General features: G+C 42.0%; 3 protein-coding genes across 12 annotated transcripts in view; all 3 read right to left on the bottom strand.

Moving 5' to 3' along the window:
* Window positions 1-18,325: 18,325 nt before the first annotated feature.
* edn1 (endothelin 1) lies at window positions 18,326-21,885 on the bottom strand. Its single transcript, XM_031756797.2, has 5 exons — window positions 21,626-21,885; window positions 21,272-21,422; window positions 20,826-20,975; window positions 20,554-20,658; window positions 18,326-19,355 (listed from the first exon to the last, which is right to left on the bottom strand). The coding sequence occupies exons 1-5, from the start codon at window positions 21,684-21,686 to the stop codon at window positions 19,217-19,219; spliced, it is 606 nt and encodes a 201-aa protein (XP_031612657.1). The 5' UTR covers window positions 21,687-21,885; the 3' UTR covers window positions 18,326-19,216.
* A 3,934-nt stretch (window positions 21,886-25,819) lies between these two features.
* Window positions 25,820-97,338, bottom strand: hivep1 (HIVEP zinc finger 1). 6 transcript variants are annotated; one of them, XM_039605991.1, is made up of 11 exons: window positions 93,011-93,118; window positions 92,654-92,746; window positions 91,781-91,989; window positions 90,729-90,862; window positions 39,394-39,447; window positions 30,171-35,968; window positions 29,941-30,074; window positions 29,677-29,852; window positions 29,054-29,155; window positions 27,809-28,332; window positions 25,820-27,571 (listed from the first exon to the last, which is right to left on the bottom strand). In XM_039605991.1, the coding sequence occupies exons 4-11, from the start codon at window positions 90,766-90,768 to the stop codon at window positions 26,474-26,476; spliced, it is 7,926 nt and encodes a 2,641-aa protein (XP_039461925.1). In that variant the 5' UTR covers window positions 90,769-90,862; window positions 91,781-91,989; window positions 92,654-92,746; window positions 93,011-93,118; the 3' UTR covers window positions 25,820-26,473. The 6 variants fall into 6 exon arrangements, with proteins under 6 accessions (XP_039461925.1, XP_031612650.1, XP_039461926.1 ...); XM_031756790.2 differs by lacking the exon at window positions 93,011-93,118 and having other exon boundaries at window positions 91,877-91,989; window positions 92,654-92,760; XM_039605992.1 differs by lacking the exons at window positions 91,781-91,989; window positions 92,654-92,746; window positions 93,011-93,118 and adding an exon at window positions 97,290-97,338.
* Window positions 97,339-130,314: 32,976 nt separating this feature from the next.
* The window catches only part of tmem170b (transmembrane protein 170B), a 21,756-nt gene continuing 12,089 nt past the window's right edge, over window positions 130,315-139,981 (bottom strand). Inside the window, exons 3-4 of one of the 5 annotated variants that reach the window (XM_039606092.1) lie at window positions 130,552-130,643; window positions 130,315-130,443 (exon numbers count right to left, since the gene is read on the bottom strand). In XM_039606092.1, coding sequence (XP_039462026.1) covers window positions 130,366-130,443; window positions 130,552-130,643 — 170 coding nt within the window. In that variant the 3' untranslated portion in view covers window positions 130,315-130,365. Of the gene's footprint in view, window positions 130,444-130,551; window positions 130,644-133,414; window positions 133,929-135,766; window positions 137,327-139,981 lie in introns of those variants that run through there. The other 4 variants (XR_004200463.2, XR_005610014.1, XM_039606093.1 and 1 more) reach the window with 4 other exon arrangements.

The raw sequence follows: 139,981 nt of genomic DNA, 5'->3' as shown, positions 1-139,981 counted from the left end.
TGCAAATTGTGGTGACTGTGGCTCAGTCGTGATGAGTACCGTTCACAGAGAGTTGGCCAATGATCATCGTTCCCATTTCTAGTTAGTTTGAATATTACTCTTATTACTCTTTCTGGGTTGCAAACTAAAAAACATAAACTTTTAACATATTTTCAGACGAGAATGTAGGTGTGTAAACTTCAAATATCTGAGCCGGCGAGAACAGCAAACTTGTTTTCAAACCCCCACGGTCTTTCGCTATTCAGGTTAAACATGATAAGTCACTTAGATAACTTAAAAATGTTATTGTTTGGCTTTTTTCAATGTTTTATTTGTTCGTGAGTAAATCGGTTTGGCTGAGATTAAAGTTATTAGATTAGATTAAGTAAAACTTTATTAATCTGTTGGGAGGGTTCCTCCGGGGTTATCACACAACTGAATAAACGTCAAACAGAAAACTGATTAAACAGAAGTGTGAGATGGTCAAGGATTTACGCCAGCGTCCGGTTATATTTTAGATAGCAAGGAGCAGACGGCAGAGTTTCACTCCACTGAGAGAGCTCGTGACGTAATTCTGACCGTCCACTTTCACAGTCGCTCACTTCCGGCCTACCCGGCTTTCGGAGGACCTGGCCCACTTAGACACGAAGGCCGGGTCCTCAGGTGGATGCAGCCTCTTAATTTGGACACCCCCGCTGTTTCCGGCCGGACAATAATAACAGTGACATTTAACTCATTTTATACGATAAATAAACTTTGTAAAGTTCAAGTTTTTTGTATATATATGTATATGTGTATATGTATACCACTCCCGCCCCCAGTTTGTGCTGCAGTGGATGATGAGAGTTAAACCATGAATACTGATCTGTATGGATTGGTGTGCGGTGCACATAAGCTTTCAAATGTCCCCCATTACTGATGGAAATCTCACAGTGGAAGAACACTAGACTGTAATTTTTCATATCCTCCCTGGTGAATCTGATCTGTTTGCCCATCGAGTTAATGAGATCAGTGAATTGTGGTACAGCCTGAGATTTGGCTTTCACTTCCGTCTGTCATTCACATGCCAATGGATCGGTGTTGTTCCAGGATAAGATATCATAGCCCTCTTTTCCTTTTTTTTTTTTTTTTTTTTTTCTTTTTCTTTTTTTTGGTTTGTATTTTGTTCATACCTGTTCAATATGCACATTCACACTCCTCCAAGTGAAAGATGCAAAGTAACCTGATATCACACTGACTCACCAACAAAGTGACAATCATTCTTTGAAAGCAGCACAGTCTTTCTGAGAGCATAAATGCATTTCATCCCATCATCCCCCTCTCCCTTTTTAACTGTCACGTGATACCTGAGTTTGTTGCAGCTCCAGTAATCCATTGTTTACTGGAGCTGCATTTTCTGTACTCATTTATCACACTGGCCGAAATATGTAGCCAGTGTCACGTGACTGTGAGTCGCCTGTGGGCATAGCAGAGCAGGCTGATCTTTTTACCTGCATTGACCCACGAAGACAGCCTACCCTGCCGGACGTGTCTATTATTATTATTATTATTATTTTTTTTTTTTTTTTTTTAGCCCTCTTTTCCATTTCCTCCATATACAAATAAGCCACAATAGATGAAACTTGGAACCCATGAATCTGCCGGTAGTTCTGGTCCTTGTATGTGAAATATGTAGATAGAAGACACAGCTCCAAGAACAACCAACACCTCCTTCACGCCTTAGAAAACCGAGCAGGGGAGAGACCCTCTGTGATCAAAGGCGATCGTGGCTCAAGAGTTGGGAGTTCGCCTTGTAATCGGAAGGTTGCCGGTTCGAGCCCCAGCTTGGACAGTCTTGGTCGTTGTGTCCTTGGGCAAGACCCTTCACTCGTTGCCTACTGGTGGTGGTCAGAGGGCCCGGTGGCGCCAGTGTCCGGCAGCCTCGCCTCTGTCAGTGCGCCCCAGGGTGGCTGTGGCTACAATGTAGCTTGCCATCACCAGTGTGTGAATGGGTGAATGACTGGATGTGTAAAGCGCTTTGGGGTCCTTAGGGACTAGTAAAGCGCTATACAAATACAGGCCGTTTACTGTTTACACAGGCAGCTGCAGGCAGGGGTTTGTCCAGATCTAATATATTTACTCCAGTACTTAGTATTTCATTACAAGTCTAAAGGTCTTTTACTTTTTATTTTTTTCTACTTTAAGTATTTCTTTTATGCTGCCTGCTTCTGCTCCGCTGCATCTTGGATGCAAACATTGTACTTTGTGCTCCAATAATTAGTTGTTTTAAAGCCTTTTGTTATCTGTTGTTCTAGATAAAATGACCCAGCAATAAGCAATTAAAATTATCTCCAGGTGCAACATTAAAGTCATATAAACATTTTACTTCTTCAATCATAGGATCCAATCATGACTTTAGCTGCGTAAATCATGTTAAAACCTAAACCTACATAGGATCATGACTTTTACATAAATAAAGGGTTTAAATATTTGTTTTTAATCACAACAAAATAATGTTCTAGCTCTTTTGCAGTGCCACTTTTCAAATACTACATCCCTAACCCAAACTCCACTCTTAGCGCTTTTTCACTTACCCCTGAGCGGGCTCTCGCCTCTAGTGTCAAGCGCCCGGCACCCAGCGCTCCAGGGAGAGCATCAGGTGGGGAGTTGACTTGGGCGTTACACCTGTCAAACTGTAACACAGGTGTCCTAAGGCGAGCTTAGGGAGGACAGAAACTTCACTTGGAGCAGAAGGGCAAAAGCTCGCTTTATCTTGATTTTCAGTATGAATACAGACCGTGAAAGCGGGGCCTCACAATCCTCATACTTTTTGGGTTTTAAGCAGGAGGTGTCAGAAAAGTTACCACAGGGATAACTGGCTTGTGGCGGCCAAGCGTTCATAGCTGTCGTGAGACAGGTTAGTTTTATCCTACTGATGATGTGTTGTTGCAATAGTAATCCTGCTCAGTACGAGAGGAGGTTCAGACATTTGGTGTACATGCTTGGCTGAGGAGCCAATGGTGCAAAGCTACCATCTTGGCCATTCTAGAGGTTCATCTACAGAAATCTTGCATCTTACTTGTACATACTGATCATTGTTGCCATTTTGAGTAAATTAACCAAATTATGAGTAGATTTGGGATTTTTGGGCGTCATTTATGATGCAAAACGAGAGCTTCTGTTTTGTCCCATTTAGCTTGATTTCATAAATTTGTTATAGAAATGAATATGTAGTTAATCGTCCAGCCTCACAATGGAGTTGCTTAGCACATCCGCTTTTCATTGTAAGCATGTTAATCAATAATCCTTTCTACTGTCAATCTAAATGACACCTTTTTCTAAGGATGCAGGCAGCATTTCTTTGAACGGCTGTAATCTTCCATGTTTGGGTTAGAGGTTTCTGAAGATGCCATCTGAGGTTGTTGACAGAGGTTTCGTTTTGTTTGGGAACGGCTCTCTCAAAATGCTGCAGGTGCACACAATCGTGTTTAGTTTCAGAAAGATAACACCAACAGCAGAGAGGGAGAGGATGTATTATTCAGCTACGGGGCAAAGCGACATTATCAGAGCTCCACATAAGACGGCTTGACTTTAACTGAGAGCCGCGGTGATGGAGTGATAGCAGAGTGCGAAAACACTTTCAGTTTTTGTGTTGTTCACTTTCAGCTGTGAGTGTGTCTGTAAGTCAGTAGCTCTGAGTCTTCTTTATTGGGCAGTTTTCACCCTAAGAGGCACATGCTCAGACATAGAAAAGCAGGGTTTTTCTAGGCAATCTGCTGGATTATGGCAACACTTTGGAAACATGGACCACTGCAGACAGATAGTCACATTGTCAAATTATCTGACTGTAATGGATGTTTATAGAAATTTAGCCTATTCATAGTTGAGTAACAGAAAACCAGCTCAGCACTTCAGACCTGAAGCTGTAAAAGGTGCAGGCTTTTGCACTATAGCACAAAATGAGCCCTTTGTTTGTCCAGGGGTTTTCACCTATTAAAATCTACCTCTGCAAATCTAAAACATGCCCTTTAAAGAACTCTGTCAGCTTTCGGTAAGCTTTGAATTACACACGGTCTGCAGCAATACTCTTATTTCACATCACCAAAGTGTTTGCAGCTTGAAATTGGTTTTTATACACTTTGCTTTCCTGTATTTGCTCGACTATCTACTTTGGCCTCACTTCATCTCGCACCTTTTCACGTCACAGGACTTCTGGATCCTCAGACTTCAGACTCTAATGCAGCTGCAGCACTGTGATTGTGGTATTCAGCGTTGAGTGGGGACATGCGGGGCCTCGCTGCAGACTGACGGCCGTTTGGGAAATGGGACAAAGTCTCAGAGAAAATATGTCTGGAATGTAGTGGAGAGAAAAAAAAGACAGGACACACTTTCATAACAGAGCCAAAAGGATGGTTAAAGTTTACAGTGATCTTTCGGGTTATCAGGGATGTTTAGTACACCTGAGCCCAGCAGATAATTTCCTTTAATATTAACTAAGCATCCATAATTACAATATGTGCAGCCTCTAAGATCAGTAATTCATTTTGGATTGCAGAGGTGAGATCTTACCAGTGAGCAAGACTCAGTAACTTAAGTTAGCCAGCTGCAGCTGTGGTCAGAAGTTTGTATGCACTCATCAGGGGCATGAATGCCATGGTAATTCTGAGCTTTACTGTTTCTTGATTTATATTTATATATCTATATATGTACTGACTTGAATCTTTTAATAAGTGGGTTTGAAGGTTCCACAACGTGTTTTCACTCGACTGTTAACTTCTCATTAGTGATCGTGGCAGAAAAAAGAGGATTTTAGTGACAGGACTCATTGGATTGACCAAAGGAAAAGTCCAAGGAAATCGGTGAAGATCTCAGGAGAACTGTAGATTTACACAAGTTGGGAAGTTGTTGCCCCAGAGCAACCAATCAGCACAGTCACCTCACAGCAAGAAGAGCTCGCTGAGCCCGCTCTATGTTGAGTTTGCATGTTCTCGTTTCTGCGTAGGTTTTCTCTGTATACTCCAGCTCCTTCCCCACAGTACAAGGCATGGTGTTAGATGAACTGGAGATTGTAAATTGACCGTAGGCGTGAATGTGAGTGCGAAAGGTTGTCTGTCTCTCTGTGCTAGCTCTGCGATAAACTGATATCCTGACTACCCCACCCCGCACCATCTTCCAGTTGTGATAAGCCACAGCCTCCCACGAACCTGAAGAAAATGGATGGATGGACTTATATTAAAGAATAGAGAAAATCAAGCATTTTGAATTAAATATCTGAACTGAATTGTTTTGTGTGAAGGTTTGTGAAAGTGAATACAGAATACAGTCAACACAAATCCAATTTATGCTACAAAACATTTTTTTTTTTTTGCCTGTAAATTGATCTGATTAGTATCTGCCAGTTTTTTTTTTTTTCGGTCTTTGGTTAAGTCTGGACATGTAAGTGTTGATGTTTCGACTATTTTACCTAAAATCAGTTGACATGATAAACTTTTACTATGTATCGCCAAACATCCTCTTCTAAATTAGCAGTTCCCGTTGTATTTTATCAGGAGCAGAACGCTTTCATCTTTTGGCAAATTCGCACACACAAGGGGAGAGATCTTTTTGTGACAATACTTACATTTAAGTGGCTGGATTCTCATATCATATGTTTTGCTCATCGTAGGATCGATGATATCTTGCTGATTGCACTGAGTGCAATCAGATTTCAAAACGTTGAAAGACGTTGCCTCGACCGATACTTGTGAATGCACTTTGCACCGACCTGTTGGCCTGTTCACTTCAAAGAACTTGGATGTTTACATCCTGGGTTGCATCCATGTTGTACCAGTGCACACATGTCGGTAGTCTCCTCATTCCTGCAAGATCCCGTATTTAGAAAGTGCATTCTGGGGCTCTTCCCGTATTGTTGTAACTCCCTTATTTGCCGCCTCACAATGGGATTAAATCTCTGAACTTCAGCTGAACTGTATCGATCCGACGCATCAGAGAGCCAGATTTCTGATGAAGGGTGCAGCAATCTGCTGATTTGTTTTATTAATTCCGCTTCGAACATTGCAGCAAACCTCGGATGGAATAACAAAAGCGAAACCACGAGGTTGTTATCTGAACTGATTGGCTCGAAATTACCTGCCACTCCCTGGCACACGATTAGATCTTGATTGCTTGCTTTTTAAAATATTTTTAGGAGCCAGTGCATTGCACAAATATTCATCATAATTTATGAGGTTGTAAATCTGCATGCCTAGATATTACTTATTCAAGTGCAGAGTTGAAAGATAATGGGCAGCAGCATGTGTTATTGTTATGGCTGAGATTTCTGTCAGATTCAGCCACAAACTTTTTTTGTTGACAAGTTCCAACATGAACAATCATCTTGGCATCACTTATACAATGAAAGGCTAAGCTAAGGAGGATGATGATGGAGTATATAAAAAGACTGGACACAATGAGTCCAAACCAGATGTTTATTACTTGGCGGCCGTCCTGCCAAAACAGCAACCCAGACTCTTGGTGCTCTTGTCACAGCGCAGGTTAGCCGACGCTGGCAGCTGGATGGCAGCGAGGCTCTCAGCCCTCGCTCAGGTCACTCACCTCAAATGAGTGGGTTTGGTGTGTTTATGATCAGTCAGGACTCGTTGGTCCACGTTTTGCATGGAGACTGTAAACAAGAGGAAAAAAGGTGGTCTGGCTCTGTTTAAAGTTAAAAAAGGTGGGGGCGAAAGCAGAATATTTTGAGCCGTTTACTTATTTACCTAAGCTGAGATGAAAAGATAAATATCAATGTTGTGTCTATGCTTTACACGTGAAGCTAAAATTAGGATGTATTATTATTTTAGAACTCCTACTAGAAATGCATGCTGAAGCCAGGAAACGCTGACTTTTTCTTGGGCTGGAGAATGTAAACGGAGGGAAACATCTAATCTGGTCCTGTCCAATGTTAACAACACTTGCCTACCAGCATCTCTGAAGCTCACTAATTAACACATTGTGTCTGATCTGTTGCATTCAGAGTGTGAAAACAAAAGGTTGTGGTTTCAAGATGCCACCCTCAGTTCACTGTCGCCAAGCTTTAGCTTTACAGTGCTTTTAAATGCTGCTTTTAAACTATTCTTATTTCCAGCTCCATATATATTCCTGGACCCTACTAGAGTAGCTTTGCATGATGCACACATCAAAATAATCCTTAAACTGGCCCCTGGTGCAAACCCTTAGTTACTCCACTATCTGAAGCAAGCAGTGTTAATTCTTCCACCTTTAACACTCGTTTAAAACCAGCTGTTTTCTGACTGGCTGCTTCTCACAAACAGAGGGTTTGATCAGCAGGTGGGTGGAGCTTCTGTGTTTACACACTGTGGGATATCCTCACGCAGGGCAAAGAGTCAGAAAAACACTACCTGAAACAACTTTAATAGCAGTCTGAATCCTGAGCTTTTGGTTCAAAGGAATTACCTCTTCACACACTGACCTCATTTTTTGTCCTTTTTATGCAATTAACAATTTGATCACTCGATCATTACATTCACACATATGGCTCGTGCAGCACCTCGACCCCCAGCCCCCCTACACTCCTTTAGGATCCTGATATAACTTGTATTATTGTCCAGAGAATAGTCCAAATAACAAAACATGATTTGCAGCTTCTAAAGTATTTCTAAAGTTGTCCTTTCAGTTTCGCTTTTACCTGCTGTTGTGCTTTTAAGGCATTTAAACATCGAACCAAGTTACTGACATTTTGAAGTACTGGAAAGCTTTTATGCAGATGTCATGCTCCATATAGACTTTAAATGTGTATATAGCCAAAGCTAAGTTCAAACACCAGTCCCAGGGCATTAATAATGGTTGAAAAAAAAGCTATTTATAGCACATACTCACAACTAGAAGCTACTTGTTTTGATTGCATTTCTGCTCAAGTTTTAGCCCCGAATGTGTTTTATTCTGCAGGTATTTGCTGCACGGTGCTTTGCAAAATTTACGGTAATGTTTGATTGCTGTCATAATGTGTTAGAAAAGTGTTCATGCAGTAAATCCAAATGAAAATCTTTTAACATGAAAAAAGGCTGTTTGTGTTTTAAAGGCTTTTATTCTGAAGTATGTTGAAGGCTTTGATACTTTAAATGTATTAACAAATGAAAACAGAGGTAATGGCATTAATTGTTGATGAAATGTCTCTCTCAAAGTGGTTTACACACAAAAGCAAAGTCTTCGCTGCTTTGTACACACCATTCCCATCTATCAACGTTTACCTTGTGCGTCCTTCACGAGGGATTTTCATCATGTGTTGAGAGAGGCGGACGGAGAGGAAAAAAGAAAACGGCACAATAAGAGTTTCATCTCCACCTGCCTAGCAATGTAAGCAAACACGCCGACAAAAGAGAGCAAAACAAACAGCAGATGCTATTAATAACATGTTACCAGGACTGATACTGTAAGTGAATGTCCTCATTTCTTCATGCGTTTCTCTTTCAAGTTATCCCTCGTAACTGAAATCAAATCTTAATCTGTCTGTTTGCGGCTCAGTGGAGTGTTTTTCGCTGATAATGTGAGGTTTATCCAGGGGCCAGTGTGTCAGCACTTTGCTGCTGGCATTTATAGCAGTGAGAGGAATATGGGTTAAAATTCTCGAGTCAGTCAGCTGCACTTTTTTTTTTTTTTTTTTTTTTTTTTTGTAGTATAAGATAAACCTGAATCTGTTTAATTCTAAATGAAATGAATGCAAAGAATATTTTTACATCGGCTTGTTCGTCTAAGAGCTGCTGATGCTTTGCAGGAAAAATACTTCATTTAATAGGAAAATCATAACATTGATATTACAAGAGATGCTCTTGGCATGTTACAAGTGAAAGCAATGGAGAAACTTGCATGGTTTTAAACCAGTACGGGCAAAATGGACACTGCTTTTTCAGCAGTACTGAAAAAGAAATGAAATTAATCTTATAAATTATCTTTATTCGAGTCAAAAAAGGAAGATTAGCCAGGGCATGCTCAGTGGCTAACGACTTGTCAGTTAGCGAGTTAGCCAATGAGCATGCAGTATTACTCCCTCTTTAAATCTAGATTCTAAACACCAAGATCCCAGTGACAAACATGCTCATCCTGAAGCTTTTTAACAGGACCTCACCAGCCAGTGGATAATGTTGTGGTGTGGTGGAGTTGGAATTACTGAGTTCCCAGTGAGAATTCTCAACTCCAACTCTCCATTAAGCCTGACTTCAGACTTTGAAGGTTGGAACAGCTGCAACCCCCCACATAACTATCTCTGATCGCGGCAGTACACATAAACATTAATAACACTGTAAAACTATTGTGATGCCACTGTTGTGTATTCATGAGTGGCTAATCAAGCCACACGTAGAGCACTGACCAGCCTCTGTTGGCGAACATGTTACATGTAGTGTTTTTAAGCAAAAACAACAAGCACTGTGCTGTCTCTCTACGTCTCGACCTTGCTAAGAAACCAACCCAATCCTGTTTTTCTTTGCTTAAGAACTTTGCAACTGGAACATGCTCAGCTCAGGAGAGACTGTCCTCCCACCTCAGACTGATGATGACTGAAGGAATCCAACATCAGTCCATCCTTAACACTGTCTATTAGTATAGCATGCTAACATTTGGCAGAAAGTAAAGTGCAAGTAAGGCTGAAGAGAATGTCATTAGTCCAGTGATAAACTCGATATTCAATCCAAGCCCTTCTAGAAGCAAAGGCTCTTGAAAACACCTTCAGAAACTTGTTTGGGCAGTTATTTTGAAGCATTATCCAGATTAACTTTAATTTCAGATGTCACATGGACATAAAAGTGCTTGTTTAGACTCACCACTCAAGTATGATAATAACAGTGTGATGACTTTTCCCCAAAATAAAGGTTTTAAAAGCTTCCATCACTGTCAAACTCTCCCATAGACTTCCCATGGTTTCGTGTTATCATAGCTATGGTTTGGTGTAAATACGGTGCTCCCTATTTACAATTCATATTTAGGGGATTGTGAATATTTGAACAACATTTTAAGGCAATGATTTGCCAATAGATGTTTCAGTAAGCATGAGTCTGTTATCTGGTGGTGCTGATGTAAACCCAAGAGATCACTAGTGTCGGTGGGATGTATCTTCTGGATACCATGAATGCACCAACATTTCATTGAGAAGATGGTAAAATTCTTAATTTAACTGGTAAAAACCTTGACTCGTGAAACATGAGAGGAACACAGCAGTCACTGGAATTTGTCCTATTGGGTAGTGAAATAAAAACATTCATGCCAATCCGTCTTGTTGTCGTCGACATACCTGAGTCATGAAAATGGTGGTCTTAGTGACTGACACTGCCATGCCTAAAGCGATGGTGCTGCTAAACTAAAAATAACTGAAAATGTTTCTGTATTTAAGCTTTAATTGACGTTAAGCCATTCTTCTACAGTAGCTCGCCCTCAGGCGGAGTCTTGTCAGCCAGGATGATGAATGTTGGGTGGGTGAATTACTGGATCAGGAATGCTCTCAGACTAACAGCTGTTAGCCACGCAAACAGAAAAATGCAAACAGTTACTTCAACTCCCACATAAATAAAGATTTTATGATGTTTTTAACTTTGTATGCATGAAATTTTAAGATGTTTTTAACTTTGTATGCATGAAGCGACCAATCAGATGCAGCATTAAAAGCACCTCTGCGTGGAAACTGCTCTGCTGAGGATGTTTTGTAGTGTTTTGCACCGTATCGTTTGGGCCCGTTGGTCAACGGGTGGGGCTCAGATTGGGTACTGAGGAGTTTTCTTTGTTTTGCTCAAGCCATTCCTGAGCAGGTTTTGTGTTGTGTTTCCCTGAAACTGAAACTGCTTATGAAAAACATTTTGGTTAAGTGAAACTGTAGTGGACAGAGTAGAAAAGTGAAGACAAATTTAAACAGTATTTTATAAAAATGCCAAAAAAAAAAAAACCCCAACCCAGATCTAAAAATACAAATCTGAGTTTCTTAAATTCTTCTGACAAACACATCCATCTATAATCCACAACGATAAAGGTTAATACTGAAACTAAACCTTTTTAAACAATAAAAACTAAACCGAAACAGGCAAAAATGAACTAAAAGAAACATTTAAAAGAACATTCAAATGAAAACATCTATTAAAAAAACAAAAAACTGTCAAGTTTGGCTTGAGACTCAAAGCCATTTAGCAGAACACTGAATTATAAGGAGATGATTAATATTATTCACTTTATCTAATGGATTAAAGGTCGTTGTCATTACTCACAGGGAGACTTCCTGTAAGGGTGAAAGAACTATTTTATTGATCGATCGTATTTTTTCTGTTGGCACCCTTCCAGCTTCTAATAGTGAGGACCTTTGCTGGCAGAGAAAACACTGATCAGTTTTATAAGTTTGGTTGCGCCAACAGAAAATATTTTAATGATTAGATAATTATTTATGATTTTAATAAGTAGACTAACTGGGTTTATTACATTTGGCCTTGATTCAGTCCAGCTGTTACACCCTCCCTCTTCACATGAGTGTAGCTCATGTGTGAAGTCGCTCTTCAACGGTTTTGTTATTAATTCAGGTGAATTACATTATTTTTAATATAGCAAAGGTCACTTCAAAGCCTTTTCTACTGTACAGTAAAGACTCTAGAAACGAAACCCCAACAATCAGATGACCCCCCCGTGAGTAAAAGCTTGGTGAGAGTGGGAAGGAAAAACTCCTTTTTGACAGGAAGAAACCTCCAGCAGAACCAGACTTAGGGAGTGGCAGCCCCCTTAGGAGCATAAGCCTATAACAGCATAAGTAAGGGTCACTGGTAGAAATACAATTTCTTTGTTATAGAGTTTAAACATAGCATTAATGATAACAACAGTAGCTAAATCATGAAGTACTTTTCATTTATTTACTTTGTTGTTTTGCTGAGAAAGTCCTGTGTGAAGTTTCCTTCCTATCACACTGTGGTGACGGGGTGTGGTTTGTGGCTCCGCTGCAGGGGAGGGGGTGGTGCAGCGAGTTCAGGGGGCAGTGCTGGCACAGCTGGCAGGGATAAGCTAATCAGGTCTCATATATTTTCCACAGTAACGCGCTGAGACAGGACTGTGTGTGGAGAAAGAAGACTGAGCTTGGCGGTAGAGTGACTGGAGCTGTCCAGTACAACAGTGATCAGTCAAACTGTGTACAATAATACAATAAAGCCTCGTGTGTTGGCAAGCAAACAGTGCGTCTCCAGCGTCGTGCTGGTGCTTCCCGTAGCCGAGACATCACAAGCTCCCATTGGCACAGATTAAATATTAGATGTGTCGTACTCGGTCCACAACAAGTGAGACAAACACAGTGAAAGTGGGTTGGGGGAGGATTTTGTGTCCGATTATACTTGGACTCTGTGTCTGAAATCAATCACTGCTCACTGTGTAGTCAGTTTGTAGTCTATGTGTAGTGTGTGCAGTATTACTATAGGTAAGATTCCCACAACTCATGAAAAGTGGTATATAACCAATGGTCACTACCCAAGCATTGCACACCATCATGCATTGCACTGAAGGGAAAATAGCAGAGCATCACAACATAAACTAACCAAGGAATTTACAATAGAAGTTAAGCTCAGTATATTTATTCATAACAGAAATACACATGTAACCATGTGACACCAACAACTCACTGTAATGAAACATGTAAAGTTACATTATTTTTGCCATTAGCAGATGTTAATGTTCATAAACTTTAATATGTTTAATCTCTTTGTTTTAAGAGTTTAATTTCCTTTAATAGTTAAACAGTGGTATGGCACGCAGACCATTCAGTACCAAACAGTAAAGGCGTACCTGTGATCAGCAATGTTTTTAGTTTGCTTCATCGTTTTATCACAAAAATATTCACCTGGCTTGTCTGCTCTTCATTGCTGTCTCAGCCCTCCTGCTTTACCCCAACAACTGTGGCTGGTTTTAATGTTGTGGCGTATGCGCGTACGTGTTATGTTATCTGTATATATTTAGACTCTGATGGAGAATCTGTTTTTCATCGCCGACTGACTTTGACTGATTTAATTTTATACACCGGAGTTCACACCACGGCTGGTTTCTGAAAGTTTGTGTATAATTCTTTGCGTTCTGAGCATTCCTCCTCAAATGTGTGTGTGACACTGAGACGGGCGCAGCACGGTTAAATAAAGCCATGATGGAAGAGCAGCAGCATAAGTGCAGACTCATCTCATCCCCACAAACACACTTGTCAGCAGCAGAGCATTTTTCAGAATATCTCAGGGATATTCCTCTAATGCTCCTCGGTGTTTGTCGTGCTCCTGCCAGGCAGGGAGGCAGGGTCAGGCAGGACTAAGAGTGGGATTACAGGAGTGCTGAGAGATGCCAATAATCAGCCCAAGTGTGTCAGGCCTCCTCGCCAAGATGTGATGACAAATCGAGACTCACTCAAGCGTGCCAGTTTCCAGTCTCACCCTCACAGGCCAACATCTTCCACTACAAACCCAACCCTGAATCCTCAGCCTCAACCTCCCACACTGGTTTCATTTGCTCCATCATCCAGCGGCCCACTCCTGATAACCTTCTCAGCCAAACACTGAGTTTGGCTCAGGCAGCCAGGGTAATTAATCCGCTCTGGTGGGGCCGCAGCCGAGTTTCGTGATGCTTTCGCACACCTGGGAGTGTTGGTTGGAAAAACAGGGCGTGTGGAGGGAGAGCCAAGCGTTGGTCACACGTCAGAAGCAGAGGCCACCATGCCCTGCCCAGACGTTCCTCGCGCAGGCTCCTATTGTTCGGCTCCCGCGCTCGAGAATTCCTGTCGAGTCGAGGAGATTCCTTCATGTGTAATGGGCTATTATGTTGTGCTCGCTCTATTCAATAGACTAATGAGTTATGCCAAAAGCTAATGTCTCAGGGGAGTTCTCTGCACAGAGCTGTGTAGCACAGACTCAGTGCCATTGTGTTCGGTCCCCCCTGAACGTTGGCATGCTGTTAACCTGTTCAGTGTGCAGGTACAGTGAGGCATCTCCTTTTAGCAATTATCCTGCAGGCCTGAAAGCTTAATAAAGCCACAACTGACTCATGGTGTAAAATCGAGGGCATTTAAAGGCTGAGGAGATAAGAACAGAGTCATAAAAGTAAACATGCAACAATCACGCTGATAAAAGTAATCTGACAACAAACTGTACAGTCACTGTTGTAAAAGAGCCAAAGTGATATAACATTTTTTAGCAGAAGTCTGTTAATATTTATATTGTCAGTACTTTAGCACTTGATTTTTCCATAGCGTTATCTTACCATCAAAACATACGGTGAGCTTACTAAATCTGCATTTCTCCATTTTTACCAACCGCAGCATTAATGTAATAATAATTTAAGTTTATGTTTTAATGACGGCCACATACATACCAATACTTAAAGACGATTAAATACATTTTAATTCCAGTTATTTTCCTTCTGAGCTATGATGTAGCCACTTTTACGCAACTACAAAATCCAAATCCTTCTGCCACCACCCAATACTGATGTTGTGCATCACCTTTATGTCATGGATTACATTCGTTAACCTGACTGAGCATGTAGAAGAATGCCTTAATGGATTGCTGTTATTGTTCATTTTCACCTGTGGAAGAAGCATTCAGATATTGCTCACCTCACCGCATGAGATCTTAACTTAATCTAAAGTTAAACACGCTTATTGTTGAATTTAAAGACTGTGGTAAAAGAGGCCTGCGGTTGTTACAGCGTGTGCTTTTTGTTGGAGCTGTTTGTATATATGTAGAGTTTCATTTTATTTGTTCCATTTTTAATATGCTGAGAGTTTTTACAGCTAGTTTGGCCACATCTCTCTTTCAAAATAAACTTTTAGCTCAAAGGTAAAATAAGTTCAGTCGTGGTAAAATGAAAGTGTCAGGACATAATAAAAAATGATCTAGTCCTTAGCAGGTCTTAAGATTAGGTAAATACTGCCTCAGATGAACAACAATACATGAAATATGACAGTGTGTCAGTATTTATTTACCCAAAGCTAAGCAAAAATGCAGTGTGTGAAAAACTAAGTACACCCTGGGATTCAGTAGCTAGTGGAACCACTTTTAGCAGCAATGACTTGAACAAATTGTTTTCTTTATGACTTTATCAGTTTGTCACATTATTGTGGAGGAATTTTGGCCCAGTCTTCTTTACATTGTTATTTCAGGTAATCACATATCCACAGCTCTCGTCAGGTCCTCCCACAGTATTTCAGTCGAGGCGATGTCTGGACTTTGGCAGGGCGATTGCAACACCTTCTTTTTCAAATATTTTGTTGTAGATTTGCTGCTGTGACTTGAGAGTGCTTTGGTATACAGACGAGTTCTTGGTGGCTGCAAAATGAGCCCAAATCATCACACCTCCACCACCGTGCTTCATTTATGATGTGCTTGCTGATTTGCTGTGTTTGGTTTTCTCCAACTGTGATGCTGCTGTGCATTATGGCCAAAGATCTCGGCTTTTGTCTCGTCTGTCTAAAACATTGTTCCAGAAGTCTTGTGGTTTGTTCAAATTGAGCTTTTTAAACCTAAGCTGTGCTGCTGTGCTCTTTCATTTGTTGTTTTTTTTTGCATATATTGTTGCTTCCTGCTAACTGGGGCCTGTAGAGTCAGAGATGTGAGCCCATTTTGTCTGCACATTAGTACTTTTATTTCACAGAGACACATCTATGCTTCTGCTTCCATTAACAGGATTTTTGTTTGGCTGCGCTGACCACTGCACCTGGGATTAAATCCAGCTTTTTTGCGTGTCATCTAAACTTTCTCATTATTGTCTGAATCTTTGGTCCTGACTGTCTCCTGCAGCAGACATGCCTCCAAATTGTTTTGCAAACAAACATTAGGTCTGTGTGGAAAATGTGACTTCAGCATTGTTATGATTGGACTCTGAGCGCGGGAGGACACAGCAGTGTTTCTTACAGCACGCCCGAGGCACAGAAACCACAGCGGATTTGTTTGCTAAATGGGCTGGATAGATAAGACTTTTCACCCAATTTGCATTGGATTGTTTTTTTGCTGCTAGTTCAAGCAGCTCTCTGATGAGTGATGGCGGAACAATCTGGGCATGCCAGTGTTTGAGCCGAACCAAGAACAACTTGTATCTCGTTCATTAAAGAGGAGGGACGTGTCTGACAGATTAATCCAGCAGATTCACGCCGTTTTAATCTCTGCTTTGCAAGAATAAGTGCTTGGAGATCTTTAATGTATGATATAACTGTAGGTTTATCTGTTTTTGTGGGTCCTGTCCAGTATTACTGTGACGCTTATAGTGTGTTCACACTAGACACGAAGCAAAGTTTTGCCTCGTTACTGAGTTTAATGCATGCGTATGCATATATGGCGTCAGGTTACAGGGTAATTCCAGAGGTAATCGACAAAATGTGGAAAAAATCAGGTAAGTTTTTTAAACTATAAGTTTAGGATATTAATGAATCTACATTTTATCATCAAGTCACTTTGACATGTCGTGAAAGTGAATAATGATGGGCTGAAATGTTGCTTTTTGTCAATTAGTATTGTTTTTCCTGGATGTTTTTAGCCCTAAAGACTTTATACAATGCTGTGCAAAAGTCTTGAGCTCCCCGTCATTTCTTTATACTTTCCTTCCAAGGAGTCTACAGACAAGGGATGAAGCAGTGTTGTGTCTAAATGTAACAGACAACAAAGAAAGAACCAATTTTAAATTGTATCTTTAAGTGCTTTGTTTACTAGCAATCTGTTGTTTTGTACCAAAAAGGTGATTCCAAAAACTTATATGCATATATCTGCATGGTGTGCAGTGTGTCTTTAAAAAATTTGAGGAAACTGGATTAGTAGAGATCGAAAAGAGGACAGACCTAAAAAACTATTTACATCAAATAAAGATCAAATCATGCAAATCCCGAAAAGACCTGACAGAGGACCTGAGCGATGTGTCTGGCCCTTTAGATGTTCACTGAGGGGTAAAGATGGCTGTCAAGAACCCATTTTTGATTAAGGGAAATGGGGATAAACAGCCGAGGTATTGAAAATTATACAGGAGCTGGGCTTAAAAATCAGTGGTAACAGGTCTTTTTCAGCTGAATTTTTCCTGCCACAGTCTGAAGACATGGATGTTAGGTTATTTCCTGTGTTAGCCCTGCAATAGACTAGCAGCCTGTGCAGGGTGTACCCTTCTTTTTACCCTATGACAGCTGGGGGAGAGTCCAGTGCCCATCCAATGCTGAAGTGGATAAGCACTTAAGAAAACGGATGGATGCTAGAGTAATATATTTCCAACGCTTTCGTTTTCAATCAGCTTTCTTTATGACCTCTATTTAAACACTTAGTTGAACCATGCAGCTGCAGCTGGCTTGTGCTCTTCCAACCTGAGGGAGAATCTCAGCTGACGATGAAGGTTACACTCCACAGTCCACATTTGTCTTCTAAGCATTTGAGACCAATTTTAATTTTAAACAATGCACCAATACATCTGACTATCTGCATCCCCACTCTGTCGCAGATACTTATTATTTGTGTCAAGTCAATTTTGGTCATGCTAAATGTTTAAAATTACTGTAATGAAGAGCTGAAAAACTCTAAAACTTTAAAATCTTAGATATCAGTCTCATGTCAGTATCAGTACTAGCCCAGAAGTTCATACACTTAATTTCTCTTAATTCCTTCAAAGCTGACATTTCCATGGCTCTAGGGTTTCTTTCGCAGCAGTGATAATAGCTGGATGAATGATTTACTGAAATAAAACGAAGTTGACTCGCGAGCCAAGATTAAATTAAAAGATATGCACGGAAGCTCCTGAGAGGAGAACAGAGGCCCCTGGAGGAGGAGGAGTGGTAAAGGTCGACGAGGAGACAGCAAGCGTACGTAATGACCTGTATATGTAATGATCATTAAAGGTGAGCCGGGAGGCCGTGGCAGGTTGGAATGAGAGCTACATAAGAGTGACACGCGCTGTTCTTTGCTGAGTCACTTGGTGGTAAAACGTGGAAACATTGAGGTGGATACATAAGTGCTTTTTAAAAAAAAAGAGAGCTCTTACAGGGTTGAAAATAAGCCGCGTGCTGGATGTGCGAGCTGCTGGAAGAAACCCAATGTCCACTTTCAGCTCGTTTAGAAATTGCAGTGTACACACAGGTTTGAAAGGGCATGTTTAGCTGCGTTTGACTGCTCTTTGCCTTGTTGTATTCCACATCTGCACTTTCTTGTTACCTCTCAGTTTGTCTGTCTTTATCTTGTTACTCACACTTTGCTTTCTGACTTTCCCTTTTTTTATTTACCAACTTAAAGCCCTGCATACTGAACACATGCAGCTTTAGTCCCAGTTCAGAAACTTTAATCCACATTCATTCTTTCTTCAGTTGAAAATGAACCGTTGACGTGACAAAAAGAATGAAGGAGCCGATCCGTCGCTTTTAAATAAACGTATCAAATTTATTAAAGTTTGGCCAGAATTCGGCACATTAGCGACCAATCATTTCGCAGAAATGACAAACCAAACAAACAAAGGATAGACCAATATGGCCATCAAATTACAATGTGTAAAAATGATAATAAATAAATAGAGAGCAGCACATGTAAGCAACAAAGTTACTGAAAACATAAATTATGATGAATGAATGGCAAGAAATCTGTGATAACATCTGGAATACAAAAAAAGGCTCCCAGCAGCTGACACACAGGAGACACCCTGTTATGTAAATACAGTTTCAGTCAGTGAAAACATGTCTCGAGCAAAGCCATGATACAAGGCACATAATCCCTTTTACTGACAGATGATCTGTTATTGCAGTTGTGCGCTAGAAAAAAGAAACTATGGCATTTTCAGAATATACAGCAGAGGTTTTTTTTTTTATTCTGTCAGAAAGATTTGAGTACATTCCTCTCTGGTAATATCAGGTTTATGAAATGTTATTTGGTGTCTGTTTTTTGGTTTTTTTTGGTTTTTTGTGAAGTCCATAAGCGTGAGTCTGACCGTGACATCTGAAAAGATCAATGAGTGTCCTTGATTTTTGCAGATTGGGGCCAAGTTCTCTTGTTCAGCTTGTCTCCTTTCACCTGAACTCCTTGTAATGTCTCTAACGCCATTCTGGCGTCTGAAGAAGTGCAGCCCGGTCGAGCTGTCTGTGCTCTCTGCTCTGCTGCACCCGTCAAACCGACATGGAGTCGGTTATAGCCGGCCTTATGCAGGCTACCCACTTCCTTCCTGAGGGGCGCTGCTGCACAGAACTCCCCGCTGGCTTTAGAGAAGGTTTAAAGCCCCTTCCTGCCTCTGTAAGACAAAGTGCAGAGGAAAGCGGTCTTCTTTAGGAGGCCACGCTCTCGCCCTCCCATGCTCTCGCCCTGTGGTGCTGTCTCACCCTCCACTTCTCCAAGAGCAGGCGGGTTTTCAGTGCAGCCCTGAGCGCTGGAGGCGGTGCCCGTTTATCACTGCTGTTCTTCAACCTGTAGATAAAGACATAAAGCCATTAGACATGCAAACCGGTGACTTTGCAGATTATGTAAAAAGCGGGTGTGTGAATTGGAGCAGTCAGTCACACACATTCAAAACAAACTTGTTACTCCTGAGTGGTTCGTGAAGATGGATGTTTGGAGTTTTATGATTCCAATTATTAATAAGTGAGAAAGTACAGACATGTGGCGCCGCAAACTTTGAGACATGACAGCACATGAACGCGGCTCCTTTACCCACAGGGCTCCCACAGTTAAGCGACGTAAAGTGGCAGAGCTTACTCGAGGTGAATTCCACACGATCCTAGGAGTTTTATGGAATTTATAACACAGCTCAGTCATCATAAGTTTTAAGGAATTCCTCGCTTGGGGGTTAATCTCTAAATTTCTGCCTCTGAAACACGTGCTGGCTGTTTTTATCCTGCAGGCTCACGGGGTTTTACGCTCACAAGAGCTGACATATTTCACGCTACAAAGGGACCTCCGTGTTGCTGTGAGGTTGTAAACAGGGGCGAGTATAGAGGGTGGCCATGGGGTGGTGCATGGCCCCCTGCTGCCCCACCAGCATCAAAAGTGCTCTCGGACTAGAATTGGACAAGAGTTTTAGGGTACTTTTAATTATGTATCTACAGCTTTTTACTTCTACTCCACTACATTTCTGATACAAATATAGTACTATTTACTCTATTTAGTCATTTATTTCAAAGCTTTCATTTTAATGGTGAAGACAAAATGTTGCTGTTATTATAAATTAAACTACCCAGAAGTATTTAAATGATTTAAAATCATCACCAGCTGCAGGATTAAAGTAAAAAAACAAGAATTATTACCCTCAGTATCATGTATATGATGCCGTGTTGGAAGTACTTTACTTTGAGTATATTTTGATGCTAAAACCTTGAGAATATTAAGTAAGATTGTGGCTTTTTCTTAAGTAAAGAGACCAAATGCTTGTTTCCACTGTGCCACTTTGTCCTGTGTTATGGCACAGGGCCACATGGGAGCATGAGAACAATGCCCTCTATAGATTTCAAATCAAATATTTTGATTTCTTTTGCCTTGTTCTTTGTCCTTCCAGTCCCTCCCAATCCAAAAAAAAAAAAATCCTTTTAATGTCCCTGGTTGTAATTGCCACATTATTTTGCAAATACTGCGGTATTTATCCCTCTTTAATGCAAGCGTGTTGTTTTACCTCTTAATCCTGTCCGTGTCTGCTGCCAGCTTTTGTTTGCGCTGCGCCCCAGCACCGTCGTCGCCCCCGGGGGAGCGAATCACCACGTCGGCCGTTGTCTCATACCTGAGAGCGGGAGCAGAAACACGCGATGAGAACAGGATCACATTTCAGTTATTCATTTTCTACACAAAACCTGTCGCCACATGTGATGGAGACAATGCAGAACGACAGACTGGGAGCGTCTTTTGGTGTCACTGTCAGTAAATATGATTTGGCTGTGTGAAGCGCACCTGAGGCGGTTTTCAGGCCGGCAGAAGTTCAGGCAGGTGTTGTCGTTTTCCCGGACACACTGGCAGCGAGGTACGCTCCTGGGTGCGCTGGAGTCCGCGAGCGCGCGCCGCGTCCGCGGAGCGTTGCCCAGTCCGTACGAGACCACGCGCCTGGATGCGACAGAGACAGTTAGAATCATAAAACTAAAACAAAGAGTCAAAAACTGAAAAAAAAAAAACATGCTTGAAAACATATCAGAAGACTGTTGAATGCGATTCAATTTTGTTGTTTCGCTTTCACGTGCAAAAATACAAATAATCTGAGATTGCTTAAAGAGAGTAAAAACGCTTAATTTACTCCCAAACCACCGCAAAAGTTCGTCAAACATCAATCTAAGCTGTTTACTTTCTCTTTACACATGTTTACACGCTGCTGGAGACCACTAACCACAATTAAAAATACTTACTCAGGTGTGTTGACCCATATGATGTCCAGGTGGCAGAAATAGACGCACTCCTTGTCCTGGAACGATGCGCAGGAACAGCGTTTGGTCCGCACATGGCGCCCCTGGTTGACGGTGGAGGCAGTGAGCGCGTCTCCGGCGGGGGCCGACAGGGCTGTAATTACAACGTCGTTATCAAAACACAATCTACAAGCTATTAAACTAAAGAGAAGTTGAGACTAAGCTGCATAACTGCAGGCTGGGGATGTTTTTGATTTGATTTGCTTTCACTCAGCATGGTGAGTGGTTTGCTCGGTGTTTATGGAATTTACGTAAAATTAAGTTTATACGTGGTTGGAAAAATTTCGCAAAAGTTACCTGTGGAGGAAATCCAGGAGTACATCACTGATAACACGGAAATCCAAACGTATATATCCATAGTTTGCAGTAAAGTAGTGCTGAAGAAAATGAATAATCCCTCAGAGGTGAGAAAACGAGCGTGTATCCCTCAGAGCGTTTCAGCGAGAGTCCTCGAAGATTCGCGCAGGAGCGCAGAAGCGTCGGTCTACGGTGTCTGTTGTCAGTGTGGGCCCACATGTGCAGCCCTTTGACTTTATAGTACAAGTGCTTCCCACCTCCCCTCCTCCCCCTGCAGCGCTGTACAGTTTTGTCCTTTGGCTTGTACCCAGACAATGATGTTTGTTAGCAGTTGGTCCCTGATAAGGGGCCGTGCAGGCCAAGTTGAGGAGTTTGAGATGCTTTGGTTCCAAGTTTGGGGGTGTGGGGAGTGTGGGGGGAGACTCCAGGCGAGTAAATACGACCTGAGCCTTACTCATCTAGTGGTGCTCTGATTAGACAGCAGGTGGCAGTCTAGTGACAGCATTTCTGCTTTTGCCAATATTCACTGTAGACGTTTAATACATCAGCGTTAGAGGGGACTTGGGGCTATTTAGCAGAAATATAGCTGTATGAAGCACACAGAACTACAATAAATGTTGATGCTTAACTTAAAATGTATCATCATGAGTTCTTTCTGAAAATTACTCAGTTTTTCCTGCATAAAAAAAAAAAACCCTCAATAAAGATGCCTTAGCCTTTTCTGGAAAAAATGTCCCCAGGATTATAATAAAAACATGTTAACAGCCAGGTTTAATTTACTCAACAATTAAATACATAATGGAACTTTTGATAAACAATAATAAGTAAGGCAGTGGTTCCCATACACGTGACTTGGTATACCGTACTAAATATACCATTTTGTGCATTATCTGCACAAAAAGTGACGAGTGGAATTTAAAAGTGCCTTATGCCCCTTTTTAATGAGAGGATGAATGAACTTTTTTAACTTTATCTTATTTGTAGGCATCAATGGTCGCAACTGATGTTGACAAGGAGGCAAACTTTGTGAAGGGGAAAAGGAGCGGTTCATTTTCTTGTGTGAAGCTGACAACAGGTACCTGCAGATCACCCATGACCTAAAGGAAGGTAGAAACTAATTAGAAACCATCATGAAATGTATGTGTAGGTATGTAAGGTATGTGCCTTCAGCAGGATCAGAGATATCCCTTCTGAAAGAAACTTGACCTAATTCAGGTGATGGAGAGAAACTATATGGTTTTGGAGCTTTAGAAATAACAGCTGGCAAAAACACTGTCAAGTAAAAGTATAACAAGCATAATTTTACATTCTATTTATAACGAATGAACTGTATTGTGACTGCAGTCAAGTGAAAATTGGCCTTTGCAAAAAGTAGTAGTGCCCAGACAGCAGTGCCAACCATAATGGCACAAAGGCTTTAAAGCAGTGAGTGTTGGTTTAGTCTCCAGCTCTCTTTTTACTGTACCTCCCCAATAAATGCTAAAAAAAAAAAGCACCAGAATTTAGATAATGATCTCAACTTTTCTTTAAAATTGTAGTTTCTTAAATTTGGCCTGTGATCTACACATTGGGGAAAAAACCCCCAAATTAAAGCGCAAGAAAAGAACCAAAAATATTATACTTTATTGTTATTAGTGTAAAAATTAAATACACCCACTCAGTGACTAAACCTGTGAAAAACAGAGCAGCATGATAATTTTTAGTGGAAAAACTTTCTCACGTATTGTTTCATGACGGGAAAATGAACTCAAAGCAAGCTTAAGTGAAGTATGCACCCGATTAGACCTATGCAATTTGTACTTCCTTCATTTCCTATTTCAATACACATATCAATATCTAAGCCTGTGAAACAGTACAAACTATTGTCCGCTGTGAATCCACTTAATCACAGCTTCTAATAAGATATTCCAGCATTTTCTTAAGAAGCAAGCATGTGTTCGTATGGGGACTTGTGTCGTCCACTCTCTGTATAATCTGCACTGCTGCAGATCAAAATGTTTGTCTGCTTGTTCATGAGCTGGAAAAAAGAAGTGAGTTTAATGTGAGTCATTCTCTGTTCTTCACAGCATTGTTTGCCTGAAACAATACATTGAGCATTACATAACCGATGCAAACAGCTTTTTCTGGGGTCCCTTTGGTCATGATTTTTGCCGGAGATTAAACATCTCAGCTGATAAGCATGGGCCACATGGAGTGTCCTATTTACAGATTAATTGTAGTCGAATTCCACATATGAAAGTAATGTTTGTAGCATGTGGAGTATTTTGTGATTGTCTGTTGTCTTGCGTCACCCCTTGCGATCACAAGTTGGAGCAGATTCCCTAGCAGCTCCTTAATCTGATGGTTTCCCTCCACCAGTTGTAATAAACCGTGGAAACCGAGGGGTACTCCATTTTCAGACACACTTTGCTTTGGGCAGCAGTGGAAAATTGGTCTTGTTTGCATGTGTGTGCATGCCCTTAGTGGAAAAGTCTTAGGTAAAGTATCCTGTCGTGCTCTGATGCCCCTACTCAGAAACTGGCCTCGAGAGTTTCCGCTGGCTGGGATACAAGTTTGTCCAGGAAAGAAACAAAGCAGGAGAGCTGCAGATTTGTAAGGTTTGGATTAAAAATTTAAAAACACTCAAGTTTAAATCATGCATGGTGTGCTTAAGCCTTTAGAAACAGCCCAGGTTTTCTTCTCTGTTCTGTTTTGGCTCTTCGCTTCATCAGTGTAGCAGATCTTGACCTCTAGGGGTCTCTGTTTGCTTTGCTATAGCTTCACCCACAAGTTTCAGCCAGCCCTGAGGGAGGAGGGGTGGGAGGATTAGTCTTCAGTGTGGATGGATGAGTCACCTTTCTGAATGGTGAAGAACAAGGAGGTTATCACTGAAAACCTCTTAAGACGACAGGGAGGTTTCCCTCACTGAGGCCAGATTGCCATGTTTGAGCTCTCCATATCATCACTTTTTTTATTTGTATAAAATATAATTAGTTCGAAGTTTAGATCAAATTCTTCTCATTAAAATCAGCAAATTGCAATATTTAGGGAATGTTTATCATTAAACGATTGCACGTCACCCATTATAGTAAGTGATACATTTAAAAAAGAAAAGAAAAAAAAGCTTGAACTATGGTTCAAGATTGTTGCAGTATTTTTTCATCATTTAACACAGCCCAGTGAGCATGCTGATTTTCATTCTGCTCAGGTCTATGCAAAGGTTAGAACACAGAACATCAGTGCTGAAGCAAACGTGTGCAACATAATCATTGTGAGAGGTAAGAAACTAAAGTCTGAACACTGAAAACAAACATAATCACCTACTTGTAATGTAAGAAGCTCCAATTTTGGCTCTGCAGAGCATATTTTCATGGTTTAAACTATTAAGATTAATATGTGTGCTTTACATGGCAGTTTGATGTAATTGCTTAGGGACACCAGATATTAATGACATGCATAATGTGTTCATTTCGTAATGAAATCCTTTTGGGTGAGTGGGTTATTTTATTTGCAGTTGTAACAAACAATTTGCTCATTAATTCATCTTTCAGATCTTTTCCTGTTTGGTCGGTAAAACTTTCCGCGTTTTAACATAAAGTTGAAAAACCCTAAAAACCAAGCTTATCATTGCAAATCCAGTTGTTTTAAAACGTAAGCTTTAAAGTATTTCCAGGAAATGTAATTGATATATTTATTGTTAGACTGAAACACTCCACCTGTAACCGATTCCCAAGTCTGACACAAAAATTGTCTAATGACAATCTTGCTCTAGTAAGCAAGATTACAAGTCTGAGAAGACCAATAATAATTCATGTAACTGATTAACCCGTAAGATGAGGGTAACATGAAGTGTAAAGTGTACGTTAAGATCCATTTTTCACTAACTGGAGCATTTCTGATGTGGCTTCATTAACTATACATCCATAGTGTAGTGGTTTACACATTTGCCCAACACGTGAAAGCTCCAAATTCCTCTGGGGTGGGATCAGGTGTTAAATAAATAAATCTGCCAAATCAAACATGTGGAGCTACCTGCTGTGATGAAAGTAGCTTTTATTAGAGGAGAAGCAAACTAAAGTCTACATTTAATGACAGGAGTGCGTTTTCTTGGCTCATTTCCATCAATTTCCAGTATATAAAAGCACAGCCTGTAAACTGATGTTTACTGTTGGAAATGAGTGAGGTTTGCAGGTGTTCAGAGGGACGAATAGCCTCTTTTTTAATGCAGTAAGTGTTTAATCAATCAAGTATAAGACAGTTTAAAGGTTTATAAACAAATTTTTTTTACTGATACAGTTAAGAATATTGATACAGCAATGTAAAGCTACCATAATGCACATACCTATGGACTTATGGATCATAATGGGCACTAGATGGATTATAATAAATAGTTGAACACAACATCTGTACACAGAAACATTGCCCGATCATCCATAGAAATGTACATATACAAGTACAACATTTATAATTCCATAAATTTACGAATGACGAATCCTCCAGAATAAAATTGATATCATCCATTATTATGGTTCTTTTTTATTTTATTTTTAATTAAACACAAGCATTGACTGAATTTATAAGGAATTATGTACAGATTCCTAAACAAGAAACTCCATAAAGGCACAATTGTCTATACAACATGTACAAAAAAAAAAGAAAAAGAAACTGTCTGGAGCTGACAATTGGAAAAAAAAAATTAAATGATTGGTCATCATTATAACTGTCATATGATTGCACGTACAATATGAATGTCAGCATCTGTGCTTTGAAAGGTGATTTGCTGAGAAACAAACCCCTGAAAAGTGTTTTCAGTCTTACAAAGTGACAAGAATTACAAAAGGAGAAGAAGAAGTGTTCCACTTGAGGGTTTCAGGTGGCAATGACCAGTCGGTCTTCGTCGTCACTGGAGGCCTCGTTATAGTCTTCAACTACCTTCTGCCAGCTGGTCACTGGTGGCGGTCGTAGAGGTGCAGGATCACCAGCTCCTTCAGCTGCAGGCTGTTTGGGGCTGCTTGCTTGACTCTCAGGAGCTGGTGACGGATTCTGCTGTGGGGATTTTTCCCGTTCATCCCTCGCCACAGTCTGTGTGAGCTCTGCCCCACTGTTAACTCCGGGGCTAGCCCTGCTGCCTGAGGTCAGTTCTGGAGAGGAGCTGACCTTCAAAGGGGCGGGTGGTGAACCAAGCCTGTGTTCACCATGAGGTGGCTGTGTTCCCGGAGCTTCAGGGCTTCCCTGCCTCTCAGAGGACCCGGGGAGGGGACTGAGGGTGGACAGAGGGCTGAGCGAAGGAATGATGGCAGGCAGGGCAATATTTACTATTTGCAGGCCTGGGACGTGTGTCTGTGGGCCAGTGCTGCTTTGGGAGGTGGGGTTGGCAGCTAAAACCTGCACTCCAAGGGCAGCATTGAGGGTGAGGCCTTGCTGGGGCAGCAGCTGTGTGGATGCCAGGCCTGTGTTGGTCAGTCCCATGAGGTTAAGTGTTTCCAGACCCACTGGCTGGATTGTTTGAGCCTGCAGGCCAGTAACCTGCCCTAGAGGGAAGCAGGGTACAACACTGCTGATTGGTTCCTGGACCACAAGTGGCTGAGTTGGCAAGCTCTCCGTTTGGGGTGGAGTGTTGGGAGCTGGCAACGGGCTCGTGTTTCGATGAATGACGCTCAAAGCTGGGATGGTGAGCTGGACGGGACCCGCCTGGATTGGCACGAAGGTAGAATAAGCTGCCAGGCCAGCAGGGACCAGCTGGATCCCCCCAACTGGGACCATACTGTAAGAGGAGCGAGACGGCTGCTGGGAGTGCAGGGGCAGGTGACTGAACAGGTGTGTCTGGGTCTCTGCTCCCGGTGTTTGACATATACCCTGTAGGGGGAAGTGTGAAGGAACTTGAGAACCAAAGGAGGAAGTCTGTGTGCCCCGGTCCACTGGTATACTTGACTCACTGCTTGCCACAGCAGGAGACGCGGAGGTGTCCTGTGAAAGGAAAAAAATATTGTTACTTCTTGACATTATTTTGGCAAAACCCAAGTTTACAAGATATCTGGATGAGTCCAGTAAACCTATAGGATTATTCACCTTTGCTCAGAGAATTCAGAGGAGTTTTGTGGAAGTGCCTTGCATGCAGGAGTCAAAGTAAGGGTATGGATAGGAAAGAAAGGAAGCAGACAGGGAGGGGTGGAGGGGGACACAGTGAGAAAATAAGGGTCTCACCTGGCCTATTTTGGAGCCCTTGCCTTGCACTGGGGGACTAGGGGGCACATCAAAGTCTGGGTAGTCGATGGACATCTGCCTGCAGGGTGACACTGGGCTCATCATGTGCACTGACTCTGTGTCTGACGTGTAGGACTCTGATGTGGTGGCAACAGGTGGAGGAGAGGTAAGGAAAGGCATTGGACTGCAGCAGGACCCCGAATGCTTGCTCGGGAACACGGGGCTCATCATGGGGACAGATTCAGAGTATGTTGTGTGGGATTCAGGAACTGGAGGCTGGGACAGAGGGAGGGAGATAGAGCTGATCGACATCTGGGCTAGGAGTGCGCTAGGAGGGATGTCAGCCTCTTTGGAAGAGATGTGCTGCGGGCTTGCAGACACAGAAGGATTGGTAGAGAGTCCCGACTCTGCCTGACTGTCCTCCTCTTCCTCCTCGTTGTCATCATTCTCCTCATCATCAGGACCATCGGAGTCATCTCCATCTGAATCTTGGCGGTCAGCACTGCTCACCTGACTGCGGTCTCCTGCAGAGGAAATACGTGAGAAGAAAAATTGAATTCTTGTCTCTGAATTCTGCTGCACATACAGTCAAAGCTAGAAAAAAACAGACTCATTCACTAAATAACTTCCATTATGGTCCAAGATTTCTTTCTTAAAGTGAGAAAAACCAGCACTGAAAATCCCGCTACTCATGGATGTTTTGTGCTGCTGCTGCTGCTGCAGTGTTTCACACCCTACACCACCATACGCCCCTGAGCTCCATCACAGGCAGAGGAGGAAAAACAAATAAGCTGTTAGAGACTTGGACCACAGAATGTTTTCAGGCAGCCTCTCTCTCCCTCTTTTTTTTTCTAAAATTAGATGCAGCAATTTCCTCTTTCTAAACGCTGTGCATGTCGCCCACATGCGCTTTGAGTTAAGAGGAAGAAGCTGCATTTAGAATTTCTAATTAGACCGTGGCAAAGCCATTGATCGACAGCAACAGAGCACAAGCAGGGACACTCCATGTTTTATATTTCATGCCATTAAACTATTAAAAGAAGGGCAATCCTGCTGTTAGAAATCAAAGCTGACTGTATAAGTAAATCTGAATTAAGTCACTATTATATATGCAACTGTATGTAGTAATACAAAACTCAGATTTTACAGACAAATTGTTCATCTTATAGAAGTCATGGCTTTTGTGCAAATAATGATCCTTCCGCAATTCCCTCAAGGAAAACCCCGAGCAGCAAAGCACCGTACCAGAGTCCTCAGCATCCTGATCGTCAATTAGACCGTCAGGCACCCCCATCTCCATGCACTTCTTACTGTGGGCCTTGGATTTCATGTGCTTGGTCAGATTGCCTGTAACAAAAAAGGAGGCAATGAGGTCTTATGGGTGGGTAGAGCTTGAACAATAGCACAGAAGGAGTTTATGTAAGAGTATGCAGTCTTTGGGAAAGCTCTATGTAAAGGGTGAGTAACTGATAAAGACATTTTTAAATGAACGTGGGTTGCTGACACCAAGTACTGTTCTGCAGTGTCGCGTGGGTAGGCAAGTTCGATAAAGAATGGTGAATCATACTGTCTTGGTTTAAGAGATGGTGGAATAACATTTTTAATTTCACAGCTTGTAAAAGGAAGGAGTAAATTCTTTCAGTTCCAGTGTGTTACAGATACGGAGTTTGATATTGCAAAATCAGGCGTGAGAAAGAGCTATAACTTTTAAAGACATTAACAGAACTACATTTGTTGCTGTTTATACGAGGCTGCACTAACTATCAAAAGACAAGGCAAATGAAAAATCATACATGCATATACTGCATTTAAAAGGGACTTATTTAACTGCATTGTACAAATTATAATCACATGGCTTTAACACTCACCTTTTGTCTTAAAGGAGAAATTGCAGTGGACACAATGGTACGGCCGGACATCAGAGTGAGTACGGATGTGTTTGCGCAGCATGCTCGGCTTCTTGCAGCGAATCCCACATTCCTCACAGATGTATTTACCTCGCCCACGGCCACGTACATAAACATACTCCTCGTTAGATTTGTACCTGTGGGTTTGAAATGTAACCATGAGGCACAAAATCTAACATAATGTTTCCAACATTTGGAATATAATCAGATTGTTCCGTTTCATACCCGCCATCAAATATTTTGATTCGCCTCGGTTCTGTTGTAGTGGCCAAGTCCTTGTCTGAATCGTTGCTGGCTTGCGTCTCTGGCTGCACTTTAGTTTTGGTTTCAACTGATACAGACTTTTGGGTTACTGGCAACTGCAGGAAAAAGATGATATTTTTGGATGTGACTCAAGAAACAAGTCATCATTACAACATTATGATCTTTCAGACTTTGCAGAAAGTTACTCTTACCCTGGGCATGACATCCTTCAGCTTGCCTGAGTAAGACAAGATGTCCGATTTCCCACTTGTTTTTATGGCTGATGTGTAGTGTATTTTCTTGGAGCTCTGCTTGGAGTCAAACAAAGACATGACCACCTTGGTAGGCAACCCCAGTGGGTTAGGGTTGTTGGGTTTGGCTGTCCAGGTAGCGTATGCTGAAGTCTTCAGGTCGGTCTGTTGAACATGGAGAGGTTTCCTTTTCATCAAGAAACACCATGTGAAAGTGGTGGTCGTCTTCAGGCTGGGGAAAGACAGGCGGTGGCTGTCTTTTGTGTTAACCACAGACACAGATGTGGTCAATTTCACTTGACCACCGTGGAAACTGGAGGGCCTAATTGGGGATTTGGCTGGAGTCCACCTCTGTTCCTCAGCTTTTTCTTGAGGCTTCAGATTGTTGTTGGCTGGGATGGAGGTACCCTGACTACCAAGTGTAGTATTCAGGATAGGGCCTGTCTCTTCATGAATAACAGTTATTGTATCTTTTTCTATCCCAGCACCATCAGGTGACATAGGTTTAACATCATCAGTAGCCTCTGAGTCCTTCTCCCCATCTGACTTAACCTGGGGCAGAGGTGGGGCCTCGGTCTCAATGGGACTGTCCACTGGTTCAGTTGTGCACACCTGCCTAACTAGTGTCAGCTTCCGTTGTCGGGTCACCTCCGACATCTTGGAATTAAGATAATTGACTGATCGTCCATCGGTGAGGCAGGCCACACCATGCTCATCTTTAGCTCGTTTTTGGTGCTTTTCCATGTAGATGTCCAAGCTGTTTGCAGGTGACAACATTCGTTTGCTTGATGCAGTGGGTTCCTGCTGCGGGCATAGTGTTACTGATGCCAGTTTCTGCGTGCAATGTAAAGACCCAAGAGAAGGAGTTTGTTCTACAGTGTGGTTATGAGGGCCTCCTGTCTGAGCTTGAGTCCTATCTTTCTTTGCAGTTGTTGCAACACGAAAATCACTTTCCGCACTGGGAGTCGACGACAGGCTATTTTTATTGGGCACAGAGTGAGCAGGGTGGATCTGCTCGTGAGTTATCAAGATCTGTGGCAGCGGTATAGCACTTCCTTGGGTTTGATCAAATGATTCTCTTTGCTGTTCACCCGACAAAACAACCGTCTGTGTTTTAATGTCTGCAGCCTGTTGACTGGGTTGAGCCACATACACATTTTGGATTACATCAGATGATTTTGAAATGCTCAAAATCGGATTGGCAATTGGTATTGTTAAAACTGGCAGGGCTATCTGAGCTCCCTGTGTGCCAGAGAAGGAAAAGGTTTGGCCTGTTCTCAGAGCTGGACACTGTAGTTGGTATTTGGGCACAAAATGTTTTTTTTCTTCTGTGTCAGCTGGTTTGTTTTGGATGTTCTCTCGACAAACCAAGATCTGGTTTAGTGGTTGTTGTATCTTTTGGCAAATTTGAACCCTTGATGTTTGGTGCCAAGGATGTGGAAGGCCATGGACTTGAGGCTGCTGAGTTGGGCTACCCAAATTAATGCTTTGCACCATTTGCTCATTCTTTTGCAGTGGTGGTTCTTCTGTGTGCAGGACAAAGGGCTGAGGCACTGTGCGCCTGCTAGTAATGTGAATCTGCTGGGGTCTGTTCTGAGTGAAAGAGCTAACATTTCCAATGAGAGGTTTATCTAAAGGTGCGGTAGCTTTCCTAACAGGTTGCTGACTTTCAGGTCCAATTTTTAAAGACATCTGCCGAACTAATGGCCCCCGTCTCCTTTCAATTAGTGGCACCTGGGAAAGCTGGGAGAGTTGTCCACTTTTTGGCTGTCCAGCAGGTGACAGAGATCTACTCGGAGATACATTGCCACAGTCAAAGGATTTGCTGCGGTAGTCGCATGAAATCTCCACAGACGGTTGAGTACATGTGATCTGTTCAGATGCGGCACGCCTCATCATTCCAGGCACGCCAAGGGTGTTGAAAGCTGTTGGCAAACACTGAGTCTCTGGAATTTTACCAACGCACTCTCCTCGAGAAGGACTCTCCGATCTAGATGGCTCATCTCTGTCAAAAGAGGCTGAGATGCTGGAGCCACGAGAAAGACTGCTGTCCCTGCTGAGGCTTCGTGAGAGGCTCGATTCAAAACTGGATTCACCCGATGAATGATCCATTTGAGCCAGACGAATTCTTTTCTTCTTAGGGGGAAGTTTCTCTGCTGGCAGCTTTGACAAACTCTCACTTCTCTGAGGCCAGCTAAACTGATCTGCAGGTTTATCTGCTGGTTCAGCAGTCTGTGTTTCATGTTCTCTGTCCGGTTCCACTGTGACTAAAATCTCAGGAACTTGAATGTTATTTTGACGAACAAGGCGAGACTGATGGATAGGAGTAGAGTGTTCACCAACTGGTGCCACTGTCCTATCAGTGCACTGCTCCTTTCTTTGTTTTCCATAATCCGTGCTCTTAGGTTTTGATATGGTTTCATGGTAACCATCAGTTAAGACACCAGATGTCACATCTGATTTGGGTTTGTTCAGATCCTTCTCCATGCTATCAACAGGAGAGATCCTGTCAATAGACTCTGTCTCAAAGGAATTGGGTCTGCTGAGAGAGTTGGTGTGTCTGATGACTGAAGTGCCGCTGCCTTGCCTTTGCAAGTCTCCTTTAGCAGGGGTACTGATCTGGGTCTCTCGTATTGGCGACAGTCTAGAATCTGGAGAATTAATGCCTCTTGCTACAAGCTGTATCTGAGGTAGCTTTGGCTGGTTGATTTTGGGTTGTATATCTACTATTACAGCATGCTGAGGAAAATTCCTGTTTGCCAGAACTGCTGGTAGCTCAAAACTAACAGAGCAAGGTGCACTAGTATCAGTTGGAGACTGATCATCCTCATCACCAACACTTTTCATTTTCCTCCTCTTCCTGAATGATGTCTGTTGATCAAGTACCCCTGGCCCAGTTGTGGTTGCTCCTGCTATGGACTGCTGTAAATTAACATGAAAAACATCTTGGTCAGTTTCTTTGGCAGCCATTGGTTTGTTTTTTGGACCATGAAGTTCAGAGCAGTAGAATTTCTTGTGAGTTTCAAAGTTCTCTAACTTTCTGTACCGGTTACGACACGTTTCACACTCATACATCGTGCCTTTAGTCTGCTGAGGTTTTCTGTTTCTTTCCTGACTGTGTTCAAAAGACCTGCTTCTTTGCATGTGCTCTGCAGAATTGCTTTGTCCGATATAGCCCTCATCCATGGAGCGAACAGAGGGGAGGCCATGTCTGTCATTGTGGGAAAAGTCCTCTACTGCTATTTGTCTGACCAAGGTACGAGAATGCATTGCAGGATTTGGGGTTGATGGAGCTGATGAAAATACATCGTCATTTAGTGCACTAATTTTGTCATCACATGACTGGCTGCTGCGCAAAGGATGGGGGACAGGAGCAACATTAAGAGGAAGAGCAGTGTGTCCTGGTGTAGTAGGCATAGAGTTGCTCCTTGTTATTGGCAAACAATCCATTGGTGGGTACTGGGGGGGCACAGAAAGAAGAAATACTGGCTTTGATTTATCTGTGGGAGTGAATGGAGACTTGGGGATGTCTGAGCTGGAACTTGACCTTCTTCCCATTGGTTTAAGATCAAACTGAAAAGAGTCTTTAAATATGTAGGACTTCGGGGAGTCTATGCTACCTCTCCTTGAAAGAGAGGTCCTCCTTGGCTTTACACTGTCCAGCTGCTTGTTGTCAACTACTATCTCATTATCAGATATCAACTTTGTAATTCGTTCTTCTAAAGAGCGTGCACTGGCTTCTAATCGCGGACGCATTTGTCCGTCTATCGCCCTTGGTCTCTGCTCATGTGCTACATGCATGACTGGGGCAACCACAGGAGGGACAGTAGAAAGAGTGTTCTTGGCAATATCAACATCTACTGGTGGAGTTATCTTTACAAATGGACTGGGTGGACTCATGGCCTGATCAGCACTTTCAGAACGTGAGAAGTAACCTGAATCAGTGCTTCCCAAACTACGTGGACTAAGTAGACACTTAGGCTGTTGCTGCTGAGAAAAGTCTGTTGCTTGTTGCCGCTGAAGCTGAGCATGCCCACTTAACAGTGGAGACTTGCAGTGTTGGTCTTCATCTTCACTGACAGTCTCTAGTAAGGGATTTGCACCATCCACCCCTTTCAGAGATGACAAAGAGTGACAAAGAGTCTTGTCAAAGACTGTGATATTCGATCTCAGACTGGCAGTCTGGAAGTCTCGTTGTCGTTGTGCAGCAGCTTGCTCAGGTGCTGCACCTGTAACTCTTGGACTATCCGCCCTCAGAGGGGAGACATTAACTGGGTACACAACAACTTTTGGGAGTGCCGCTGTTACTTTAGGCTCGTGAGCTCTCTGAGCTGGGGATGATTTGACTGAGTCAGAAACACCTGATGAGTCCACTTCCCCATGGTTGGCTTGTGTTCCACCTGCACTCTGTAAACTGTTTTCAGACAAAGCAGCCACGCTGCTCTGTGACGAGTCGGGGTCTAAGTCGGCAGTGCTACCTTCCTCATCGCTGTCTCCACTCTCCTCCGCCTCTGAATGTGTTCCTGCGGTTTTGTCAGACTCTTGAGATAGCGAGCCGCCTCCAGATTCAGAGCGTGCGATGAGACCCAGTTTTATGGCATGAGCATGTGATTTCTTGTGCTTGTATAAGTTGCTCTTGGTTTTGAATGAGAAGCCACAAGTAACACAGGGATATGGCCTTTCTCCTGTGTGAGACCTGATGTGTTTGAGCAGCACACTGGGTTTTGCACATGCCCGGTTGCAGTATTCACAAACGTACTTTCCTGGTTTTTTAGGCTTTTGGTCCTTGGAAACCTGTTCAGCACCAAAGGTCATTACAGTGGTCATCTGAACTTGGTTGCTGCCTGGTGTAACTGGGACCTGAATACTGCTGGGAACACTGGCTGAGAGGGACTGGCATGTGTGCACAACTGGTGGTTGGCTTTGTGGCAAAGCACTTGAGCCAGAGGGAACCGGAGCATGAGTTATAGTAGATGGTCCTGCATTAAAGTTTATGTGCAAGCTAGGATTTTCTCGATTGGAAGCAACGGGCATAAAATGCGGTGTAGCAAGGGGAGCGGTACCCTGTGGAGCTGTTTGTAGATTTCCCTGTATTGGCGCTGCAATGCCAATGACATTGCCCTGTTTGTCAATATAGTAGGTCTGCATATGGGAAGGTTGGGTCTGGAGACCAACATTGACACCTGGCATTGTTGTGATTTCACCACTGACTTTACCAATGGCTGTGACCTGCATCGAGGCTTTCCTCTCAGCCAGTGTGCTAAAATCAGGCTCCATGGCCTTAAGTAGGACATCAAGTGGAGCGCTGTTGGCGTAAGGATCCCCCTCCAAGCTGGAGTCTTGGCTTTTGCTTTCTTTAGGCTTTAGAGTCCCTTTAGCAGTAATCAGAGTGTCCTCCTCACCAGCTGTGGGCTCAAGCGATGGTGGCCTAGAAGATGATTTTTCCTGCTTCAGCCTTTCAGCCTCAGCAGAAAATGACCCCTTGTCAGGGGACGCTGCAACTGGTTGAGCATACTTTTGGTCACTTTCTCCACTGGGCGATGTTGAAAGATTGTGGGAAGGACTGTTGGAGGATGAGGAGCAAGAATGCGTAGTTTCCTTGGACGAAGATCCTCGGAGAGCAGATTCGGATGTTTTTGACTGCAGGGGCTTCTTCACTGGAGATTTCGGAATTTTCTTTAGCTGATTCTCTGCAACAACCTTCTTCCTCTTAAGACCCTTTATGCTGTCCGCATTTCTTCGACTGCTGTCAGATAGCCCTGTGGAGACAGAGACAACAATAATTAAGGTGGTATAATAACCATCTCTTTTACCTCCTCTCTTCCAGTGCTACCACAAAGAGTTAGCACAAACAACATTATGAAAAAATGAACTTCTACTGCTGACAACCTTGGTTTATAAAATGAGTTTAAATGTAATCTCTATTAGACACAGGAAATAACTCTAATGCCATTTTGAAAATCATATTTTTTTCGTATAACTAACTAACTTGGTCTCTTCTTGTTACATTTAACTAAAAAAAAATACACACAAGAAAAGAAAAAGATCAACAGCTCACACACTGCAGTGCTTCTGTTTGAAACACACTTTGATCTCAATATGACAATAATATAAATACCAGCACCATCTTCCACCTGGAAACAATAAAACTAAGAAGTGGGTCTTTAATTTTTACATTTAAACATATGTAATTATATCTGCATTAACAGTTAAGCACATTAAAGAAAACAACGGGAAAATACCATTGTCTGAACTAACAGCAGCTGATTTTGTCTTTTAGAAAGTTTCAACTAATCAGTGATTACAAAAGAAAAGACTCAGAGCCGACCACTGATGTGATCCCACTTCCACATCACCCTCGTTTATGAAAATCTGGACCAGTACACTTCTTTAATAAAGTGAACTAACTAATCCTCCTGCAGCTCCATAACTCCACAGGTATGTCATCTCCACTAACTCGATCAGTCCTCCTCTTTTTCTGAACTGTTTAAATTACTACAGTCTATGAAAATTACTGATTGTTCTGTTTTTGCTTTATTTCCCACTATTTAAATAACTTCACTACATTTACTATTAATTCCGTACTTTATAAGCTGTGTTATCTCTTTAATTCAACTGTAAAACGAATACATAACATTTGTGGTTGTTATATAAAAAAACGTAGCTCTCAAAAAGCAGTTTAATACAACTTCAACATTCCAGTTGTGAAAGCTTTCTCTGCAGCCTACTTTGTTTTCCATCAGCTTATCGATAATTTGTTTTAATTAGATAATGATAGACGTATACTACAGTGAAGATACTTCGCCCTCGCACTCGTTAGCTGTGTGACTAATACCATGGAGACCCACGCATTATGCAAGTAACAGTCATTTCTTGCCCTTGTTGATAAGAAATGTTGACCTATGAAGGCTCGGCTGATCAGAAAATGGTACAAATAACTAGCGTGTAACAAACTACATCTGCATGTTTACTGAGCCTCATTATAATAATAGGTGCACTGTTTTAAAAAGGGCCCACCCATGCCGTGGTGTCCCGTAATAATGACTGAGCCAAGTGTTTTCATGGGCATGTTGTACAAGCGTAGCAGTGTCACAGTTTCCTGGCCTGCGTAGGTATTTCCCAAGATGACTTCAGGGTTCTTTCAAGGGCTTCCCTTTACATAAGTAAATCCATTCTCCACGCAAACATGCAACTAGAGAGGCTTTAAAACTGCCATGCAATCAATATAACAAGGTCTTCTGAACAAACCCTGTGATTTTTTTAAAATAACCTTTTTTAATTGATGCTTAAAAAGAATCTTTGTACAAACTGTAGCTAAAAGACATGGGAAAGGCGATATTTATTCATCCAAGCTACACAAACCAGTTTTCAAAATAGGGACATGACTTCACCACAAGTTTTCCATCATTAACAGTCACTGAGATAAAAGAAGCCCTTTTTGTTAACCTTCTCCTCATTTCTAAACACTCTTTTGTTCCTCTAACTGCATTAAAATAATATATTTAATGTAAAATAAAGGCAATCCTTTAGTTATCTAGACCGAGGGCAATTGACATACTTCTTCATAAGGCAGGTTGCCAAAGGGATTACCCTTTGACTTGCTGGCAGTGATAAAACTACCTGCTGTACTTTAAGAGGTGGTCTGAGATATTTATACCCTGTTTAGAATCATCACCCAATCCCATTTACAGTGGATGATTCAATCAAAGGTTGAGTGTCATTAAAAGGACAATGCACAGCAGGCTGATTCTCAGGCACGGCTTAGTCAAACTGGCTTTTCTATTTCAATGTAGTTACACAACAGTCCACTTATCAAAGAGACTGTTCATGTGTTCAGTCAGGGCAAAATGGAAAGATTACTGAGAATTTATGCACACAGCTCAAAACAAAGGAAACATTAAATTGTAAATGGACTGGTTCTTATGTAGTGCTTTTCTACTCTTACTGAGCACTTAAAGTCGTCTTAGGCGCACACAGCACACTCTTTTTTGCCATTGAGCCCTTTTTACCCTTTACGTACACGCTCTAACACCATCTTAGCCCAAACAAAATCAACACAGAGGGCTAGAGGAGCTGTGGATCAAACCCTGATCTTCTGATTAGTAGACGACGCAATTCTCCAATTTAATTGCTGAGTTCATCTTTGAGGAGACAGATTTTTCAGTTTAACTGCAGCATTATTAAATGATTATGATTGGATCATGAACAAAACATAAATAAACTCCATCCACCAGATCGCTGGCAGCCCATCGTGGGTTAGGGGTTGAGTTTGGCAACAGCGTCACACACCTGTGAAAGGCTACGTCGTGGCTCTACATAGATTCACTGCAGAAGTGTAAATCACACATTTCACTGGAGACCAGGTAGAAATGACAAGTTCACACCAACCTGGCAGCATCAACAGCTCTACAGTGTATCAGGGGAAGATGGAACTGCAGCACAGTACTGTCTTGGTAGTTAAATATCTAATTGCTTTTAAAGAAAACCTTAAAATTTAAATGGGACATTTTTGTGCAACCACATAAACATCTGCCACTAATATCTGCTTACACGCTCAGAAGACATGATAAATACATCAATAGTCTTCACTGAAAATAAAACCCCCATGATGTTTATAAGGGCAGTTACCTCTGCTCTCTTTTTACCTTTAAATACAGTACTTATAATATCAGGTTTGCAGGCCTTTCTAACATTAGCCGTACCTCTTACAATAAACACGAGTTCAAGCACTTTATTAACACAAAAATCTCTTTTTATAATCTGAACTGATGCTTTCACAGGTTACTGTGGTAAAAGATATCTTGCTCTTAATGAGTCTGCCTGTTTAAATGCAGGATTTATTCATCTTAATAACAGTAAATCACTGTTGTTTTTACTTTTTTTATTATCATTTTTTGCAGTGTTTTTGCCCGTGTACCCTGAAGCACTTTGGGTTTCCTCTGGGTGAAATGTGCTTGCCGTGCCTCACTGCTGTGACCGATATAATAATCTTTCCTTTCCACATCAGTGATTTTGCATTTATTTTGCGCTTTCTGCTTGTGCTTTATTTTAGGTTAAATTACTTATTTAATTCCCTTTAAACCCTGAGGTGGTGAAAGAGAAGATATTCTACATTAAAAATGAAAGAGAAAGCTTTCCTCGCAGTTCTCTGGAAATTGCAAAGTTTTGATAAGAGATCTCTTACCTTTCTGTGAGCCTTTGGGGTCTTTAAGTTCTTTCTGTGCCTCCTCGATTTTATCTGCAACACAAGAACAGAAACCATTTTCAGCACAGAGCAGCGCGCTCGACAGTCGAGGCAGTGCAGAGTGAACTAATGATTCTGGGGATGCTTCCCACACGGCTGCAGCAGGATGAAGGTCTTTCAAATGAAAAACAGACATTCTTCCATAGCAGAGAGAGTGCACTATTCCATTATGGAAACTACTGTAATCATATGAAGGGGGGCGCACACAAAAACACAATCACGCAGGCACACCCACTTACAGAAAAAAAGAGCAGTATGAGGGTGTTTGATACACAGATTAAGTTTGCAAACAAGTCTATAAGGTGGGTTTGTTGTCATTATCACAGTGTGCGCTCTAACCCACAGATCAATTTGCATATTTAACTGCAGTTTACGCCCCTCGGGGGGCACAAGAGTGTTCAATTCCGCTCTTCTATAGGTCACAGCATATCACCCACATCCAGCAGGTTAAGAACCTGTTTTTGTATGACCCATATGGATGTGTGGGAGGTGACGCAGTACTGTAATCAATATTAATTATATAGACTGGCTCGTTGTGGCGTGACTGGGTTATACACAGTGGAATAGAGGCAAAGAGATGAGTTAAATCCTCTGGTTTCCTGCTCCTGCAGGGTCACTGCCACAGCCGGAAGCATACAGAATATGAAAGTACGTGTCCAGCACTCATTATTTCTAATTTATGTTCAAAACTCTGACTTCTTCTCCAAGTTTAAGCAACAGGCAGACATATTTTATTCATTAAAGCCAACAATAAAAAAATGCATGTGAAAAATGAAAGTGCAAACTCATTACTTTCAGGAAATCTGATGGACCATTAGAAGCTCTTTCTTCTTTTCCTCACTTTCTATTATGCAAAACATATTCTGAGCTGTTTTGACAGCTTTGTTTCCTGGATACTGCAGTAATTTTCCTTTTTTTTTGCAGGCTTCTATAAGCAAAAGGTAAAATTCTGCATGCAACACACGATACCAGAGATGCCTGGCCACTACTGTAGCATGTTCGTGCCTTCCCAGACCATCCATGGAAACTGGATGGAAAAACAAACCCACAAAGACTTTTATGCCCTGCTTCTGACATTAGAGTGCAAGCGGAGTCCTTGAGGACCGATGGGAGTAATTTTGCACAAATGTTAATGGAGAGTGAGAGAGGATGTTCCTCTGTGGTTCCCAAATTTACAGTCCAATGCCGGGAATACTCAGAGGAGGGGAGGACACAAGCAGGCCACAGAGGACGTCAGGGATTATGTCATCATCTCTGTGTGTTTGTGTTACTATAGTCACACCCTTCTCCGTCTCTCTCCCTCTCTATATCCCAGGCACACGCCGCGAATTACATAATGCGTCCCCACCCCTGCGCTGCTGTAGAGCAAAACAAAGGCACCCTGCCAGCAGAAACACAGCAACCGAGGCACACGAGGAGAGGGTAGAGCGTTTGTTTATCTGCACATCTTTAACAAAATGGTAGAGAGAGAGAGAGCAAAGACAGAGGTACGCATTTGTTTACATATAAATGACCACGTGAACGTCCTTGGCATCCAAAGGCAAAGGAATCGCTGTGTTTTCCTGGCAACGAAGGCGGCACGGTATTTCTCCAAACAGAGAGGATCCCGAAGCTTCCCTCAGAGTCATGGCTACCACGGCTCACCCTCACGGCTTCCTCGTGTAAATATCTGTGCTGCTGCAAACCAATTTGAGATAATAAATGCTTATTTTAGTGGTCGGGAGGTTCCGAGGTAGACTACAGAGAGCATATGCTTCATAGTCTACACAGCGTGACATACATATGTCTCGTATTAGAGCGCGCTGGCAAACCAGGGCCTAAGTGATTACTGCCCACCAAAAATCTTATTAGTGGTTGTGTATGTTGGGAGAGCAGAGTGTAAGCTATCATAGAGCAGTTTCTTCTTCTTACATAACAAGCCGCAAACACGACCCCCTCGCGCTGAATGACACCCATGAAGTCGAGCTCTGGAGCGTGGAAAAGACCAGGAAACCCCAGCGTGGGTGAGCGGAAAGGGGCGAGGCAGCACTACCCTCAATAAGGACGAGAAAAATATCCCACTCAGAGCGCCCGAAATATTAAACAAGCAGGGAATTATTACGGGGTTGCTCATATTTGCCTCATTGTGGCTTCTGGGGTTGCTGAGGTAGTGTGGGTGAGCTTTGCGACCTTCCCAGTGCCATCCAAAAGAAAAAAATGGTGTAAGTGTTCCATAACCGCAGGAAAAACAGCACAAAGGAATCCATACAAAATTTTACTGGTGATGAAAAGCAGAGCGCTGCATTGTGTAACATGACCACAAAATTTGAAGGAAGCGAGAAAAACAAAAAAGAACAACACAGTTTGAGGACATTAAAGTCAGACAGAGCCACTTATAGCTCAACTGCTTACAAGTGTGGTTTCAAACAAAGCATAGAAGGGAAGAAAAACTATTTGTAGGATCCTTGAACTGCTTTTTAAAAACACTGTGCTGTACATACTCCAACTCTTTTGTCTCCTTCTAACCATTAAACACACAAAAAAATGATCATCGCCCTTGCAAAGCACATTGGGCTGCTGCCCTGGGAGTTTGGTGAGCTTAAGTAGACTGTACTGTAAGCAAGAGGCTTTAATAATTTAGTGGACCATGGATCGATATGTAACTTAAACATGCAGTGGTAATACTTTGTCTTACTTAAATCACAAAGGAGTCTGATGTGCAGCTGATGACTGTAAAGAGATGTACAGGTTGTTCTGTTCTCCTACAAACGCGGATCTTTGAGCCGGGAAATAAAACAACAGGACAGCAGCGAAACGCAGATGGAGGTTCGCCCTCGCTCTCGAGGGTGCCGACTCCTGATCTTTGATCTATAAAACGTGATATCTCAGGCTATGATCAGGCTGGGAGAGGCCTGAGTGGGCGGGTGCATGTCAATTAGGCTGGGGTTAGTGGGCGAGGGAGTCAGTCTCCTCTCTGGTTGCTGTCATGACAACCACGAATCCTTAATGCCCCCCCGCTCGACATCTTCCAGCCCACTCCTCTCTCTGTGCTGTCTACGATGACTGGGAAATATGATTACCGTTACCCCCAGGGGCGAAGATGACGTAACTGCAAAGAAAACGATCACACTTTTCGATCCCAGCGCCCACCTGATGTGAGTTTATGACCTTACACTTATGGTGGGGGGGAGGAGTGTTGGGGAGGAGGGGAAGCCCATCCGAACAGGTTGAGCTGCAGATCTAAACATGATCTAAACTTCTAAAAAAAACCAACCTATGTCAAATGTGGAATTACAGGGATTATTTTATATAACCATCATCTTTGTCATTGCATTAATTATCATTTCATCCAAGCATTTATTGAAGTTGCTGGCATTATGTTATAATTGATATTATAGGGGTTATCATAATCAAATATTAACATGTTTATTACAGGTGCAGTTATAACTACTTTAAAATGATTGAGTTAAATATATATGTATCATAACTCATATGCTGAGTATATTGGTACAGTAAAATAGTAGCTGAGCAAAGGCCTGAATGTATTCAGCTTCTTGTGGTATTTGAGTTTGCTTAGTTACAGGTGACGGAAGGATGTCCAGTCCATGGTGACCTTAAAGGCCTTAGGTCATCACTATATTCGGAAGAGTATGCCACAAGGAGGAACCTCTGTGTTTGCATTTAATTCTTAAAATACATGAATGTTCTGTACATGCAAATTATGTGCTTGTAAATGCAAGAAGGGGCGTTACAATACCCTGATGTTATAAAAGCAATCTAGAGTGTATTTTGGGTAGAGATGTACAACTGTTTTGCAGTTTGCACCTCTCCACGCTGCGTGAATTCATTAAAATCAATTGTTTGAACCACCTCTTCTGGACCATCATTGTTTTACTCTCATCCTCAATTTCGGACCCGTAACACAAACTAGATCCCCACTCTTCTAATGGGTAATAATAATATTACATTTCAGCCTACATCAGCCATCAGTGAGCAGCATCACAACTGCATCTCCCTGGCACTGGATCCCCGCTGAGAGTCCCTCTGCCTGTTGGCCAACAAATAACCACCAGGCTCATACACCCTCCTCCCGTCACTGCCAGCTTGTAAAACATTCATATTTTACTCAGCCTTCCCTGCTGGGCCTCGCTGAGCCAAATGGCGGCCATCGACAGCACTGTGGCAGCGTTTCATGGCAGCCATATGCACAGCATTCACGTGTTTCAGATGGCCCCAACAGTTTGGCTTCAGCTTCCCCTGTTATAGCATCAAAGATGTGTGCGTGTGGGGAGGGGGATGATTGTTTTTCACAAAAACAGCATCTGCGAGGGGTTTGAGGTGTCATCAGTATGCGCGACACTACACCAGCACGCCAACGAGAAGCCCGAAAAATGCTGCTGGACCACAGTTTGAGCCGTCTTTTTAATCACGTCTGCGGTACCAAATTAGAACAAATGCTGTGGAAAAGGTTGGTGTCGTGTCCGTGATAGTTTGGTCCAGACAGGTGGACTGAAGTGCCTGAAGCTGATGTGTGGATGATAGCAGGAAGCAGGAGGACGGTGGCGCTGATTGCTGGATCAAACGGGAGAGAGGAGAGGAAGAGAAGGAGAGCGGAGATGACAAGATGGGATTCGGCAGCTGCCCCCCTCTTCGCTGTCACTGCGCGGGAGGGAGTTTGGGATTATGTAACTCGAGCACCTCCACCAGCCTGCCGTACCCTCCCGGCTCTGTGCAAACACTCACTCACACGCTACCATCAAACGCCCATCAAAGACACCCTCACACTGGCTGATGCATGCGCTCACTCACAGACGAGGACATTTTCCAACTCTGTAAAAATGGGCAATAGATGGTGATAATTAGTTGAGCAGCCATACGCTAATTAGCAAATAAAGCACACTGATCATTTATGCATAATTAAGTAATTTATTAAGGAATATACGGTACTCCACATTCCCTTCTTCCAGCTGGTTTTCTTTGCTTTGTTTACAGACCATGAACTAAATAATATGAAAAGGTAAATGAATTGATGAATTAATAAAAATTTTAAAAGAAACGGTAGATTGACTGAGAATAAAAATTATTTATTGCAGTCCTGCTTGAAAACTAAAACACTGAACCTATTCAGGTAACTGTGGGTAAGACATTTGCTGTTTAGATAATGTTCCTGCTTTTGTTTGTGTTGTGCAGCTATTAAAAGAAATCTGGCAGCTTCACATGTGGCTCAGAAGGCCAAGCAATCAATTTATTGGCAAAAATTATTAAGAAAAGGATTGTCAGCACTACGTGAGAGATGAAACAGGCATACATGGTAGAAATCAAAGCTCCTCTGTCCTTTAATTGATTAGTTAACTGACAAAATCCACAATTTAGTTTTTATTTCCTCATAAAATATTTAGAAATCAGCTCTCAGTTGTGTCTCATTTGATACCAATTCCAACAATATGGGTTCCTGAAGTGTTTTTAAGGAAAAATTGGCAACATAAACATGTTTTTTTAATTACTATTACTTTACTTGCAAAAAAAAGATTAATCAACAAAGTACTTAGCAGATTAATGAAATTAGTATTTCAGCTGTGCTGTACGTAGCTTCTCCTTACAGTCTTTTAATTTGGTTCCCTCTGATTAGAGCAGGATTAATAGACAGAGAGGCTGAAATCATGCCAGTTGCACCAGCTGTAGGAAATAAAGCCGTCTGCAGCCAAACAGGGAACCATTTCAGCTCTGATAAACGCCCAGTTTGTTCTTTTATGTAATTATAGTTTAAATGACAGATGTACAGGCAACAATATTTTCTCTTCTACAGAATCCTGATCGCTCCCTGAATGGCTTCATTTGACAGTGACGCTATTATTAAACATGGGCATCCCCTCATGCAATAGTCATAACAACAGCTGGCAGATGCATGAGCTGTGCAGAACTCGCCGTCACCTTTAAAGGCAGTCTGTCGATCTTATCTCAGTTTCCTGTGCCCTCTGGAGGAGACAGAGTTTTTGCTGTCCTCAGCAGCTGACCGGTGCAATAAGTGACCATAAGGGGTGCCGTCAGCGCGTGACACATTCTTTATCATCGCAACACACCCGTGAAAACAGCCTGCCGGCGGTCTCGAGTAAGATGAACCAATCTAAATGCGGAACTGAGATTGAAACGACTCGAAGGAAGTACAGCTTGTGCTCCCTGAGTGACCGAACAAAAGATGAGGAAGAGCGGAGGAATCCCCAACCGCACTGAGAGTGTCCCATTACCCTGCAGTCAATCATCATCATCAGTCAGCTCAGCGCGAGGCGACTGCCACTCCCGCTCCCTTCCTCGCATTAGCTGCCTCTCACTTTATCAAATCTAATCAACACAAAAGCACAGACACAGAGAGAATGATGGGAACACCTAACACTGATGAAGAGGGAGAGAGCATAAAGGCTCGGGACAAAAATCGAATCTAAAATCTAATGCGGGTTAAAATTTCTTTAAAGTGTTTTTCTGCTTGATTTCCGAGATCAAATTTCTGGACGGATTCTTAGTTTATACTTGAAGAAGGTTCAGTTTCCTCTGTTGGCGTTAAGTCAGGTCTTTGAAAATAAACCTTTCAACTGCATAGAGATACTGCTGATACTGCTTGTGCAACACGTTTCATTCTTTTTAGGACTGATTATTTTAATTATGGTTATTGGCACGTTAATATTGATACACCAGGTAAATATTTGAGATAGCAGCTGGATAGCGTAGTGGTAAGACTACATGCCTCTGAAGTGGGAGTGACAAGACTGATTCTGGCATGGGGCCTCTGTATCCAGTAAGGGTCCTAAGGCTAGACCCCCCCATGCTAAGCGAGCCTACTGCACACACATGCTACGGCAAGGGGGAGCCAGGACGACAGGTCAGGGGGGAGATATCATCACCCCCACCCGAGATTGGGTAGCAAGCCCCAAGTGCGATAGACCACTAGGATCGTTGAGTGCAAGACTACAAGATATATCTTTCTTTTTTTTATATCTTAAAAGAAAGTAATGTACTGAATGCATGTATTATAAATATAAATGTATATAATATACATTTTAAAAATGATCTGCCTCAGGTGAACACTAACTAAAAAATAAGCCTATTTTTATGATAAAGTATAAATATTTCAGAACAAATAAATTTTACAAAATTTTAAAGACTGGACTCGATTGTTTTCTTTAAAAGCAGTCTCTGTACGCATTTAGAAGTTGAGGAGATGAATGTAGTTCATAAAGGTCAATGCTTCTAGTCAACTAGATGCAAAATGTTGACTATATAATATCTCACTGCCTCCTTTGCTCTATTATTTTTGCTAATAAATGTTTTCAGTGGGTCTGGGCTACAGGCTGGACATAAACTCTTAATGCAGATGCAGTGATGTATGTAAAATGTCTTGCTGTAATAAGTAAGTCATTTTATGGAAAAAAAACTAAACCAAACCTCATCTGAATAGCAGAGAACCCTTTAGCATTAACGGTGCCTGCACCTGGGCACAGGGAGGTCAACTGTGCTGCTGCATCCACACATGCAAAAGTAAAAGTTTACTATGCAAATAAAACAAATAACAAGGAAAAGAGATCCAGAAACAGACTGGGTTACTGGTTTTTGAGTGAGCTGCAGAATCAGGTTACAAACGTAAAGCCATCCAAGTGCTTGCACAGACTTGTCCCTTAGAGATTTCTTCTGATTTTCTGACTCTTTCAGTTATATTGCATACCACAGATACGTGGCTGTTATTTGCATATTACTTGGAGAAATGCTATGTTTTAATTGCTGGGACTGTTTGCCCACAGAGTCAGAGCAGAGACCCCTTCCCATTCTTTACTTCTGCAAACCCCATTTATATCTGAACAAATACGTTTTTTTTTTTTAAACATAAAAATAAATATTTTAAAATCATTATTTTCTCTTCGTGTTTACATTTTACACAGTGCGCCATCAGTTTTTTGGAAAAGTGGTTCAGGGTTGCTGATCCTCATCCTGCCCCCCCGTCCCTCCCCGCCCCCCACCCTGCAGCCTGGAGATCAGCTGCTGTCTGCTAAACATCCCACGAAGCGGGGGCGACAAGGTGGAAGGGATGTGGATGAAGGGAGGCAGGAGTCGAGCTGTTTACCGTGTTGTTTATGAGCAGCATGTTGAGTGGAAGTGACAGCAGCAGGGCAGGTAAGAGTTAAAAAAATCTTTTAAAAACCCCGGCATCAACTGGAGCTTCAGGCGGGCAGCTTTTAATAATGTATCACCATCAAGAGAGGAGAGATGAGGATCTTATACTCAGGGCAGCAAACACACACACACACACACGCTGAACGATGCAGTGATAGAGGTGCACTTGTCTGAGTTACTTCTAATAATAATGCTAATAATCATTATAAGAGCTAAAGCTATTGCTCCATCCTCACAGTGATGAAGCTGCAAACACCCAGTCAACAAATGAAAAATAGATCACACCCTCCCTCCTGCACACAGACAAAGACAGAGGTTTGGTGCGCTATCTGTACAGTACTGCTGCCCCCGCAGGAAACTGTAGGTGGAAGAAGCAGCAGACTGGAGGCCACTGATTATTGGGACCGCGTGGGCACCCTTGTGAAAAATTGATATAACGAGAAACCTACCGGGTGGGTAGAAGAGTGCGTGTTTGTGTTCATGTGTAGGGGTTTTAAATGGTGCGGGCGGAGATGAACGTGAACGCGAATATTACCCTCTTCCATCTTTTTCGGTCCATGCATGCATTTAAACCTTCAAAAACCTCCCCCCAAAAACTGCATGCACCAAAATAGATGAGAGAGAGCCAGACTTCCAAACGCAAAGCCATGACACGATAAATGATGCGTTCTTTGCTGCAGCTGCAAATCACGGAAGGCATAAAGCTCGTTTTGTAATGTAGTAAAATTATTTACAAGCTGCCCAAGAAAATTAAGAAACTGCTGCAGTTAGTATCCCAGATTGATCATTTGTTTCTTATTCCAATAATTTTCTCTAATCTTTACTTTAGAAAAAAAATCAAGGTAGTTTCTAAGGGGTATTACTTTCCTTAAAATGAATAGAAAGAATTGACAGATACAGGCACCAGTTTAGCTCACTGGTTGAGCAGATGCCTGTATGGCTTATGGCTGTGGTGCAGCAGCCCAGAGTCCGGCCTGCAGCCCTTTGCTGCGTCTCTACCCGTGCACTCTCTCCCTCTTTGCTGCCAAACTGTCAAAAAAACCGATAAAAAGCTCAAAAATAATCCAAAAAAAAAAGAAAAAGATATTTGAGCTGTGCAGAGTTGTGATTTCTCTGGATTTCTGCAGATTTGTTTCCCTATTGGTCAAAGCTTGAAAAGTTGTCCCTGAACCCTTGAACCAAAATGCGAAGTCAAAAATGCCTCGAAACGCAAATTTAACCAGGTGTCAGACCAAAAAACAAAATGTATTCAACTTGCAGAGTTTTAAGACAAACAAAAACAGCAGAGCCGTACACAAAGATTTAGGGTCCTTGAGTAGAAGTACTAGCACTAAAGTAAAAGTGGAATCAGGTTTGGGGGTGAAGCCAGCACATATCTGGTTAATGGATGCCTGATGCACACGCCAGGACTTCCTGCCATCGTTTACAGCCCAACCATGGAAGCAGATAAAATTAAAAAAGATAAATCAACAGAATAAGCCCGATGATTAAAGACATTATTTCAGCCAACGTCAGTTTGTACAAATTATTCACCTGCATTCAGTCAAAGCTCAGTCAAACCTGATTGGTCGGTCCTATTCAGAACACTTCCAGTACCAAAAATCACGTCTTATGCCTTCAAATTCCACTTTGTTGTTCATATGCTGAATCTGTTTATATATAACATACTCTCAATAAAACACCACTATTTAATTTCAATGAAACAACTACTTTACACACGACTGCGACTAATTATTTCATTTTGTTTCTATTAAAGATTCATTTGGGTTTTAAATCTGTCACCTAATTGTTGGGTTGAAAGCATCGGAAACTGGTGAGAAATCTCCATTAGAGCCATCCAGAGCTTAATACTTTACACCGTGCTTACAGTGATTTAATACACCGAGGGAGACATTTAACATTTGAGAAGCTGAAATCAAGAAATATCTAATCAGCCGTAGAAAGCGTTAGGACCATCAGCGATTCGGTTAATCAGCATTAAATTAGTATTAAAATATTATTCGTCACATGAAAACGCATGCACGGGCTCGCCTCGGGTTATTTATCCATCGATCCATCGACCAGCAGCTTTTAGTATTCCCAGTTCCCGTCTGGCTCGAGCTCTCTCAGCTGGAACAGCTTCCCCCTGCAGCTACGGTGATCTACCACAATAAGAGCACTCAAACCAACAACACGACTCTTCTCATGTTCAACACCATGTAAACTCTTAAAAATGGAAGTACAATTTGAACTATTCATTTGAAAAGATATTAAAATGCTTATTCAATAATTCAAACCACTAAAATCTAATCAAACTGTTATCAATCAATCCCCGATTGTTTCAGCTCTAGCACACATTTCCTGTCCTGTGAGAAAAAAACACCCTTAACTAAACTGTGAGAAACTTCTCAGTTTGGATTTGATGTCACCGTTTGAGCCCAACAGTTTCACATAAGACGTGAAACAGTCACTGAAATTTAGCAGCGAGCTCTCAACTGTACACAAACACCCACTTCTTTCTTTGAGGAGTCTAAAAAAAGAAGAAACTGGAAGTAAAAACAAGCTGCATGTCAAACTGCATCCAGTCAGCGTCTCGAGTTCCCCCTGGCTGCTGAGGGGCTGTGACACAGAAGAAACAACGCTGCGGCGGTTCCGCTTTACTGAGCTTGGCGACTGACGGCCGATGTGGCGTCAAGCGACGCCTCGATGGGCCGTGTGGGACAGGAAGCACATTTCAGTCACTTCAGCGTGAAAAGAAATTTTGCACACGTACGGTGAGCTCCGTGCGTCACACAAGCAACGAGGAGGAGGAGAGGAGGTAGGAGGCGGGGGGACCATAAGAATTTGAGGTTTTGAAAGACCTTTAAGGTATTTAATATTCAGATTAATGCAATCAACCCACCTAATTCAATTCTCATAATGTTTTTTAAGCTTTTCAAATATGATTCTTCCTTAATTTTGTCTTGAAATTAATTAAAATTGAATATTAGTTAGTTTAGCAGCTGTTCCTGAGCCACTTTGTCATTATTACTGCAGATTTTCCATCTGTTTATGGACTTGCATTTGACATAAACACTCACTTAGTATAACTCATGCTGAGCATTATATATCTATTTACTTTTGGACAAAATATTAGCAGGAAAATGTTCAGAGCAGGGGAGCATTTCATCAACAGGAGGAATAAAATGAAAGGATATTTTGATGATGTTGTGACAGTAAGAAAATGAATACCTCTCACACATCTGGACAGTAAAGCTGAAGCTGAAGCGAGCAGGTAGTTATCTTAGTATGAGGTTAATTCTAATTATAGTGGGAAAAATAAGCTGAAAGTAATTGTCAGTTAGTTCCAAACAGGACCAGTATCATCCTCTCCAAATCATGCTGGTACATTCAGCAGTAAGTAATAAATGGACTGGTCCTTATAAAGCGCTTTTCTACTCTCACTGAGCACTTTTTAACTACAAGGTTCATTCACCCACTCACACAAACACAAACATTATTCCAATGAATGCAATGAGGAAAACTTGGGTTCAGTGTACTGGGGTTGAACCACCAACCTTCTGGAAACCTCCTCTTATCCTCATTAAAGCTATATTGTATTTGCAGCCAGCAGAGGCTCTAGGACGTTACTGGTCCTGCAGAGGAAGAATGAGCAGCAGTCTGTTTTTCTTTGTTTTGCGATGGCTTGTTTTTACGGTGGATAATGTGTCAAATATGTTCATAAAAGAGCTTCAAGGATGCTTGTAGGCGGATTCACTTCCAGTTTCCTTCTGTTTTCGTTCTTTATGCTAAGCCGAGCATCTGCCGGTTCGAGGTGTATATGCTTACTACGCACGCACACCTGTCAAAAACTAAGTAAATAAGCATATTTGCCAACCATACCTCCAAGTGGCAACAGGAAGCTAAACGAGGCTTATGAATAACCAAACTAAATGCACAAAGGTGCAAGCACGTTATAGCCATCGCAGTGTGCGGTCAGCATTTACTTAACAGATGACAAGAAATCAACCAAATATTTTTTTAACCACTTTAAAGAGACGTCACCTCCAGTTTTGAGAATCTGTGGTACTGGGTTTTCACTATTTTTTGACTAAAGGGAAAACAATGAGAAGTAGGAAAAAGCCAAAATAATAGCAAACATGTCAAATAAATACTTGGTTTCCTTTTGCATAAATGCAAAACAGTTAAGCGCAGATTAGAAATGACATATTTATATTTCAAAGTTAAGAAAAAGTGAAACTTCATCACAGACTTACACATCAATGTTGCTGCGTTGCCTGCAATCCTGCACAGAGTGTGGCACATCAAACCCGATGGCAGCGCTGCTTCCCGTCACAGCAACATCCAAAGATAAAAACAACAACTTTCAAACACACTCTGGATCCCTCAGGCTCGACTGCCCCGATGCCCAACTTTGGCTGGTTACTGAGTTGCCGTGAATGAGTGACAGCTCACTGACTGCTTCCTGTCTATGCCGTTCGCTTTGACGATTCAGTTAGACTCAAGGAAAGGTGTCCCACAAGCCTTCGCCGACCCCCCCCCCCCACAAAACTTCACACCTCTGACCTCAGAGGGCAAACAGGAAACGCTGCAGAGAATCCCCGAGAGCGTGACGATTGGGTTCTTTCACGGGACAAAAACTCTCACTTTGCTGGACGCTGCTGATGTGAACTCCTTTTGTTCGGGAGACAAAAGGAGACTCTGCAGAGAACAACAAGTGCATACTTAAGTCTGTGTCAACACAAGCAGTCACAAGCCTGCGTTTCCGCCCTATCAGCTGTGGCTGCGCAGCAGCACGGGGCGTAGCCTGCGGTTTCCTCAGAATAATGTGACGAGGAGGGGAATTCCTGTAAGGCCCAGGGGGGGAGGGGGGGAGAGGGGGGGGGGAGGAGGAAGGGAGGGCCCGGCCAAACAGCAACAGAGCAGGCCGGCTGACGTCACTAAAACCGGCTTTGGCACCCTCCAGGGGATCCTTCTCTCGGCCTCCCTCCCTCCCTCTCTCTGTTTGTGTCGGAGGAATTTAAAGCGTCCTGCCAACTGCTGGTTGCCTAACAGCTCACTCACCGGCTAAAGAAGACTGAGGTGTTTACCAGAGGACTTTGCTTTTTTTCCCTCTTCTTCTTTGTTTTTTTTAAACATCACTGCTGATCTTAAGCCTTCGTTTTTCAGTTCCTTTTTGACAATGAGGCTGCACGTTAGTCTGAGGTGGTTTTTTTTCCCTTTTCAAATTAAAAAGCATATCATTCACACACCGCCGTTCATTTTCATACCAACATCAACACACAGAGGGAAACTTTTGAAGTGTTTAATCCTAAATTTCATTTGAAGCAGTATTACAGGAGTCTTAAATTGAGCTTTTTTCTATCTGAGGACACCATGTTTTTAATTTTTTGTGCAGAGACTGCTTCTGCTTTTACACACACGTTATTGAGGAAATGCTTAGTGTGTATGCATGTGATGATATTTGAAAAAGATCCTAATACGTTATTCTCTTCAGACATAAAAAACAAGCTGTCTAATGTGTGTTTTTAACATTACACATGCCAATATTTTTGTGTTTTGGATACAGGACTTTATATTGTTTCAAGGTTTCCAGGATAAGCCAAAGTAAACAATCGAATTAAAAGGAAATGAATTAACAATGTGTGCATTTTTAAGCAACTTCTGGTTTCAGCTTCTCAAATGTGATGACAAATACAGCAATTTTGTAAATACGAAACTAAATCTTAACAAATTTGGAGTGTAATCAGCTCAAAATAGTCGACTGGCCTCTGAAATTCATGCTGGTATGTTCACGTATGAGCACAGAGAAACTTTCCTTCTGCCATCAAGAGTTATTGAAGTCAAGTGATGGTTTTTGAAGGGATAAGGGTTAGACTTTTTTTTCCCTAATGTCATTTTAAAGTGATTGATGGTCAGTTTCCCTCTTTGGAGAGCAAAGTCAAATGTGATTTGCTTTCATTTGCCTGAAGTGTCCCAGCTATAAATACAGCCTCCTCTACTTTGCCTTAAACAACAGCAAACCGCTGCCGCTCTCAGAGGCACCCAGCGGCAATTTTGTTTTTCTTTTCAACTCCAAAATAAAAAAAGAGACATTCAAGGCTGTGTGTGGGCGAAAAACAAAAAAAACAAAAAACAAGATCCTGAAAATGGCCGTGAAAACTGCAGGATCTTGTGAGGATTTTTTAAGTCAACAACAAATTGTGCTGCTCAGTTGAAGCTCCCCGAAGGCGGAGCAAAGCTGACTTGACTGACACTGAGGGGTTGAGATAAAGCTGCAAGGTCGCAGTGAGAAACAGCCTGCAGGTCGCTGTGGGAGGGCTCACTCCGAGCTTTTAAAGTGACCAGAGTCGATATTTAAATGACGGGATTCACCCCGCTCACAGCAGGCAGACTTGCAGCAAGCGCTCGGCCTCCTGCGTTACATAAACGCAATGAGCCGGGCAGTTAAATGACAAAAGCGTCTCCCTAAGTGATGCCAGCCTGCACATTTAACCTCACTGTACTGTGGTCTGGTTGGGAAAAAAGAGGAAGCTCCCTCTGCTTTATTTTTGTATTAGTCATTATGGGGAATTCTCAGGGTTTTACAGTTTGGCCGCAAAAGAGGTTCAGAAAATCAGATAAATATTTATCCAGGCCAGGGACAACATGCAGCGTGACCAAGCACTTTTTGCAGTGTCATTGCCGGGGTAAAGAAGATAAATAGTTCACAGGCAAAAACTCCAGGATCAACACGACACACTGTAATTAGGCCGGCCAAAGCTGCAGCATAAAAAGTTGGTGTTGGCATGTTAAAAGCAAAAATAAGCAGTGACTCACTTTTGATGGCCAAGCGCCCAAACTCGTCTTTCCTTAAAACTGACCTAAAGAGGGATCACTGTGTGTTTTTGTGTGTGAGTGGAGCAGTGGAGGACACTGCGCCTCATCTCTGTGGGAACATCTGAGTTAATGACAGCTGAGCTGGTGATAATGCAGCACAGCCTGAATGAAGTAATCCAGCTACTAACCTCTAATACTGTCCCCGTGTGTGTGTGTGCGTTGGCTGTCCATTAGCTTTAAGATGTCTACAAACACTTGCACAATCAGGGTTACCACAGTCATTCAGCTCAATACAGCCACGAATTCAACTGCCAAAAAGTCTCCTATCCTTGCTGCATACAAGCAGTCGCCCACGCTGACCCCTTCATACTCCAAATACCAAACTGAAACCAATCAAAAACCGCGTGAGCAGGGCAATCACAGAGCTGGGAGGCTTTTCTTCTCTCTGGTTTTCCCTCTGTTTGGGGAGTTCACGTTGAAAATTTCTTCTCTTGGCTTCATCTTCGAATTTTAAATGCATACCGTCGTGATCAGAAATCTTTTCAGCCGAGCACAAAGACCACATTCACACGCTCTCATCGGAAACGAGCAGATTTTTGGCAAAAGGGTCAAAATCCACTGTATATACTTATATTTTATGCTACTTTCATTTCACCACACCACACTATGCAGGCAAAGAAAAACATAGATAAGATTAAGAACATCCTACCAATACCAGTGAACTTATCTTGGTTGAGATGTCCGATTAGTGGTTTTTATTTCCACTAAACGGATATTTGTCTTTTCTTTTTCATGATTCATATTTTCAGGTATTTCAGAGTAAAGAGTAAAATGTAAAATCCAAAACAGCGAGCTCCATTACATCTACTGCTCAGTTCATCCACTGTCTGAAACAAGTCTACTTTCTCATGATTGGCTGCCCCTCGTAAACAAGGGGGTTTGAACAACAGGTGGGTGTGGCCTCTGTGCTCACAGTCACTAATATGACTATATTAGCATATAGCGTATGAAGCTGTGTTACAATGTGTTGGGAAAAATGCCCAAAAAGTCAAGGAATAAATTTAAAACTAGAGACCTAAGTGGTTTCAGGAAGTTACAGAAATGAGCAACACAGACACGTGCTGCCAAAACTAGTCAGATTTAAAAAAACATTTCTGAAACTGACTGATCAAGGACTGTGGTGGACGTTCATATAGCCAAAATAATGAGGCTCTTGGCTTTTTATGATGTCAGAAAGGGTCTTTTTTGTGAAAACAGAAGCCCCGCCCACCTGCTATTCAAACCTTCTGTTTTATAAACAGTGATTTTCCATACAGTAGATGAAGTAAGGGACTGCAGGAGGAAAAACAAGGGTTATCTTGAACTGCACATCATGCAAAGCTGCTCTAGTAGCATCCAAGACTATAAATGCAGAGGGTGGAAATGCCCACAATAGATCCTCTTGGCTTTGCAACGAGTAATTTGACTGCTTTGAAACTTTAAGTATATTTGCTGAAAAGACTACAAAAACATGATTTGACTGATTGAGTACATCTTCCACCCCTCTGGTGAGGCTGATCTTTGAGGAAATGTAGAAAAACTTCTGAACACACATTTATAACTCAGAGGCTTTGACGCAATCGCGGTCCCAATCAGAGGAATCTAACGCGATTCAGGCCAATAAGTTTCATCCAGCTGGCAGCTGTTGCTCTCGTATCTCTGAATCTAATCACAGTGCCATCTTCGCTACAGGAGGAGAGACTATTACAGCCGCCAAGCCTTCTAGGAAAAGAGACAAGTCTTAATTAGATCTGGAGCTTATGAGGCTGAGTACAGTGAGAGGCAGAGAGAGCAACAAAAGCCAGTGAGCGCGTGCAGGAAACCGGGATCTGACAGTATGCAAGGTCATTGATCATGTTACAGAGCGGCAGCGGGATCCTGCTCAGGCTCGGCTTCTGAATCCAGGCTTCTTCTCACCTATTCTCCTCTTTTTGTCTCCCCCCCTCCTTTCTGCTGCGCATACTGAAAAACAAGCCTCGTCTCTCAACCATCACACCCTCCTCCACCCGCTGCCTCCCACTGCTGCCCTCAGGGGAGGAGCTGAGATGTTAATGAGGGCTGTTGTGATGTGGAAACACGGGGCATGTTAATGGCATGAAAATCCATTATGATTTAATTTAAACAAATCTCCTCTTGACTGTAGGATGAAGGCCGCTGTTGTTTCAGTTTGAACTCAGTGTGCGGCTGAAAGGTTTAATCAATTAGTCGATCTGTGATTGTTTAGGCTGAGTGGAAATGCCAGACATTTACTTTGCTTCTCGTTTTCTCTTTTACATTATTGGCTTTTGGAGATTTGCAGACATCGTGTAGAGCTGTGGGAACTTTCACTTTGTTATTATTATTATTTTGACATTTTATGAAGTGATAACAACTGTCAGGTTAAATATTAGTTGTAGCCCAACTAATTTTTTATATTTGCTGCTGTGTACAGAAATTATTTGGTGGATTATGTTGCTTAATCCTTCTGGAAGCAACAAATCTTCAAGTCTAAAATGCTGCATATATCACATGTAAATATCTGCATAGGTCCTTTCAGGACTTTTTTCTAATATTTTGATAGTTTTACATTTTAAAGAAATGCAGAAAAGCCTGTGGAGTACACATTTATACATAAATATGTTTATCCAGATTTTTGATTATTGTTTATAAGACATAAACATGGTGAATTGAGATATTTTTGTCATCATTATTCAAAATAAATCCACTGCAAGAAAATAATTTTGAAAAACCAGAAGCTGAAGAAGCTGAGCCCACATCTCCCATAACCCATTTCAAACGCCATGCACTCAGTTTATGGCACACGTTTCATAATCGTACAAGAAACCAACATGTCACAGCAAGTTTCTGTGATCTTTGACTGACTCGCGACTTCTAGAGAAAGCAGTACAAAACCATTAAACAAGAAGCCACTAGATAAAGACTACGAAGCCTTTCTCGAGCCAAAGCTTTTTGAAAACATCAGTGACGAAATCCACCACAGCTGCAGTCTTTTTACATACCGAGAAGTGTGCTTGTTCCTTACAGAGTGCCATCGGCTCGCCCGGAGAGACCGGTGGCCGGCGCTGTAGACTCCCACAGGGCTTTCCTGCAGCTGCTCTGAGGCTCTCTCTGGTTTCTCTATCTGCAGATGCCGCCAGACAACCATCTGCTTTTATAGCTCATTTAGCACATACACGTTCTTGCATATACGGGGTTGGTGCTGAATGTAAACACAGAGGGACATGTCTCAACAGAGGCCACAACAAACAGCCCTGTGTATGTCAACCAGCAAAACAAATCAAAACTTCCATTTAAAAATCTGAAGGCTCAAACTAACAAACACTCACCGGACACTTTATTGAGTCGGCTCAAACCGGTTTTCTTGAACATGACAATGAGTTCACTGTACTTTCAGAACTGTCGTAATTCCTCACGGCACCGATTCAGCAAGATGCTGGAAACAATGCTCAGAGATTTGAGGCCATATTGACACGATAGCATCGCACAGATGCGGCAGATTGGATGGCTGCACATGACGTGAATCTCCCATTGCACGACACTCCAAAGGTGCTTACTAGATTGAGATCTGGTGACTGTGGAGGCCATTCGAGTACAGTGAGCTCATTGTCATGTTCGAGAAACCAGTTTGAGCTTCGTGACAAGGGGTGTGACATGGTGAACGACAATACTCCGACAGAGCGCCCAAGGTGTGCCAAGAAAATATCCCCTCACCATTACACCAACAGCCACAGCCTGAATCGCTGACACTAGCAGGATGAATCACAACTTTTATGTGGTTTACACCAAATTCTGATCCTTCCATCTGAATTTTGCAGCAGGCATTAAGATTTAAGAGACCAAACAAGGTTTGCCCAGTTACATTGTTAATTTTTGCTAAGCTTGTGTAAACTGCAGTTTAACCTGTTATTATCTGACAAGAAAGAGGGTTTGAAACGGAGCAATGTTGTGGTCCTCTGCAGCTTTAAAGGTTCATGATACAGGTACAATACAATACATATCTCCTGCATACATTATGCTTGGTTTCAACTTCAGCAGGTTGTCTCAACCACATCTATGTGCATAAATGCATTAGGCCGCGTCCATGCGATTAGATGTTTGCGATTTTTTCACAGAAACTACATGAAGGTCTGAAAGGCCCAAAAACGTCTGTGAGATGATATCATCTTGGTATCATCAAATCTTCAATCAGTTGGTAGTTTTTGCTCAACATGTTGATATATATGTTTTATAAACAAACAAACAAACAAACAAACAAACAAACAAAAACAGGGCTCCATAAGATGTTTTTAATGATTTGTCAAACAAGTCCAATATCTGAAAGATGTTCAGAGATAAAATCCCACATTAGGGCACCTTCAACTAGAACAACCTCCAGAATTACAGCCTTTTGATCTCACTGACAAAGAAAAGCAACACAAACAGTGGATTCTGCCATTTAAGACACCGTCACATTCACGTCTGTTAATCAGCTAACTGAATGATCGCCAGCTTTATTTTAGGTAAGCTGTCGTTGTCTGACTGACACCACTGCTGCTTCTCCCTCTCTGATGTTGATATCGCTGCCCACCTCCACCTCCACCTCCGCCCCTTTCACTGCTTTCTGAGCGTCTCCTCTGCCATCGGCAGTAGGCAGGAGGTAATGTTACATAATCCAAGCGAAAAAGACATGGCGTTCCCTCACTGTCTTTTTATCTTCCTCCTCCTCGTCTCATTCTCAGTCCTCAATTTTACCACCTTGTCCTCCCATCCTCCTCCCTGTTTGTATCACTACCACCACCGGCATCATCATCTTCTCCGCTTCTTGCCCACTCCTCTGTCTTTTGTTGCCATCGGCTTCAAATATAATCATTCTTTCACAATCAATCCAAGTAAAACGAATGATATAAATCGAGTTAAGATGCCGTTTGCTTCAGCCTAAACCAACTGCCATACAGCTGACAATCACACACATCGCACACACACTCACACCTCCAACAGCTACTGTTCAGAAAAGTTCAGAGTTGTGTAACAAAAAAGAGATTTGAAGAGTTGGAACAATCATTTCTGACATTTATAGTGGCAGATTTGGTTTTGTGTCAATAAACCTTTTGTTTCCAGCATTAATAGACATTTAACAGCCTTTTATCAGTGGTCATCCCTCCCATACTCACATAGACATCCCCAGTAAGTAGACTCCAGCAGCCTGAATCCAGTAAATTTCAGCCAACAGACTTCACACACTGACCTTTTAGCCTCTTGCTAGAAGAGCGCTGCCCCCTACATTTGCCCAAATGCCACAGCTCTGCAGCATCTGTTCACTAGAAAAACTGCATTTAGTCCTCCTTGGTGGTTATTGGGTTTAGGTTTATGTGGCTGAAGTAAAAATGTGTGTTCGTGAAAGTAACTTGTTGCAAATGTGTAAACTTAGCTCCTGTTCTCCTGTGTTTATTTAAATCCCCCCGGAAAAAGGCAGTGGAAGCTCAGCAGGAATTCTCTGTACATACATTTCTACGGGTTTTTTCCCCGTTTTGTGACCAACCAGGGAGCACAAGTTTGTGCTTGATCCTGCAGCTCCTGGAGTGGAACTTTTTTATTTCTAGAAAGAGTAGTGCTCTTTTTTCATGTTTTGGGTTTGGAGTCCCCGGTGTGTATCCACTTCCTTTTGTTCATTTTTCATTTCTTTATTTGTATTTTTTGCTTTTCACTTTATACATGAATGGGAAGTCATTTGACTCAAGCGAAAGAATGATCAGTAGTTTTGATTTGAGGTTTGAGCGTGGACTCAATTTAAAGGTCGTAACATCTCGGTCATAAGATCTACCTGGGATTTCCAGGTTGTCTACATGACCTAGGTTACTTTCTGTTTATTTATGATATTGTGGTATAATAGTAGCTAAACAAGAATGCTTTCTTTGCATATATGTGTGGTACACAACCAATAATTGGCTTTTATTGACAACATTGATGATAATATTCAATTAATTTCAAAAGGTGAGCCAAATATCAGCATTGTTTTTCTCCAAGCATCCATTGAGCCTGAAGCAAAAAAATCAAACCAAATGCACAAGAAAATGTTTAAAGCCAGTTTATATCCACTGCTGCAAAACAGTCTTTGCCATTAAACCACTGAAGAAAAAGATCATGCAACGAGATGGTAGCATCAAAACACCACAGGTGAAACAAACCTAATGTCACTAAAGTGGACCTTTAAGACACAGCGTCAAGTAATCATCATTTATTTGGATTATTTCCATATTGGTGGACAAACATAGCGAGTGACTGAGTGAGCGAGTGTGGTAAACAGGAAACCGTCCGGCACCGGAGTATTAACCCCTGCCAAGTCGTGCGCTTCAGGGAGAGCTAACAAGATGATGCACGTAATAAAATTACTGCAGAAAAAGACAAAAGGGGGAAAACGTTGCAAATAAACAGATCTCCGGGTAACTCTTAAACACTCTGGTAGCATAACAGGTATTTCTATTCTTGCATGAAGCTGCTCAGCGGGGGAGGGAGAGGAGCTCTGTGATGATTTCATACTGTGTGGAAGAAGAAGAAGAAGAAGCCAAAAGTGTCTAAGTTCAGCTTCACTCTATCTCTGGACGAGCTGTTGCGTAACGCCTCCAGTTCATCCCCGACTGCAGCTCACAAGCTTACACTCTCCTCTAGCTCATGTTGTGCGTCAGCTGCTGCTGTCCGGCCACCGAGGCCGAACTTGTTGCCCCAGACGAGCGCTGGAGTGTCTGAGCTGGGTTGCTGGTGGGGATTTTAGTGAGCCATTGGAGACGTTAAACCCCTTAACCGACGTCGTCGTGACTCAGATCATATTTCAGTCATGAAATGCTGATAAAGTTTTGAAACTCTCAGACACTCAGTTTCTTTTAATTTAACCATCAAAGGAAAAAAAGACAGAGATAGAGAGCTGAAATGATTTGCTGCTTCAGAGCATTTGAAAGTTTGAGCTCCTCAAATGTGATGGTTTCTGATTTAATTCAACATTTTTATGCATCATTTACATGCAGCACTTGTTGCACTTGTGAAGGCAACAGCTAATCTTGAGCTCTGGGGAGGTTATGGAGAATATTTTCTGCTATTTTCTGGCATTGTGTCAAGAAAATAATGAGCAGATTATCAGCTACTGGCAGGATTTTTGAAAACACAAGAAAACAGGTGAATCTTAATAAATGTTAAACTCGTTTTCCCAACACATCAGGATGAAACAATGCTAGAAAAAAAAAAGGGAGACAAACTGAGGAATAATTACAAACTTCTACAAAAACCTGTGGTGAGATGAGAAAATGAGTAGGAAGGTACAGACAGAAACAAGCAGACAATGAAGCAGCCCACACTGAAACAAAAGCCTGCAGCGAGGAATAAAATACAAACTGATCAGCACAAAGACGAGCTCTTGCAGCGGCTGCACAATACCTGATAGGAGGGAAGAAGAGTACCAAAGAAAGTCGAGACTTTCTCAGAGAGCAGCTGGCTGCTCCCGCTTGGTTTTCCCTCCTGGAGTCAGACACGCTTACGGGGAAACACCTGACATTTCCGACCCAGACGGCAGACACTTTCCCAACCAATAACCGCTGACATTCCTCTGTGCGCTCTCCGTCTCCCAGAGAGAAGAAGAGAAAAGAAAAGCACAAGACTGAATCGGCACTGCAGAGCGGAAAGCCGAGCGTCTGGCTGCCGTCTGTCCTCACACACTAACGCACAGCTGTGTCTCTGTGCTTTCACTTCTCACTTCTGCCTGGTTTCTCTACTGTCAGTGTAGCAACCACGCTTCTTTCTCCTCCCTGCCTGGCTTCGTGTTCCTCCCCCCAATCCTCTCCTCCCTCTTTGCTCTCCTTCCTTTCTTTTTTTTTTTCTAATCCCTACTCTAAATCTGGGAAAGCCCTCACTGCCTGAGAACTGACTTCCCCGAGCTGTGTATCAGTGCTCTCTTCCTGCAAGAAAAAAACCCCCAAAACAAACAAAAAACAAAGCAGGATGGGAGCTCTATAAACACCACAGGTCCCTAATTCCCTAGGCTCACATATATATATACACACACACACAGAGTCCACATCAGATTATCCGCTAACCTACATTGGGCATTCAACCTCCCACACCCCCGTAGAGGCTATAAATACACATCTATCTGCTCTGTGCATTGATCTGATCTGTGCAGAAGACTGTAGGGACTAATGAAGACGCTGAAACACAAATGTCTCGGGATGTGTGATGAACATTTTCAGTCTGAACCGTACGCAGCTCTGCCACCAAGTAAACATTGCGAGATGTCTTTTCAGGAGGATAGAATTTTGTGAAATGCATCGATCAGTTACAACATCAAAATTGCAGACATGTGAACAACACTGAGCTTTCATTACAATGCCTGGCATCTCTGTGGTTGTTACGCTGACACATGCATGCCCACCTAAACATCGTTTCAGACAGAGCACACCCTCTGTGGACATGGCAACGTTCTCTGTTGGAAGAAAAATACACAAACTGCTCTGAAAAAAAGCCACCAAACCCAACACATCCCAACACGATCGAGAGCGAGCCACTGAATCCACAGACCTAACCGATCCGATGCTAATGGCCAGAAACCACAGAACACATCCACTTTTCACACATTTCAAAAGGCATCTAAAAATGCCAAGTAGTCAGTTTCAAATACTAAAAACATATATGCAATACTGGAGCCTGCCCAGCCGCCTAAACTGGGGCCGCCAGTTTATTGCGGGGATAACACAGAGAGAACCATTCACATGGAGACTCCACAAAGTTTCGTGTTCTACAATTACAAAGGATATAAATCTTTTTATAAACTTTAAAAGAGACTAGCTAGCAGTTAACCCCGCTTGTCATGTCTCTACATAAAAAGACTGCTTGAGATTTCCATTCTCTATCATTAGAACAGATTAGATAAGGGGCAGGTGCTTTGTAGCTCATGTGGCAGTTGATATGCTAGGTTAGGGTACCAAACCACCTTAGATGGGGCTAACAGTAGAAACAAGCCATATAATATTTTTGGTATCTGACTAAGAAGCCTTCTGGAGGCTTGGTGAGGTGTTGTTGGGATGTCCAACCAAAAGGAGATCCCAGGGTAGACCCAGAACATGCTGGACAGAACATGTCTCGTTTCAGTCAAGCTTAACAAAAACCCCACTTAGGATATCTAGATGAGTGATAGAAAATGCACTGATGGAAGTCAATGATACTGCAACTTCCACAAAAAGTTAGATTAGAAGCAGCTATGAACCAAATTGAGGATTAATGTTTTGGAAGGATTTTTTTTTAACTAATCATTTCAGCACCACAGAAGCTTTCTTTCATCACTCACCCCCGGGAATAAGCTTCTCTCCTCTGAACACCTGTACTCGCTGCCTGAGACTCATAGTTAGTCATTCTGTGCACATGGAAAATAAAGTCTTGGTACAGTAATAAACAATGCCTGCATTTCATTTCACGAGGCACACCTGAACTAAAGCCTGAGTCACACATCGAGGCCCTCCAGCACCGCACACAACTTCTCGCTCCCTCTCACAGTTCCACATGGCACCAGCTAAAAAGGGGTTTGGGGGTGGGAGCAGATTTGCTTAAATCATCCAGAAAGCAAGGTCTGAAAATACAACCAATCAGGCTTTTCCTCCAGCTTTTCCTCAGCGAGCGCCCTAACGAGGAGGAGGGAAGTCGGGGATCATCGTGGTTTAGAATTCCCAAGAGACTCTTGAACCCGAGAGGCATCGGGAGCTCAGAAATCTCCCCTCCACTGCCAACATCTCTCCCCATGGCAACAGCAGCTAAAGGAAGAGATGGCCCGTGTTACGCAAGAGGAAGAAGCTTTGCCAGTAGGCAGAACCCCTTTCTCCTCCTCCTCCTCACCCTCCTACACATATTTTCACAGCCTCCTTATTAACCGTCTTTACATTTATCCCCATTGCTCTCCTAACCAGACATCTTTCTCCCTCGCATTTTCACACGCTGAACTCTGGCACGCTGCCATCCACGCCGTTCCTTTCCCTATTATCAACCGCTGCTTTGCCCCCTTTTCTTTCTCCCTTTCACTCCCCTGTGGGTGGCATTTATCTTCGTCCAAGGCTGCAGAAACGCCGCTGCTGGTGCTCCACGCCTGAGCGGCTTTCGATTTAAAAAAAATAAGTTGGTGCTACAGTCAACTGACCTGATAGCTGGCACGACACAATTGCTCAGAGGCTCAGCGTGACCGCTTGACCCAGGTCTCTGCAGGGTTCACCACGATAAACCTTTTTAAAAGACCTTTTTAAAACCCACACACAATTAACTTTAATACATGTTTCTGTGTCATACTGACTAAAATATAACAATGGCATGAAAAACAAGCAGAGACAAGACTGATCTGTTATTGCATAACACTTTTTCAGTGCCTCGCTATGTACACCAATAATCCCTGAAACCAAAAGCACACCAGAGGCAGAAAATAGAAGATTGTGTGAAGTTTTTGCTAAAATTGACACCCAGAGTTAGAAAGTAGCTGGCAGTAGTTACAGCCAGCTGTTAGTTTAAGACTTTAACATTGTTATAATGATGCATTAATTGGGGATCATTTATCTTAGGAGCTAGATCCCACCCCCCCATCTACCGGTTCTGACTACATGTCTGACTATGTCTTCTCACACTACAAGGTGTTTGTTCTCATTTACCAACTAGCGAGTCAGGCAGCCCATCTTCTGTTTTAAGATGTACTCACCCCTGAGCCCTTACAAGCTATTAGCCCATTACCTTGAGCCTTAGAAAAAATCATCCCAGCAAACTTCCCCTTCAGACTCTCCGTCATCACTGAGTCCTGCCGTGTCACCAAGTTCTCTCATTGTCCAGAATTTCTCCTGATCTTTTTTCCGGCCATTCTTCCATATCTGAGCAGCTAGTTCCGCTTCATGCAAAGGGATCCCAGTCCACCCAGTTAAGCACATGGGCCACTGGTCATTACAAGCCTACCGGTTTATATAACCACAACAATCTTCAGGATATTCTAAATGCTCAGTCACTGCTGCTTCTGGAGGATGTCTTCTTTGGTGATCTGTCACCAGTCTTCGCTGAGGCCTTCTCCAAACTGCAACCACAGAAGCGGGGTTGTTCACAGCTTCATAGCACACTTTTCACTGCTTAAAACTTTACCGTTGTGGTTCATCGTTCCACTCGAATATTGTCTTTACACAAATTCAAAAGTGTACTTATGTGATGCACGGGGGGAGGAAGTAGTAAATTCCATTGGTCAGTTACACACACTCATAGAACTAGAGTTATATTTAAATAACTATTTTCCTAGCAGATCCTTTTTTCCAGAACCGTTTATTTAAGGTTATTGTTCCCACATAGACGCACATTTTACCAGTAAACCACCCTTTAAAAAAGTAACTTTTTATGCTCTTCATCAAGGGTTTAAATAATATTTTTCTTTTCTTTTGTAGAACAAATATGATGTTAAAATCTAAACTTTTTATATTTAATCTTCGTGGTGTACTTCTGCATCGTGGTTTGTGCATGCATGATATTAAAAGCGTATGCGTAACATCAAAAATGAAATAGGCCTAAAATGATTTTCTGCAGTAACATAATAATGATGATGATTTTAACAAGATATGTCTGCAAACTAAATTTCTCTTTTAAAAATGGAGTGCATTACACACAAATACCCAAAGGTGTGCAAACTCTCTATTCTCTTCCTCAAATGTTGCTGTCTACGTGCAAAAAGAAAGGTCCACAAAACAATTTTCAAACAATAGGAAGAGCATGTGTTATCAGCACTGATGATTTCAAGGCATTAAATGCTGTAATATCTTTGGACCCTGTGACATTGTCCGGCAAAGCGTTACCAGGGCTCCACCCAGGAGCCAGGCCCAGGAGAGGGGCTCATCAGGTAGCTCAGCAGGTCCAACTGGGCTCAGCCCTCATGTGCAGCCACCACCCACTCAGAAAATGAAAAAAACTATAATAAATCTAATTAGTTTTTACTTTTTATTTTACTTTTATTTTTCCACAGCAAATTTTGACTATGCATTGTTAACTGCCCTCTTCACTGGTAGTGTGTGACAGTCATAGACAAACACTGATATTGTAATTTCCTGTAAGTTCCTGGCTTTCTGTTTTCGATTTGAGAAAGCAGACAACAAGCACGAACAAGCATTTCGCGCACTATATGGAGAAGTACTACGAAAAATGAGACAACTACCTGGTGATCATAACGGAGCATTAAACAAATAAAATGTTGAGTATTCAGCCGAATATTTCACTCAGGATTTGGCATACACCAAAAACAAAGCAAAAGGTTGGTGAAGAACAGATTCCAAATATATTTTAGAACTGCTCAATAACTGCTGCATGTGTACATAAACAGCCGTTTACTGACGATCTTCGTATCAAGCAAAAAAGTCAAAGCCATAATCCCAGTAGCTCTGAATCTGGGCTACTTTTTAAAAGCCAGCTAGTTCATCTTTGTTGTTAAGAGCAATTCTATGTATGAATCTAAAAGAAAAGAGAACAAACTAAAGAAAAATGGTGAAAACAAAAACAATTTTAGAAGCTGTTTGAAGTTGGGGCTTTTCAAAGTTGCTCAGTGTAAATACCTACAGGTAAGTTCTCACATCTTTTCTCTTGTACCGATCATGCATGGTAAGCTCCGCCCCCTCTCTGAAAGCACGTATGCGTACACAGTAACGGTCAAATATCTGCACGCATGTCGTTAAAATACTGACCCGACCTTGCTGACCCTTGTGACTGTTTAGGGGGTTTCAATCTTTCCCCATCGACCCGCTGCAGTCCACTGGGTCCGGACACCCAAGGACAGACCTCCTCCTTCACTTATCCAGCTCCCCTGAAACTGACAGACCCTTTAGGGCACACAACACTCACTTCCTCCCACGCCTCCTCCGCCTCCTGGCTCCGTCGATGCCGAACAAACACAAACCACACAGATGAAACAACATATTTCCTGCTGATGGCAAGTGGCCTACACAAGCAGCACGGAAACAATCAAAACAAAGAGCAGAGTTTATGAATGAACAAGCAGCGCTCCGTGATACGAGGCAGGGCTCCTGTTTTTTTTTTTTTTTTTTTTTAAGAGGCCCTACAGGGGGGACTTGTTTGCTGACATGCGAAGGGTCCAGCAATTCGTATAAAACGCCCACAGTCTGGAGTTATACAGCTTTCAGCTCCATTATTCAGCATCCTGCTTTCTGCTGACTGACTGCTGAGGCCTGTGCGCGTTTCTAAACTAAGAGCAAACAGTCACAAGGATTCATGAGTAACTTTTAGACCTGCAGTGTGGCTCAGTGGTGAACTGGAGCAGGGTTAGGGATCATTTATAGCAAGCATTCAAAACTGCCAAGAAGCCAAAATCTTCAACTTTCTCTGACTACAAACCTTTTGATTAAATTCAACATTTTCCTATTTTTTTGTTGCCTTTTATTCATTCAGTTTTTCTATGTCTACTCGTGTCAAGCAATGGCAACTATTTTGATAAACTAGTGCCGAGGTTGTTCATGTAAACGTGTCAAAGGCGGGCAATCATTAAGTCACTGTTTTGAAAAAAGCGCAGCTACAGGGTAACACTCACTGAATATGTGTGTGATTATTCCAGCTGAAAGCATGCAAAGTGAGCACATTATGGAGTGCAGCTTTCTTGAAAATGGCTCGAAACAGTGAGTGAGTGAGGTCACGTCACTTGTCACAGGAAACCACAGGCAAAACTAAATGAAATGCAACATGTCCGGCTATCTTTCTGAAGATCAGTTTGAGTTTGTTTGGAGAGAACGCGGCACGCCCTGCGCTTTGACGTTGCCCCACACTGACTGCCTGCATCACACTGCACTGATATCACTGTGTTGGTGTTTCTCGTACATCATCAAAACAGTGCTAGCCCAAGATCAACATAGCAACGGACCAATCACATCACTGCAGTAGATCTTCTGGTAGAAGTTAGCTAATGTCAGCCAACATGAATAACCTAAATTTGGCTAACAGGAAACCTAATTTGATCATATATTTATTATATCAAGTACATTAATAAAGAAAACTCCTGAAATTTGTTGCAGAAAAAAGGTTCAGTTGCTATTTTGACCCTTATGAAGACGTAGGAACAACACCAACACGCGTATTTCTGATGAAGAGTGGAGCAGATGCAGAAAGCCATCGCTAATAATTAACTGAATTACATAACATTTGGTTAATTTTGTATGTAGACCACAGGAGGAAAACCCTTTTTGGAACCAACTTTCCATCCAAGCTGACACACCTGGTGAGACAGTTCTTAAACAGTTGCTTAACTTGTAGGTAGCTTCTCTGACATTTGACCTCCATAATAGATCTACAGGTCTATTAAGGCTCTTCAGGTACAAGTAAAAGATATAAAGTCAACACAGACATCCAGCTGGAAGTGTTGCAATCTGTTCTGCTCTTTCCTCTACAACTACCTTGAACAGGACGCTGAACATGTACCACATCCTCAGTGAAAGGTCCCATTATAGTTGACTCATTGCATGCAAACAATGACGTCACCATTTATAAGAGCCCTGTGGGGAATGAGTACTCAGTGCAGTATTTGCCTGAACAATAGGTGTCACTACTTAAAATCCTACACATCGGCGCTGGAATAAGAGCAAAGTCAAAACTGGAAGAAGAGAAATTTCTCCAGAAAGTTGCATCTTTTCAGGCATCTGTGTAATCTGGAAATCTTTGAGCTTCTGCAATGATATTGTTGGAATGTTAAAATCCAACACGATCGTGCACTACTATTGAGAGATGCACGACCAGCTGAAATGGTGATTTAAGTATGTGTGACGCCATGTTTAGCATGTGGAGCGGTTCACGAGGGCAGACCAGGCTGAGCATTAACAACTTGTTTTAGGCTTAAAGTTAGACTTTCGTCCAAGTTAAGGTTCAGGACAAAGATATCCAGTGTATGCTTCCTCCTCCGACTATTGGACAAAGTGTTCTATTATGTGGTACGGTAGGTGCACGGTGTGATTTGTTTGGGGGGGAGTGCCCTTCACAGAGTTTCTGCAGGATGTTGCCAACAGCAGCTCTGGTGCTTAGTTGCAGTTCAACAAGTGGAAAAAAGCTGCAACTTGCCTTTGTAGGGAATTCTGATGTCAGAAATCAGGTAAGTGATTGACACACAGTATTTCTAGAATTTTCTTTTTTGACTTTCCGGACACTCTGAATCAATTTCATCCTCTTATTTTGTCAGCGTAGTCTTCACTTTTAGACACTGATGCTTTCTGGCTTATTGAAATGTTGGAGCGGAACCGATCCAGATCATTACGCACCGTCATCTCCACCGTAATGGCATCGGGAGCGCTGAAAGTCAATGCTGACATTTGTGCTGTAGATTATTTCAAGATGCAGCAATAAAAATCTGAGTGTGGAAAAAAGTTTTATCTCAACCGTGCATGAAAATGTATTTAGCAGAGGCAGGGGCATATAGACCAGTGGGGGTTGGGGGGGATCCCCTGCATCCCCAGCAGCAAATCTCATCCTGCACAGCTGAACATTAACCTGCAAGGAAAGCAGGCTGCTTGCACTGATAACATTAGCCGCATGCAGCAAACTAACATGACATCATTGGGCATTGGCAAAAGTCACACAATCAAAAATGAGCTCTTAAATAAACATATTTCTATACAACTGGTAACAAATCAAGCAGTTAACCAACAGAAGCATTTATAACTTTTTTTCATAAAGTCATACATAACTGGTCAGCTGGTCAGTACATCATATTCAAGTGCTTCTTGACTATGATGATTTTCTCATTTTTAAGTTTCTAACTTTGTAAAATGATCATGTTTGGTTGTGTTTCTTTGTTTTGTGACTATTTACTCAAAATGTATTGGTTTTAAGTAAAAGCAGACCCAGTTTCAGTTCCATTAAGCCGCTATTGTCTCTGCAGTGCTGCATCAACAAACAAACAGTGGAAAAATCCTTCACTGCACGCCACAAAGAGCTTGCTGCAATTTTCTCTAATCATTTCGAATTGCTTGTTGTGATGCAGCCTTCTTATGGGCGTCTTCACTCTCCACAGATCAAAAGTGTTCAGGCTGGGATGACAGAAAGCAGGCCGAGTGAGGCGAGGGGGTGGATAATCTGTAATAGAGCAGAGACGTGCCGCGTGGAGGTTTTTCAGAAAGCGTACGGACGTGTCAGCTGACAAGTTTTAACGTGCTGTGAAAAGCGAGGGGGGGGTCACTTCAGAGTTTGTCGCCTGCAAGCAAAGCAACGGCTTCTGCCCCCACGAGGCCCGTGTGTTAGTCATTCCCCTGCTCGATGCATGTGACTCCCGAGAAGCAGAAGCCCACAGCTGCGCTCTGATTGGCTGATGTGCCGCAGCGATGCTGATGATGGCAGACGACCCACGCAGCAGAGAAACAGCAAGTGTCAGTGTTGATAAATACAGCCCACGGCCTGACCTTAAGGAAACCGCACACTCAACCTCTGCCTTCTCACCCATCTGCCCACCTGTCGCTTCCTCCACCACAACATCTGGTTCGCACAGCAGCAGAGGGCCTGTCATTTCTAGTCAAGGACAAACTCAAATACAACGATGGAGCTCAAATTCAGCATGTGTGTAATCAGGGAGGAAAATGAATGTCCCAGATGGATGTAAAGACACTGGAATTGAATTAATTACGCGGTGAGGTATTATAGTGCTGCAGCAAACTGCTTCCATTAATGCTAATAGCAGTGTAGCAGTGTTCATAAACATATAAAAGGCAAATGAGAGTCAGCAGCTCTCCAAGCAGCCTCATGAATCAATGCATGATCTGAGCGCAGCCAGCCTGGAAAAATGATGACAAGGTGAGGAGCTTGTTTTTGAGCCAGCTACGAGTCTGAATGGACCTGCGTGCCTGTCACCGTCAGGGCAGAAGGGGAAACGGCGCCTTTTCCCCACAGAATCAGCCATTGTTGTGCATCTAAACAAACTCTACCCGTTTCCCTGCAGAAGCTCACCGCTTCACTCTCAGGCAGGAAACTCTTTCCTACAAGAGCTGTTTCTTCTTTTCCCCTCCAACCTCCCTCGACGACACATGGCTGACTTTGGTTTCTGCAAAATGGCCACAGTCCTCAGAGTAACGCCCTTCAACAGGCTGGATTTATGTAACCGTTACGGTTCAAACACAGGAGGGATGGGATGAATTAACTTGCAAAGGATACCTCCTTCCTGGTGAATCTTTCCTCCACCTCCTTTTTTGCTGAGTTGAGCTAACATTGAGACTCGTACACATGAGATCCTCATTATGTCTGACTAGCGAATGTCGTCCCTTAGATGTTAAGTAGCGTAGAAAAAAAGCTCGGGGATGGAAGTTTCTATTTAAATGTCTACATTTCTGAGCTAACAAGCTATCCTGGAGCCAGTTGCAAGTGAAGTAAGCCATTGCTAGTTAGTATTTTTTTTTTTTTTTTTTTTTTAATAACCAAATAAATATTCAAATTTTGCTGGTTAAGACCAGAAATACTAGTCTGCTGAACTCATATTTTCCAAGAAGTTATGGAGTCATTTGCCTCTAGCTAGGACTGCAGCGTTGGCGCAGGGCAGCACTCCTCTTTATAAAACCAGCAAGCTACAAACTAAGACAAACAGTCTAGTATTATTAGTATTTAGCAAATTAATGTTTACACACGTGCTACACCATTTTCAATGGCCAGTAGAGAGCGACACCTTTAATGGCCCCCAGCTCACTCACTCTGTTACCTCAGCAAACACTTTCGTGATGACTTTAGAGGCTCAGTCACTGGTTTCAGGTCATATTTTTTAATGTGTTGGACTACACAGGGCATTGGCTTTTCAGTCACATTTCTGGGAATAAGCATGTTCGTAACGAGCCTTCACAAACCAGTGGGTGATATCACAGTGGTAATGTGCATCTTTATTTACAGTCTATGTTAAAAAAGGCTTTCAGTTGTAATGTGAGTCAGTCTGCAAAATAATCCAACATTGTGTGTGCGTGGTGTTATACATGCTGCAAAGTGCCACATTAAACCAGCTCTGATTATAGAGAAAAGCATTTAAAAGCTCTAAAAAAAAACTAAAAAACAAAACACACAACGATAATATTAAACCTCAAACATTAAATTGTGTTGCATTTTTACTTTTTTTTGACCACTCTCTCCAATTTCTTCCCTTCCACTCAATTTACCATAAATGTTGCATTCCCAGTGCAAACATGTCTGAATCCGACTATTTCCTGCTGTGCTAAATCTGAGTAAGGACAACTTTGGAAAATATTTCTCCCAGAACTGTCTGAAGTTTATGTGTGAAAACAGCTATAAGGAGGTGTTATTTTCGCTTCAGACTCCCGTTTTATCCCGCTCTCGTCACACGTTACAGTCCTAATATTGTTTACTTACCCTGTTTTTTACCATTTGACGTGTTTTTTAGCAGTTTCCCCTGACCCCCTTCCCCTCCCCTCCTCATTCGTAGGAGGTTCCAGCAGTCGGACACAAGAACAGCACCTGCAGAGCGAGACTCATGCTGCTCTGTTTCCCTGGCAACCCCTACATTGGGCTTTGCTTGTGCAAACCATTAAGCAATGCCAGCTCTGCATACACACACAGCTGCACACACACACACTGAAGAGCGCCCCCACACAGCCACCCTTTTAAGGGTTTTCCGGCTGGCAGACTTCTTTTTTTAATTTGAGCAGTTTTTCCAAAGCTTTTATTATTTTTTTTCTTTTTACTTCAACTCCAGCAGCCTGACTTGCGTCACATTTTCCCCACAATCATAAAAAACGGACCCCCTGGGAGGCAGCAGCCCCCGTCTAACAGAGGCAGGTTTTGTTGGGGCATTTCTCTGCAGATGACATACATCCTCAGAGTCTATAGGAGCTCTCCGCCTCCTCTCTGTGTCATGAGCATATCTCCAAAATAATGTGACACGCAGCCCCGGCACCGGTCCTTTTTCGCCACCGCAGGGAGGATTTCTTCCACTATTCTGGGCCCCTGCGCTGACGTGAGCAGAGGCAAATCCCGCCGGCTCCCACCCTGTTTTTCCCCTCATCATTCCCGCTCCGACGCCAACGCTCACCTTTCTGGGTTGCCAACATCAATGCTGCTCAACCAAGTTTCCAGGAAGTGGCTCAGCAGGCTGCAAGAGCTCACCTGTGGAGGTGGGAGGGTGCATGTAGGGGTGTGTGTGTGTGTGCACTCATGCACCAAGCAAGTCCGAGAAGGTCAGCATTCGTTAGCTCCAATTTAACTGAGCCCTTCACTAATGCTTCACTTTGAAAAGCTTAAGCCAAATAATTTGACTGATTGGACAGAAGTTCCTGATACACACCCAAGATGGAGCCCATTCACACACACGCACGCACACACGCACGCACACGCACACACACACACTCAGGTCAGCTGTCCCCAGGGGGCCCCTACGTAAATGCCAAAGTGGCTGGTTTCAGATCTGAGGATCTTAGCTGCGACAGGTAAAAGAAAAGACTTTGACAGGCAGCTAATAAATGACGCTTTGATCATTTTGTCTCACGGGAGAATACATGTGTGCCTCCGCAGAGTAACACTCGCAGCGCAGATGAAAAGGTGCACGACTTAACAAATGAAGAAACACACATGAAAGACCTTTTCTGCACAGGGAGGCGGGCAGTGTTAGCTACAGTATTAGTCACCAACGTTTGGTAAACAGGCAGGAGTTTGACAGACATTCAAACTGAGAGTGTGCAGACGGCGAATGGGTTTAGCTGAAGTGGGAGGAAGAAAAGCTGAAGTAGGACTGAGAAGTAGAAAAAAAAAAAAATCGGCTTACCGAAGCACAACCATGAAACTGTAACAGCACCCTTCAGAAATAGACCTGCAAGTTAAAGCTCATAATGAGGAGTTACAACACCATCCAGCTCTTCTTATCAGATTTGCACATTTCTTTACACTTATATGATTGAAAACTGAACAACTTTGAGTTTAGACTGCATCACCTGTGGCATTTTACATACATTTCATAGAAAAAAAATATTCAGCAGGCAAATCAATATTGAAAATGGGATTGACTGAGCTTAACTATCTGTGATTGTAAGTTTAATAATTAAACAGCTCTATTAGGATTGACAGATTTCTTCCATATTATGTCTGCTGTTCTAACAAGGAGGTGTTATCAAGTAGGGTGAATATCAGGTCATAACAAGAGATCTACAGGCCATGAAAGTGTCTTTGGGCACTGTGACATGTCAGAAAAAATTGAAAAATAATTACATGGTAGCTGATAAATCCTGATTATTTCCTCAAATAACGGATGACTAATAACTGATCCACAAAAGATCAAACTATGGGCACAGATTTTATTAAAACTCCATATTTCACGGTCTGAAAAACAAAGACATTTAATCTAATATGTAGTCAGGCATGAAACTGTTAGATCAAAAGTGATAATTAATCACAGCTCTCATTTATAGCATTTAATCCACACAAAATACAATGTGCAAATGTCAGTAATTTCCAGTAAAACAATGATGAAAATACTTAAATAAATGATGATAAATCCATGATTGTGGATCTATTAAGCTCCATATTTTCTCTACAAGAGCAGCTTTTCAGGATTCGCTTTTAAAATCGCCTTGGAGCTTAAACAGCCCCTCTGTTTAAGCTCCTCCTCCTTTGAGCCAAAATTTTTCTCATTGGTTGCTCCTCATAAACAGGGTTTGAAGGTGAGTAGGGCTTCTGTGCCTGCAATGACCCCATTAGCCATATCCCCCTTGCTGAAATCATACAGGCTAAAGCAACTGTCTAAAGCTGAGCTTTTGCCTCTCATGGATTATTTCTTCATTAGATGACCTCATCTGAAACTCTGGCCATGTTAAATATGAGCTTACACCATTGCAACAGCATATTTATGACAGAAAATAAGGGAGACCATAAGAGGGCATCCTTAAATTTCCCAGCAAAGGCTTTTATGCCAAATCACATTAGCTTTTTGGGGGTTAAACATGATCAGACCAGGAGTATAAAGGCGTAACAGGTTAGAAGATAGTGATTTGAGTCTATCTATTAAATAAAATATGTCTTCATTTACTAACCTGTAAATTTGTTTTTCTTTTGAATTACTGTGTTGACATAAAACCCTGAAAAACATGTAAAACTAATTATAAAACAACAAATTACATAAACAAGTCCTAACAACTGAACTGACAAATTGGCTTCCTCAAAAAACAGATGTTACCAGGTGTTGAGGAGGTTTGCCACAGCATAATTACCCCGAGGGAGAAACCGCCCTCCACTTAGCCCCTGGTGATTAAAACCACGGTGCCATCTGCGAGATTCATCTCACATTAAGAGTTCATAGCAAATGAAGAAAGGGCAAAAGTCTCTGGTCTCCAATAGTCATCACTTTCCATCATCAAAAATTCATTTTGCACAGCGTCTGAACTCTGAGCCTGTGTGTCTGCCATTAAAGCCCGCTCACTGTGAAGAGAGGCTAAAATATAAGCCTTTATTCCTTTGTTAAAAACAAGGAATAGACATTAACCCACATTTCGGGATGGCAAAGGGAGCAGCTGCCTTCCTCTTCTCACCATATTCAATTTCATTCACACAATATATGGCCATAAAAATTCCTCCCCGGCGGGTTCCTCCCCGGCCGAGCTCTGCCCGTGTCAAAGTGAAACCTTCTCCAAGGTTGCCACCGAGTTAAACAGGCATCCCTGAACTAGTCGCAGCCTGTCTGTTGTAGTTACTGTTGCTAAAACCCCGGTTTATTCCTGCCTCTGGGAGCGAAGTTCCCTTTGTGTGAAGCTCGCTGCACTCGCACACTGTAATTTGAAGGGACTGTACGGAAACACTGGTTTGGCTGCCTAAGCGTGACACAACATGTAAAACTCCATTTTCTCAGGCCGGGATGTTAACCCTTTCCCTGCAGCACTGCACCAGGTTCACGACCCTTACGCGGCAGGAGGTCGTGCCCGTTACCACACCGCGATGTTTATCTGGTAGCATCTACTTTGAACTTCTGCCCACTTTGTATTTTTACAAAAAACTATAACCCTGACACTAATGAAACTAAACTGAAATGAGCAAACCTGCTCTATTAACTAAGAGAAAATAAGGCGAAGTGAAAAGAAAACCTGAAAATGAAATAAAAAATAAAACCACCGCAGAATTTACAGCTCTAATATCTCTGGTATTTCCCTCAAATGTGCAATCAGAGTGTTTCCCCCCACCACCACCACAATACCACTTATTATGAACACTATGAAACTTAAGGTGTCACCGTGACACACAGCTGGAAGAGGCCACTGTGCCATTTAAAGACATAACAGAGAGACACGAACCCTGAATGAAAATGTGAGAGTTTCATAACAGCAAAGCGCTTCACTCACCCCCTGCCACCACAATGAGCCAGCCAAGACTCTAAATAGGACACTTTTAATTTTTGTTTTGCTCTGATGCTGACGACCATTTCAGACATGTGATGCCGGGCATATCTACCATAGACAGTATAACAGATGGACATAGCTTCCATGTCTAAAAAGTGAAGCCAATGCGGAAGTGCTTAAAATCTACACTCTTAATGGGAGGGGAAGGAGGGGATACCAGTGGTTGCACAACGACTTCTGGCGCTAGGAAGTCTAAGGAAAAACAACCCTCACACTTAACCTCTGTAAACACTTCTCTGATGAGTTTCAGGGTTAAATCCCTCATTTCAAGTCCTACCGAATAAAATATCATGTTCATTTTTTACATTTTTGGTCATTATGTGTCAGAAAAGAGAATGATCTATGCTGTGATACGCTCATTGTGAGCAAATGTGTAGTAGAAGTAAGAAAAAACATGCTTTTTAAACTTAAAATCATTGAGAACTTTGAGTAAAGTTAAGTGTTTGTGTTTTGTTTTCTAGATAAGAGCTTCTCAATAACGGCCCTGATTGGTTGCAAAGATGAAGCCAGATTCTCTTTTCTACAAAGAAAACAGAAGCTAGTCAGGCTAGCAACTTCAGACGTTCCCACTAGACATCAGTCTGTGTTCACATTGAGTCACCTGCACACTCATTGCTGTATTTGCCCTAAGTCATGGCTCTATCCTCTCCTGCAGTCTGAAGTACTAAAGTGCGTGCTCACAAATCCCCTACACTCAGTAGACAAGCGTAGTGACAAAAAAAAACCCTACATCCCAAACATTTAACCTACCCTTCATGCATCTTTCTCCTGATATCGCTGCAGTGATATTCAGAGCCCAGGATTCAACGCCAGAGTAATCACAGTTTGCTTTAAGGCCCAACATCGATCAGTCGAGATAAAGAAGAGCCAACACTCTAAATTCAACAACCCCCCTTATTATTATACACATCCAGTAAATACACACCAATATCGTCATTCTTCTGCAGTTGTGTTTGGTCTTCTCTTAACTCTGTTTGGGGTTTCTGCCCACTCCTGAGTCAAATGTGTGGCCTTTTAGCAGCTAAACACTCCACTAAAGAACTTCTAAGTTTAGAGTTTTCCACTCTTTGGACTTCCAGTTTCATAGGGAGGTATTCGTGCAGAGTGAAGTTAACCTCATTTTTGATAAAAGCTGCAACATTTGATAATTCACATTTTAATTTTGAGTAGAAAGGCCACCACAGCACCATAGGCTACTCTATGGGATCTGCCAATTTGATTTCAGGCATGACGCAGTCAAGTTAAACTTCTTATATACACACCAACGTTTCTGTAGTAGTTTAACTACGCTTCCAAAGTCTAGTTATTGTCTACAAACGGGTGCCACAGACAAACCACCAGCCGTGCAGACTGAATTTACACAAATTAGAACGACTCATTCTTTCATAGAAGAGCTCTCTGTTACAAACAAGTCAGTTTCTTCGGTCCTAGATATTCCACCATCAACTATTAGTGTTGTTATTGCAAAGTGTTTGGAACCACAGCAACTCCCCTCCAGACCTCCTCTGTTATTAACATCAGGACAGAAAACTGTGCACCAGGAGCTTCATGGCATGGCCAAGCAGCTCCTGTAGCTTCATGTGTAAGTGGTTGAGTACTTTTGTGCTGCCATATGTATTATGAGAATGCTACAATTTTATAGTCAAAATGTAGCTGAAAAAAAATTAAAGGACAAAATCCGAATTACTTGGACATACTGACAATTTATTTTTGAAAACTGAAATAACATCTTGTTTGTCTAGAAGCAGATTTATATAATTATTTTAGCAGCTCTCCTCCATTCTCTCGTATTTAAGGAATACGATTTTACGAGCGCTCCCTGTTGTGCAACCAAATTTCTGTATTTCTGATTAGCAGGAAGTGGAATGGTTGGCAGAGATTGCCTCCAGCTTCACTCTGTTCGACAGCTCATTGTGTCTTAAGGCTGTGTGGTGCTGAGCAGGTGGTCTGTAGTGGTGTTTTTAAACCTTTAAAAGCCAAAAATGAAGCAAACCTATGAAGGTGTGAGAGAAAACTTACTATAATCACCTGAGCTGCAAATGAAGCTCTTTATCACAATTTCACATTAAAATATAATTTAAAACCAAATTATTTTTCCTCCTATTGGTACACAAGACACTATTTTTTAAGATTTTACATCAGATTTATTTTTAATTTGAGTCTAAATGCAAAATGAAACTACTAGATAAGCCTAACGATTTACATTCAGTTGAAAATCTTCAAGAAACCCTGACCTTGGTGTGACTCTGTGATTAAGGGAGATTGGGAAGGAAATGCATAGCAGGTCAAAGCCAAAGCACAAGGCCAGTGCAGAAAGCTGACAAAGAGGCATCGCAAAACACTCCCGAGGGTTAGAAGAAGGTCAGTTCTGTTAAAAAACAAAGGCCAGAAAAGCTCGACTTTTGTTGCAGCTTTCAAGCAACAAACAACTCTGTTCCTGTGTTCAGTGTCGGCCTTGGGTCGGTTAGCGTGCCCACTGTGATTAAGGGAAGTAGCTGCTGTAGCTGATTCTGGACGTGGATGTTTAACCACAGTCAGTGCTGAGGTCAGAGAAGTGGTTGATCATTAACGGGAAACTGATGGCAGTTTGTTGCAAATTACTGCAGCAGTGAAAAAAGAAAAAAACAAAAAACAACACAAGCTTAAAGACAAATCAAATCCAGAATTTGGCTTGTAAAGATAATTTTGCACCTGCTTAAAGAGTAATAAAGTCCCCATCCTTGCACATTACACATTAATCAGCCAACAGGTTAAAGTAATAAGATGCAGAAGCTTTATTTATATCTGTGTCAGCACACTGAGGGATGGGAAACACCGTCTCCCTTTCCCTGCATCAGCTTTACAGGGTAAACATTTTCCACCTTGTTAAATGTACCCGCATTCACTGCGGTTGTTTACCGTTAATCACACAGCGTGATGCCCGCTAAAGCTAAAACCAGACCTGTAGGGCTTTGGTGTGAGGATCTTTTTTTGTATAAGACGAGGAATGCAGAGTCAGTTTAATAAATACTGAGGCTGGTAACAAGTCTGGGCATTTTCAGGGGCAGACTTGTCCAGGAACGGGAGAGAAAACCCAAGAAACCACACAGACGGATGATAAACACCACATGGAAGGTGGCGTCTGGAAGATGGTCTTACAGGTACCAGGTGTGCCTCTTTATTTGGGACTACACAGCATTTTTAATCCCCTCTCCCTCATATTGAGACACGTTTTGATTGGCTCTAGTTTTCAAACGCCAACACTGTAAGATGAGCACAGTTCTAAAGTCTGGCTTTTATTAAATGGTTGTAAAGAAAGGGTCTCCTGCAGGTCAACACCTCACTGTCTATTTCTGCATGTGCTTCCCCCGAGAGGGGAAATTAGAAGACACCACAAACCACCACATAGATGTTTGTGGACTATGCTGAAAAAAAAGGATGTACAGCTACAAATACAGACTGGGAAACTTCTGGTGACTGGGTGAAACCGATGGAAAGTTATTCTCAGAAGGTCTTTCCTGTTTTTGTCATTTATTTGAATGCAACAGAAACCTGTGCCCAACAAAGACGTTTATGAGGGCATCCCCACGGAAACCCAAATGATCATCAGACAAAACAGCAGCTTTAAAGATTAGTAGGATAAAAAGAAGAATGCACAAGAAGACTATCGCAGAATGAAAACTTCTGCTTCCTTTTACGGTTAGGTACTGGATTCTTCCTGGATTTCTTTTTTTTTGCACATTTCTCGCACACAACTGTTTCCAAGGTTGAAAAACATTATGAGGTTTATTTTTGTCTAATATAATCTCAATGTGATTTAAGTCTGACTTTGACTAGATCTGAAACGTGTACGAGTGACAAATATCCCAAGAAATCAGGAAAAGAGCAAATCCTTCCTTATAAACATTTATAACCACTTGAACTGAAACCAGCAATGGAATGCAAAAAAAGTGAAACATGAGAATTTCAGTAAAAAATTTCATAGTACACACACACACACACACACACACACAATGCAGATTAAATACCAAGTGTATTATTTTTATTGAGGCACGTGTCGCTGAACTCATCTTCAGGGTTTCCACCAGTGAACTGAAAGCACATCAACCCACTGAGCTTAAAATCAACCCGGGCAAGGACTTGTGTATTTTTAAAGACCTTTAACATTGTGACGTGACTTAGAACATTTATAACTCCAAATGTAATGTAAGAAAATCTGAGATGTTTTTGTTAGTAACTGTGAATTTAAGATATTTTCAGACTTTTTAAAATGGCCCATAAATACTCTAAAGACAGGCGGTGAACACAGCTCAGTGCACACTGTCAGAAAGATTAAAAAAAACAAAAAAACATTTCTCAATCAAATTCAAGGCCACACTTTCCACTGCAACTAGGCCAAACATCCTATTTTAGACGCACAACACAGCTGACATTCACAGCTGTCGCTCAGGTGAAGGTGTTTATTTTACCACCATTTAAAACAGTACTTTCACATGCAGATGGTCAACCTAGTTCCCAGTATAGAGCACAGGATCTCTCACCCACCTCCTTGAACTTTAAATATCAAGTTTAGGTACACTGTGCTGACAACAAACACCAAAGCAAACGAACATTTTTGTATTATGAATTTTGTCATTTCTCTACACTTTAGTTTTTTTGTGCTACACTTTCATATAGCATACATCTTTTAGAGGAAGAGATGCTATGTATAGATCACATTTTAGTCAAAGAGACCTAACTTTGTAATTGAACCGTTAAAATTCACAAACTATTTCTGTCTATTCACATTTCCTGGTTCCCACTCTGTACACAGTGTGTAACAATATTATAAAGGGTTTGAAGGCAACTGTATTGTATAAATTTAGAAAACAAAACCTCTATCACATTTAATTAATTAGTATCTTAAATGTCATTGATCATTTTATGACCTGAATTTAACTGATAAAGTTGTTTGTGCTGGTTTTTTAAAAGCAACAAACTTAAAAGTTAAACTTTTAAAAATAAAAGGCTATTGTCTTAAAACATACGATGGAATGTCGAATGCAATAACTTAATGACCAACTAAGAATTTTATTGTGCTTCTAAATCTGAATATTATTAAAGTGAAGGCTAAACTAAAGTGTCCAGATTTAACTGAAGGTCTGAGGTTGGAGTCGTAGCTCTGTTCGTTTAAGCCTCGCTGTCCCCGACTGTTTACATGAGATCAAAAATATCGTGAAGATGTTGCAGGATTTTCCTCATCGCTGTGATGCTGTTGAGGTTGTCGACCTCCCTCCTCGCTACTGTCGTTGCAGAGGATCAAAAAACCAAAACAAAACAGACCACCAAGGGTGAAGCTGCCAACGCCTGCATCCACACTCAGGCAGCTCCACGTAGTGCGAGACGAGCTGTATCTTACAGTTACGACATTTTTGTTGTTTTTATTTATTTTTGTTTTTATCTGAAGTACCAGAAACCTTACACTGGATACTACCAAGCATTTTTATACCAAAGGTTGTCCTATTCAGTCCTATTCAGCTCTGATAGGCCAGTCAGTGTAGGTTGATGTTAAACATTTTAGTATTACATGCACTTATTATAGTTGTGTGAACTCTTTTGGCTCAAATGATACTCTGAAGATTAATATTTCTCCTCACCAGCCATCGCTCAACTGTAAACACAAGCTTAAAGACGATACATGCTCATTTCTCATTTGGACTAGCTTTGCATGACTCAAAGTTCAAAGTAATCCTTATTTATCTTATATCAGGCCTCGCTGGAGCCTCTGAGGTAATCATTTGTCTGAAACAAGCTGCTTTATCTACTCTCTCTTTAGATCTGTCTTCTGATTAGCTGCCCCACCGAAAAAAGAAAGCTTAAACATCGGGCTTCTGTGCTCACACCCAGAGCTGCCCAAGGTGACCATACTGGGGACATCTGCTTTCTCCTACATCACACAGAGTCAAGAGAGAGAAACTTGAGTCTTTAAAGCCTGAGCTAATGACTAACAGCGATTACTTATACATGACTTGATTAGCTGAAATTTTGGCCATGTTTAATATGAGTATCCCCACTGTGACAGCTGATATCTAACAGAAAGTATCACAGTTTGAAAACATCCATTTAAGCTGCGAACCACAGACCAATTTGAATGTGAAAATTGTGCACATGGTACAAAAAAGTGAGTAAAGCTCCCAGCAGAAGTGCATTTAGTTTGTTAGCTTGTGGGCATGAATCCAGTATGCAAGTCACTTTTAATCACTGAGGATAAATTCACAGTGGATAAATTGAGGTTGATGCACTTGTACTGTTTACTTTAACAAAACTAAGTACACCAACTGTTATTTGCATTTCTGCTTGCGTTTCTGTGTGTGTGTGTGTGTGTGTGTGTGTGTGTGTGTGTGTGTGTGTGTGTGTGTGTGTGTGTGTGTGTGTGTGCCTCTGAAGAGGAAACCACTGCAGCAGAGCTGCTGAGAGAGCAGCTGTTTGACAAAAGTAAACAGAGACTCAGAGGAGGGAGGACAGGAGTTCCTAACTTCCTGCACTGTTACCCACAACCTGCGTCACGAGATCATTCCTGACTGTGCACACAAACACATGATCTATATACTGAAGGGAGCCTGATGCAACCCTGGCAGTAAAGAATATTAAAAAGTTAATATTTAGTTTGGAAGTTCAGCTTCTTTAATCAATCTTAAAGCCTTCCCATGAGGGTAAATGATTCACTGATGACCTGAGACCAGGGTTTTCCTTCTTTGTGTCTCACAGGAGAAAAATGCTCTGTGTGCGATGGTTTGTTATGACTGAGACAAAAATACAGCCAGCGAACGCTCTCCCAGAGCAGCCCACAGATTCAACAGAAACAAAACAAACTCACAGTTCCTTCCTCTCGGCCGTTTGTTTGGATCTGCGTGTTTCTTATTCAGTTCCACAGTTAAACACCAAGTGACCAGTTTATCAGTCACTCCAGTTCTTCCAAGTGCTTCTGGAAGTATTTATTAATCTTAAACTGAACACCCTGTCCTTAGAGTGTTAAGAGATTTTTCTCCTTCTACAAAATATATAGATATATATAATAATTTGAAAAAATTAAGCATCAGTGATCATGCTTTGAACATCAGTTGGTTGTTATTTTTATCCAGTTTAATGCTGAAAGTCCAGTCTGACACCAGCATTGAACTCCTGGCAACAGCAACAATAAAACCCTAGTAACAATGAGCCAATAGAAATCATAATTAACTGACATTTTATGTCGTTTAAAGTTTAAAATAGATTGTGGTAGCCAGCGACTGCATATAAAAGAAGGATGTAGCCACTGTGGCATCACTCGTTGGTGTCTGGACTGAAAGTTAGCATGCTGGGGGTTTTTTGAGCGGTCATGTGGTCATGTCACACAAGAGGGTAGACCACTAAGTTAGATGTTTGTTGCTTCCTGCTCGGAAAAATTAAGCCAATGTGGAAATCCCTTAAACCTGCATTCTGTCTGAAAGGCACCAGATGGCAATAGCTGTGGTTGCAGAAAGACTTCAGGTCCTATAAAAGGCCTATGAAAAAATAAAATGTCTCTTTCTTGAACTCTGGAAACACTTTAATGCTGAGTTTGCAGGCTTAGTTACTCATTTTAGGTCATACTGAATAACCCTTTTTACAAATGTTTCAAAAAGGAGCATTAGCCGTTATATTTTCCACTCGCCAAAAAGCAAGCGGTTTTCCATCCAGACCCGCCCCTCATCATCACATCCCGTTTCTTACAATCAAGATGGCCACAGCAGAAACCTTCAACTCAAAGGGGTCATGACAGAAATTCAGAAACCAGCAGGTGACATCATGGTAGTTGCACCCATACTGTCTCTGAGTTATTGCTCGCTAACTTGAACATCTATGCATGGGCACGGCACAGACATAGATACCTGCTGATTCACGCCAAGTAACAAACCAATAAAATATTTAACTTTCACTCGCCAAATGCTAAAGCACGGACTTCTTGGATGTCTGCACCACACAGCAAGCCGTATTATTAGTCAGACAATTTCACTGAAAGCACTACAAAAGGCACAAACACAGTCAAAAGGTCCAGCACTGTGACTCCAATAAGCAGAGGTGACGGTAAGAAAAATGCTAAGAGGGCATTACGCGTTAATACCAGGTTGTTTTTTGTACTATGCTGTAAACAAATTTGGCATTTTAAAACAGAAGTCAGTGGGAAATAGCTCATTTTTGTAGCGAGCCTCAAGTGGCCACTAGAGAAACTGCAACTTTGAACATTTGGACATTTTTGGGTTGAAAAGATGAGTTGACAGACAATTTAAAATGAAAAAACATCATCTTTTTTCAACTGCGGGTAATTCTCACTCACAGAAAAACATCACTGTGTTTGATGCATGGCTATAACTACCTCCGCCAAGGAGGTTGTGTGTGTGGGTAGGTTGCTTGCTTGGCTGGATTACTCAAAAAGATATGGATGGATTTAACCAGAGACTGGCCCAACTTAAAAGTGATTAACTTCAGTCTACCAGGAGCTTGATGCGGATTCATCTCCACTGTGAGAAAAGGCTATATTGGACATTTGCCATCATAACACCACTTCATAACTTCAAAAAATTGGCACAAACTAATCTGGATTCATGCACAGCTGGGGGCACATTTTCAGCCTTGGAGGAGGAATGCTGTTCTCAGGAGTGCTTGTTTCTTTTTCAAATAAATCCTCATGCTTTGGTCTTTTTCGATTTTAACCTTAAGATAACACGCAAAGGAATGCAACAGATATGATTAATGGTTTCCACTTTTAGAACACTTCTACCTCCGTGGTGCTCCAAGTAGTTTACATTTCTCAGTTATTCATTCACACACACAGAGCAGGAAATCTCCCATGAACGCAACCTGGGAGTCAGTTTGGGTTTTTGCTCAAGGACGTTTTGACACGTGGAAGAGGCGGGGACAAAACCGCCATGAAACTGAGGTTAGTGGCAAACACATTGTACCACCTGACCCACAGCCTTTTAAAAAAGCAAAACAAAAAAAACAAAAAAAAAAAACACCTGCTCTCTGAAGTATATAAATTAATGAAGCTTAAAACTCATCTTCGCTTTTCTTTTTGCACTAAAAGCTTCACCACGGGGCTCGCACTTCTGTAAAATATGGCTTAAAACAATAAAAACTGACTTTAAGAAAACAGAAATAATGTAACTAACACTCTGAAAACATTCGGTCTTCGTTTCCTAACAGTATAATGTTTGTCAAGTCAGATTGACTGGAGGGAAAATTTTTTACTGTGCTTCTTTTTATATCCCAGGCAGATGCTGCCAAGCCTGTAAGGCAGAGAGGACCTGAGAAAAGAATTAAACAGCACCTCTCTGCTTGATGAATTACTGCAGTGTTAATATGCAAAGGAAATTCTGTGTTAAAGGCAGCAGAGTGTTTTTTAAAACTTGGGCATTGAGCATCATCATGTGACAGCTTCAGGGCAGTCTGAAGAGGCTTCTTTGAGTTTCCAGAAAAAGAAATTCTCCACAGCAGTGTTTAAGCATGTGATTGCACGCCATGCAATTAGCACTTCCTGTCTGATAAAGAAAACCCCTTGAGAGCAGAGCCCTGATGAGAGGTGATGAACTGGGTCAAAAGGCATGAGGAGACGCCAAACAAATGTCTCAACAAGTCATCGAGTGATGAGGAAGTGAAGTGGGTACTCCCCACAACATGTTCAGAAATGTCACCAGAACGGAGGATGGAAATAAGTCAGCACTTAGCTGACACTGTACTGCATTTAAAAGATGAGAAAGACAGAGAGACTTTTACTTTAAACTAAGTAAAGAGCTGCATTTAAACTGTAAGATTTGATTTTACCACCACAAGAGAACATCTGACCAAAAATAAAGAGCCAAATCGTAAATTTTGAACAGACGTTTATGTAAAAATCCTCCCACAGTGCAGTTGTTTCTACACTTGCTTCCACATTAAAATGTCAAAACAGTTAATTCTCCTCCTACTGAACAAAAATGAGCCGAGCAGCCACAGAAACCCACCAAACAACTAACATTTCCATTTAAGTAAAAACCTTTTAGCCTTTTCTAATGTACAGTTTATTAGAGCAGGCTGCCATAAAACAATGTCTCGGGCTATAGTTTTCATTACCGCACATTCAGAAATTACACATAGACTTCACCTAGGCAGGCTCAGACCAGCACCGTATGTGATTAATTTATGAGCTTCAAGTCCTCTCTAACCACAACCTACAGCAGGTGGAGAGGCTGGTTCAACGCGCCGCTACGCCGAGCTAACCAAAGCTGCAGAGCAGAACAGGGACTCCTGTCTCCACCTGCAGCCCAAGACTGTGCAGTTGGGGCTCAGACTAAAATATTTGCAGAGGAAAACTTATGTTTCTTGCACCACATGCACAAAAACACCAACAACTATCTGCTATAAGTACAATCAAAATCTGTGGAAACTCCTCCTCATTTACTTAAGCAAACAATGAAAAGCTGCACCACTGCCAAATGTTATATCACAGCCAACACAACTTCACATTTCATACATTTGCTGTACAAAAAAAAAGCAAAGTGAACTTTGGGAATCAACTAAAGTGGGCTGGATACATCAAACAAACCTACAAAGGGTCAAAATGACCTCAGACACTCTGCTCACTAAGCTGGGCAGTAATGATAAAACGAACATCAGCATTTCTACTGGATAAATGCTGAAAAATGAAGAGTTGATAAAACACACAGACACAAAACAATTAAAAGCATCAATATCGGCATCAGCTGTGAGCCAGATTCTTCTTTAAAAGCACCTGTATCGGCCCAGATTTCCACAATCAGTTCATCTTTCACACAAAGAATCACAAACCAACTTTAACAAGGCAAGAAAAAAAAAGTTCAAACACAGAAAATGGCTTGAGGGAGACATCACATGCCCCCAGACAAACAGAATAAATGTGCAGGCTACCCTCACACTGAGGATTTTCTCTCCTTTGTTTTTAAACACACTGACACAATAATAGAGCTGTTACAGGCAAAATCAGCGTTCACGGTTTCATTTGTAACTGAACTGAAGTCAACTGAAACTTACAGGCTTCTCCCATATAGAGCTGCGTGTGGATGAGGAGCTGGAGCCAGGAGCAGTTTCACTGTGACACGAATGGCTTTACTGAAACTGAAATTTCAGGAAGTGAAAGGTCACTTTTACCTACACATGTCAGAATCTCTCCCACAAGACTCGTGGAAAACACTCAGGTGAGCGATGGAAAGGGCACGTGTTAGATCTTTATACAACTACTATAAGAAGCACATATGAAAGCGACCCTAATCAGAAGTGAAAAATATCAGATTCGGTGTGGTTTGTGGTGTTCAAATAGTCATGAAAGAACAGATCTGAGTCATATGTGTGCAAAAAACATCAAGTTCAGGTCACCTTTTGCTTCAAGGACAACTTAAAGAAGCCAAAACACAACTACAAAGACAAGAATTTCGTTCTTTGCACATTTTTACTCCTTAAAATAAAAAAATAAAAACAATTTTGGCTTCCATTCAAGATCTTCTAAACACACCCCTGAAATAACGATCAGCTGCGCTCATCAAATTTCTGCTAATCATCCTCTGAAACTCTGAAATTCAAATTCCACAAACACTGCAGCAGCTACAGCACCGCCGTCTGCACCAACACCATTTAAACAGACTCGAGCATCGTTCGACCGCCATTTCTATCGTCCTCTGTCGGGCAAAGTAATGAACTGTTGTAAAGCTCAATTATTCATGTGGTTTGTCCAAAGAGGCTCCACGAGGAGCAAAAAAAACAAAACACACACACAGGAAGTGTTTATATGATAAACAGAGGGACTCTGGCTGGCTGCTCGTGGACAAATCTGTGAGGATTGACTGCTGGGGAATGGCAGTGATGCACATTTTCACACCCAGCATGTAACGCTGCACATTTGTCGATCTGTGAACTGCAAACGTCTGTTGACACACAAATCTGTCAGTTCTCGACATAACAAGGAATCCTTCAAGCCAATTGGTGCTCCGCGGGAGGATGCTTTGACTTAAGCATGCCTCCACCAGACCTTTAATCTTCAACTTTGTTAAATGTTTGTATTCAAGTAAATATCTGCACATTCACAAGCGCCTAAAACCGCCTGTAACGCACCGTTGTGTAAGAGGTGACAGGCCCTGGAGGCCATGAGAGCCACTGAGAGAGATTAAAAGCAAAACACTGGCTCGCTTTATGTTAATACTGCGCTTTGAAAGGCAAACAAAAGCCACAATTCTCTGTTTACATTAATGAACTCGGGACACAAAGATGTGAAAGCAAAAATGCATCACATCACAATTTAAAATAAAAAAAAATTAAAATGGGGTCACAAGTTTTACATGAAGCGTTTGGTGGCAGGGAGCCCCGGGATGTCTCAGGTGAAACGACAACTCGACCGGCGATAAAATAAGCCTCTCAGTTTGCACTCGCTGCAGTGACCAGAGGGAGGGCACACCAATAAAGCAGCCACTACTGGAAAGCCGTGCATCATCTACCTTAAACTCAACCCATAATATGAAGTAAAGCAAGGTGGAGGAGAGAGGAAAGAAAAAGGCCTGATCAGGGTAACCGGGATAGCCAGAAACACAATCATCATATCACTGGAACATAAAGATAATCATTGATATCTTTAATATTTTAAAATTGTATTATATTTATTATTAGATTAGTCCCTTTTCTTTTTTACTTTTAATGTAATTTACAAAAATACACGAAATTAAAATTAAAGATGAATTTTACTGATGGCAGTATTTATTATTTAAGTCTATATCCTACTGCAGAATTTTCATCTTTGAGTGATAAGAACTAATACTGTGAGATCTCTAACCAACACAGGGCTGAGCCTACGAGATTAGCTTTGTGGCGGTTTCCATGAAGAGAATCAAACCTGTGTGTTTATTTTTACTACCACAACTTTCCTCAACCTAACCAAGAAGTTTTGTGGCGTCAGCTAAACCAGAGTGTGACTGAAAACTCAAAATATTTTTGCGTAACATCTGAAAATAATAATTTTAATATTTGCTTTCGGTTTCACACGGGACACAATGCCCAGTCTCACGCGGGAGGAAGTTCTGCTTTTGAGCCTTTTATCCACCAAAGCCTCGTCTTCAGAAGTGCTCTAAAGGGTTTAACGTCCCCTCGCGTCCAATGCCAAGTTGCAAAGTTGACATCAAAGCAACACGATTGTTCAGTTGCGTTGATGGTTGCAGAGCAACATTACTAAGAAAATGAGGAGATCGGTGTAAAGGCAAACTGCTGACCTGTGCGCACTGTGAGTGCAGGTATATGTACCACGTGTGCACTGGTAAACTACACAGGTTATCTTGTTTGTCTAGAAACAGAGCACAAAATCAGCATCAGGGTTACTTTTCCAGCACATGAGCTGCCAGCAGGCCAACTTTGCAGAAAATCTCAAGTTTTAGGCTGCAAATGAGCACAAAGACTCTAAATTAAACCCTCACAAGGCGGCAGCATTAGCCCGAAAACCAGCAACAAAGTGCACTGACGTCTGTAGGCCGCATATAGACGAGAACAGCAAATGGAGGAACCAAAACTACTTCATCATCTCATGAAAAACATAAAAAATTCCTGGAGGAGTTCAAGGAGAAACAGCACAACTTAACCCAAACACTGGAGAGCTATTCCAACACTACACTCAGTTCTCAGATAAGCATAAATAATGTTATCACAGCAACAACCAGCAAGGCTGTAGATCCTCTTATTTAGTTCATGCCTTGCTCCTCTCTTCATCTTCTTCTTCTTCTAAGCCTGACACTTCAGGAAATAAAGATGCTATTTTCAATCGAATCACACATCTTGAAGGCAGAAATACAACCAGGCGGCGAGTCAACAGAGCACTTCGCCTTAAAATTTCCATCCAAACCAACGCATCCAATAGCCGAAAGTATCTCAGGAAACCTCGAAGCAGGACGGCCGCTAACTCACCTTTTAAATTCTTGGGGTTGTTCTGCTTGGTGCGCGGCATCTTTCTGCCTCAGTTCACAGGTGCATCTTGAGGGGTGGGGGGGGAGTGGCTGTTAACCTTGAGGTGAGTCGACTCCTGAGCAGTCTTGGCACATCTAGAGGGGAATAAACAAACACACACATATACTGTGAATACATCAAGTCTGCAGAGGCCAAACATGAGCTCCACAGATCAATGAGGCACTGTGCAGCCTCTCCTGCTCCCACTTGGCAGCTGTCTGGGAGTCCAGGACAGAGCGGCTGATTGAGCGTGCTCCTCAAACAGGTGCCCGGGTCGGAGTTTTTCCCCCCATTTCAGGGCCGCCTTGAAACTACGTGCAGCGCTGCGCGGTGAGGCTCGGCCTGCTCTCTGCCGTCAGAGGGGAGGAGGTGTGAAGACATTCTGTTGATATCAACATAACCCTGCAGCGGCTGCTATCTGCCGCTCTGATCTCGAGGCTGACACAGAAATGATAGAGTTACTGCTCATCACTTTAACGAACGTCAGCATGGATCTCAAATCATGCAAACTATACAACCCCCCCGCCCCCCTCTGAGCGTCAGGCGAAGAAGTGTCAGAGATCTTTCTGTCAAAGTTCAGTCTTGCAGGTCTGCACCCTCCATCAGTTGTTTTCGCACCGATATCAATCGATGACCTTTCCCTGAATGGAAGATTAGAAGCTTATTATGGCTGCAATGCAAATTCCGGCTGCCAGAAAAAGGTGGGTGTTCAAGTTAAATGTTACCCAGATGTCAAACCCACAGAGCTACCTGACATACACAAGCAACCGCAGAGCAAACGGTCCCCCTCTGCACAGACAGGAAATCACTAAAAATCATGAATAAAACCTCTCATTTAATGGCACCATTAGCTTTCCTTTGCCCTTGCATCATCTCCACCACCGTGTCCCCAAAACACCCCCCTTACCCCTGCAGGAGACGTGCACGTTGCGGTGAGCAGCAGTGCTTCAGGAATCAAGTCTTTTGTTTCCTCCCCCCTCCTCTCTTCCTCACCAATGTTACATAACACTTACTACAACTGGATGATGATGATGATGATGGTGATGATTTGTCTCCATACAGTTGGTACATGTGGCGCTAGAGCAATGACATCATCTCACGGTACTCACACTCGCTGCAGCAGGTCGCACAAAAACACATGCAAGCTCGGCTTCAGCAGACGCATGAAGAGGGGCTCCTCGCCGGGTGGTGTTTGAGCGCAGGGGTCGACGGCGCGGACGAGCTGGAGGAGGAGGAGGAGGAGGAGAGAGACGTTTCGTCTATCTGTCAGTCCGTCTGCCAGCCAGCCTGACTGCTTGCCTGTGTGTTTGTGCGCGCACAGATATGCGAGGAAACACCCCGATACTGACACGAGAGAGAGAGAGAGAGAACGAGAGCGAGGGAGAACAACATACAATGCTGCGTCCCGTTCAGGTGACCAAAGAGTGATGATTTCACACCTGAGGGGCGAAATGCAAAAGCAGCCCGCACTGGCTCTGAGTGCGTTAATCACAAGACTGAGAAATATTAAGCATTAGATGCAGAGCGGGCTGCAGGAGGATGTGTGCTCCGGGTTCATGCAGTGCAGTCATGAGAAGCACAGCAGAGCTAAAAAGAAAAAAGGGGCATTACTGGCATTTAACTGCGTGCAATGAAGTCAGCAAAAACAATGCGTGGGAATAGCGTATTTTGTGCCTGTTGCAACACGTGAACGCCCTGTGAGGGAGGGAGGAGCCAGGGAAAACCCCTCGCTTGTCGCTGCAACAGCGCTCGAATGGGACGCTTCTCTTTATCCAACAAAATGCAGTCAGATTCCAGTTCAGCCACTCAAACACACACACGTTTGTCACGGCAACAGCGGACACGCAAACACATTGAGGAGCAGCAGGTGTAGCTGCTTGGCTTACCTCCAAGTGCAACAGCGGGCACTGCGCAGAGAGGCGACCCCGGAGCGCAAGTTTTTTTTCTTTTTTTCTGTGCTGCAGGGTCCAAAAACAACACTGCGCAAAAAACAAATAATAAAATAAATGCACAAACAGACTCACACCTCTCTTCTCTCAGTAACAGACCCCCCTTCCTCCTGCTCCTCCTCCCCCTCCTTCTCCCCCCCTCAAAGTTAGCGACGGGCTAAAACCGGGCAACACACACACACAGCTATAAAAGCATGTCGGACTGTCTCCGGCTGCAGCAGCCGAGCTCGACCTTTAGCAGCCGCAAACGCGCGCGGCGAGCAAAGCGAGCGTGCGGGACGCGGTGATACTCACAGGTGCGGGTTTGGCTCGTGTCAGGGCCGCAGCACACCTTTTAGAGTAAGAAGGGGATCCGCTGTGTTTTCTCCCTTCACCTTCTCTCTCACTTTCTATTGCAGGAAACCGACAGGCCTACTGACGTCAGCGGGGGTCCCGTCTCCGCCTCCCAGCCACGAGGGGTGTCCTCCCAGGCCAGCGGGGGGCTCTCGACGGCCGCCACGTTAGCGCAGGCCCCGACGCCTCCTCGTCGATGCCCCTTCAGTGAGCTGCACCTCCCCCTCTTCCTCCCTGTGCTCGCTCCCTCCACGTCTGCAGGTGAGGCGCCGCATTCCGCGTCGCTTGTTGCAACCCCCCCTGCCGGACCCCCACTCAGCCTCTCCTCTGCACATAGCTCAGGACTGACGGTTTTCCCGGAGGTTCCTTGTTGTCAGGTCACGTTGTGCCCCTCCGCCACTACCGGCCGGGCTTCCCCGTGCACGGATCCAGCTGCACGGACGTAAACGGGGGGAGGACTTCGTGCACCAGGACCGCTGTCCGTGGCGGTAAACAAAGGAGAGGGATAAACCGTGGCCTGCACGGGTGCCGAACAGTCTCTGAAATGCATACAGTTCAAAATGACTCACCGAGAAGGCCTATTTTATGGGATTTCTTCCTCCACTAACATATAAAACCACAAACACCAGTGAAGGTGTGGATGTTCAGGTGCCTTTGGGTTCCCAGTTACAAACCAAGTGCTTTTGTTACCTCATATGGGTTTTAATTCCCAGGCTGTGAATCTCCATCTGAAACCTAAATCAGATTTGAAACTGTGGGAGATCAGGTTTCAGCCTGTTATGTAATTTAAAACATGATTAAATATTTTCCACAAATCCCAAAAAGATAGAAAATCTGGAAAATTTTTCCTACATATTGCAATTAAAATATATAGTGACTCGTTTTCTGCAAGCTTTATTTGTTATTACATGATCTGTACAATTTATTATCAGTTACAGAGACTTTAAATTCTATTTTTTATTTTTTTAGTATGCGTCTTTGTTATTTGTTTTGCAACTCTGCTGTAATTTTACAAATGGGTCTCAATTATTTGTGTCGATAATGTAAAACATCTAAAAATATTATATATTTCCATATTTATGTATCTGTATTTTGTATTCAGTGTGAGTTTTTGTGCTTGGTCTCCTGACGAATACAAATAATAAAGAAAATAGCCCTATACTAATACTCCAGGGCAGAAATCTATTTTTAGGACTTATTTTGATTTCATATTGTTATTATAAAACTATTTAATGGTTTCATTAAAGGTCCCTGTTCCGCAGCATAAATACAATGACATTGCTGTACAAAATTAAAACAACACTGTGTAAAAACAGGAAGCGTGCTGCTGCTGCACTTGAGTGAGTAAAATGTTAAATGTGATTTGAATCAGTGGTTGCAGGTGTGTCCTTCCTTCAGTTAGTGTTCATATGTCTATTTGAAATATGAATGTGTCTCTCCAGATATATACTGTAAGTCTGTAGCTGTAGCATCGAAGGGGCCAGTAGGAGTTTTACTGGCCCTTGTTATATGTGACTTGTGATTTCCTCCACAGTAACCTAAAAAAAAAACACCCACCAGTTCTCCTGAGCTGGCAGGGAAAAGTTTGATAAACAATTAATCTCTGCTGGGAGGTTTTTATCTGCTCGTTATCCAGAGTTTAATTGCGTGTTTGCTGTTTTTATGTGATCGTTTGTGGGTTTTCGAGTGTAACAAACCACTAGTGATAATGTTTACGTATCATCATTTGTGACACCGCTTTTCTTTTTTAGGCTGTTGCGTTCCCGCTAGAAAGTCTCGATAGCGTGCGCACTACAGACACGATATATATTCAGTTCAGACACTAAAGTTTCAGATTATAGTTCATAAAGTCATTCTTTTGGATTCATTACCCAACATTATCCACTCAAAACTGTATTTAGCTATTTGAGATAGCCGGCAGTTCGTCAGCAGGAAAGCTAACAGGTGGGCTAGCATTAGCTAACATTAGCTTAAAGAAAAACAGGGTTGGATTTGATCCTGAAAACTAAACGTTCCCTCCATTAAACCATCGCTGATGTAGATGGTAGTTCTCTCTAATAAGAAGCTTGGAAAGCAAGACTGGACTTCTTCAAATTTTGTGAAGACGTTTCACCTCTTATATGCTTCTTGAGTTCTATCTCTAACCGCAAACGTCTATCTGGTCATATGGGCTTCCTTAGATAGCAGTTTCTTCTAGATGATGATAGTTTACCCACTAATTGAGTAGATAATATTTAGGCTGGGTGGCTTAGCTATATCAAATTTGGAAAATTCCTTTGTTACAGGAGTTAAAAATTCAATTTAACAAAGCAAAGGTACTTTATTAGCCAAGGGGCCACCATAGCTGATGGATCCACATATCTGATTAAACACCGGATGCCCCTCCTGACAAAGTCCTCCCATTTGTCCAGGCTTTAAGACAAGCATTAGGAGTAAACCAGGAAAGTTTATATCTCTCAATCTTAAACTGGGAATTTTTACAAGTTAGGCGACTATATTAACCATTACACCATATAGCTTAAATAATGCATACATGTGTTTTTTTTTAAACATGGATTTTCTGGCTTTTTTATTTAATTGCTATTTACATTAAAAACTCAAAAATGATGTCGAGCACAGTAAAGAACATGCCAAAGCAACAGGTGGCAATATAACCCTAACTGTATAGAAGTGTTGGTCAATCAGAAGCCCACAAATAATACCGACACACATCACAACATGAAAATAATAATAAAAAATCAAAAAAGGTGCACACTTTCATTTTTCCTCATGCCTGGTGAAAAAAATCAAGTTTCTAACAATCTTCACCCTGGAAGGAGTTTTTCAAAAGCTTAATTTTTGGTCACCAAATAATATTTACCCAATTATCCACGTATGTGTGAACAGGGCTTAAGCAGTATATGTACGGTACTGTGTAAAAGTCTTGAGCCAACCCTGATTTCCTTATATTTCACCAGGAAAATGAGAACTAGGTTTAGCTATTTAATTTAATGTACAAACATCAATAAAAATGCACTATAAAAGGCAAAAACAGAGTTTGTATAATCCCGATGAGCTTGAAAGTCAATGTTTGGTATGACCTCCTTCACTCTCCAACACAGCCTCTTAGTTAAGCTTCCTTGTCATTTCTTTAAGTAGTCTTCAGGAACAGTGCTCCAGGCTTCCTGAAGGTCATTGAAAGCTCTTCGCTGAACCTTGTCTGCCTTTTGTTCTGTTTTCTGTCAAAATGACCCCAGAGTGCTTCAGTACTGGTGTGGTGCGGGCACCGGGCTGGCCAACCCACGACTGATTGTGTTTCGTTGTGTTTTTCTATCCAGGTGTGCTTTCACTCTACTGGCACTGTGTTTGGGCTCACCGTTGTGCTGTAAAATGAAGCTACTGCCTAATAAAACACAAAGAAATCAGACTTTTGCACAGTACTGAAAGCGTACATTTAAATATAAAAAACTATAACAAATTATAATATTTCAAAACTTTTCCACACCTGCCTGACAGAAAATCTCCAGCATTTTGTTGCATATTTTTAAGCATCTCAGCTTCCTCAGGAGATAGCGCCCGCTCACCCACCTGTTGTATAAAGGCTGTTTCTGCCAGCCTGTTGTCAATGCGCACACCCCATCACCACATCAACATCCTGTGTTTTTGGCCACCCATTTCCTTCTAAGGCTGAACCTTCGTTTAACCCTAGCATGCTAAACTTGTCACGGGGGAAGAACTATCCAAATACATATTGTTTTTTATTTTCTTGTCCTCAACACGAGCTCGTTGGACCTCACTTGGAATTGCTCACTCGGCGTCACATTCCTTGCATAAAATTCAACCCATGTCCATCACAAAGAAATCAGTCCACCAGCTAATGAAGGCAACCAAGAGAGTTAAGGAAGATCTGTCTTTTTTTAAATTCATATACAAGTATGCAGACATTTGGCAATAAAAAGCATTACTGCATTATTAAAAAGAAGCTGAAAAAATGTCAGTTTTGCTATAAATAACCTTTTGTTGATTCTTGACTTAAATTCCTCACTAAATGCAGTTAATGAACAATAACAGCTAATATGACCTAATGAGACCAAACCTGACAGGAACTGTAACTTAAACAGTCTACTGTCTTTGTGTTTGTTTAAGAGAAACCATACAAAACGTACAAATCTGCTGGTCTCTCTCTACAGTGTCAAATGTGCTATGTCTTACATGACCTTTGTGAGTCCACACTCTCTTTTACACACAGCTTTTAACTCACATTTTCCACTGCAGCTTCATCTTTGCGAGCCATTTAGGTGACGAGAAACCTGCAAGCATGGAGGGAAATTTTACTTCTTGCTCAGTTTCCTTTAATAAGCATGAAACAATACCATGAAGCAATAATGCTACATGCTCTCACAGCCCACTCAGGCACACACAGAGGTCTGTGGAACAACACGAACCATTAAAACATTGACTCTAATGATATATTTTAATTATTATTTATTTAAGCTGTGGGTGTTTTAATGTGATCTGCAGCAGATCGCTCTGCAGCAGTTGCCTGGGTGCACTGGTGTTGTTATTTTTATCCCATGTCTGTATTCCTGGCTCCACAGTCACGGTGAGTGTGAGTTGGTCCAGCCCAGCAATGACACATCACTGAATGCAAAAGGTCATGCTATTTTTTTTTTTACCCCATGCACCAAAATAGCTCTCAGATAAATGCATAAATAAAATGAGTGATTTCACCCGTTAACCAGTTGCCCGAAGTGCATTAGGAAAGCAAGATTACGTCTAAGAAGCCTCCTGGTATAATTTCTATCCTATTGCAACAGTGTATTAAAAAAAAAGAAGACAACGATGAGATAAAATGCATCTTGAACTCATTGTTCAATATGTCAGTAGCTGCATATGCAGCAAAAAGTCTCTGAGAAACACACCACCACCCGAAGAAACTTTGCTGCAGTGAGGCAAATCTACCCATTAATAAGTTATTTTGTGACAGCCGCCCACCACCATATCACAGGCTTCCTGCAGTCTGTAGAGTAGGACTCCTGGCTCAGTTCAGCTTTATGACTCACCTGTTTCAACTGTAACAACTTAAAATGGCACATTTGAATAGTGGAACTTTTTTTTCTGCAAGAACAGGAACAAATTGTTGTCTCTTCACAGTCAGATCTGAAAATTGCTGCAGTGATTCTGTGCGGTTCATCTTCTGTGAATGAACGAGGGCTGTCGTGAAGGTGATTCGGTTCCTCTCTCTCGAATACAACAAGGCTTTTTGTCAATTAACATCAGCTAAAATGGCAGCAGCTGCTGTTGCGAAGGATTGTCATTCTTCTCTGTGAGACTGCTGTCTGTACACTCTCATTGAAACTGAAATGTTTTGGGGTTTTCAGCTCAAGATGAATAAAGCAAGGAGGGTATCGTGTGTGTGTGTTTACATAACCACATTTTTCCTGAGAAGATAGCTTGTTTGGTTTGAGCTAACCCAATGCCAAGAGTAGAACAACTGTTTATGAACTGAGCCCTCAGATGCCTCCGTGTTAGCCAAAGTCAATGCAAGCAGGGATCCAATAAAAAAAATAATAACTTTGTGGTTGTAGCTTGAGCCGATCCACGTGTGTCTCTAAAGATCAGCAGAAAAGTGTTATTAGCCTGGAAGGTTGTTTAGATTTATAGTACTACAACGGGTGAAAGCAGAAACCACTGCTGCAGACCTATTAAACAAATAAAAATCTGAATGAATTGTGACTGCTGGATTGATGATATTGAACTGCATGTAATCTGCTTGTAAAGACAGTAGATCAAGCTGACAGGGGTTTGCGCTGACATGAGTGAAAAACTGCTTCTTATTGCCTGTTTGTCTAAGTCCGGCCTCCCTTGGGTTTCTGTGTAGTCAGTTTTTCTGAGGGGGCACAGTTTCACAATTACAAGGTATTGTCACGAAAGCTTAAAATTCATCATGCAAATCTGCTTGTAGCGTAGGTTCTATCTGATTAGGTGTGAATGAACTTGTTTGGTTCATTCGCTTTAAAAAGGCCCTACACTCATGAGGAGAAGGGTTTTTACAGGACTCTGAGCAAGCTTGTGAGTGCCGCTGACCTGTTTTTGTTTGAAAACGCCAAAATTTGTGTTTTAGCTTTTCTAGACAGATAGAAACCGAGGCATGTGCAAATGATGACACGGGCAGCTTTGTTTTTTTCCTATTCTTTTTGTTTAGCTGATAGATTCCAATTTATATACAATTGTTTAGCAGAGAATCATCTCATAAACAAAAGTTAGTCATGGGATTCCACAGGGTTCTGTGTTGGGGCCGATTCTTTTTATGTTAAACATGCTTCCTTTAGGTGAAAACTGCATCAATTATCCATCGAACCTGATCACACATGGAATAGTTAAACTACAGAGATGTCCAAAAGACCTCTGGGGGCTGTGTGACATTATATTTGGCTCTAGGGTTGTCATGATACTAGCATTTCAAACTTGATAGCATAACCCAAGAAAATACTCAACACCATGTGTGATGTATTATTCTAGTCTTCTATAAAATATAGAAGAACACAAACAATGACAGCACTTTTTATATGTTGTCTTATATGGTGAACAAAATACAGGAAGGTGTATATTATATGTGACAAATATGTAGATATTTTACAATTTTAAGAAAATAAACAGGTTGTCTGAGGTAGTGCTGTGCTTCTGGTAACTGTCATTGCTAATCAAATAGGGTAATAATTGTGTTATCATGGTAAAATAACACCTATTATGCCTGTTATGGAAGCTTGTATACGCAGTTTTTAAAAAAGCAAAACAGATTTAACTAAGTCTTATCTCAATATTTTGACTTCAGTAACTCCAAATTTCCACATACTTATGAGTAATGACCTTCTAGTGTGAACTGGACCCAGATTCTTAGTTTCTTGCTTTTCCTGTTTAAGGATGAGCTCATCATGGTCTGATGTTGATGTCATTTTTATCACAGTGGGGTTTTTTTAATTTTTTGAGTTGCGTTTGGTTTGTGTTTACATTAGATGGAAAGATCTGATCTGGAAATTTCTGAATTTCGTGTTGCGTTTTGACGACGCACTCAGTGTGTAATGGCTTTTAGTCTAAATTTCAAGATACACAACTTGGAATTTGGAGATAATTTTTAATTTTTAAATTGAAATGTTTAAATACCAAACTGACATTTTGACTTACGGGTGGCCAAAAAATGTTTCAATTAGCAGAAACCTGCTTTCCTAATTTAATAATGGTACAAAAAGGCAGGGCTGATACCGGCTGTTTTACTCCTACATCACTAGCTGCCACCTTACTGACGGCTTAACAGACGGCTAATGTGGTTATTGCATATCTGCTAACAGTTAAATGGCTAACAGTAACATGTATGCCAGCCAGCCTCACCTTTATGAAAACAAATACTTCAGCGATGCTGAAAGAGGAACTTTACAAAATTTGGCTGTAGAAATCTTTGAATCATGGTGTAAACAAGAAACACTCTGAATGTCAGTTCCTTGGCCTTCAGTACTACCGGCTAGATAGTCCTTCCTTATCCAAATCGAAGGTCAGAAGGAAACAGGGTTGGAAAACTTGACCCTACATACCTTAAAGATAATGCAAATCAACTCAGGAAGGATCTAAGACTCAAGCAGGCTCCCTTTCTGTCTCATTTCCATCTCTCTGAATGTAATTATTAGATACAGTTTTTGTTTATTTATTTATTTAATTTTGCCCGTATTCACTGTGCGGTTTCATTTGGCAGCATAAAATCCTGCCAAATGAAACATGCTGAGCCAACTGCTGTGTTGACCCCTTGTGAATGAGGGAGCAGCCCAAAGTAGCTCGAGTTCCCTGACATTCCCAAACTCTGCCAAGTGAGATCAACCTCTGACAGGCTAGCAGGATGATTACACTTCATATTAAAAGAATAAGACTGCTTCAGTTGCTCCTGCATCAGTGTTAGTGAATGGCGGCAGGGCTATTAATATCCCGGAGTGGCTAGAAAAAAAATAAATAAAAGCACAGCTGCCCACAACTGTCCTCCTGAACAATAGGCTCTTATGTAAAGGGAAGGCACTGCTGTGTGTGTCCTTCTGTAACCCATGTTCATGGGGTTTCTTGAGCTGTTTTTCTTTGTTTCTCTCCGTATCAAAAATAGATATTTACTGAATGTGACCTTCCAAAGAAAGAGCGTATTCATAAGGGAATGTCTGAGTGTCCTATTTCTCTTGGCACACAGAGAGGCATTTGGATAAAGATTGATGTCGCTGAAGTATTTATAGGTTGCTGTCCTTTCATCCCCCCCCCTTCTTTTTCTCAGTACACTTCCCATTTCTGCAGAGATGCAACAAACGAGCCATAAACACCCTATGCAACTACAGTACAATGGTTTTGGCACCCAGGCTGTCCTGCGGAGATAAGCTGTGCGTCACACACATATCACCCCGGACGGGTTTTCCACTTAAGCACCATTACAGAATCAGGAAGCAGAGTGCGAACGATTCCATCTACATTTCAGGATTTTTCAATTAGAGGTGCCATGCGTGGTTGTAAAAGGCAAATTTTGAGGCTGTAATGTCACCTGTTCTCAGACTAATTTGCATCCAGGCAGGATCCTTCGGCACAGCAGAGCGGTTTTAAATGTAACTCCTGCACGCTGGTTTGTATCCTCCACAGCACTGCTAAAAGGTGGGGTGTACACATTGCTGGAAGCTTTGTTTACAACACATCATATGATATTACATAACTGAGGATGTTGCTACGGCAACACCAGGACTCCACCCCTTCCCTACCCAACCAGACTTTGGACACACACACACATACATGCACATGTACACACACTTTTTTGGACTAACAGTGCATGCCATGCACATCCATGGCATTCCACGCTACTAACAAGATGGCCTCTCTCTGGTGGCTGGAAATCCTTCTTCCTATGAGATATTCAACAGTCACCCGGAGGAGAAACATCTTTCTGCTATGATGGCTCACCACGGTGTTGTTTGATAAACAAATTAAACATTCACCACATTTTACTACCTGCGCAGGAACAGTCCTGTTATTTATGGCTTTTAACCAGAGCACAGCCAACAGAACAAAAAAAAGAAAAGAAGAAGTGATGTAAGCTCTCAACCCGTACAATGCGCGGGTTGTCAGTGGGTGAATGGCAACTGTGTGTGTCAGCTTTCATTACTGTGTGTAAGCAATCAGCTCAGCCAGATGAATTCAAGGTCAGGGAGGCACTCCTGGCTTCCTGAGCCATACAATAACAGACTTCCCCACATAAGAGCTGTCTCTTTGTGTTGAAAGGTACAGCAGTGAGTACTCTCCTAGCTCTCAGCACTGTCTCAAAGCGCCATTCACGTCTGACAGTTCAGCAAGAAGGCTTCTGTTCCAGGTTACAATGGTCCCGCTCCCAATGGAGCCGGGGTTCTCAAAGTTTTGATCACATCTGACATATTTTAAGAATAGTTTGTAATGTGTCTGTCCAGAGAGATTTGGCTTGGTAATTTTATCGCCTTCCTGCTCATTTAAATAAGAGACGAGGTTCGATTGCAGCAGTGAAATACAAACAATGAGAGCTTAAAGCTTCCAGTAGATTATGCAGTGAACATTTCATTGGAAGCTGAAATGTGAACATGATTAATTGTTATACGTAATAGGAAAAAGTGGTTATTGGAAAATAGTTTCTGGTGGTTGCAAGCAGATTGCTGCGTTTGCCTGTAGTTTGCATGGAAGACGTCGACTTTTCTGTAAACACTTGCCAAATACCAGCCAAACGGAGCATGTTGAACTCTGAAGTAAAAGTTGTGTCTCAGTGCAGTAACCAATGTTCTTCAAAATGTGCAACTTTTACTTTGAAGGCAGAGGGGGGCACTTGTAGAAGAATCAGCCTTGGTGAGCTACCAATGCATAGCAAACATGAACAACTTGGTGCCATGTTCATCAGCTTTGAATGCCTTCTAACAAATCATAACAGCATAAACGTGTGGATCAATGTCTTCATGTCGAACTGTTGGACAGTTGAGGCTTTCAGCCTACTTCTTCCAGGTAACAAGGAAATGATGTATCTTCTCAGAGCTTCCTGATTGGCAGAGGTAACTTGAAACTTTTAATTAGTGTCTTAAAATTTTAAATGTATAAATTCAAAATTTCGACATGTGGATGAATTTTTCTTTTTAGTGGAAGAAACAAGGTTTCAGAGCGACCAAACAATGACATTGTTACTGGTCATGTGATTAGCCATCATATGACTTCAAAACTGGTGGTTAATGTCACCATGGCTGTTTTTGAATACCCTCTCTTAAAGTTTTGAACTTGCATTTTGAAGCTTCAGCATCAGCATGTTGGTTTTTTGGAGGTAGACTTTACCGTATATGGGATAAAGTGTGGAGCTCTTAAATATCAGCTAAGATTTGCCAGCTCCATTCATAAGCTCTGCAGGTGTAACCCACAGACACACATATCTGTTAATACGTTGCCAAGTTTTAGACTAAAAAAAGAAAAATTCCCAGAACTTCTCTCACCAAAAGTAAAGTACAATCTTCCGGGATGGTCTGCTCCCCATAGTGAGCCGTAATACCAGTGAGGTAATCCGTTAACACGCTCCAAGAGGCTCCAGCAGCAATCCAGTCAATGAGGCCGATCAGCTCACTTGCCAGTGTGTCAGGAGACCTGTCAAACAGCAAGGCACACCCATAAGTCGATTAGCAACTCTGAGTTGTTTTGAAAGGGAAAACTTTCCATACAGTCCGAAGTGTTTTTATTAGGCTGTAAACATGCTTTTTAATGCTATGATGTTGCACTTTTAACATTAGACTCTATGGAAATCTTTTTTTTCAAAAGGCCAGAAGAGAAACTGCAGTTTTTGTCACTTCAGTGTTGACTTCACTGTTAAACTCTGGAGGTTGCCCTCTGTCTGCGCACATACAGTTTGAGAATCACTATCATGGTCTTCCTCTTCTTCTGCTTTTAGCTGCTCCTTTTGGGGACTCCCACAGCAGATCATCGTCCTCCTCTATCACACCAACCCTCTGCATGTACTCCTTCCATGTCCTTTGTGGCTTTTTTGTCCATTCCATTATATCAACAGTCCCTCCTCGTCCCTCTGATATACTCATTTCAGATTTTCTGTTTGGTTAAATGGCCATAAGCGTGGATGTGAGCACAACTGGTTCTCCCTCCTCCCTGTTTTAGCTGTGCGATAATCGAATGACCTGTCCAGGATGTAGCCCGACACAGCAAAGATATGTTTTATCTGAAAAGTGGGGAAATTCCTGTGACACAGCAGCCAAACAGATTACACACAACTTATAACAAAAATAATAATACAAAAAATAAATTCTCAGTAATAAAAATGATATTAAAGAAAGCTTCTCAATAACTAAAAATCTAAATAAAATACCATAAAAGTTAAACTAGGAAAAGTAATAAATGTAATGTAATGTAAAGAGCTATTTATAATTCAGTAAAGCGAAATAAAATTGTGGAAACGACTTACTAAATGTAAGATATGTAAGGATGAGAAAACGATTTCTGTAAGCAAACTGATCCATTATCTAATCAATATGGGTTATTTTACGTCGACATCTTATGCTGCTTTTTGGTGTTTAGAAGAATGTAACTGTATTTATGTAGCGCTAAATCACAACAACAGTCACCTCAAGGCGCCGAATATTAAAGTTAAAGTTAAAGACCAACAGTAACACAGAGAAACCCCAACAATCAGATGACCCTGTGTGATCAAGGACTTTGGCGACAGTGGGAAAGAAAAACTCCCTTTTAAAAGGAACAAACCTCTGACAGAACCAGGCTCAGGAAGGAAGTTTTGTTTTGTTATTACATGCCATCATTGGTATTTTTTCCTGTTACTCACATCACTATATGAGGCTATAATTCACCCCAGACCTGACACCAAGCAATCTGTTCAGCAACTTTGATACTGAGTGTACGCGAGGATAAAAATCAGTAACACTGATCTAAATAACTTTAAGGCTAGAGCCTGTGGACTGTTCGATAGCAATGCCAAAGACTTTCAGAGGGCCACATCTGCGAAATCGTAGGCTTTGGCACACAGCTGCCAACAGCTGGAGGACACATCATAAAAATAAGGTACATTTTTCTCCTTTACTCAAATCCCAACACTAAAAAGATGGCATGTGTCCTTCCTTTTAAACTGTTCCAAAATTACCCATCACTTTCTTTCTTATGATATAATTAGCAACCCCCCCCCCCGCCCCCACCTTCATCCCCGTCGCTTTAAAAAAAAAAACCCCTAAAGGTACTCATTACTCAAACAGATACTTGGAGCATGATTTGTTTCTGCTTTCCTTTCAAACCACCAGTTGTTATTCCCTTTTTCCACTCACTAACCTACATCTTTAGCATCATCAGGAATTTTTTGTAATGAAAATGGCACCACGAATGCAGAAGAATTACAAATGCTGGGAATTTACACAATAAGTCACAGGCTGTATATGAAGTGTTACCAAGCTACTTTAGGTTTCTTACAAGGGATGATAACACAATATACAGCCTGTATATAAAAGATGGACATGAGTATCCATCCCTCACTCGTCTGGTTTTCAAAACGCCAAAATGGCAAAACCGCTCAGCTCGAGGCTTCATAACAGGAACCAGAGGTGGATGGCGTGGTGGCTGCGTTCATCTTTTATAATTAAATCAAGTTAGAATCAGTTCTCCTCGGCTAATATTCTCATTGATCCTGCGTGGCATGTAGTTAATTTGTCTCACAGAAACAGAAATTAACCCTGGGATTCTCTGGCTTTTGCAGACATCTCTTGGCAAATTATAACTGAACTCTCCCAAAACTCTCATTCACAGATCCAAAAATATTTATCATCCATCCATTTTCTTCTGCTTATCCGGGGCCATGTTGTGGGGGCAGCATGAAAAACAGAGGAGCCAAAACCTCTCTCTCCCCAGCCACTTCCTCCAGTTTATCCGAGGAAACACCCAGCGTTCCCTGCCAAGAGATATAATCTCTCCAGTGTGTCCCGGGTCTATCCCGGGGACTCGTTCCAGTAGAACATTGCCACAACATCTCGCCCAGGAAGCATCAAATAGCTGAAGCACCACAACTGGCTCTCCTTCAGTGTGGAAGAGTAGCCTTTGAATGACTGAGCGCTTTACTTTAACTCTAAGGGTGTTGAACCTTAGTTGATTAGTTGAACCTCAGGTGCAGGAGCAACAATGCGGTTTCTTTATACTCTTGAGAATATCTGAAGGTGGATGGTAATTTGCCCAAGCAGTCTACATGTGTTTTTTGGACTTCTGTGGAGAAATATTCACCATTAAAAATTAAGTTTATGTTAGCTGAACTTTTCTCAGTATCCCTGTGTCATCCATCATGGTGTGCTGTGCTGTGCAGTGATCGCATGATAAGCGTCTCAAAGCTAGACAGCTCGGAGTAATCGAGCACTGTGGTCACAAACTGACGTCTCTGCCTATTTAAATGTTTGTGCAAACCATTTTGGTTAAAGCTGGGAATACCTCAAGTAAAAGCCACCTTTTAGGCCGACTTTAAGCATTGTACAGCATGTGGAGCTGACAGTGGAAAGATGTCACAGAGATTGTTCACTCTGCTCTAATCCATGGTGAGAAAGAAATCACCTTAGCCAGCGTTAAACACAGCCCTCCTTGGAAAATATATAGCTGAGGTAAGCGCTGTATTTGTGGCCTCTTCAGGCTCCACAGAACTGCAAAAAGAGCCTTTAGGAAAAATAAATTCTCCTTTTTCACTGTTCCCTTGTGACCCACATATGAGTCCAGAGGAAAAAAACATCCAATGTTTTTTAAGCCAGTCTTTAAAGTACGGCCAACATCCTTCTTCTTCTTCTCTCGAATTTTGTTGCCCTTTATTGAGTCCCTGCCAGTGAATCACTGGCAGACTTTCCATTCAGCTGCAGAAACAAACCTGCAAACTGGCGCACGACACCGAGCCGGGGCCGTGACGACATCTCAGCGGCTTCGCCGAGTAGGATGTGGGGTGAGGGAGGCCAGGCCGGAATCCTGGATCCTTAAGCAGAAGAGTGTTTTCAGGAGAAGCCTTGTGTTGTGTCAACATTTCCAGTGACGTTGCCACAGAGGGAAAAATCCCAGCAGCCAAGAAGGCCAGGCAGTACTAATGAGGGAAAATGCTTTGAGTGTCAGATGACAGTATATATAAAGTATTTTGAGAGGAAAGCAGGAGAAGACACTCAGATATTCCATCCAAACATAAACAGAAAGACATATTAAAGAGGGCTGTACTTCATTGGAGGATTCAAAGCCAAAAAATAAATATATATTCTGACAGCAGTGTTTGTAAACAGAGCCATAGCTACCACTAAACCGAAGACTGGGGCCTGGTATATGGAGCATGTTAGACAAAGCCAAGATATACTGTTATCTGGCTTCACTTTGGCCTAACGTCAGAAATTAGACAACAGAAGTCAACCCGGGGTTTCTTAGGCACGAGCAGGTTCGTGATAAAGGTGTAGCACTGGCAGCGTCTGACCAATCAGAAAGATAGGCAGGTCTGTCGATGGCAGAGCAACTGATTTTGTTGTTAGGGTTGACGTAGTGGTGCAGTGGTTTGTACTGTCACCTCACAGCAAGAAGATCCTGTGTTTGAATCCTGTCTGGGGCTTTTCTGTGTGGCGTTTAAGGATTCTCAACAGGCATTCCAGCTCCCTCCCGAAGATGTAGATCGGTGGTCCACTCATGACATACTCCACCTTTTGCCATATGACAGCTACAATACATTCCTTGACCCGGATTGGATAAGCAGAAGAAAATGGATGGATAAAGCTATTAGAAAAGGAAAATATGAAGAGGTTACGCACTCGCTACAGGCTCAAAGCAACACAGCAGCTGCAGACAAATCAGCGCTGTGTGAGGGCGAGAGGAAAAGTGTATGAATGTGTGTGTCCTTCAAGAGTTTTTCTCAGTATTAACAAAGTTTAGCCGATTTGAAGCCAGAAATTAAAGCCAACAAAAGATGGCAACTGTGTTGTGTTTTTAACAGATGTATCAGTATCACAGACACAGCAGGATCCGACTGTAATTAATTTTGTCCTCAAGACAGTTTTAGCCTTACTCTTCTAGCTGCAGCCCCAGCGGTGTTAAACAAAGAGCGATATCAAAGATGAATTTAAACCAATAATAAGGTTTAGCCTGCTTGGATATTTTAAACAAAAGGCATTAATGCTCTGTTTTAGGATCATATCTAGAGAGCAGCAAACCTCAGCACTGCTGTAGCTCACCTGGATGACCCAGAGAGGTCGCAAGGTCTTTCCTGGACCCTTTCCTGTTTATCTCTGCTTCCAATAAAAAAAGAGGTTAAAATAAGTTCTTGCAGCCAACAGGAAAGGAAACATTCACGATTAAAACTGTTCCATCAACATTTTTATTGACGCTCATCAGGGAAAGAGAACACCTACCTTCAGAGAACGTACCAGATTTGTGACGCAGTGGTTGGATCTCTTTTCTCAAACATAACCTGCTCCTGAGCAACACAGGTTACCATGACAGGAGTGAGCCATCTTTGTAACCTTGTAAACACCCGAGTTACACCTGAATATACCAGGGTAAATCCTGCTTCATTCACAGTACATCCACTACTTGTGCTTAACGGCTAGATCATGTCACTAAACAGTGGAACATATATATTTTATATTTGCATACACACTGCAAATATACTTCTCAGAAGTCATGATAGCATTATTTTATAGTAGCTGTAGTAGCATCGCATCAGGCTGGGTACAAGTAGAGCTTACACATAGCTGCATGTTTGGACCAAAGAGGCTGTTTAGGGGCAGATCAAACTAAAAATCATAAAGTCCATTAGCTGTTTATAGCATTTTAGCATATAGCATATCCAATCTGGGTTTTTAATGGTTAATTATCATCTTTTTATCTCTTCAGGTTGTTTATTTGCATCTAATCCATTAATCCCACTGAGCTTCTCTCTGAGGATAACATTTGAAGACTCGCAGCTGCTTCTTGATGTGCATGAAATGCTTACACCTGGCAGTTAATTATGATAATGCTAGCCTAAGCAGCTTATCAGACAGTATCTTATCTTCTTTAATCTAATTTGAAATATAATTGTTTAGCTATACTATTGATGTTAGGTTTGCCACGTCTAATATTCACCTCCGATTTCAAATGGGCCATATTATCAAGCTAATGACATGTGCTATTTTTTCATCTCTGTTAGTTTGTGGCATTACATTACAGTAGCTCTGTTTCTGACCACCAAACCGAACCAAATTAAAAAACAAAGTGCACCATAAACTGTCTGAAACGACTTCAAACGAGGGGGAAAAAGTTTCTTTGTTGATCATTCTGAAAGGCTGCTTTCCTCTGAGTCACGATCTCATTGTGAGGCCATCCCACTTCCCTTCTTGTTTATATTTCGTGCATGGTGTTCCCCGTTAGTTTCAGTTTTTGACTCACCGGATGAACAGTTTAGCACTGATTTCCACAGTGAGGGAGAACAAAAAAACCTACAAAGGTTCACATTAGGAAGTGTGCAGGGAGACACGGTCATGTGGAGCCAGGTGTAAACACTGATGCTGCAAACAAGTCTGGGCATTCTCAGGAACGGCAGCTAAAACCTTTCAGGAACTTTAGAGATGGTAGCATCTGCAGGAAGTCTGGTACAGATGGAGGAGGAGGAGGACTGTCTGCAGCTACACTGACCAGGTGGTGTGCTTCATTTAGGACTGCACAGCAATCCTGTCCACACATGCTGAGACAATGTCCAACATTTTGAGTTTTTTAAAAAGTCAACACCGTAAGACGGACACTTGCATCAAGTAACTACAAACTCACAAGATGTACAGATTTGGTTTTTTTTATTATACTGGAAACTACCACAAATAAAAGGAAACACAGGTATGATAAAGACTGGAAAATTTCTAGAACCTGAGTGAATCTCTTTGGCTCAAAGAGTTCAGGTATGCATCCCCACAGGAACACATATGATTACCAGACCATATAGCAAGGTGCTCTGGTTGTCAGTCCTTTAAAACTCACACTGGCAGTCAGTCCAGAATCTCCAGTTAACCTAATCAGCATGTATTTGCACTGTGGGAGGAAGCCAGAGTACCCAGAGAGAAACCACACCAGCACAGAGTCAACAAAGTCCACGCAGAAGGCGACGGATTCAAACCTAGAACCTTCCAAGAATAGTTTATTATCACCATGTTTAATCTTTTCTCCAGCTTCATTTTATGTTTGTTGATTCTGCCATTTCTGTAGCTGTTTGGTTTTCCTTTAAGTTTAGGAAGTAAATTATGTTGATAGATGTTTGGTATTGGGGTGAGATCATAGTAAAATACACATTTTCACAACAAAAACATAATTTAAAAGCCAGATATGCAACCGGCTTCTCTAGTTTAGGGTCAACAGGTTTGAGATGAGCTTGAAAAGAAGCTTGTCAAAAGGATCTTAAGACAACAGCTTCAATAAAACAACTGTGTGCGACTGAGGGTGTTCGACTACTCGTTAACACAACTAATCAGATGCATTTAGGTATGGTGAACCCATGGTGCTGAGCTGGGATTTTCCCACACAACCATCTCTATGGTTTACAGAGAATGGTTCAAGAAAGAGAAAATATACAATGAACAGAGGTTCTCTGGGTGAAAATGCTTTATTGATGTAAGAGGTCAGAGGAGAATAGCCAGCTTGCACTTAGATAGGCCGCTAGAAACCGTAACCGCAGCTCAAATAACAACTGGTTACCACCAAGATATGCAGAAAAGCATCTCTGAACACACACGTCAAGCTTCAAAGCAGGCTACAGAAACAGAAGATCACACCGGCTGCCACTCCCGCAGAGTAAGAACAGGAAACTGAGGCTGCAATTCACACGGCGCCTGATCTGATGATTCTCTATTTCTGCTGCGGTTCAACGGTTCAGGCTGGTTTTGGTGATGTAATGTAATGTTTAAAACACCTTGAAGATTTACAGCAGTAATTTTAGGATTCGTTTTAGGGATCTGTTGTAGAGACCTTTAGACATTTGTGTTTTATGCATGTTATTTGATGTCTTGGCCCTTATTAACAACTCTTAGATTTTTGTGGAGTCCTGGTTAACAAGTGCCCATTTTCAGCATAATTATAATTGTAACTGCATTTTAATTGATTTCTGAATAAAATGAAACTGAACTGAACAAATAAGGACACTTTGTAAACCTGGTGAAGTGTCCTTATCTGACATTTTGGAAATGAGGAGAAGCTGGATGAGGATGTCTTTATTGATCCCTGCAGGGACATTTAAGCCCAGCCTAAGTATAATGAGCAGTGAGTCATTGTCACTATTGTTCTCTGTGTTTCTCATAAACCTTGACAAGTGTGGGCACCAGAGTTTCGGTGTTTTAGATGAGTGGCGGTCTCATTTTTATAGGTCTACTCAGCTGCTGCTAGGCAACGTCTTTAAAGGCACTGTGACATCACGTGTAACCTCGTGTGTGACCTCTTAGACGTGTCCAGTCGAATCAGACGCACCGAAGCTATTCTGGTGGCGCCCGGTGGACAAACACCTTATTAAGGTGTTTTTTTGACTTTTACCTGTCACTGTAGTTTATAAATAAGCCTCCACTGACTGTGACGTCCACATTTGCTGATGTAAACATGCCTCTGACAGCAAGTACTGGACTGCTTTCTTAAAAAGAAAAAAAGATAAAGAAATACTGAAGTAAAACTTCTTCTCGTAACTGCCACATGTTCACACGACTGCAAATATTTTTCCCAGGCTTTTCTGAAATTAATGTGTGTTTATGTAGTCGGGAGTTCTGAAAGCTGTACAGTGAGCTTGCGTGGGTTTCTAAAAGTCCATTTTCCATGTGACATCAAGTCATTAAAGTCTTCCCAGTGCCATTTGTTTGAACTCTGAATGCTTGGAAAACATTTCCCGGAAAAAGCATAATTGAAAAAAACAAAACAAAAAAAGATCAAGTCATCTGCGTCGTTGCTACTTTTAGATCCTCCTCTGGAAAAAAAAAAAAAGAGGGCAGGAAGCAAACCCAGCGGTTCTGCTTGGAAAATGCTGCACTAGCCGAGGCGGTGAGGAGGAGCCGGATGCAGCTCCCTTGGTACTTCATCTATGAGCTGATTTATGGGTTACACACAGCTTTTAATGACCCTCCACTGTCCCTGTGAGTGTAGGCCCTGGGGAGCTTCAAGGCAGCACAGTGCTTGAAGCTGGGAGCCCTGGAGGTCAGTGGGAAACCTCCACAACACAATTTATGGAGTCATTAATTGTTCGCTGAGAGTTGGAGGGAAAATCTTGAATCTGAGGTCAGACCTTTGTGGGGTTCACATTTCTCCACAAACGCACGCAGGGGCACCGAACGTCTGACATTTGTGTCAAATTACGAGGTAAATCCTGCTTATTACAACTCAGATCTTGTTTTTGTGAGCTAAGCTATCTTTCCTACTGGGGATCAGAGTACAAAGTAAACAAACAAACAAAAACATGTCACACCAACCTCTATCATCCAGTCACATCTGACTTCAAAGTCCTGCATTTTGGCTTCCTATCAATGCTCATGTCCTATTAAAAGGTCAAATCAACTACCAGTGATATTTGTACCCTCAATCAATCTGCAGCTGTTTAGCTAACATAGCATAAAGGCATGAAGCCTCGCTACCATCCTGTATGCTAACAAGTAACAAGCTAGCAAGTACTAGTATTTTGTTGGTTGAAAATGTTAAGCTTTAAGTTGAGTTTGAGTCTCTTGGGCTACATCCACACGAACACGGTAAAAGAGAGATTCCCTACTTTTACTTTGATAAATCTCTTTGTGTTCACATGAAAAACACACAACAAAATGATGTCTAGCTTTTTTCAACAGCATGCTAAAGCAACACCAGAAGTTATAACACATCGCACACTCTGACAAGGAAAGGAAATAAAGGTACACAGCTTTGACTTCTGAGACAAAATCTCAATTTTTCTTTGCCACATGTAAATTCTGAAGATCCTCAACCTGGAAGGGATTTTTCATTGACCTCAAACTCAGTTTACATGTGTACAAAAGACGCATAGAAAGCCTTAGTTTTTCTGTATTATAATATAGCTGCTTTTTGTCAGGATATAAGAAGTTCAGAGCATTTAAAAAATCCTCAGTGAGCCAAAGCCTTCTCAGACTGTGTTGACTAAGTTTAACCAGAATATCAGTGATGTACTAGCTCATTACACTTTTTTGACTGACAGCAGAATTTGGATGAAGACCCGTTAGGTGATCACTGACTAATGGGGGAGCAGCAATTCTTTTGAACTGTGAACTGACACCTCGCCATGGCATGAGCCCACCGGTCCTTCAGCCCTGTAAGCTAAGAAGACTGAAACTAACTCATAATTTAGTTTAACTGTCCACTCTGATGGTTTTATTACCAGCTTATAATTTTATTTCAGTTAAATCTAAAGGATTTTGATACCTAATTTTTTAGTTTTTTAAATTTACGTTAGAAGGAAAGTTAGCTATAATAACCTTGACTAAGACATCAGTGCTACAGATCATCTTGCATGTATTTTTCAGACCTCAGCTGTTTGTTTTTTAATTTTTGTGAACATCAGTATCTGAAAAATAAAAAAGGATGCATTCAAACACCAAAAAAATTTAAAAATCTGCAACTTTTTAACAACCTTCTCAGCCTGGTACAGAAATTTTCCTCAGTCCTGTCAGAATGAGGTCGACATAAAACCAGCACAGACTTTGTTTCCTTGTGCAGATTAATCAAACGTGTTTGTTTTAGAGGTCCTTGCTGGCAGATTGTGTTCGGACTAGTCGAGCTGTCTACCCGTTGCTGTCCGCATGTCGGGCTAAGACAAACAGCCACTGGCTGCAGCTTCATGTTTCACATATTTGTATCATTTAATTTGGGATTAACTAGTTTGTTTTGTTTTGGTTTCTTGCTCCATTCTTTCACCACACTGTCATCTGAAGTTAATGAGGAAATGAAACCGTCTCGGTTACTGTTGCTGACATATGAAATGAAGTATTCCCCCCCCCCAAAAAACAGGATGTTTAAAAGTGGGTCATTTCTAACTGTCAGGGTCAAACAGGGGCCTTAAAGGTCTTCCCAAACTGTAATCCAGCCATATACACTAATTATATTCTTTAGTCATGTTTGTCTTCACATTAAACCTTAAACGCATTAAACAGAAGAGTTTACTGTTTGATTTAAAGCTCTGCACTGGGTTTCCTCAGTCAGTAATTCCTGAATGTAGCAACACTTATTTCACTTCTTCATCTTCACTGGTAATAAATCACTCCAATCTGAGGGCTGGGGATTGGAAACATGGGACATTATGCAGTTTAACTATATTAGCTGCAATCAAAATCAAATACAGGCTTTCCCCAGTGCAGTCTTTACTGCTCTCTGGATACGACTGCTGGCAGCAACTCTGCCTTTCAAGTAAGTTTTTTTTTGCTTTTTTTCCCCCTGGAAGATACGTTTTAACCACATATTATTTTTCAGTCTTATTAGTGAAAAATTAAACTGTTTCAGGAGAGTGCCGCAGACATCCCGAATCATGTAAACTCTACAATTTGTGGGCTTTGTGGGTTTACTGCTGAGGAGTAAGCTACAGTGCAGATTCATACAGTGGTTACTGGGTTTGAAGCGCTCTCATGCCCCCTGTGGACAAAACACACTTACACACACACTGTAACTAACTGCTGTAACTATTACCCACATTTTTTATATAGTAATGGACTGGTTTAAATATGGTTTAATATGGTAAATGCTCATGTCTCATGTAGATAACCCTTTGGAGATTTAATTAAAATTATAAGAGCAGCCAAGCAGTCGGAGTGAGGATCACAACAAACTAAATCTGGGCCAAAGAGTATGTTTGTGTGGGAGATTTTTAACCTGTTAACCTTTGAAACTGCTCAGTGTTATCTCAGTTACTGTTCCATCGAGCTATCATTCAGGTTTCGGTGGGCATGACTTCATCAACTGGTGTCTTTTTTTGAGCCACAACTTTCTTGTTAGTCTCAAAAATAACCGATAAAAAGCATAACGCCTCTTTAAGAATCTCCTTTCACCAGTTTTCCCCAGTTATTAAATATTTTCCAGTCTTTGTTATAGCTGAATTTTCATCCTAGTCCAGTGCGACTTTGTACCGACTTGTAATTTTCCACCTCGGAGCGTGCCATGTTAACCTGCAGGAGGCCCGTGATGTCTTCACAGGCATTCAATAAAAGCCAAAGTTTAGGAAAGTGTCCGTATTGCAGTGTTGATTTTGGAAAACGGGAGCTCATCAAGATGTGGGACGTTCACTCAATGTGTCAGAGGAGATAAAAATTCGGATCACCCTGGAAACAGCTGATGGTGTTGATGTCAAAGGGTAAAATAACAACATCCAAAACCACACATTATTAGGTACACCTGTTCAGCTGCTCTTTAACACAAATTTCTAATCAGTCAGTCATGTGACAATACCCGAGTATATTTAGCCATGTGGACAAGATCCGGATGACCCGCTGAATTTCTGATTAGCATCAGAGTGAGAAAGAAAAGCGAATGTGGCTTGTTGTTAGCGTCAGATGGGCTGGTTTGAAAATAAGAAATATCCAGTCCCAGAGGTCAGAGGAGACTGCTTTGAGCTGATAGGAAGGCAACACCAACTTTACTCATTATAACCGAGGTATGCAGAAGAGCATCTCTGATTGAACAGCATGTCAAACCCTGAAGGAGATGAACTACTGCAGAAGAAGACCAGACCGAGTGCCACTCCTGCAGGCTAAGAACAGGAAACTGAGGCTACAATTGACACAAAATGGAGCAATTAAACACAGAAAGGCTTTGATCGGGTGAATCTTGATTCCTGCTGCAGCTTTTGGATGGAAAACATGGTTCCATCCAGCCTTGTAATACCAACACGATCAATCAGTGAAATTTCAGGTCTTGTATTATACCATGTTTCTCGCTCCAGCCACACGGTGACCCTGGACGAGCGGTTAAGAAGAATGACGGACAGATTTGTTAAAGGTTAGACGAAACCGATAATCATAGTGTGTTAAAGGCTCAATCTGATCCATAAAATGCACGTTACACAAATAAAACGAGACGTTGACACGCTCCACAACTTTCTCCTCAAGGCATCAAAAGTATTGTCTGTTATTTTCCGTTCTGAGTGAAAGTATATATATACACACGGACTGAGGGCCTATTAGAAACACATGGGCAGCAGCTCTGCCAAAAAATCCAGTATTACAGAGTTTACACATACAGAAACCTGATAATTCTTTCAAGATAATGTAATACAGTCAGGGTCAACAAAAACTGAAGAAGTCTTAGAGTTTAAAGAAGACCTGCTTTATTGAATTGCTTCAGATATCAATATGTTCTCCATCTTGGGAGAAACTCTGCCAAACCTGCCAACCTTTTTGTGATTTTTATTTTAAACTTGTTTAAATTCTGAACTGAAATAATAATAACACCTTTTGTTGTTCATGTGAGAGGATTCCAGGAATGTGTATTGCTGTAAAAGTACAAAATATATGTATGTAGATAAAATATGCTGTGTTTAATGTGTTCATAATCAAACCTTCCGGCATTACACATTAGAGCTGGGAAGACGTGCTCGCCCAGATTAGACCTGCTGCCCCAGACAAGTTAACTTAAAGTTTCTATGCAGATGATGTGCCTGCTGTTGTTTATGCTCGACCTCAACGAAAAAGCAGCCATTCCTGCTTTTACTGGGGTTTAACTAGTTTGAGTCCAATTAGAAGATCAAAAAGGCATGAGTTAATGAAGTCACCAGTCCCAGGTGTGGGTGAGTCCAAAGTTGTGAAAATGCAGGGGTGTTTTTCACGGGTAGGCTGAATAAGATATTAGGATAGCTGGTGGTGGCTATGAACTCAGAGACCACAGTTTGTATCCTGTTTCAGTTCAGTTTATCCAATTCAATTCAACCCCAAAGTGCTTTATATTGTAAGGTAAAAACTACAATAATACAGAGGAAACCCCAACTTGAGCAAACTTGGCGACAGTGGGAAGGAAAAACTCCCTTTTAACCGGTAGAAACCTCTGGCTCAACCAGACTCAGTGACAAGCAGCCATCTACCGAAAGGCTTTCATTGCAGATTGTCTGTGTAGTTTCTCAGTGGTCGAAGTCATGGTATTCTCAAGTGCTTAAATGCAGGCAACTGGACTAATCATGAAAGTCACATGATTAGTCTCAGGACTACCTCTACCAAAGTACATCTTCATGAGCCAAACAGAAGTCCAGATGCCTTAATTTCAAGCAGTTAAGGCTGTTGATGTAAAAACACTTTTTGACTCTTTGATCAGTTGTTCAGCTTTGAGAATATCAACTATCCAGATTCTGAATTAACCTGAGTGACCTTTACATATGGAAAGTAGACAAGGAGCAGGTGGAGACCCAGACTAGAGCTAATACAAAGTTAATATTGAACACAAAAAGGACCCCAAACGAAAAATCTGTGAATATGGTTCACAAATGAATATAAACTCAATCGACTGAGAATGAAATAAGCCCCATATTCCAGGATTTTTCCAGCACATCCTCCCATTTCCACTTCTGTCACAGTCCGATCCCTCTCCTCACTTTTCAGTCACGTTTGATAACAGCTCTGTGCCGCGGCGTGGAGCCTCGGGGTCGCCCGTCACTTTAAACTCGCCGATTTTACACCGAGGTTCGTCCACGCAGGAGCGTGCATCAAACCCAAAACTGCGGTGATGCGTTCGGGGGGCTCACTTGGGTGTACGAGATACCCCCGAGTTCAGTCCCACATTGATGAATTATACATGCCTCGCATCACACCTCCCACGCTGCAGCTTATGTAATGTCAGCCACGCGTGGAGAAGCGTATGCACGTACGCGTGTCTATGTGGATGTATTTATATCCAGCCTGGGATTGAAGGAGCTATGACTCATTCTCATTGCTCTTTATTTTTACCCCACATTCTGCCCACCCACCCACCACCTATTTCTTAGAAGAACAGGGAGCTGCAAAAAAAAAAAAAAAAAAAAAAAGTATATTAGCTCAGAATTTCCCATCTGTACAGTGATGTTAAAATATCACTGCAGCCTCATCAGAGTGAGAGCTGAGACTTCTTCACTCCAGATTAATCTCATCAGTCAGACTGTCACATAAATGACACTGCGGTGTAAATTATAACACATGAAAATACTCATTCCTCTCCATAAACTATAAATCTATATCTAAATGTCTTTCTGGAAGCTGAGATCCAAATGACAGGCCACTTTATTAGATACACCTTGCTGCTTTCCATTGCATCCCAAAGGTTGTCAGTGTCTAAAATACTCAGACCAACAAGCACACTTCTTCTTACCTAATAAGTACCTAACAAAGTGGTCAGTTCACTTTCTGAACAAAACTTTCAGTCACTCCCCACCTAAAAAAAGAAAACAAACAAACACACACACACACACACACACACACACACACACACACACACACACACACACACACACACACACACACACACACACACACACACACACACACACACACACACACACACTCTATTATTAGGGCTGATAGCCAGGATTGTTGGTTAATGAATGATGGATGTCTGGTTTAAGGGATCTTATCTTATTCCTCTGTTTACAAATACTGAGAACAAGCTAATAATGGACTAAGATGTTATCAGGTGCTTGTTGGGTGTATTTCTTTTGCTCTCCACACTAACTATAAGCTAACAAAGCCTGCTCAAACATGTAACCCAGAGAGCTTCCTGACCCAAAACTCTTGTCCAGTGCCAACATCTGCACAATCACAAACATCTGCAGATCTTTATCTAGATTATAGAGCAGTGGTTGGTCTAAACCACCAGTTTAGAACAGATTAAAAATGTGTTTTAAGGCCAAACTGAGATAAAAATGGACCGTAAAAAGCTCCTGAAAGCAGGCTGGCTGCGGTGTCACATCTCGAGGTGTGATGCTGGCGTATTTTCTGTATGACCGAGTCTGTCTTGATGTTTAAAATCATCTAAATTTGCACAAATATGTGTATACTTGAAAAATTACAAACGGAGTACCATCTCCCCCACCATTGCAGATTATTTCCTGTTTAGTGTGTTCAGTGGTTCAAACGCACAGTAAAGTGTACTTCGCTCCCTCCCTTCTTTGTCTCTGACAAGAACTGATCAGATTTGGTGCAGAGTCACTATTTTAAGAGACTGCAGTCAGCAAGAATCCAGCATTAGGTTTTATTACGTAATGCTACACCTGCCCGAGACTCTCATTGTGCTTAGCAACCTGCAGGCTCAGCTCACACCTGCCAGAACATCGCTTTCACATTCCTGCTCGCTACAACAGCGCTAATCGCCATTTACTTCCAGCACAGCATTGCCTGAAAGGTCAGCGTCCCGGCCAGCGGACTGAGAGTAATGATGGGGATAAGAATGCCCCAGCTGCCCCCCCCTCGCTGAGTGAAAGTCACAGGGTGCCAGACGAAGCCCAAATCAGCAGCGACATCTCAGCTGTGGCTTGTTACCGCCATCGACCTTGTGTGCTCAATCAAAATGTCAGGGCCCGGGCCTGGCAGGAAGACTGAGGGTCCGAGTAGGCAGGTCTGCAGAGGGTCTGATAGGGGTCCACCATTGTGCAAACTATTCTGAAGACAAGACTGGTTCATCTGTGGCATTTTACTGAATTATCCACACAGAGGTGGAGCCAAGGGGACATGCCTGAGCACACAAAACGAAAACAAAATGATGAAAAATGACTACAAAGAGACACAAAATGATGACAAAGAGACACACAATGACCACAAAGAAATATCAAATGACACAAAAAGACAAAAAATGAACACAAAGAGATACAAGCTGACTACAGAGAAATGAAAAACAAAATAACACAAAAAGACAAAAAATGAACACAAAGAGACAAAATTTGACTGCAGAGAAATGAAAAATGACCACAACAGAACACAAAATGACCACAAAAGATGAAAAATGACCACAAAGAGTGTCAGAAAGAAACACAAAACGACCAAAAGGAGATTAAAATCATCCCACAGAGAGACAAATTGACCACAATAAGAAACAAATTGGCACAAAAAGATGCAAAATGAAGACAAAGAGATATAAAATAAGCACAAAGAGGGCCAAAGGCGTCTCAAACAAACAGAAGCAAATGCAAATACCATGCAGTGTTTACAAAGACTGCAGAATAATAAGCTAAACGATCCACAACAGCTTAAACGGAAATAAGAGCAATCCACATCTCTGGTCGTTTCACGTTTTTAACACTGCCCTCTGGTGGTGAGTACACATCTCGGCAAAGCTTTGCTTCACACCTACAGTCTACCAACACGCTTTCGTGCTGGCATGCTTGGGTAAACAGAACAGCGAGAAAAGGAAATACAAGAAGGCAAAATGACGCAGAGTCCGGATGAAGAGGTGGAAGGCTGTGTGCTGTCACGCGTCCACAGCTGCAGACACACAGCAGCTCTGTGTCCACATTCAAACATTTAAAGCTCGTAGAAGTTTTTCAACCTGCGCCTGGTCTTGCATAACTGTTCTTGTGGGACGTCGCGTTAGGCTGAGTGGTCCTGAAGAGCAGGGACGGCTGACACTTTTGCGGCGTGACTCCATTATTGATGAGGATGAAGCTTGTTTAGAGCACATTCATTTGGCTCGAGGCGCTCCGCACTTACAACTGATGCGAGCGCATTACATAACAGAGCAGCAAGGAGGAAGGAGGAGGAAATCCTTTGGTGTTGTATCTGAGTAGCATCTGACACAGTCGCTCAGTGAGCAGAGTGATGCTATCAGCTGAGACATGCCCCGTCTTACCATCTCAGTGTTTATAACCGTGTCATCTTCAAAGACACACGCCGCATCTGATGGAGATTCTTATCACAACACCGGATCGCTTCTGCCAGTCTGAAAAAGCAACGAGAAATGAAAATAAATGGGTCGAAAGATAGGAGCTATTTCCGGAGATTTGTTGAAATATATCAGAGAAAGACAACATGGTAGCTGGTTCAATTCCCAAAATTTACATAAGCTGATGGGTTTAAAAAGATGTGCAGTGGAGTTTAAGTACAGAATTGCTGTCTTGTCCTTACGATATGATCAGAAAGGAAAGGCCAAAATAGCTGGGAGTCTGATAAGAAGCAAATGCTTGTCCACTCTGGAAGAAGGATCTAAGTATCTGAGGTGTCTCATGCTGTGCAGAATATAAATCTCACAGACTGCAAGTTTGAGGCTTTGGGAACAAACCTGACGTATGTAGTGTTGCTAAATATTAGATGTTCAAATGTTAGTTTCCACTTCAGCATACATCTTGAAGTGATGAAGTAGGAAAATTTAGCATTGAACAGTGTGGGTTTTGATTTTACTGCAAAATTACTTCAATTTTTTTACCCTGTAATAGTCACCCAGGTGAGGTGGGCGAGTCTGAAGTGGGAAAATAAGGGGTTTCCTTCATATGATGTGATTTTATTTATTTTTTATGCTTTTTATGTAACGGACTCTTTTGGGTTGTTTATGTGCTGTAGTAGCATATTGTTTGTATTCTTATTTATCTCATGCTGAACCTCAGTTTATTTCGTCCTTTGAAGACCACCCTTCTTTTAAGCTGACTTCCTCTGATTGGCTGCCCCTCTGATCAGCAGGTTGGCCACACTGCCCAGCAGCAGTGGTTGGAGAAGAGGCGGGCTACACCTTAGACAGGTTGCTAGCTCATCACAGAACAGAGAGCTAGCACAGGTAGCCCGATGATGGAGCGCATTAAAAATCCAGGTGGTTCAAACACTGAACCGTGCTGTCATGAGATATATCAGAGATATAAACTGTCAATGACATCATACAGAATGAAAAGAAGAAAAAGAAAAAGCCAGGATGGAGAAAGCAAGCACGACAGACCCTGTTTTCTTAGCTGCTAGAGGATGTTGACTAGTGTTCAAGACCCATGACAGAGAACGGTTCCTGGACCAAATACATCCTTCTAGCACGCACATCTCCACTGATCTCACCTGGACCAATAACAACATCGTCCCGGTAAAGAAGGCCCAGCAGTGGTTGCACTTCCTCCGCATCTTGAGGAAAAATAACCTTTACCAGAATCTGCTGCTGGTGTAACAGCAGTCTGGCGAGGAAGGAGCGGCTAGCAGGTCCAGCGAGCGTGTGGTGTGGGGGTTAGCCGAATAACCCGAAGCCAGTCGGTTAAATCCAATAACAGACCTTTATTTGGTGTCAGCAACATTACACCTCATAAGCCAGGTCTCCACGGCTGTACTCGTCCGTGCATACATGCGCGGAGGTTGGTATCGCCGGCGCCAGCTGGTCACAATAGTATGGTTTCTTTTTGAGAGAAAAGAACATGAGCAGCATAGAATGGCTGCCGCTAAAAACACACACCCACTAGGAGACTCCCACAACTACTACAATAGTAGGGCAACCCCCCCTAGTGGTGCTATAACCCAAAAAGGGTTGTTACACTGGCCTTCTGCCGCCCCTGCCTGGGTGTTTGGTACACAGGGGCCACAAGCGAGAACAGGAAGGCTGCACAGAGGGTAATTAACACCTCCCAAAAAGATCATTGGCTGCCCTCTGTCACCCCTGGAGGCCATCATCAGATCCTCCTGTCTTAGGAAAACCAGGGCCATCACAGGTGACCCCTTGCACCCTGCCTACCACCCGTTTGACCCGCTGCCCTCTGGTCAGTGCCTCAGGTCAATCCAGTCCCACACCTCCAGACTCAAAAACAGCTTCTTCCCTTCGGTCATTCGGACTGTTAACAAACACTATCCCCCCCACACCCCACCCCTGACCACCCACCTCACCAATGAGCCATGGTCTGAGTAACCCAAATCACTCAGGCCCCTCACATACAGACTCAATACTCAGACCAAGTCTTTTTGTACTGTTTCCAAACACTTTGCTGTCCAATGTGTGCCTTTCTCTTGTTTTGCATATATTCCTCTAGACTGTATATATCTCTCCTGTTTGCTATTTATTCCTGCTGTCATACTATTTATATTTTAATCCTGCACAGTTGGCGTGGAGCACCCATAATTTTGTTATACAGGTACAACGACAATAAGGGGCTATTCTATTCTAAAGAACCTAGCTATGGATGAGAAGTGAAGACACTGACCTGCCTCCCTTCCAAAATCACCAATCAGCTCTTTAGTTTTGGAGGCGTTAAGGATCAGACTGTGGATACTATCGATATTTGGATTGATACATCCACCTCTAACTCGAGTGGTTTAGATGAACTTTGACCTCTTTATCGAAACTATACCTATGTTTAATCTTAGAGTGGACCATTATAACAGCATATACATGTAACAGAAAGTAAGGAAAAGCTTTAACTCTAAAAGAAGCTTTAACAAATAAATTCAGGAAGAACATGTATATTGAATATGGGTTTTGGCATCTCTTTGTGGAGTTTGCATGTTTCCCTCTTGTTTCTGTGCGGATTTCAGCACAGACGAAGCAGCTACTCTAAGACAATAACAGCTCTCGGTCTCTCTGTTTGATAGATGACAGGTACGCCACCTGTCAGGTGGAATAGACTGCAGCCCCTCAGGAGGCCTCACAGGACAAGCCAGTACGGATAATTACCTGTCAGTCAAATAGTTTTGGGGGCTTTTTTTTTTTTTTTTTTTTTAGCATTTATTATGACAGGACAGGCACCTCAGTCCCAGTCAGTCAAATGTGTTATGCGGTGATAATATCTAGTTAATATGAGCATTAGGCTTTAGTGGAAATATACCTTTGTGGCATAAAAAAGAAGTATAATAGTAAACCATAGAACCACTGCAGCAGCCCACCCCCTCTGTTTATACTCCAGTTAGCACAGCGCCACAGCTGAATATAAGGATAGTGCCTCGATTTACAGGAGATCATCGTCGCCTGGATCCGATATTGACTGGCTAAATGAGTGATGAGCTGTGTGACTCAGCTGCCAGTCCCAGCTGCACAGAGGATGAGTCACTGTGAGGGTCCCAGAAAAGTCAGAGCTGGACTGCAGACCACAGCTCTGTAAGACATGTTATACTGCCCTCTTGTGGATTTTGGGGAGAATGACAGATGATGTCTACATTTGGACTCTAAAGGTTCCAACAACTGTTTTTCCATAATCCTGGAATGGAAATCTGTTGGATTTTTGTAACTTCCAGAGAGAAGTTTGCTAACATATTGGGATAATGTTAGCAAACGTTTTAATCTTTATTTTACCAAATGTGCCTGGTGATCACTGAAATTAAAGATAATTAAGATAATGCTTTAAAATAACTGCCACCATGACTACCCAAAACCATTTCTGGTTGTCTGCAGTGGTGCAAGACTTAAAAAAGGTTTTACTGAAAAAATCACTTCTGAATTCTCAGTTTAGTAGTTTTAAAGCAGATTAATCACTTAATTTGAGATTAAGTAATGTTTAATTACACTGTAAATAAGTTGTAGTTTCTAGTTAATTTAAAAGTGCTCCTTATGCTCCTTATTTGGCCCTTGATCCTTACAAATTGCTGCTTACAGCTCCAAAACACTGACAGGTGGACTAATGCACTGTTTGTTTGAGATAATAATAAAGAATAAGACCAGTCTTTATGTTTATTTTCAGATTATAGTCGTTGGAATGGCAGGCTGAATGTTATCAGCTGCTTTGTTTGGTTTTGGTTAAACACACACTGGAATATTTGATGATGCAACAGGGCTGTTTTTAGAAAATGTGAATGTGCTAGTTGTGAGAGATCAGAGGTGTACTGAAGAGTTTGGGTACACGAAGTTCCTGCCCTATTTCTCCAAACTAACACATCCCCATATTTGTGATTTTCACAGTTTCCTGGATTCTGGTCAATCATGAAAGCTTGCAGGTCCTTCCTGTCTGCTGCTGGAGACAGAGCCAGAGAGCGAGGGGTGTTACTGTTTATTTGTCACACTGTCCCTTGCACGCGACCACTGTTGGTCAGGACAATGGTCTCTCATCAGAAACTAATCATCGCTGAAGAGAACCCCGGCGGGTGGGAGACGTGGCAGGGGGAGGTTGTTCCTCATTGTTCAAAGAGGAGAAACGATGGGAGTGACGAGCCGACGCTCCGAGGAACAATGGGGGTGAAGAAAAAGGCCTTTTCTTCCACATTGTCATCATCATTTAAAATAAAATAAAAAAAGTCAGGGGGTGAAAAACTGTCCCGAAGACAGGAAGAGGTGGTTTCTTTTAAACGTTCCTGTAGCTGATTACTTTTAGCTTTTTTAAGGTCACCCTGTCTGCAAAGCATGATGATAAGAAACAATGCTCACGTGTTGCCTATAATTAGAAACCCACAGGCTGCTGCTTCTTCTACATAAACAAACAGAAAGTCAGAAAGTGATGACCAATTATCACTTTCACTGCTTTTATTTTAGCTGTCTTCACTGCTTCATCTTTTAATTATTTATATTTCAGTTTGCACTTTATCTGTTTTCATCTTTTACTCCTTTTTTAATTGACAACTTCCACCACATTTGTTGCTTATTATCACTAAAATTGACGCTTCCTGTCCTTTAACTGCTGATGCATCGAGCTTTCTCACCTCCAGTTAAAAATTCCAGACTTCATCCACCTTCACGCTTAAACCATCCACTGTTTATACAGTTTTACTTTCAGCAGGTCAAATCGAATCAAATTCATTCATAAAAATCATAGTCAATAAACAAAATCATTATGAGAATACTTTATTAATGAATATGATCATCAATACATTACTGGGCATTGTTATTGTCTTATGAGAGACTCCTGACACAGATTTCAGTTACTGTAATAACTGAAATCTGTACACGATTAACTTTGAGCAACCAAACCTGGCACACAGGTACATCTCAGACCCTGGAGGTTCTTATCTAGATCATATATTCTAACATCGACTTGTTGCCTAGCAACCACCTACCAACAGGCTAAAATCACCTATCTGGCACCTGTAACGCAGCATAAAAGCATCATGTCACATATTTTAATTGAAAAACAATAACCTGCAAATTATGTATATAAAATGGGAATTATGCATGATACGATGTCATCATGTTGCTTGGCAACCAGCTAAAATCACAATGGACATGCTAATAATTTAATTTAAAGTAGAAGCAGAAGAAATGGCATTTTTAATGAATTTGATTTTGCTGCTGTCCCATTAAACACTGTCACCGCTCCTGGTTTCCATCCTTGTTTTCCGTTTTGAAATATCAGCAAACTAAAGTTTTGCTTCCTGTTTGGGTTCTCCTGATGTTCCTGTATGTAAAGTTTAAAGTTTTGCCTTTATTATATTTTCTGGATTCTTTTTTTGTCTTCTTTAGTTCTGGTTGTCTCTTGCTGTTTCATTTTCTGTTTTCTGTAGTCATCAGGTTTTGTTTTCTTGTCTTTTTGCTTCGTTTCTATGTTTACAGTCATTTAGTATGAGTGGCCTCCACAGTGTGTCATCTATGCCTCTCTCTGTCTCACACTGTGTTTGTGTTTCCATCCCTTTTGTTTCATTTGTCCCGTACATCTTGTTTGGTGTCCATATTTATGGCTCCCCTGGTTATTTCCTGTTTTACTTTGAAGTTTGTTGTTTTTCTTCTTTTGCTTCCTGTCTGTCTTCCCGTAGTTGCCTGATTGCTGGTGACTGTGTCTTGTTAACCTCCTGCTGGTCACTCCCAAATCAGCCCAGTGGGTCCCCGTCACACTGTTTGTTAATACTTGCTGCTGTGCTGCAGATGTTCTCTGTGTTCGGGTTTCCAGCCTCCCTGTGCGTAGTTCAACCTCGACCTTGCACGTTTTCCTTGTTCTCGCTCTCCCTCTCTTTTTGGACTGTGGACTTGATTGCCTTGGCCTTTGGTCATTAATTCTGTCTGCCTACATGTTCTGCGTTTGGGTTATTCCAAGCATTATTATGTTTTATCTACATAGAATTCAACTCAAAGTAACATGAACACAATATGCTGAAGATGACACCTACAGGAGCTGCTTGACAATGAAGCTCCCAGCACACAGTTTTTGTGCTGATGTTAATGTCAGAGGAGGTTTGGAGCTCTACAGTTATTATGCAGCTGTTTCCACTTTGCTAATGGATTGTCTAGACAAGAAGACATTTCTCAAACTGACTGCAATGGCATCATTTTATTACACCTTATTTGAGTGTAAGCTCAGTGAGCTCTTGAGAACGACCTTTCAGAGATGCTTGTAAATCAGATTGCATAGCCAGGTGCTTTCTTTTATATACACCTGTGGCAAAGGGACTGAAATTACCCAAATTTGATTAAGAGGTGTGGGCCAATGCTTTTGTTCATTCAGTGAATAAATAAACTGCCTCTGATTTCTTTTCAGCACTTCACCTTTCATTTTCCGAGCTTCCACTCCTCTTTCAATTACAGCCTGCACTTCCACCATAAGTGGCATTTCAACCTGCCATTTTTTCCCCTTTTAAACCGCTGTTTAAACGTCAGTGTTTGTATTCCATTTGCCACTTCAGTGATCCTCGGCTGTGTCAGTATTTGCTCCTTTTTATAGTTCAGTTATTAATTTAGAAACGAGAACATGTTTATCTCCATCACCTGCTGCGACCAGCCGCTGCTCTGCTTTGATAAATCCATCAAAAGGATCATTATAAAGCTGAAAAACTGCAAATGGCCTCTTTGAAATCACAGCACAAAAACCAAACTATAAAGGCGTGACATAGATTTCTGCCATTTTTTTAGACTGTAAACATCCCGACTCAGATTTCATTGTGTGGTCACTGCTGGAGAATTTCTTCCATGTTTAGGATATTAGAGTCCATGAGGATCTGTCTTAAAGTAAACCCAGACAGAGATCACAGCCTCATCCAGACGGCCGGCGCTGCTCTGACAGCGGGCCGGGCCTCCGATGGAGACTGGCCTCATGAACTGTTTGTATGTTGTCTGCGCTTTATATACTGTACATTATGAGCAGCTGGAGTCAAGTCAGGCAGCACAAAGGCAAGGTCAATAATGTGAAGTGATCCGCAGGGTCAAAAGACTAGGCCCGCTGCCAGCCATTGTTGGAAGGGTGTTTTTTTCAAAGCAAGCATGCAATCCCCTCGTCTGCACTCACGCTCAAGTCTTGAGTATTTCCTGTGGAGGAAACAATAAGACAATAGCAGCAAGTGGCTCGGTGGTCAGCGCGAAGGGGGCATTTCTCAGGAATCTGGCTTCATCGTGGAATAATTTGATGATGCAAAGAAGTTTTGTTTGGACAAAGTGTAAACAACATGCAGCCATCTTTACGTACAGTCTGTGCCTCTGTACACCCCGTACCATCTAGTTTATCCAGTATGTTTACACATGGGTAATTCTAGCTCACACAAAGAGGTTTTACATGTTTTTTTAAATTTAATTTAATTTAATTTTATTGTATGTTTATTTACTGGCAGCATCTCAACAGTACTGGTGAACGTCAGGAACAGTATAGCAATTGCGGTTAATCGAACATATTAATGTATTATTTATTTTTACCTGATTTTTATCCTAAGGGGTAGCAAAACCAATTTATTCCTTATTCAGTGAATATATTGACTACAAGATTGTTTCTTACCTTCCTGTTTTCTCCCAAGGGTGTTTGGGCCAAAACAGTCCCCAGGCTTCCCGAGTGCTTTTTAAAGGTTCCAGCTCCAAGTCATTGAAGGAGAAATTGAATAACCGTACCAGTTTTCATTTGAAATTATATGTTGTAGGCCAAGTGGGGGAAAATTTTATTTAACAGTTGTTGTTATTTATAAAGTATTGCTGTAATGTTAACAAAGATTAACCCTTTTTTCAATTCAGTTTTATTTATATAGGGCCAAATAATAACAACAGTCACGTCAAGGCACTTTATACTGTAAGGTAAAGATGCTACAATAATACAGGGAAAACCCCAGCAATCAAACAAACCCATTTTAACAAGGACTTGGCAACAGTGGGGAAGAAAAACTTCCTTTTAACAGGAAGAAAGAACCAGGCTCAGGGAGGGGCAGTGTCTGCTGCGACCAGTGGGTGAGGAAGAGAAAAAAAACCCACTTTGGAAGAAAGTTAGAGAAAAATAATAACTGTTTATTGAATGCAGAGTCATGTATAAACATAATGAGTCAAGAAGAAACAGTGCATCAAGTCCCCAGCAGCCTAGGCCTATTGCAGCACAACTAATGAAGGATTCAGGGTCACATGTTCCAGCCTTCACTATATGCTTTATATGGTAAAGAGAAATTTTCAGCCTAATCTTAAAAGTAGAGATGGTGTCTGTCTCCTGAATCTGAAATCTAAAGCCTCTGTCTCCCATCTACTTTTACATATTAGATTTTATAGGATTATTACAGAAGCTGTGTGTTTAGGCTGTTAGTTTAGTTTAGTATGCGACTCCACACAGTGGTATGGAGTGATTTAGAAGTCTATAAAGTCTAAAGCAGGCTGATCATCACAGACTGTCGCTGGAACCATGTCCCACCACTGGGCTCCACAGCGTTATTTTGTGTTGTGTTTTGTGTCAGTGTTGCTTTTATCTAAGACCAGGGTCTCAAAGTTTGTTCTGTTTTTTTTTTGGTTCAGGCTACATACAGCTCAGTTTGGTCTCATGAGGGCTGGACCAGTAAATCTATTGTCCAATAACCTTTAAAAACAGCACCTCCAAACCTCTTTCTTTTAGAATATATCAATTTGAGTAGACGCTGCTGAAAGCATTCACATTTAATGAACTATTGATTTATGAATCAATCAGCCTGAACTGCCTCAAGAAAAATAGTATGACTCAGTTTTTTTGTTGACACTATAAAGAAATGCTGATGTAAAAAGAAAGCTGTGAGCTCGGCTCTTTGAGCTACAGACTTTGTTCAGTTCATTCAAACTGTGTGACCTGTGGAATCGATATAAAAAATAATGAATTCTGTCATTAATTTATTTATATCAGTGATGAAACGATGTTGAGCATCACTTTGTAGCTGATGGTTAGTCGATAGTGTGTTTCAGGCTCTGGTTGCCTAGGTAACCTCATCCTGAGCGACTGGGCCTCAGCGGTTTAAGCAGGCTGTCTACACATCAGAAGGTTGGTGGTTCAATCCCTGGCACCCTGTGCTCTGTATGCTGGCCAACACCCTGAAACCCAAACCAGAGTGTGCATGTGAACTGCATGAGCTAACCTGGCCTTCATCCTACCTCTGTCTTAGGGGCAGGGTGACGAGCCCAGTCATTCGAGAGAGGATCAGAGTATTGATGCTACTCCTCCACAGTAAAAGGGGACAGTTCAGGTGGTTTTGACACCTGACTAGGATGTTTTCTGGGTGTCTCTCTTGGAGGAGGTGTTGAACCTCGGTGTTCCCCTGGATAAGTCGGAGGAAGTGGCTGGGGAGAGGGAGGGCTGGGCTTCTCTGTTCAGGCTGTCAGACTGATGACCTGTCCACCTGTTCCCTCCCTCTCGCTCTAAGGTAGATGGGAGAGGCTCCAGCCCCCCCACGACCCTGTTAAGGACAAAGTCAAAGGTAAGATGATTTGTTCATGCAGTTCCTGACATTAAAGATATGAAACAACTTAAAGATAAAAAGGACAAGCTGTGTGCCGTGCCTCACCTGTGCATCCTTATTTATAGCCTCCCCTGTCCTCTGCATTTTAGGAACTGAGACATCCTTCAATACATGCACTGAGAGTGATTGAGATTGTGCTGGCAGGAGGAGACACAGACGCACAGATATAAGAAAACTCCGGAAAATCTGGATGATCTTTGTACAGTTTCCAAAAAAATCCCAACCTGTCACATATTTTGCAACGATTTATCAAAAGCTTGTATTTATGTGCTGTGCCAGGTGACGCGCTGTAATAATACATCGATGCATCAATTTCAGTGTGATTTAAGGTCAGTTAAGAGCATAAACATCATTGTTTCTGCTCCCGAGTTTACCAAACATCCATCAAACACTCATAAATACCACAGCTACATTCCCTGGCCTCTTATGAAACACTTCCTGCCTCCGTAGCGGCCGCTGACTTCTTATCAGCTCGCCTCAGCCTCTTTCTCTGATTGGTTGTTGCGGCTGATGAGTGGAAACCAAAGCCGCAGTCACAGGCTCTGTTCTCAGCCATTAAAGAATAAAATAACAAAAAACAAGGTGATAACAACTCGAGACCTTTGTCCTTTTGAGCCCACAAGAATGCTGACTAAATTCCATCACAGTTATTCACAGCCCGCCTCCTCCTCCTCCTCGTCCCTGCAGAATTAAAAATACATTACACTCAGCAGCAACGTGTGTGTGCAGTGGGCTGGATATGCAACCCAAAAAAAGGGAAAGAAAACCTTGTTCAAGCCAAGGAGGAAAGCAGATCACACGGCTGGAACAGCAACCAAATGTCAAATCAGATATGAGAATGAGCAATTGTGTGTTGGAGTCACGGCCACAATCAAAATGTTTCAGGAGGCGCTGCCCCCGCCGTTACAATGAGGAGGCATCACGTACCGGAGGCTTTTTTTGGGTATCATACCAGCAAATGAAAACAGCCAACTTCCTCGAGTCCGCGCGGAGACAAAACATGACTTTACCTTCTCTAAAAATGGTTGCTGCGGGAGGGCACGTACAGCAGAGCCAGGGAACGCCGGGAGACGAGCATCGGGTGGAGGCGACGGGCCAGAAGACACAATGGCGTTCACAAAGGACAAACAGTGATTGCACAGGAAGACATTTTTACATTTACAGTCTAATAATTAGCCCAACTAAATGTACCTGCATGTAAACATAGAAGACAGATTTCACAGAATACGAGCAATCAGCAAACATGCAGCACGTCTACTGCCAACAATCACAACAACAGATAAGTCATACAATGTAAAAAATAATGAGAGTTTAAATATATAACAGAGGCTCAAACCTGCAGTGCCAGCATGTGCGATAACTGTTCAGTAAAGTGCACCATATTCATGTGTTAAGTGCTTTTAGTGGTCAGCAAAACTAGAAAAATGCTGTGTTTGGTCATATTAAACAGATTTGAAATAATGAGGCGAGCACACGGGCAAGTAATCCCTATAAGAGCAAAGCTTCAGACAGTTTTTCTGATCTTGGCTCTTCATGATGTCAGTGAGAGCAGATACCCTTAATAAAGATTACTTTGAACTTCAAAAGGAGCTGAAAAGCTGAAACAGTTTGTTGCAGACAAAGGATGAAGTGAGATGTTGGACCAAGGGCGAGTTCTGAGACAAATGAGGATTATTAGTCCATGCTACTCATATGGAAGTAATCCAAGAATAAAATCAGGGAGCTGGTCTGATTTAAAGAGTAATTTTTGATCCTTGTATATGTAAAAAAGGGAAATATTTCTTAAATTTGACTGTAAATTAAGTAAATCCAATAAAACTGTTAAAGAAAACTACAACTTTTATCACTTTTAGGCACAGTAACCATCGTTACTGATCTTAAAAACTGGCTTGAATCCAAACAACTAAATTTTACAGCCTTTAAAAAGCCCATAAAGTCAGGTCCATTAAGTATTTGGACAATAATATGGTCTTTATATGCTGATATGCTTATTTTGGCTTCTCGGCCGAATGATGGCCTCCCGCTCTTGGACCTCATACTGAATGCACTTAGAACAACACTTGGAATTAACTCCAAAGCTTTTATCTGGTTAGTTTCATGGCCAGCCTCACCTGGGCACAAAACTGCCTGTTGTCCGTTACTTTTGAACTTCTGAAAACGTCGGACTGTGGACAAAAATGACTGCAATTCTTCTACAGTTCACTTTTGTTAAACCCCTTGAATTAAAGCTGAAAGTCTGCACTTCAGTCACATCTTGACTGTTTGATTTAAAATCCACTGAGGCGGTGCTCAAAAGAAAAAAAGTGCCACCGCTCAAATACTTCTGGACCCGACTGTTCATCTCCATCAAAAGTATCCAAAAGACTAAAGTTTTTTCTGCTGAATCTACACTTTAAAAATCTTCCACTCACTTTCTAACCACACACAGTATAAAAGAGAGACGCAGCCACCATAATGTAACTCACTAGCTGGCGAAAGCCTGCTTTGAAGGACTGCTCACTTGTTAATGATCCTCCTTTCTCACTCAGTGACCATTAATTTACTAAATTAACTTCATTTTTTATTCAGTATGACCTGAAATTATTGACTGAGCCCACAGGAAAGAGTTTCAATGAGGTCACAGAACCAGAGAGCAGAGGGCCGCTTTCCCCGCAGACTCTTCCACACCCAGCAGAGTCGCCCCCTGCTGGCCATCAGTTTACCCAAAGAAGGCGTAGGTTTCCTGGCTATTATGAATACATATAACGGGGTTGCAGTTAAGACAAATCACACTGATGATGTAGAGGTCTCAAAAACTGATGCATTAAATATGATACACATGTCATCACATTATCACACTCCTCCTGTTTGTGCTGTGAGACGAAGCAGATTGATGAAAAGCAAAAACAACACTCCTGAGCTTTTTATGCTGCAAAAGATTTTTATTTCAACCGCCTGCTGAGTATGTACAGGAGAACAGTTTGTACATAAATAGGCAATAGTTATAAATATCAGCAGTTTGGCTGGTACAAAATTAAAAAAGAAGATATTGTACATTATCTACAGGAGAAGTGCCACTTTGGGTTTTATGTACAGCTTTGTCTCTGGGTGGATTGTCCATGTTAGTCCATTCACATGTTACCTGAGCTGCGTTGCACATGCAGCCACAGCGGCGGGTACACAGTATGTATCCGGGGTTGGGAAGGGATTTGTGGCATTTGGGCAACAGCAGACTTGAGGTGGTGGCTGTGGTGGTACGAACGGTGGGTGCAGCAGCTTCTATCATAAGCCTATTGAAAGAGACAGGATTATTGAGCTGGGTGTCTCTCTGCAGCGTGATGGTGTTACTTTTTTTTAAAAGTCTAGAGGGGATTATTAGTTGCTGGGTGTCTCCTTTAGATATTACAGCGCACACTCACGGTCACACGGCTCAATCACAGAACCTGGAGCGGAAAAACACACACATAGATCCGTCATGACCAGTAATGGCACGGGGTGCGAATGCTATTCAGCGGTTAGTTTGTTTATGAAGCACACTGCGGCTATGTACAGCTCTGGATATGCAGATCTGACAGCATCGAGTCCATTCTTGCAGTTTTAATCGGCACATAAAAAATAAAATCACTTTATGTAAAGACAGTAAAACTGCTGTCACTTCCAAGTAGGTCCTCACACCCCTTTCCGACCCTTTAAACACCCCCGACCACCAGCACAATGAAAGAAAACACATGGAAATCCGTTTATTCTTCTCACAAGCACGACCGCGCAGACCGACACCGAACACGGCGACAACGATGCTCATCAGTCTCCTGTGAGCCGCATACGAACACGCACAAAGTGCCCGCAGAAACAGATTTCACTGCTATGACAGCAGGTGAGTCACGATTGGTCCCTGAAAGCTGAGCTTACACATTCAAACGGGCGGTGCAGACCACGTGCAGAGCAACCCAGTGATACAGGGAGAAAACAATCAGGGGGAGGGGCTTCAGGTGACTCCTCGTTTACCTTTTTTTTTTTTGTTCAATATTTCCAAACCCCACAATCATCTCACAGGCATTCAGGCTCCTGCTGCTACTTCATTCCAGTGCAATATCGCCCTCCTGTGTGCTGAGCTGGTAGTGAAGGTAAACTGTGTTACATCATTACATAATTTACCTTCAGAGCCACAAAACCTCAAAAAAATAAAATAAATAAAATCACACCATCTGAACAGCACAAGCATCTTTTTGAATGTGCAAATGTGCCTAAAAAGTACATAAAACCACTAACTCTTTATGTTGACGTCAATAAGATGAGAAAATGGGATGAGTAAAGCTAGACTGTGAGTGATACTTTGGCATTTCGACCTCCTGGGTGAAGTTTTGAGCAAAGTTGAACCTTCTTCGGCACCGCCTGTGTCTGGCGTCTAAATACAGTAACTTCGAGCACATTCTTCACATTATTTCCTTTTTTTTCCAAAACATCACCATCATCATCATCATCAGTGTCTGCGTGTGTATAGCATCGGGTCAAAGCACACTGATCTAAAACAAGGCAGATTAAAGTCAGTGCAACGTGCAAAGTTAAACTTAAGGAGCATGGGTTCATAAACAAAACAATAAAGAAAAAAGTCGGCATAGAAAAAAAGAAGAAGAAGAAAATAAATCAGAGCAGCAGAATCTGTGACCTTCTCCGGGGAGGGAGGGATGGCTTTCCACGGGGAGTTTATACTGAAGCAGTGCAGACATAAGCAGCACTAAGGTGAGCCGAGGAGGCTCCAGAAAATCTGCACCTGCAGGACTCACAGACTCACTCGGAGTGATTTCTCTGGGAATATGCTGACTCCCAAGCAGCAAAGTGACCCTTTTCAATGCTGACGCACCTTTACTCCTCTTACCCTGAATAAGGAAGAATTAAACTATAAAGAGCCAAACCAAACCACTCCCCATTACAGACGCCTCCTCCGGGCCGTCCTCCTGTTTTGTTCAACAAACCATTTATTCGCCTTCTTGCTAAAAGTTTTGATGATGCCCCTCTGATGTCTGTACTGTGAATATGAAGCTGAGGATGTTTTCAGTCAACAGGATGCCAATCAGGTGTATTTATTTAAACAAAGGGGATCTATCAAACACGTTAGCGCAGAGGTAGGGAACTCCAGGCCTCGAGAGCCGGTGTCCTGCAGGTTTTAGATGTGTCCTTGATCCGATACAGCTGATTTAAGTGGCTAAATGACCTCCTCAACGTGTGCTGAAGTTCTCCAGAGGCCTGGTAATGAACTAATCATTTGATTCAGGTGTGTTGACCCAGGGTGACATCTAAAACCTGCAGGACACCGGCTCTCGAGGCCTGGAGTTCCCTACCCCTGCGCTAGAGGGACGTTAGAGGGTAAAAATGTAAGAGGGGTGTCAAGGTTTGAGCCTGGCCCGCTGCCTCTCAGCAGGAAGGTGTGCGTGACCTGAACCTCAAAGAAGGATCAAAGAAGAATAAAGGTCATGTGTTGAAAGTAAAATCCCTGACCGAAGTAAGACCTGAAGCGAGGCGTTCACACAATGAAACGCGCCGCTATCTCAGAGTCTGAACACTGCTGTACGGAGGAATGGGCTAAAAACTCCTCCGAGTCGATGTGTAGGACTGATCGATGATTACAGGAACGCTTAGCTGCCTTTACTGCTGCTCATGGGTGTAAAACCTGCATACTGACAGCACAGGTACACCTACTTTTGCCTCTCACACACAGGAAATACTGGATGGTCAAATTTCTTTTCTCTAATCTGGTTCTTTTCCTACTTTTCGAATGAAAATCAGTTGAAAATATTTTCATTATTACAGCAAATTCCTGCAACTTGACCAACATCATTAAAATGTTATATTGTTTAACAGAGATAAATCAGATGCAGGTAGATTACTTCACTGTCTCCCGGCTCCACCTTTGTTTACAGTAAAGACATCAGAGTGACATCGATCTCATCCTCTCTCTCTGTCTGTGGAAGAAAGCCAATAAACACACTCCCCAAACTACTCCTCCGACTCCGCTCAGAGTTCTTGTTGGCACGCTTTAAAATCGATCATCATATGCTGGTTTTCCTCTGCCTCTTCGCCAACATTTACAAAGTGCAAAAATTCAAAGCTTCTTCCTGCTCGTGAGTCGGACGCTGCGGCTTTCGAGCCATCTCGGGAGAAGGAGCGAGAAGCTGTATGCAGGCCTAGAGGCGCGGCGGCGGTTTAATACTGATGAAGGTGTTTTACTGCTGATGAACACTGCTGTTCTTTTGTTTGTTTGCCGAACTTTTGTTCCGATCGCCAAAGGAGATCATCAGCTCACGATTACAGGTCGCTGTTTAAAAAATAGATTTTTTTTTTCCTCCTCCCTCAAAAGTTCAACAGAAAGCCTTTGAGTCAGTCGGCCACCAAGGCTTGCTGTTTTCACAGAGAAGGCTTTTGGCACGAAGAAGTGGCGTAACTCTGGAAACTCAGAAACATGGCTTTCAGGTCCAGAAGCTGAGGGCGAGCCTCCGCCCGGCGCTGCTCTCTGACACGATGCCGACCTTCCTGCACTGATTCACAGTGCAGAGACGCTGGGGGGCGTTCTGCCCTGGATCTGGCCCTCAAAGGTCCAGAGGACTTGTGCCTCATCTCCTTCCATAAAAGCAGGCCTAAAGTCTCTGCCCGGCTCGGTTTGCCCGCTCTGCTCCCGTGTCGGTGTCTGCCTTTCACCCCGTCGTGGGTTTTCTTCACAGCGTGGCCAGGATCCGCGAGAAGGATATGACGACGGAGAGGGTGGTCTGGCCCACGCCCAGCACCAGCGCCTCCAGCGGTGCCATGCCTTTCCCCGCCACGCGGTAAACGCCCGCCACGGCCGCGCCTGAGGGAGGAAAAAAAATTAAAAAGTCAATGTTAATACAAGGCCAGGCAAACAGAAAGACAAGCACACAGCTGTCTGCCACCATTAAACCCAACTCAACATCCACAGTCAGGGGATCAGCGGACAAACATGTCCCTCCTGATCTCGCCCTTCCATCAATAATGGAGGAGCGTTCGTGCGCGCCTTCTCGCAGCCACACTCCGAGCGGACTCGCTGCTCTTCCTGCAGCAGTTCTCGCTACACGCTGTCCGTCTGGTCGTGATTGAGACAAACAGCAGGAGAGGACGTTTCTCTAATCCCGGCACCAAAGCCGAGTGAGCTATTTTTAAACTGCTGGACTCGAAGGCCGAGAAAATCTACACAAAGTTTATCAGTTAAAGCTACCAGCAGCGCTCCAGCAAATCCTCCCTTCATCAAGGTTATCATATTCACCGTGTGCTTTTAAAGAAAACTACCCGCCCTCAAAATCCACCAAATCAATCCTTCTTTTAGGCAGGTAGCCTGACTAAGACTCGTGTGTACAAAAATGTAGACAGAGATATTACACATGCTCACAAATGAAGAGAAGCACGTGCCACTTTTTTAAATATCCAAATGAAACCAGAGAGTTCAGCTTCATAGCGTTTCATAGCTCGTTAGGCAGCAGTATTTAAGTATTTAAATTCACAGTGAATCAGATCGCTATATTAAAAAGTCCTCTGACTGGATTCCAAGTACTGAGTTTAAATGTATTAAGGGAGCAGACGTAATTGAGTAACTTTTGATGCACAGCCTAATAAATGAACATCACGAACTGGTGCTCTCTGCTAACTGCTAACGAGGAACATCCCACTTCATCTGTATAAGTGAAGCATCAGGACAGAGTTACCTGTAAGAAGCAGTGCACTGTGATACTGAAGACACCTCGAGGTGGAGGGGGAAGCACGCACACAGATTATATCAGATAAAACTGTAGACTGTGTTTTTAGTGTAATACGTTACAAAGTGATCACATTACATTTTTCAGTAACAGTAATGTAACAGGTTACAGTGCTATACTTAGCAATTAGATTAGAGTTATATCATGTTGTTACATGCGTTACAAAAGGCTCTTCAGTAATGTGCACGTCAGGCGGATAGAAAGAATCCATGATGTGTGCAGAAGGAAAACCAGTGTTTCTAAAGTAGAATCACAGTGGCTTTAAAGTTAGACTGTTTCTCATGTTTGCTTTGTGTTTGTATTAAAAACTAAAAGACAAATTGCACGTGTGTCCTGATTAAAAAGAGAAAGAGATTGGTTTCTGTGTGAAAATCTTCAGCTTTTAGTATCAACAGGGGTTTAGCGTTCAGGTCTTAAACATCAGTCTGGCACTGGAAGGTGCTCAGACCCATTGGCTGCAAAACAAGCCCAAATGATCACCCCTCCTCCACTGTGCATAACAATAAAATGTATTTGTGCTGCTGATATTATGCACTCTGCATTATTACAAACATCTCCGATTTGGACTCATTTGTCTAAACGACAATGTGCCAGAAGTCTTGTGGTTTGCTTAGATGTAACAAACGAAGCTGTGCCATCATCATCATCACCTTCCAAACACAACATAAACTTAAACATGTAACATGTCAACTGAGGCCCGTAGACTCTAAACTGTAGCTCAAACATACATCTGTTTTAAACAGTGGCAAACAGTTTCGGGTTTTTTGGTCAAATTTCCAGCATTCAATGATTCAAATCAGAGTCTTGGACATTTAATGTTATAGAAAAGGACTTTAAAACAACTATTAAAGGCTGACATTTCCTCTGTGCTGCATGACCTTTCTTTTACTTCTATACACACAAACACACACACACTCTGATTTTGTGCCGGGCTCGCGTACACATGGCTGGTGACACAGTCAATAGTCTAGCTCTCTCTGATTGCTACACATTAATAATAAAGCGGCTTTTCTATTTTGGGGGCGCCAGCTCACATCTGTGACGGTGAGTGAGTCATCCACAGAGCCCTACACTACGATAGACGCAGGTCTATTTACACACCCTGAGCTCACACTCTGATACAGTGAGGGGAAGGTAAAGGCAAACAAACAAGGCTTGGATATCAGCTGCACCTGCAGTGTTTAAAAAAAATAATAAAGTGAATATATTTGTGTTTAAAAATATGATTAGCTGGCAGATATATCACATTTTTAAACTACACACTATCTGATTACTCCTGTTTAATATGATCAGATAAGACCAGTTCTACAGTTTTCTTAAGGTAAATAGTTCAATAGCTTAACTTTCATTTCAGGCAATGCAGGGACATAAAAATTGGGTCCTGATGCAGAATCTGCCTTCAGAAGATTAAAGTCAGAAAGTTGAAACAAGCTTTTGCCCATAAATTCTATATCCTACAGATCCCCTTTTAAGGTAGTCCAAAATATTGGATACAAAATAGCCTAGTCCTAGCTCAAGATATTATAGCACATATGTTATAACTATATTCAGTCTTATTGAAAACAATGTGCCAGTTATTGATATTCTTATTAAAACGAGCAGACAGCGTGAATAGATTTCTTCACTGTTTTGATTCACAGTAGAAAATAAATGATTAATTCCTGATTTCTGCCTTTTTAGAGTCTTATAGGGTATTTTTTTAATTCACAGTCACCACAGATGTCATGATGTATTAT

The sequence above is a fragment of the Oreochromis aureus genome, linkage group 22, assembly GCF_013358895.1.
Source record: "Oreochromis aureus strain Israel breed Guangdong linkage group 22, ZZ_aureus, whole genome shotgun sequence".
Lineage (NCBI taxonomy): Eukaryota > Metazoa > Chordata > Actinopteri > Cichliformes > Cichlidae > Oreochromis > Oreochromis aureus.
Note: the sequence above shows the minus strand (reverse complement) of the source record. Positions and strands in the feature narration are given on the sequence as shown.

Coding starts and splice junctions, on each gene's coding strand:
- edn1 (XM_031756797.2), bottom strand. CDS start 21,686: ATGGATATATACGTTTGGATTTCCGTGTTATCAGTGATGTACTCCTGG. Junction 21,423..21,625: donor CTCCTGGATTTCCTCCACAG/GTAACTTTTGCG, acceptor TTGTAATTACAG/CCCTGTCGGCCCCCGCCGGA. Junction 19,356..20,553: donor GACACGGACAGGATTAAGAG/GTAAAACAACAC, acceptor CTTTATCTACAG/GTTGAAGAACAGCAGTGATA.
- hivep1 (XM_031756788.2), bottom strand. CDS start 51,876: ATGTGCCACACTCTGTGCAGGATTGCAGGCAACGCAGCAACATTGATG. Junction 39,448..51,827: donor CAACGCAGCAACATTGATGT/GTAAGTCTGTGA, acceptor CTTGTGTTGCAG/ATAAAATCGAGGAGGCACAG. Junction 35,969..39,393: donor CCCCAAAGGCTCACAGAAAG/GTAAGAGATCTC, acceptor CTGTCTCCACAG/GGCTATCTGACAGCAGTCGA.